The sequence below is a fragment of the Podarcis gaigeae genome (assembly GCF_964106915.1).
Source record: "Podarcis gaigeae genome assembly, chromosome: 5".
In the NCBI taxonomy this organism is placed as follows: domain Eukaryota; kingdom Metazoa; phylum Chordata; class Lepidosauria; order Squamata; family Lacertidae; genus Podarcis; species Podarcis gaigeae.
In genome coordinates this window covers 37,617,398-37,747,487 of record NC_139681.1, presented here as the reverse complement: position 1 = coordinate 37,747,487, position 130,090 = coordinate 37,617,398, and the positions used below count along the sequence as shown (strand labels likewise).

The 130,090-nt window shown below is 41.6% G+C and overlaps 2 protein-coding genes and 1 long non-coding RNA gene across 17 annotated transcripts; 1 reads left to right on the top strand and 2 right to left on the bottom strand.

The window, feature by feature from the left end:
- Positions 1 to 10,590: 10,590 nt before the first annotated feature.
- Positions 10,591 to 71,124, bottom strand: HECTD2 (HECT domain E3 ubiquitin protein ligase 2). 2 transcript variants are annotated; one of them, XM_083740879.1, is made up of 21 exons: positions 70,824 to 71,124; positions 39,839 to 39,968; positions 35,299 to 35,437; positions 33,640 to 33,742; positions 30,160 to 30,249; positions 29,338 to 29,402; positions 27,164 to 27,209; positions 24,528 to 24,637; positions 23,959 to 24,107; positions 23,026 to 23,149; positions 21,595 to 21,691; positions 20,700 to 20,807; positions 19,417 to 19,549; positions 18,427 to 18,515; positions 17,821 to 17,979; positions 17,091 to 17,165; positions 15,749 to 15,836; positions 15,475 to 15,581; positions 14,677 to 14,792; positions 14,430 to 14,573; positions 10,591 to 11,839 (listed from the first exon to the last, which is right to left on the bottom strand). In XM_083740879.1, the coding sequence occupies exons 3-21, from the start codon at positions 35,361 to 35,363 to the stop codon at positions 11,719 to 11,721; spliced, it is 1,989 nt and encodes a 662-aa protein (XP_083597005.1). In that variant the 5' UTR covers positions 35,364 to 35,437; positions 39,839 to 39,968; positions 70,824 to 71,124; the 3' UTR covers positions 10,591 to 11,718. The 2 variants fall into 2 exon arrangements, with proteins under 2 accessions (XP_083597005.1, XP_083597004.1); XM_083740878.1 differs by lacking the exon at positions 70,824 to 71,124 and adding an exon at positions 46,536 to 47,757.
- On the top strand, positions 47,467 to 53,124 carry LOC310845648. The gene is made up of 3 exons (XR_014564881.1): positions 47,467 to 47,592; positions 48,174 to 51,723; positions 51,968 to 53,124. It is a non-coding gene; the product is annotated as an uncharacterized lncRNA (long non-coding RNA).
- Positions 71,125 to 78,239: 7,115 nt separating the features above from the next.
- Positions 78,240 to 117,490, bottom strand: PCGF5 (polycomb group ring finger 5). Of its 14 annotated transcripts, none has more exons than XR_014564869.1 (11): positions 117,463 to 117,490; positions 100,311 to 100,619; positions 97,816 to 97,912; positions 95,074 to 95,129; positions 94,903 to 94,962; positions 94,046 to 94,194; positions 92,121 to 92,219; positions 90,482 to 90,571; positions 88,770 to 88,829; positions 82,688 to 86,649; positions 78,240 to 81,988 (listed from the first exon to the last, which is right to left on the bottom strand). XR_014564869.1 is itself a non-coding variant. In XM_083740952.1 (10 exons), the coding sequence occupies exons 2-10, from the start codon at positions 100,420 to 100,422 to the stop codon at positions 86,602 to 86,604; spliced, it is 771 nt and encodes a 256-aa protein (XP_083597078.1). In that variant the 5' UTR covers positions 100,423 to 100,619; positions 117,463 to 117,481; the 3' UTR covers positions 78,240 to 86,601. The 14 variants fall into 14 exon arrangements, 6 of the variants coding, with proteins under 6 accessions (XP_083597078.1, XP_083597077.1, XP_083597076.1 ...); XR_014564870.1 differs by lacking the exon at positions 117,463 to 117,490 and adding an exon at positions 116,914 to 117,396; XR_014564872.1 differs by lacking the exon at positions 117,463 to 117,490 and adding an exon at positions 116,914 to 117,209 and having other exon boundaries at positions 88,770 to 88,908.
- Between the last annotated feature and the right edge of the window lie 12,600 nt (positions 117,491 to 130,090).

Below are 130,090 nucleotides of genomic sequence, written 5' to 3'. Positions count from 1 at the left end.
TCTGGTCAGAAGTATTTTGATTTTAAAAAACACACACAATACCCCAAACTTAAAGCAACAAGATCACCCCCCCCTTTTTGTATAAAATAATCAACCTGAAGCATAATCAACCTGTTTTATAGGAAGAGGGGAGAAATAAGCAGAATGACATCTTTTTGAACTCAGTTAACAAACAAAAAGGTAAGTGCAGGGCCCTATATTACTGCCCGCACTCCTGGCCAAGGTGAACGCTTTTGTTTGTATTTTTTTTATAAATATTTTTATTAACAATTTTTGGTTTAATCACAATGCCAATAAAACAATACAATCTCACATCTCTTTAACATAGATCTTTTCACTTCTTTGGACTCCCTCACATCTCCCGCTCCTGCGTTCCTGGTTATAATTTTACTCAGCAAATTTGTCCCCTTACTTTTTAATCATCATAACTAATTTTCCAATGTTATACCTCTAATTTTGACTATCGTTTTATTCAAATCTTAGAAAATTTAGATATAACCAACATATTCCAATTTTTTTATCATTTCTTAAATTTATCTTATCTTCCTAATTCACTTCCTTAAACTCAATGGTGCCTAGTTGTTTGTACTCTAGCATCCTTCTTAACATTCATACAATTTGCAATATTTTTGTAAATAAATCTTAAATTTCTTCCAATCTTCTTCCACCGTCTCCTCTCCCAGGTCTCGGATTCTGCCGGTCATCTCAGCCAATTCCATGTAATCTATCAGTTGCATCTGCCACTCTTCCAGTGTGGGTAGATCTTGTGTCTTCCAATGCCTGGCGACAAGTATCCGTGCTGCTGTTGTTGCATACATAAAAAATGTTCGATCCTTCTTTAACACACTCTGGCCGACAATACCCAGAAGAAAGGCCTCTGGTTTCTTAGGGAAGGTATACTTAAATACCTTTTTCAACTCATTATATATCATTTCCCAGAAAGCCTTCACTCTAGGGCAAGTCCACCAGAGGTGAAAGAATGTTCCTTCATTTTCCTTACATTTCCAACATTTGTTGTCAGACAAGTGGTATATTTTTGCAAGTTTGACTGGGGTCAAATACCATCTATATATCATTTTCATAACATTTTCTTTCAAAGCATTACATGCAGTAAACTTCAACCCAGTGGTCCACAACCTCTCCCAGTCTTCAAACATAATATTATATCCAATATCCTGTGCCCACTTTATCATAGCCGATTTAACCGTTTCATCTTGTGTGTTCCACTTCAGCAGCAAGTTATACATTTTTGAAAGTACTTTAGTCTTAGGCTCTAACAATTCCGTTTCTAACTTTGATTTTTCCACCTGGAATCCTAGCTTTTTGTCAAGTTTAAAAACTTCTTTAACCTGAGCATAATGTAACCAGTTTCGCACTTTGTCCTTCATTTTCTCCTGACTGCAATTTCCAATTATCTCCATCTTTTTCTAGTATTTCCCAATACTTCGGCCATTTGGCCTCCATATTGAGTCTTTTCCGGGCTTTAGCTTCCAATGGTGAGAGCCACCTTGGAGTTTTATTTTCCAATAAGTCTTTGTATTTTATCCAGACTTTAAACACTGCTTTTCTGACAATATGGTTCTTGAAAGTCTTGTTGATCTTAACCTTGTCATACCATAAATATGCATGCCCAAGGTGAACGCTTTTGGACCATCCCTCCGTTCTCATATTACCTTTATTCAGGGAGGTGGTGAGTCTGTGTGATTTCAGCTCCCATCAACCTAGCAGTGGTCAAGGAAGGTAGCAGCTCTAGTCCAGCAACATCTAGGGGATCACAGGTTCCCCATCTCTGTTTTACCTGCATGTGAAATCTGCATGTCACGGTTCCGTTAAAGGTGAAAGAGAGGACAAGTGGCAACCTTGGGGCTAAAGCTGCCAACTTTTACAATGGCTTCCATGCCTTTCATGACTGCTTGTTCAGCCGAACTAGGGGGTCATAATGTTCATTCCTGTGCCAATAAAAAGCTTCATGTGATGTTGCTTTTATGGGCGCAGAAGATGACAGGTTTTCCCTCCACTCTCATTTAGTTGGTAACCCAACCCATGGGCTTTACAATTTCCCCTGTAACTTTCATGTTATAAGGATGAAATTAGTTCTTTAAACTCAAAGGAATCTCTGGACTTCAGCCCCCTTAAATTTAATTCTCTGTTTATAGGGTGTGTTGTGCCTGCCTATGGATACATCTTGCCGATGCTTCTCTTTGCATGATGGATTAGCGGATATATGTTGTTGCTACCTCAACATTTGTGGCAGTTGATGACATCTTATGTTGACTTGATTTGTGATCACCTCCACGTGGAGTGTCCAGGTAACACATTTACCTTTTATTGTCCAAAGGGGAAAGAGGCATACCTGTTCTCACTATGCACAAAGAATCAGCCTGGCAAGCGTGTGATGCATCCATTTCCTCTAGAAAGTAACTAAAATAATTCATGAATGGAATAGGAAAGTAAGAGCAAGGACACCACCTTTTCCCGACAGGTTTGTTTTGACTTTTGCAATGGATAGTTTCCTGGAAACAGGGAGCAATGAGGCAGAATGGGTAGAGAAACAGATAGGGAAGATGCTCCATTTGCTAACCTGGTGCCCTTCAGATGTTTTGGATTACTACGATTCCCATCTATCCTTGCAAACGTGGCCATGATGGCTAAAGCTGATGGGAGTCGTAGATCAAAACATCCGGCGGGCACCAGATTGGTAAAGACTCCTCTGGTGTGCTTTCTGCTCCTGGCTAGACTCTTCTCTGCTCACTGTTTATCCATGCCAGGAGAAATGGCATGGCAACCCTAACTGGCAGACAGAAAATTAATTTTAAAGGAATAGTGCAATATCATTCGCCTGAGATGGAAAGATCATTTCATCGTTCGTATCTTTTTGCTGAGCAGTTAGACATTTCTCTAAGCAAAAAAAGATATATTTCCAGCTCATGCAAAGGAAGGACTCCATGCAGTGGTTGTAGCTGTTATTTAAGTCGGTGCTTTTTTTCTTTTAAAAAAATGTTTAGGGGTACTCTCATTTTGACTCAAGAAAATCACCATTTTATAGTTCAAATCGGGAAAAATGAAGACAGTAAATGGACAAAAGTACAAAGATTCACAAATATTTTAGGGGTATGTGTACCCCTGCACCCCCCCCCCCAGAAAAAACCACTGATTTACATAGCCTCATCTATGTACATGGCCCTGAGAAACTCTCCTGCTAAAATTGGACAGAGGGGGAGGCAGCAGAGGTGGTGAAGAAAGGTAGCGCAGGAAAGGCAGAGGCAAGAGTAAGGATGGATATGCAGAACTCTAAACATACAATAGGCTTTGTTTCTGTAGGTGAGGAATAAAGGCTGAGCCAAACCCCGTGTAGAAGACATGGCTTTTGAGGAAGGATTTGATGGGAGAGTGGCACCATGTTGGATGCAATTTTGAGAGCACTCAAGATATAACTTCAAAGCAGAGAGTCAGTACAGTGATACCTCGGGTTAAGTACTTAATTCGTTCCGGAGGTCCGTACTTAACCTGAAATTGTTCTTAACCTGAAGCTCCACTTTAGCTAATGGGGCCTCCTGCTGCTGCTGCGCTGCCGGAGCCCGATTTCTGTTCTTATCCTGAAGCAAAGTTCTTAACCTGAAGCACTATTTCTGGGTTAGTGGAGTCTGTAACCTGAAGCGTATGTAACCTGAAGCGTATGTAACCTGAGGTACCACTGTATATCATGGCTTGCTTTAATTACAAGTGGGAAATGCAAATCTCACTCTCCAAGACTGGGATCCTCTAATGCACTCTCAAGGAGCAGTGCCTCTGGTGGGTCTATTTATTAGTGCAAAGGGAGCCAAATTGCATGATGGCATGACACGCACTTTACAATGAAAAATGTTCTCCGGCTGCATTGTGCATTTCAAGCCAAGCGTTTGACCTTTTTCTGAGCAAGGCAGATGCTTCCTTAAAAAGTAGCATTCCTTGTGCAACAATCAATTGTATTTTAGATCACATAAACTATCATCAAAGGAGATGTAGGATTCTTCTGAGATTTAGATAAATATAGCATACAGTGAGAAATAAGCTCTGTTAGTCTCCCATGTGTTAGGATCCAACATTTGTGAAGTATTGCTAACCAGGTCTTCAGTGCCGTTGACATGACAAACTGCAATCGCTGCCCCAGTTTTGAGCTCACTTGCACTGTAACTATAAGGAGACATGGCTTAGAGGATAGGAAGATAACTATGCCCTGGGCTCGCAGAAATTCTCTGGATGCCTTCAGCATTAGCTTAGGCATCTGATAATGGTGAAGCTCTACAGACTCGCCAGAGTTGATCAGGAAGGCGTTCCAGCAGAAGGGTTTTTAATACTTGCTATGCACAGCTGTGCGAAGCAGAACAAGGCAATGTCAAATTTATCCTAACAGATAATATATAAATATGAACGGCAGTCATGTATCAGTTGCCACATCCAAATCTTCAATGGACTTCTGTACTTTCTAAAGTTGCATAGGGCTAAAAGGGGGTCAGGGAATATCCATGTAAGGCTTCTTCTATCTACAAAGGTCTCTCTCTCTCTCTCTCTCTCTCTCTCTCTCTCTCACACACACACACACACACACACACACAGAATCCTGCTGTGAAAATCTAGAGTCAAGCTCTAGTTTGGATCTAGCTGGGTTAAGCTGACCCAAGTTTTGAATTACTCAGGACTGGAGCCAGGTGACATGATTTTGACTTGGGTGTTGCTGAGACTTTCAAGCAACCGATGCGTTTCATGGGGTTAAAAAACACACCCAACCTTCTGATGTCTAAGACCAGCAGTGGTCAACATTCTCTAATCTAGACAGTTAGGAATAATAATAATAATAATAATTTATTATTTATACCCCACCTATCTGGCTGAGTCACTCAGCCACTCTAAGCAGCTCCCAATCGAGTGTTAAAAACAATACAGCATTAAATATTAAAAACTTCCCTGAACAGGGCTGCCTTCAGATGTCTTTTAAAGATAAGATAGTTGCTTATTTCCTTCACATCTGATGGGAGGGTTTTCCACACGGCGGGCGCCACTACCGAGAAGGCCCTCTGTCTGGTTCCTTGTAACCTCACTTCTCGCAATGAGGGAACTGCCAGAAGGCCTTCGGCGCTGGATCTCAGTGTCCGGGCTGAATGATGGGGGTGGAGACGCTCCTTCAGGTATACAGGACCAAGGCAGTTTAGGGCTTTAAAGGTCAGCACCAACACTTTGAATTGTGCTCGGAAACGTACTGGGAGGCAATGCAGATCTCTCAGGACCAGTGTTATGTGGTCCCGGCGGTATAACACTATACATTGGCTCTTGTGCTTTTAAGTCACGTCCAAAGATGTAGGAACCCCTTTGAGACTGATAACATAACTCTGGATGTAGGCAACAGCCCAGTTCCATACATTAGCAGGAGCCCCTTCCCAATCTGCTCTGGTAACATATGAAAAAGAAGCTATAGATGCAATCTTCATGAGGCATATAATCCAAAAAAGGTTGCCACACATTATAGAAAAGATGAGGATGAATGTTCCCTTTGGTCGCACATATCTGACAGGGCAGTTTTTCAGCCAAGGCTATTGTCCATGTTCTAGAGCACCATGCTTCAATGTTCAAGTCCAAAGCAGCACATCAATGCACGACTATTTCCATACATGCTGCTGCAATGAGAAATATTAACAGTTTATGTGTAATTGGTGGAGCAGATTTGTCCATTAGTCCAAGTAAAGCAAGTTGAGGGGAAGGTTGTAAACATTTTGTATGTCAAACTTACCGGTAATTCTTTAAATACCAAAACCCCAAATGGGTAAACAGATTTGCAAAACCACCATGTATGTATGTATGTATGTATGTATGTATGTAAGATCCAGTCTCCCCACATCCCCTCCAACAAGTAGATGTGGCTCCTGATATCATACCGTATATTGGCAAGCAGAAAAAGGTATCCCCCTTGTAGATGTTTCAGAGATGATTCCTTTAACTGAGTTGAGATCTCATGGTAATATGTGGAAAGAGTTCTTGGATGGAATTGAGAGAATTTGATTAGATATTTGCAAGCAAACTGGTCAATGTGTTATGAGTTATGTTGTGGCATGTGTGATGTGAAACATGGAAATTAATAAAAACAATTTTTAAAAGAAGAAGTTATGTGGGAGGGTGAAATTTTGCAGGAAACTTTCAGGCTAGCATATTGATTTAAAATTGTAGACCCATGTACAATTAAAAATATGTGAATTAACTGTGCATTAACTTTTCTATACTGTTGGAATATCTGCAGGTAGCTCTGAAAGGCTAGATTAATTCTCTCTCTCTTTTTTTAAGAGAAAAGAAGCTGAAGAGAAGGATGAAATGCTTAATGTGCCTTGCCTGCTCACTAAGGTCTAGTGTACTGAAGACGCCCTTCTCTGATTCCCACCTATGACTGGGACAAGAAATAGGGTCTTCTCTGCAGCCACCAGCGTTATTGAACACCTTGCCTTATGAGGTTTGGATGGCAACATCTTTGATTGCCTTTTGCCAGCCCTTTTAAAATTCAAGCAACCTTTTGTCAGACTGACTTGGTTTTAATGGGAAACAGTGCTCTGTCTGCTTTGCACGACCTTGTCAAGTTTGCTGATATTGCTATGCTTTTTATTTGAGATGGTTTTACTGTTTTTATATTGTCATTTTAATTGATGTAAGAAGCTTTGTGTTTTTACATAGATATTAGGGGCTGTGTTCCAGGTTGCTTTGCATACGTGCCCCACCCACTAGACATTTCCCTTTCCACCTCATGTCGCCACAGCCAAGCAGGATGGAGAGTTGGTCTGGCTGGAGGAACAGGACCAGAAGAAGGCCAGAAGTTCTGGCTAGCTGACCTGGGGACCTGCTCCTGCTGCCACCAACACCTTATCTAGGCCGCCTTTTCAGTCTAATTGATGGAGGAAGCAGAGGATAAGCACTTCTGATCAACTTCTTCCTTTTCAAGCTACTTCTCCTGTTGGGTCAACTCTTCATCCTAATTGGTGGTGGTGGCAGAAGCAACAGATTCCCATGTTGGCCAGAGGAGCAGAAAAGCAGGGTTCACTATGCCAGCAGACAGTGGAAAGTAACCAGCGAAGACTTGATTTTACTTAATAATGATATACCAGCTGAATGTGGAGACAGAATCCGAATGGAAAAGGTATTGCTGGTTGGTGCAGATGACTTCACCCTGCTGGGAAAGCCACTGCTGGGTTTGTGGAGGCAATCGTCATTGAGAAGATGGAGTCTTGGCCAAAAATACATATGATAATCTGTCGAAAGTCTAATTACAAGAAAAAAACGATTTTAATTCAGCCACAAACCATTCTCCGGATAAACAGCATTGAAATTGCTCCTGTTCTGTCATGGCAAATGGTTGGGCTTGCAGTTTCAGGGCGATATGAAAACTGAAAAATATTTCAGTTGCATTTTTTTTTTTTGTCAATAAAGAAAACTATTATGAAAAAAAAAGCAGGAAGTAGTAGCACTAGCTAACCTGGGGAGCTGGATCCCAAGGGCATGGGCCCCAGGGCTAGCACACACAAGAGTCGGAGGAGCAGGGCAGCTTCTGGGGCGCTGTTGCAACTAGTTCAAGCTGTCCCTTCTTGGTTTGATTGGACTACCCATTCCCACCTTTGGTCACAGTGTAGTTTGCAGTGCCACCTGTCTGTGGACTAGCAAAGTGATGACTATTTTACATTTTTAATGGATGTATAGACAGAAATAATGTGAAATTCCTCTTGTCGTCAGCCCTAATGATGTGGAATGACAGCAGAAGGCATATGTGGTTTCTTTATACGACGGCTAATTATAAATGACAAGACAAGCAACATAGTATAGTATCTGTGTAGCAGTGGAGTATTTTTATTCAATTAATTTGATAGAAAACAGATTATCCCCTCCCAATCTAAAATAGGTTAACAGGCCCGAAAAGTTCTTGAAATATGTACAGTTTTTGATACAGAATATTTGAAGCAGTGGAGTGGCAACAGAACTGTCAAAACATTAGCGGGTAGCTCTGGACTTGATTGCCGCCTTCTGAGAATGAATATGCCACTCAGGAACCCACTGGCTTCCTGGTGGAGTCCCAGGAGGAATGAACTAGAACCTGAGAGCAAATAGATGTCCAGTGTATCAGCTTGCAAATCTGGGGAAATTAACCTGCTCAGGAAATTGATTTACAGCCTTCAAATCAAGTTCTCAATCTGGGCAGCAAACTAATGACAAACCTGTATTAAAATGGAATGGAAACTTTTGCCAAAGACTTTCCATTCTAATGTTTTCTGGCATGTAACTCTGGAACGGCAGTAACAATTGGGCATAGAGAGTGTGACAACTGTCCATTTGGCTGTGACTTTCCACCTTGACATGGTGGGCTCTAGACTTCTGTACTCACGTACCATCTCCCCTTATAATATTAGAGTACCAAAGCATAAAGTAGATTTGCTTTCATTTCTTTAAAAATGAATTAATCTCAAAACAATTCTAATTTAAGCTGTGTCTTACACTGTACTTGTTCTGTCACCCTTCCTTTTCTTTTGTTGCCTTGTTTTCTCTCATATTAGGTTCCTCCCTAATTTAGACAGTGGTCATAATCCATCAAGTGAATAACATTAGCATAGATGGGTATCTCCCACTGCCAGTTATGGAACTTGTTCTTCATAGCTGAAACTTACATATATATAATATACATTTTTTTGTCCCAGGCATGGAAACTATTTGTCCATTTGGTTTTGATTTAGTCCAAAGGTCAGTTTCAAGAAAACCTTTTGGATATCACAGTGATTTTTCTTTGTGCCTTTGGGGAGTGCATTTCCCCTAACTGAGGTGCTTTAACCCATTCCTATCCAGCCTTTCCTAAAGAATGAACCCTCAAGAAATATTTCTGAACTTCCAGCTAACTAGACATATCGGATAAACAAAGGTCTGTGTTCAGCAGCAATGCTAGTTACAATTGCTCATCCTATTTCACTAGTTTGTTCTAGTTTGTTTCACTAGTTTGCAGCTGCTTGGAGGAAGCATGGGATACAAATATAATAAACAAGTTAGAATTAAATTACTGGTAATATTTGTCACTGAATTCTATTTGAAGGAGTATCTAGAGCATAGGGGTTTATGAATAGTTCTTGCTTCCTGATTCAAGGGTTGGTGTTTAGTCAGTCAGTAGAGAATTGCCAGAAAGGCAGCAATTCCATTTATTCTTGAAATGAGCAGGGCTAGCCTAAGAGATCTTTCTGTCTGAATTGGAGCAGCTAATCCTCCCATCTCACTGGACAATGCATTGTATCCATGGCCAATCACATTATTTTGGCGAGCAGAGGCAGAATCTCCACTCCCAAAAGCCCCTCTTCACCCTTGCTGATAGCAGCAACAGTTTATAATAGATTTAACTCTTTGCTGCCCTTTCATGACACTCAAAATCTCCACTTTTCCTAATGGCGGAGTTGTCTCTAGAATCACAGAATCGAAAGGGACTACAAGCATCAACTAGTCCAACACCCTGCAATGCAGGAATATTTTGCCCACTGTGGGGCCCATGACCCTGAGACTAAGAGACTCTTGTGCTGCTGATTGATTTATGTTCCCCATATTATTCCCTTTAATCTGTTTGTCCAGAATTGTCTGTGGTAAGACTCTTCAGTCTATTCTGTAAGACTTTCATTTTTTGAAATTGAGTTCATCAGCTACAGTCACGAGACCAGCATTTTTAATGGATAGAGAGCTGCTATAACATTTAAGTATCTGACATTGTCATTCCCTTGTACTGTATCTTTTAGCTCCTCACTCTCATCAGGAGAGGTAATGACTCAAATTAAAACCAACATATACTGGCTTTTAAGTGGGTACTGGGAGCCAGGAAACTCAAGCAGAAGCTGTATGACTCTTCTGGTCTACTAGGCAGGGCAGCAGTCCATGTCCTCCGCTACATACTCACAGTAAAAAAAACCCCTGATATGTGGCCTGTGAGCTGGTTCCTTTCAAAACTTTCCCCAGTGTCATATTAACTGTGTCCCTAGAAGCCTATATGGTTGTTGATAAATGCTTCTGGAATGCAGAATATCAGTGCTTCACTTATTGGATATGGGCTTGGGGGGGAACCCTTTAACTTTAAAGTAGTACTAATGAATCAGTTTTCCATGGACCAAACACTCTAGAGAGCTCCAGTTTTTTTTATATAATTAATGTAGAAGGGCTCACTTCCTACTACAGATGTAATTGAGGCAGTCTGAATGCAGAGAAGCCCCATATGCTCACTGAGGGTTATCTGGTCTAAATCTCTCCTAGAAGGGAAGGAAGAAACATGGCTGGATCAAACCACATATCCATCAAGCCCAGCATCCTGGTTTCAACAGTTGTTATCCAGATACCTGCAAAAAATGAAGGCAACAGTTCTTTTCCAGTAGTATCTGGCAGCAGCTGGTAATCAGCACTATGGTGTCTATGGAAACAGAGGATCCATTTATCTCTCACAGCATAGCCATTGATAGATGTGTCATTGATAAGTCTGTCTAATCTGTTTTTATCAACATCTAGGCTAGTTGTCATCTCCATTTCTTGTGGCATTGAGATAAATAAAAGCTAGAATATCTGATACAATTTTATAACATTCACAACTGTATAAAAATTTGCTCAATTTATTTTAAACTTTGTGTAAAAGACAGTATGAAATTCCTAATGAAAAGATGTATAATTTTAAAATATCAAAATTACACCTTTCATTGCTTTGAGAGGTGACTTGTTTACCATCAAATAAATTCAAATGTACTATTATACAAAAGTACACTAACAGCCAAACTGTCTAGCTTAATATCACAATCATGCAATTGATTTAATACTTAAAGTTGGTCCAAGAATCTAGATAAATTTAAAACAGTTTTTACATTCCTGTACAATCAGCTCTTTTAATCTGTAAAGGCTTAATATATAACATCGGAAACCCTAAAATTTGTAAAAATAAATCTTTAGCTTTATATTGCACTATCAAAATCATATTGGCCTACAGGCAATTATTTACATGCTTTTAAAATAGTTCATTTCTTGAGAATGAAAGCCCAAATATTAACAATATATATTAATACTATATTTGCTCTACCTTAAAACTGTTATTTGCCTCACCACATGCATCAGGTCAATGGCAGCTATAAGCTCTGCTATATTGTCTGTACTGTTTGGAGATCACCTTTCATCAGGTTAATTAATCAAGATTCCCCCCCCCCCATTTAATTTCTTAGATGCCTACTACTAAAATTAGTCTTGAGGCGACTTACAATATAAAAGTATTTTAAAATATATATTATTTGCTGTACTTCCCTGGGGAATATCCATAAGCTAAACCAACAGTGAAGTAGTCTATAGCTTTTGCCTGTAGCTTGTGCAACCTGAGGAGACAGAGGCTGACTTTCTTAAGTCACCTCCCTTTGTGAAGACAGTAAGAGACAGTTTCATTTAGACGAAGGCAAATATATACATCCTCAGATCTGACAGTCCTGACATCTTTCCTCTATCCAGTATTGTAAAAACAAATAAACATGAATACTGTACAAAATTGTTTTCCAGCAAGAGAGTATATTTCTATACAGAAAAGAGTGCACTTTTTCTTTAAAAAGCAAACAATTCTACACTGTTCTAGGTAAGACTGTTACAGACTTAAAAGCAAAATGAAAAGCTTTAAAGGCACAGTCAGAGGAAAGTGAGTGCTACATTGGCTATACTTTTCAAGTGTTCTTATTCTAAACCAAAGCCTTCTGCATTTGAAATTCCAATTGTCAACTTCTGTTTCAGCTCTTTTTTGGTCTTGTAAGGAGGCAGGCAGAGCTGATTGAAGCAAGTGTGGGCAACAGGTAACCTAAAAATATTGTGAGAGAACATACACATTTTTAGTAAGAAACAACTCAACTGACTAAATTTAACTTTTGCTACAATCCGCTGTTCCATGTATGCAAATATGTATGTAAGTGCTGGGAGTGAGTCAGATCCCATTCTTTTTAGTAAAGGGACTAGTTTTTGCTGAAAGGAATTCACACAAAGTAGCTCTCTGCACTTAAATTAAGAAACAGGTATTCTGGTCAAAGGGACTGCCACGCATGAGGAACTGAATAACAAGAACAATCTGAGTGAGAGACTGCTGGTGTCCTTCTACCGAGGCTCCATAGAGAGCATTCTCACATACTGTATTTGTGCCTGGTTCTCCAGCTGTACAGCTAGGAAGAGGAAGGTGCTCCAGAATGTCATAACCACAGCCCAAAGGATTATTGGTCATCCCCTCCCATCTTTGGAAGAACTGTACGGTTCCCGCTGTCTTAGGAAAGCAAACAATATCCTGCAGGATGCATCTCACCCGGGACACAGTCTGTTTGTACTACTGCCTTCTGGCAGGAGATACAGAAACATCAAGTCAAGGACAAATAGACTGAAAAATAGTTTCTATCCAAGAGCTGTGGCCTTCTTAAATGCAGTAACTCGATAGTGTGACCTGGGAGTTTGATGGGTGTGGGTGTGGGTGTGGCTGGAATGTGGTTTGTTTGGTTGTTGTTGTTGTGTTGCTTTTGTTGTTTTTAAGGGATGGCATCCAATTTCGTTGCACTTGTGCAATGTTGCACTTGTGTAATGACAATAAAGAATCTATCTATCTATCTATCTGAAAGCCAATATAATTGGGCCACACAATTATAGCTGCAGCCCAATGTTAAGGGTGTGTCACTTGAATCACATTCTGCTATTATAATGAGAAATAGGGTGAGAGGTATATTTTATATGGCTTATAGTTAGAAAATGGTTCAATGCACTTATTTGAAACTTGACAGTGTAGGAGAGGTAAGTGTATGGATGGTTTATGCCAAATTTGGGATAGAAACGATAAGAAATTGCTTATTTTTAATGAGTTAAAAAGTTGGACAGACTTAGGGAAGTTGTCAGGCCGTGTGTGCACTTTTTGGTTACCCCTGGTTTAAGAAATTTCCTAATTCAACTCCAATGGATGAAGCTGCACAGGGTAAAGTACAGTGGTACTTCAAGTGAAGAACTTAATTCATTCTGGAGGTCCGTTCTTAACCTGAAGTTGTTCTTAACCTGAGGTACCACTTTAGCTAATGGGGCCTCCTGCTGCTGCTGCGCCTCCGGAGCACATTTTCTGTTCTCATCCTGAAGCAAAGTTCTTAACCCGAGGTACTATTTCTGGGTTAGCGGAGTCTGTAACCTGAAGCGTCTGTAACCCGAGGGACCACTGTACCTTTACAGCCACTGAGTGTGGAATCTGGAATAGCCTAGACCACAGGTGGGAACACAGTACTAAGCCATCATTCTGATGCAATCCATCTACTCTCCCAATGGCTGTAATGCTAAGCCAAGGTTTAGTGCAGGGGTGGGGTACTGGATTTGGCCAGATCATTATCATTCCCGCCTGTTGTGGGCCAAGACTGATGGGCAGGGAGAGCCACCCACCTTTTAATCACCTGATGGCAATAAAAAGGTCACTTGAAATCATCATGGCCACAGGGGTCTTTAGAAGCCCCTTTCAAAGTGCTATCTCGTGAAGCCCTTTGGGCTTTGCAGGCACTCACAATCAGGCTGATTGATGGTACCTGCAAACCTCCTTTTGACTGAACCAAGTTTTTACCTGTTTTCACTTGTAGGGTAGGTCGGAATGGCTTGGCCAAAATGGCCTCACAGGCCAAAAGGGAGGTCTGGCAGCCCTAACTTGGCCTGTGGGTCAGAGGCTCCCCAACCCTGTTTTAGTGCTCTATGGACAAGCATGAATGAGCCTGAGCAAAGAATTGGACTTGCACATTTCCTTCTTCTTTCCCTTCCCACACAGCTGGGAGGACTTCGGCAGAGTTTACTGTCACTTTTGTAGAATCTCAGCTTAGCATTATGGGATCCTGTTTCAAATAAACTGCTAAGTTTCAGAACAAGTCAGCTGAAAACTATGGCCTATAAAGCTGGCCTATTAAAATAAACAGTGTTAGGATATAGACTTCAGCAAGCCAACCTTCAAAAGGTTATCTGGTTATTTGGCTTACATGAGTTAAACCAACTGTATTTGCTTACAGCTTTAAATCTAGGGGGAATAAGTTTATTATAAAGGAACTCTGGTTTTAAAAAAGCTATGCAACTAACATAACAAAACGATACATTAATGAAACAAAGTTATCTATTTAAGATACTTATATTCCACATTTCAGAATGATTTCCTCACAAGATGGTAAACCAATATATATAAACTAAAGCAAATAATAATGCATACACAATTTAAAACAATAAAAAACATTAAAATTGCCAGTACATTAAAACAATGGTCCGCCCAGTACAGCCATTATAATCAGAATAAAAACAGGAACACAGTTCTACAAGTGCAGGGCCACCAATGAGAAGGTTTGCTCCCATATGCCCCTCAATGTATTTAAAGTCAGAATAATGAAAACGGAAACAGAAGTTACCAATTTGTGGATGCTTCACTCTTTGAAATCTTGAAATTCAGGTCGGCCATTCCTCCTACAGGTACTCTGTCACTTCCTGTAGCAAAATGCAGGAGCTTCTTTTGAAGTTCAAGAGGAAATTCAAGTACTACTTCCCAGAAATACCTGCAATAGGCGTAAAACCCAGTTTCAGTCCCCATTGACAATTGGTTTTTATTGGAATTCTGTAGAAATTAGCATTAAGAATCAAGGGGGAAAATATGTCTACCGGACAGTAAGATCAGTTTTCTGGTAACCGTCATATTGCGTGTGCTTCTGAAGAGAATGCATATCCAGTTCAGGACTTCCACAAACTAGAATTTCAACCTCCTCAGGACGAAGCAGCTGCCAAATTATTGAATTTGAAAACTAGATCACACAAACTAGTTAAATAGTTAAGCAGTGGATTTAAATTAATTTAGTCCCATTTATTGTTATGAACTTAAATCATGTCCAGATTGACTGAACAAATTGATCAGCTTGTGAGTTAAGGTATATTACTAAGGTGTCACTAAACCCACTGTTACTTTCCTGTACAAAGCAAGAAAAAAGAAAAGCACCTGCACATTGCCAATCATTCAACAATGATCCTTCTATTTATTGCATATATATCCTGCCCTATTTCTGAGGTGCTTATTGCACCCATTTAGCATGGGTTTTCTATGTCTGAGCTTAATGATTCTGTAGAATCTACTCTGACTTCTATAGTGTTGGAATTTAGATGTGTGGGGGAGGAAGTCTGCTGGTTTAGAAACAATGTGGAAACTCAATGAGCTCACAAAACCTCTTCATATATTAGATGCTTTGATGTCCTGAAACTATTAACTAGTAATTACTCAATAGCATAAGGCATTGTATATCTTCACTACTTAGTATTTTGTGGCACAAGGGACTTCAAGTATCATTTCTACAGTATTATTCATGGGCAAACTCCATGCACATATTACACAATCTCTAGAGAATATAATAAATTCTTCAAACTTTTGTTTAGTACATTTTCCAAATACGTTTTGCTTTTTATTCTTACCATTAATGCATATGAAGCACAGACACTATGAAATCCATAATAAAATGCTGCAAACTGTTTGTAGATTGATTTGTTGAGAAGGAAGTCTACATAAAGTTGAACATACTCTGAAAAGAAAGGAGTTTTCATTTCTTTTGCCACACATTAATCATTAACATTTATTGCCCTGTATCTTAAACTGCACCACACTAAAAATATGCAGAGTTACTACAAACCAGCTAAATTTAAGAAAATCACCTTAATATTCGCAAGTTTAATTATGAAATAAAATTACCTTTTCTATTCTGATTTGTAACTGCGATTTTATCACCATCAGGCTTTAGGTTGTAACATTTTATGACTCCAAATTCTTCTTGAAATACCTGGTTAGAAATAACAGCATCAGTGTGCTACAGTGGTTAGTGTGCCAGTCTAGGACTTAGGAGATCCTGGTTTGAATAATCACTCAGTCATGAAGCTCACCAGGTGTTTTGGGGCTACTCAGTATCTCTCAGCCTAACTTACTGTGCAGGCTTGGAGGGGAGTATTGTGTACATTGTCTCCTTGAAGGGAAGGTGGGGTGAGTATGAAATAAAACCCCCCTATATATACATACAACAGCAGCTGTATGTATACAATAGTCCTAGAGGGGGCTTTCATTCAATGCACACACATAACTGCACAATTAAAGCGCTACCTGGATCCCAGTAAAGGAAAGGTTGGGATGGCTCATCAGTAAGATTGGGGGGAAACGCCCATTGTTTTTGGGAATAGTCCTGAGCACTAGAGGGTAAATACTACACTTCACTTGGACACCCAGTGTAAAAAAGGAAAATGGATGTATTTTCTTTCTTTCTTTTGACCTGCTATCACAATCCCAAACCTCAGTCCCCTGCCATAATGGGAAAAATGAGAAAGGAAGAGCTTCAGTAACCACATGAGTTACAGAGGCAGATAAACAGAATGCAGATGACAGGAGGACCATGTATTCCAAGCTGCTGAGGGCAACAATAAATTAATTGGCTATCCATTAAGAATGATGAAGATCAAGTGCTGTAAAAGCACATTGTCAGGGAACTGACATCAGAGCGAGAGGCGGAGGCAGGGCTCCAGAGCGATGCCGGAGAGGGGACCAGTAGGGGGGAAGGAATTCAGCACAACACCAGTAGAGAAGGGAGGGAGATGGAGGAATTGGAGACTGGTCTCCAAGACCTTGCATCAGAGACTAGTGGAGAGAGCACTGGCACACCCCTGCCTTCCCCTTACTTGCGCAGACGAGTTCCGCACAGGGAAAGTAGGAGGAGACTTGGCGTCAAACAGCTCTTATGCTGGAAAAGGTTCAAGAAACGCCCACTGACAGATTCTGCAAGCGACTGACCGGCCACGGAGTGTGGGCTGTCAGCCAAGGCATGGTGAACCAGGCAATCGGACACAACTAGCAGGCAACTTACGCACAAGTAACCCCTTACAACCATTACACACATGCTGGTATTTTACATGTCAGATGTTTATTTTACATGAAGTTACTAATTTTCGGAACTATTTTGTAAAGCTAATTTTCAGTATAATTTTTATATTGTTAGAAATAGGACATAGGCTACCTTTTCTATTTTATAATAATTGCTTTTCTATTATACCTGGAAGGTTGAATAAAAGTCTTCTTCAACATTCCCTTCATAGGAAAGAAGTTCATTTAGTCCATGAGCGAGTTCCTGCAAGCAGAAAAAAATGTAACATTTGTAATATAGAAGATGTCCTCCTTTTCACCTAAATCTCAACACAAAAAGTACAGATCAACTGGGAACGCATACTGGTCATACTGTATACTATATGTATGAATTGCTGCTTTCCACTTTAAAACACAATAGCTTAAAAAGCTAAGAAAAGCATGTTGGATCAGGCCAATGGCCCATCTAGTGCAGCATCTTGCTCTCACAGTGAACAACAATGGTATATCACAAATAAGGTGTCATTTGGCTCTCAACTGCAAACCTTCCAAGCATGGCTGAAGTCTAAATTGCAACTTTAGCTTATGATTAAAAAGTCACATGGCCCATTTGTGACAAGCATAAAGCTACTATAAGACACAAGCAGTAGTTTTAAATATCATCCCTCACCACTCGTATATGTTTCCTAGCATCATAACATGGGCCTCAATGTGTGAAATTTCTAATAGCAACCTGGAATTTGTCTATACTTGCAGAATATAAACTGTATTGCCAGTATATAAATGCAGCCTGAAAATGCAGAGTCAAAATCAGTGTTAAAGAATATAGACTGTGGCTGGAAGCTTAGGAAACCCAAGAAAATAATAACACAAGAATTACTATTTGCAAGTGTTCTTTTAAAGCATTGTTTTATACCTACCGGCATTACCCGACATAGGTCATCAATAGTAACGCTACCAATTCCTACAGGTGCATTCTGATCACTTGGTACAATGGGAGGACTAAGTAGCTTTTTGTAGCAGCATAGTGGAAATCGAATATCCAGTGTGATACTATTATAGACAGCTAGTCCCATTAGCTAGGTGCTGGATGTTAAGCTGAAAATCATACTCTTGTCATAAGGTATCACAGTACAGTTTGAGTTGTGTGTGAACAGAAACATTTAAAGAGGACTTGTAAAAACTGAATGCAAAATTATAAGATATAATGTATAGCCTACAGAAAGTATGGCTATTTAATAAATGCAGCCTTGCAATCTGCCATTTGATTTGAAGTAAGCAACAACTGGTTTAGCTGAGCATTTTGGAAGCAAACTGCTGCTGCTCTCTCTCTCTCTCTCTCTCTCTCTCTCTCTCTCGTTCTTTAATCACAAAAATATATGTTAACATCCACTGTGCATAAACAATATGAGAAAACTTTAATGATTTGCTATGAAAGGAAAAACAATTAATTTAAAAGTTCAAATATTTGTGACATGGTTAATCTGCTGTGTATACAGCACCTTCTAGTGGACAGGAAAGGATACAGCACCAACCAATCGGAATTCAGAGTAGTTATCACAGTTCAAGCTGCTAAACCAATGACAGTGAGAGTCCTTGTGATATGTAAACATGCCTGTCGAAAAGAACAAATATTTTTTGTATTAAAATTCTATCACTTGTGCCCCAATACAGTGTGATCTTGCCATGATCAAGACTTCTTGAAGCCCTGTTGATTTCAAATACACTTAGAAGTATGCACCTTTAACCGGATTCTGCTTCCAAATTTATTCAAATGTTTGCTTGCATTGACTGTGTTGTCAGGACGTTAGAAAGCAAATTCCTTAAAACAAATTTCTCTGCCCATTTCAGATATTGTCTTTCCCTTTCATATAATTACTTTTCATCATTATGAAAATTTAAGCTAGAAGTTGAAATGGAAAAAAGAGTGCTATAAATCTAACAAACCATGAAGCTATCAGCAACATACTAATTTAATTTCTATCAGAGCTCTTTTTTGACCCAGACAGGTCCATAAATGAGTTACAAAATGATTACAAAGAACAACAATATCAACAATATCCAATAAAACAAAAAGAGCTATACAGGTTTATACATTATTAATATAAACTGAATGACAAAAAAAAACATTTTTTCCAAAAAAAACCCCTCAATAATTCAATAGATTCCAACTCCCTCTGTAATAAACCATTCTTACTCATAATTGGAATACTAATAGAGAGAAAGCGAACCTACTTGCAGAATACCATAACTTCATTACAACCATTGAAAACAGTTTTTCCTGCATTTTCATCCTCCACATTTTCCACAGTAGAGAAATATGAAACAGGGCTTAAGTATGCAGGCTGGTTCATACTGGAAGCGTAGATCTATCAGGTCCCAGATGAGTAAGTTAGTACCAATGAATTCTTGGCACAAAGTTGAGGAGTTAATTTAAATAAAAATCCTATCCGCTTTGCAATTCTTAATTCTTATCTGACTGGAAGTGATAGAAGAGCTTCAGTTTAAACACTCACCATAGTCTGGATGAAAAATTTGTCGAATTAGAAGAAGAAACCATTCTTTTGTTAGGCCACCCATGTCAAGACCAGCTTCTCCTACAAATGTAACTTTCAATTTCTTTTTCAAATCTGCTCTTTTCCTTGTCAGCTGTTTAAAAGTACACATATATAAATTAGTAAAAAGAAACATAAAAAAACATTTTAATGTTATACCTTTTATTTAACATGTGAAATCAGTTTATTATTTAACTCAGACATCATAAACACATCTTATTAGAGTCTTTGAGGAATCAATAGTCCATGAATGTGGAACTGCATTTTCTTCCTATGATGAATCCTTTGATAATATCTGAATGCCATGGGAACAGCATTGTGATAGTTTGTCCTTAGAAGTGTAACAGAGTGAAGGCAGGAATAGAATGTGTACATTTTCATATTGTTTCATATTGTTTCTCTTGTTGTTTCTCTTGTTCACTATATAATCTCCAAATGGAAATACAGTGGTATCTCTGGTTACGTACTTAATTTGTTCCGGAGGTCCGTTCTTAACCTGAAGCACCACTTTAGCTAATGGAGCCTCCTGCTGCTGCCGCACCACCGCCGCTGCTGCATGATTTCTGTTCTCATCCTGAAGCAAAGTTCTTAACCCGAGGTATTATTTCTGGGTTAGCGGAGTCTGTAACCTGAAGTGTATGTAACCTGAAGCGTATGTAACCTGGGGTACCACTGCAAGTGGTTGGTATACAGAAGATTTTTTTGCCACTGCCTGGCTGCAGTGATAGTGTATTAAAACATTTGTCACAGTTGATTGCACAGTACGGTCATCATTTCTGAGTCAAGCCCTATGCACTGAATTAAAAAGAAGCTCTTGCCAATGTTTTGCAAAACTGCAAACATAGTTTATGATTTAGTTATTTATTTAAACTACTTCTACTCTGCCCGTAAACAGAAACAAAATATAAAAAACAATTTTTGTAATACAATTTAAAAGCAGTAACAATGTGTGATCTATAAAAGCAGCATAAGATCATTTGGCAGAGATAAACGTCAATATAATGGTTGAAAAGACCATGCACTTTCCCCTCTCCTTCCCACCCCTCCCCTAAAACCTTCACTTGAATGCCAGAGCTGAAGATTTGCCGAAACAAGAGTTTCCCTTTACCACTGAAATGGGAAAATGATTTAATACTGGATTACACACCAGGTTATGAAACCAGACAAGTACCTTCAGGTAGATTATATGCATGTGCAACTTAGAGGCATCTTTCAAGAATCAATATAGAAATAATTCTGTATACCTCATCTAGTGAATCGCTAACTAGGTGCATTCTCCTCACTTTCACATTTAGAAACAACATGTTCATGTCAGGCCTCTGCCTCCGCGAGACTTTGTCCACAAGGCTTTGCTGTTTAGAATCCAAGACAGAAAACAAAAGAATTAACTACAGTATATTATCATCTATGTATTATGTAGGACTCTAAACTAATGAAACTCCTTTCTGAAACACTGTGGTTTATACTAAATATTGCAGAATATACTATGCAATACTTAGAATAATAGAACAGTGTTTTTCACTGCCAATTTTAGATTGGGCAATCCTGCAAATTCTAATTTTTCTCATAGTCACTGCCCAATAATATAGAATATTCATTATACTGATTTTAATACAGCTTTGAATTAAAGCATTAGCCTCGTAGCCATAAACAAGTGCATGGAATTCTATGTAGGTGAGTGAATGGGCTGGTGGAGAAGCATAGGAGCCAACTCCTAGGGGTTGAAGTTCCTTTGCGCCCCCCTAAAATATTTGAGGGGGCTGGGCTCCCCAAAGGTGATGGGCATTGCCATTCAAATGGTGTACGTGTGTCACGTCATGTGATCGATTATGTGGGGCAGTGCTTACCTGGCCCTCCCCATATTTTATTCAAGTTGGCACCCCATGCAGAAGGGAGGGAAAACTCTGACCCTGCTCTGCACCCAGCATAGAAACAAAGTAACTTGTCAGAGGGTGGAAGCCTTCTCCATGTCCAGAATAAAAATGCAGCAAGTTGCATCAGGGGAGATGGAGCTCCGACTCTCTCCTCGATCAGCACCCAGGGGACTACTGAATTTTTTGGTAGCCTAGTAACATTTGTGGGCATATTTATGAACCTGTTTAAATACATTATATATTTTAATAAAAAAAACATACTTACCCGTGCAATATTTATCATTTGTTGTTCAGAATCTTTTTGAATAATAACCTTTTTTGCTGCTATAGAAATAATAAATGGATATTGACAGAAGGAAAACCTGAAACAGACAGAGAAGCATTAATTATATTACTTTCAAAGTGATTATATTAAACACTATGAATAAGGGACTGCCTAACAACCACCCATATCAAGACCACCATGTCAAAATATGGAGGCCACAGGTTCTCCAGCCCTGCTTTAAAGTGCTGAGCTGTAGCTTAGATTAAGTCCTGCTGTCTTTTGGGGGGAGGGAACAAGACCAGCTTTTTGAGGAATCCTCTCTTGTGGCAGAAAGTTGTCAATCTGAATCTTACCTCCTGCCATCCCAGAAAAACTGAAAACCCATCCATCCAGGTTGTTGCCACAATATTGATTCAGACTGCAACCCTACCCCTATATTCCCGTTATTCGTGAAACATGGAATTGGAAAACCATGAGTCGGACAATGTACTATACAGCTGTTTCTCCAAAAACTAGTAAAGCTATGATTTCCCAAACTATCAGCTATGAACACACTTTTGTTTGTGTGGACAGTTTGTTGAAGAAGGCAAAAGGAAGCATAAGCAGATTAGCAGAGCATAACTGATATATTGAATTAAAAAAGAAAAACATTATTAACAACATGAAAGCAATATGTATGATATACAGGAGCAACAAATAATATTAGCCATGGAACAGAAATGCAACATGCTGGTTGCATTAGCCCAGCCACTGAAATGAAGTATTGTCAGCCTCAGCATGCAAAATATAGGACTTCATTGCTCTAATAAGAAGTCAGTGTTTGCAATCTGTTGCAAATTGATCTTAATGCTTCAAAGCAGTCCACATTAAGATGAACAATGATGAAGAACAGAACTGCCTGAGGTCTTCTGAAAAGCTGCTGTGAATGGGCATACACATTGCTGAAAAGTATGTCTGAAAAGTACAATACTAGCTACTCAGAAAACATTTGAGTCATAAATGGGTGGAGAACTGCACATTAAAATTGGGAAAAAATGAAAAGTTTTTGTCTAATGTACACGAGTTTGATAATCTAACATTACCTATAAATTATTGGAAGACAATAGTTTTTGAAAAACCATTGTTTTTATAATATCTTTAATTAAAAATGATAGGAAGACCACTATAGATGATGATGATGATAATAATAATAATAATAATAATAATAATAATAATAATAATAATATAAATATATTTATACCACATCTGGCTGAGTTTCTCCAGCCACTCTAAAATGGATAGAATGGTTCATTTTAAAATGGAATGTAAAAATGGAAACCCTGAAAATATTGCAAATATTGCAACAAAAATACAGTCAGCGCTTGATAACACACAACCCATGACATTTAGCAGCCTTTCAACCATGGTACTAAACTCTTAAAAAATTCTTACCTTTGAGAATTTCCATAACATTGCCAGTTATGATATTCTTCCATGAGATCAATATGATCCAGTGTAGAATTATAAAAATCCATATATGGAACAACAGAAGGGTTAGCTAGACTATTTGAAGTATCTATAAAGATATATTTAAATATGAGTTTTCAGAAATGACAGCCAGCTTTCTTTAGAGAAATGAAATTAGACTTTTTATTAAAAAACAACAACAAAAATAAGTAAAATATACAGTAAACGGCCAGTCAACCCCTGAAAAAATCTTAACCTATGGAAGTAAACTCATAGCTGTTGGAAAACATAATTAATCTGGGTGCCATTCATTTAGCTCTTTCCCCCCTGAACTTTTAATATCTGTGCATTAGATTTAGAAACTTATTTGTAGAACAGGATGTCTACACAAAGATTAATGCAGTTTTCAGTTTTATATTCTTAAACAACAACCAGAAAATTAAATCACTGCAGTAATAGAAGTGATTAACTTATTGCTGACATTCATTTTTTATTTCAGATGTATTCTATACAATAGGTTAAGCATTGGCAATCTGTAAATTTTTCAAGGCCTTAACTGACTTGCTACCATAATCATGTAAAGTTCCCAATTGATGTTCAGATGGAAGGTGTTAGCAATAGAACGTTAAGAACAAGTGCACCTTCTGTGCAGAACGCGAAAAGACAGTTCCAATGGAAAAGTTTCTATCCAACTTAAAAGGGGTGTGTGATTAATGGGTTCAGGGATGCCAGAGCTGCTGCTGCTGCTGCTGCTGGCACAAGGGAGTCCAGCCACAGATGACTGGGCCACTCTTGTGAGAAAGGCCAAAGAGACATCACTAGTTTTACTGCCTGGTTGGCAAAAACACCACACATTATATAAGAAAAGCATCGTATTAGAAGAAGGAACACAAACTAATTGAATCTGTGGAAACCTACTAAATAAAGACAACACTTTGGCTGCTGATGGAATCCACCAAGAACATTTTTCCAGAGGAGGCAATTCTTCAGGCTTTGCAGGAAAGAGTCGTAGAGAAATAAACTGTAGCAGCCTGTCTAGCACTTGCTTGAATCTCTTCTGTGATATCCTATAAGAAATATGCTAAAGTCATTTTTATGATAGAAAGCAAACTGTAGAATGTTAGTGGAACTCATAGCTTTTAATGAAAAGTATTTAATAGCTGACAAATTTCTATTGAACTGTACTAAAGTGGTATGGAGAATAGTTAGCAGAACTGTTAACTTTTTCTGTGGGCCAGTTCTAGTCTGTTAGTAGGTATCAGATGGAACTCTGGAGTAGATTAGGCATAGAAAAATATAGTATAATTTATATATTTTATAGTTGCTACAAATACTGAACCATGTTCCATTGACTGCCAGTAGGTTTTAAAGGTTTTTTAAAAAATTTTTTAAAGAGCTGACCTAATCAGAACTAACATATTACAATAAAATCCCATTAGCAGTAGAAGCACACACTTTCCAATTGTAAACAATAGAGAATGATTTACTTTTTAAACCAGTGAATTAGGAAGTGATGATCGCCTTCTGTTAAGGCAGCAATCTGTCTTAACAAGTGAGCATAAATAACAAATGTTGACGTGGTACTAAATAGAGGATTCTGTAAAAGATTAAAAACACTTTGTTAGTATTTTGGTTGTAATTTATTTTTATACTATTACAAAAATCACCATAGTAAGAAATTATTGCTTCTATTTCTTTCTTTATTCATAAAAGTATTTTTATACCACCATAAAATAAAATATATCAAAGCATCGTTATGCAGCTAGCATGCTGATTTGACTGAATCCGTCCAGAGTGTGGCTAATGTTTCATTGTGTGTGTGGGTGCTCGTTGCTGCCTTGAAAGAGGCAGTGGTGGGGCCTCTCCTAAAGAAACCAGTCCTGGAACCCTTGGCCAGGAAGGACTATTGACCAATCATAAAAACCTCTTTCATGGGGAAAGTGGCAGAAAGAATTATGATGGGGCAGCTGCAACCATTCTTGGATAATATGGATTTTTTTAGACCTGTTCCAGTCTTGGTTCTGAGCTGGTAATGGCACTGTGCTGGCCTTGATTACTCTGATGGATGGCAATTACAGAGAGGGATAAGGGGAGTGCAATATGGGAACTGGGGGCACTGTATTACAGCGTTTTGGGGCCTAGAAATGAGACTGAGTCCATACAGTAGCACTGGGAGAGTGCTTTTCAGCTCCTTGGAAGTTATGCTATGATGTGCCACGGCGCACTATTCTATCCCTAATGCCGTTTAATCAGCACAAATTTAATTGACATGAAGCTGTTGGGAGAGGTCATTAGAAGTTTGAGGTCAAGATGCCATCAGCACCCTCATGACACTCAGCTCTTCGCTTTCCCTTTTCCTCCACCCTCCTCACTCTTCTCAACTCTACCTTGCACACATCTCACACATTTTCATACCTTTCCCTCTCTCCTATTGTGCAGCCTGCTTTGCACACATACCCCATTATCACATTTACCCCCCCCCCTTTCCTATCTCCTTCTCTCCACCTGTACACATACCAGCCCCATTTTTATGCCACGTCCTCTTTCCTTTTCTGCAGCTTTTTTGCACACACGTCATGTTCATATATGGTACTTTATCTTTAATATTAATAGACACTTAAGAGCAAGTTCATCCATTAGCTTATTCAGTTAGAAAATGTTAAGCTCACTTGATGGATGTTGTACATATATGGGTGTACAACATGAAGTTCCAGATTCAGTGTAGTCATTCAGAATAAATACTGTACTAACAAGCAAAGTATGTCTTATGAATGATGGCACTAAATCTGGAACGTCATGTTGAAGACAACACATGGTAGCAGGAGTGAAATATATGACTGTGGAAAGGTACTATGGAGTATTTGAGGGTTCCACATCCTTTATCTCTCTCACATGAGGCAGTGAGGAATGGAAGAGGGAGTCGTTTAAAACGTGCCATTTCCCCCTCTTTCAGTGTTTCACCCTCCTTGCTGAACTCATTCAACAGCAGAAGTTTGAGTAAAGCTGGGGTGGAAGAAAATCGAGATGAAAATTGTAGTTTTAAACAATGGCTGAAGCTTGAGTAAAACAGGAATGGGGAGAAAAAGCAAACCAGCTTTAACAAACAGCAGAGATGGGCACAACACAGAAACTAACATCAGAAAGATAACAGATCAAGACTTTCCCAACTCCCTTCTCACTGTACTCACACACTGCTTTCAACAGCTACTTCCCCCCATGTTACCCCTGCTCACGCTTCTCAAACATCTGCTATTGTTAAAATTGTCACATTTCTTCTCTATGTTTGTCTCCATCCATGTTTTACTCAACCTCTGCTGTTGTTTAAAACTTTTATTTTTCTCTTTGTTCCCACCACCCCTGCTTTACAGGAAGTTCTGCTGCTGTTGTTCCTTGTCAGTATCCCTCCCTTCCCACTCCCATGCCATGGTGACTGGTGTTGTGGAACCTGCTTTCTCTTTTACTCCCCTACCCCATGCAAATCCAGGCTTGTGATAAAGCACTTCAAACCCTCCAATTATTGTTGTTATATATTTATTTATACCCTGCCTTTTCCTCTGATGGGACTCAAGGCAACTTACAGATAAAACAGTAACTGTTAAAAATATAGAAAAATCAACCATTAAAATACAATTAAACATTGATAGAGTTAAAACAATATAAACATATAAAATCTGCTTAAAATGAGGGCTGCACTCTGACTTCCTGCAAATCCAGGTTTGTGATGAGGCACTACAAATCCTCTAATGACAGTGAAATAACTGCCTAACATTTTTATGTAGATAGGAAGAAATGGTTACTTGTAAATAAATTTCACTCACTAGGACACCAGTGTGCTAATTCAAGCAATAAAATTCTATGCCTACTCACTTACAAATACCATTACAAGCAGATGTGCTGATATGCCTTTTCAAATAGCAAAATTAACTTGGTTTGTGTTTCCTTGGGTCTCTTGTTCCTCACTGTTGCTGTGCTACGCTTTGTGCGTGAGCACTGCAAACATACAAAGAGCCACACAGGAACAATTAGGGGCAAGTCAAAATAGCATAGAACAAAATGAACATCAACAGAAGGGCTTCAATGGTGCACTTATTCCTTGGTAATAAATAAAGGGTTCTTTTCCTACCTGTATTAGTACAAAATATGCTCTAAGATCATCTTTTGTACGTGGCCTGAAAGCAAATAAACGGTCCTAGAATGAAACATACCATTTCAGCATGTGTGCATGCCATAAATTTATTTAACATGCAATTCCAACTCCTTTTTCACCTGTCAGGATGTATACATGCAAGCACATACACAAAAACTATGTAGTCTTTCCACATTTAAGTGTATAGAGTAGCCTACAACTTCTAGAATATGACTTCTAAACTGTTAAAGTTTTACTATATCAGCAAAATTAAGGAAAAAAATGTTCCAATTAGTTACATATGAAGAACTCTTTAGAAGACGCAACATTGCTTGCATTTAATTATATGCTAACATAAAGCATAACAGGTTGCTGTTTGAGAAACACAAGTCCCAAAGATAGTTGTGTGGTTCTCTCCATTATGACCTATATTTAGAACAAACCTATCTACAAGTGTGCAGATTCATAACTTAAAAGTTCTGTGCACAAAATGCAAACTTGATGGAGAGTTCTTGCTTAAGGAAAGTATTTTGTACCCATTTCTGTGAGCTTTCAGTTACTATTCATGCTTGCTTGAAAATAGTACCGTTTATAATCAGTTTGGAAACTGTAGCTCAAAAGGCCATGAGAGAACAGGAATAAATCTAATGCCCAATGAATTCTTTGAATCTTTCTTCACAGCAAAAAATGTAGGCCAGATATGTGAAAGATTGTTTTCAAGGACAGTGTCTAAAGAACCAAATCAAGCAGAGTGTCAGGGCTTACTGACAAACATTAACATCAAAAGAAGAAGCAGAGGGTAGTAATAAACAGCAGTTCTCAAAAAGAAATAGAGGATGCAATTCAACATAAGGTTAAGTGGGATATGTGCAAGCAGAACAAGTCTGCTTGTGCAATGGGATTTCCCCCATGTCTGCTCATCCTAAACATCTTCTGGGGTTTCCCCCAACACTTCAGAGCAGATTTAGGGGGTGCAAGGAGGGGACGTGGGGAGGAAGGAGAGGGAGGAATGTCCCTTTGCCTAAGTGGACCTCATTTTGCTTGTGCAACAACTTAATTGAATCTCACCCAGAATCGTCAAGGTGGGGTATGTATTGAGAGTGGTACCATTTAACATTTGTTAACTTTCTTGAGTTATGGTGTGCAGTCTGAAGATCACACCAAATTAAAGAAGAGCCCCAAAAGGATCTCTCCATACAGTGTGAATGGGTGGCAAAATGGCAAATGAGAATCTATGTTGTGGGAAACAAGGGGGCAGACCCGAGAAGATGTGCCTTAAGGGGCTGAAGGATTTGATAATGATGCCAAGTATAACACACTTTCTAATGGCTGTGAGTTGACACTGGTATCTGTTTCTGCTTTGTTGAGTCCTGGGGACATTTTAGGCGTCTGTCTGAGGCCAAGCACACCAACAGCCCCTGGACTAGTATAGAGCTAATTTCATTCCCATTGAGTCATTAGGCATGTAAAACATGTGACTGGTTCCTTTAGGAAGCTGGATGCTGTACAAGATGGACCTTTGGTCTGATCTAGCAGAGCTCTTCCTCTGTTTTTAATATTTAAATTGTGATAATACACCATTCTGTAATGGAAGGATATCCTCAATCTCAATTAAGTCCACACAGAACAGAACAAAATTTGCTGATATAGTTTAATTTCTCATTGGAATCTTCATTTGAGGGGCTTGTTTTGTTGTTCTTTATGTCCAAGTTTTTATTTTTAAGCTTCACCTAGTTTATTTAGGCATTAAAAAATAATAATTGTATGTATGATTGTTTGGATGGAGGATCCAAAGAATATTGAGGTCAGTAACAGTATCCTGGAATCTAGCATAGCACTATAAAAATGATATGAAAAACTATGGACTCTTGTTTTAAATGGGTCACTTCATTCTTCTATTATATACATATGGATAGTACAAAGAAATATGACAGTATATTCTTATGGCAGCATCTTATGCCTTTTCAGTCCTACAGTTTACAAACCTTTTTCTGCCCTCTTATATATTGTACGCATCTGGCAAAAGAGTTCTTGTTGACAAAACCTAAATGAAGATGCTCAACCTAGGACTTTGATGTTTGGGCTACAAGTTACTAATTTTCCAAAATTCCATCTCAGCAGAAACTCTAAATGACTTGCACAATTTAAACGTATATAGAAGTTATAATTACCCCTTCCATTCCTGTAATAAACCATTAATTATTCCTTTAAGGACACACTTCTGGATATCTTGAGGCTAGAACAAATGAAGAAAGAGAGAGAAAAACCACAACCAGCATTTTATCACAGAAGCAAATTCTACAGATATCATTATAATCCTGTGGTTGGATGATGATAAGACAATGCTCTTGTCAAAATTAGTTTCCATTCTTACAATAAAACACAAGTCATTATTTTAAAATTCAGGGGGGGGGGGGGAATCTCAGTATTTTCAAGCCATTTATCAATTTATCTCCTGTTGGTAGTCTCTCTTCTAAGTTGATAATTCCTATTTTTCTTATATGAACCCCATCAAACTATCTCTTTTGTTTCCATGTCTTTATATCTCTTTCCAACAGGGATTATCAGAGACATGTTTGTCTACCGTACCATTGGGTAATATAGCTCTGATTGTAGTTTCTGGTCTCCCATGTATTTGCTATCACATGACTGGCAATAACAGGCAGCTTTTACCCCTTCTGCTATCTGGTGGTGAATGGTTGGCATATTATTGGTGAATGCAGATAGTACCCTATGCCCATCAACTATGTTTGATTTAAGGTAAAAGCACAGAGGCTGGGACACAAGGACAAGAAAGAGGTGTATACTGCTGCTCCATTGTTTATGCTACACATTTAGACTAACATAAGCATTTTTTATTCAGGGTATGGAAAACACGGCTTATATTTGAACTAAAAGTTTGTCGTATATTATAAAAACTACAATTTGTACATGAACACAATTGTATATTCAATGTACAAAATGTGGAAAAAATACACTATAATTTTACTTACTGAACTTAGTAAGGCATCATAAACAGCATTCACAAACTTAGCATCAACTCCACAGTCTTCAATGGAATTAAAAGGGGCATCAATATTTTTCTGCAAATTGTGAAAATATATTAAAGAGCTGTTTCATGAGATTTGTTATGCCAGAGGTATTTTCAAACTTGCATTACAAATGCACATTCTGTAATAGCATCATTTATAAAACAATATAAAACAATTAACATTTAAAATGGATATTTTCATTAATTCTTTGCATTCTGATACAAACGGCACACGTTACTACACTGACACAACCCTTCTCCTGGAAACCACATCAAATTGCTGGTGCTATGCCAGCTCATAGGCATGTTACAAGCTATATGGCCAATGCCATGTTGGCTGTATGAGAGAGATCCTAACCTTTAATCCACACTGCTGGCAGGAGTTAGTATAAAGCAGGGGCAATCTGCTGCTGCAATGTTCTAAGAAAGGGTGAATGGGCGATTGTGCTTCTGGATCCAAAGGTGGCCCACTTTCTGCCTGAGAGATGACAGCAAAAAAGAATGACCTGCCCTTCATCCACTACCACTGACATTGACGAAGAAGGTAACTCCATCAAGCCCAGTTCTTTGATTATTCTTAGTGCCATCAAATCGGCTAAGGGAAGAACTGTGGGGCAGCAGCTGCCTGCCCTCCAGGCCTGGACATTGTCATCCAACTGTGCTCCTCGATCTGATTTGGTGCTTCAGGGATGGACCTGCTCTTCATCAAGAGCAAGACAGTCAGAGCTGCCACTAACACTGGCTATGACTGAGTCTGCTTTCCCCTCCACCTTCCCATTTCTTTTTCTTCATGTGTCATATTTTTTTAAACTGTGAGACTGAAGGAAGAGACCACCTTAGAACTGGTTTTTGTAAGCCACTCTGAGAGCTTTTTGGCTAAAGAGCAAGGTATAAATGCTGTAAATAAATAATAATAACTCTCTGCCCTAGCCAGCAGAACTGGGAATGTGGCAAGGATCCACTACTCTATGCCCTGCCCCTCTGGTCTTATTTTCTCCCTAACATGGTGTCAAAAGTTTGATAAAGTTCTACAGCTTGTTCAGCAGTATAACGAACTATCCATATGCAATCCTTTTATTTGATTTTTTTTAAAATGTATGGTATTTATAGCTTCCACTAGTACTGAAAGGCTTTAATTAATTAAAATAGCTTTAATGGGCATAAGACAGATGTTGAAACAGACTGCCTTGATTCTTCGGTCTCATGTTTAGTAGATGACCCTTATCCCATAATAAGCCAATGGGAGCCAAGAACTGAGGTTCATAAAGATTAAGGCATTATATCCACAGTTTGTCCTTTCTTTTTTAAATGCACTGGAATGCCACCAGCACTGCCCTTGTGTGGAGACAGCTGCTGATAACAGAATCTGCTAACATAACATCTGGCCATACTTAAACTGGGTGGTTGCTTGCAAGCATGTTTCATTTTAAAAATGCAATGGAAGTTTGCCTGTAAAAGGGTAGGTGTGATTAGATTAAATCCCACACTAGCGGAACAGATCATTAGCATTGTCAGACATGACAGCATCAGTGATTCCCCTGACAACTTCTTTTGGCACATGTGAAGACCCTGAGCTTACTGCTCCCTTCTTCATGGAGGTGATGGGGTGGTTACTTTTTTCCTTGAAAAGTATTGTTACAGAATTAGGGGCAGGGGTGCTCATTTTATTCATAGGCCACTTCCAGGCCTGTCATTCTGCATCTGAGAGGTTTAGAATCTAGCAGAACCAGTCAGACCAGCTTCTTTATTAAGCTAATGGCTTTAGCCCACTCAGCTAAATACCATCATCAGCATTTTAAAGTGTGACCCGTTGCCATAGAGACAAATGGGTGATTTTTTTCAAACCTCACCTGGTTGGATGCCATGTCATCATAGGACAAAGAACAAAAGGCCAAGTGGGGCTGCACATGTGTGAGTTTTTCAGCTGCCTTGGATGCTGGAGACACAGAGGCTTGACTTTTTCTGTAGGCAGAATACCAAAGCTATGGCTTTGGAGGGACTTCCCTAGAAACCTAATAGGGAAGCAAGATCTGATGGAGAATGCTGAGAGCCCTTCCATCCTATGCTCAGGTTGTATACATGTGTAAATAAACCATATACCCTAAAGACACTACAGTCTCCATTGACCTTCATTCCACGGTAACTAAACCTTGGGTAAGGGCAGTAACCGCTGGAGTCTCTTGCCACTTGGAGACTGGGGTGCATGAAACACTATATAAAGTAGGGAGAGTGATGCTCTCTCCTACTCCCACCTTCAGTTCTATGTGCCTTTCAAAACCAGCACATGAGCAGTTGAACAGAAAGTAGAGTGACTGAAAGCATACGAAGAAAAGAGACGCAATCTGGGACACTGGGGAAAATCGGAGGGCTATGGGGGTGAGTGAAAGAAGGCATGGGTACATACTCATATCGCATCCAATACAATTGATAACTTTTAATTGCCTGATTTTTCATGGGTTTCCCCAAGCCCACATCCATCAAATCACAGATGTCACTATTGATTGAAGCATAACCATTACAAATCTGGTGCTTTCCAGTGTTGCTGTGTCACAAAAACAGGGACCCAATACATGGATTATCATAATTTTTCTATGAGATCCCCTGAAAATCACCATCAAATCATTGATCACATGTGTCTACAGATGGATTCTGTGATTTGTTGGCTGTTTTGGTTTTTTTCTGAGGTTTAATGAAATACTAAAAAAATCCGTCAGAATCTTTGCCTGCAACACCTTCACTAAAGTTTTCTGTAGTGCTTGACAGAGGCAGAATTTTTTTTTTTTACTGTATCAATATAAGCTTTAATTTTATAGTGGATTTTTTGGGAGACCCTCTGTAAAATCATGCAAATTCAAGAGGAACTGTTTTAATTCTACTGAATTAAACTTTTGCCCAGATCACATTCAAAGGCAAAAAGGGGTTGTGTGTGAACTTTGTTGTTTATCTGGAGTGGGGTGACCCAGGGAGGGGTGGGGGAAGAGAAGCAACCAGAGCAGGCTGTGTTTCCACAACACACATTCCAGATTCTAATTGTGCTTGTAGGCCCCAAAAGATTGGTAACAGCACTACCTAGTGGTGTGGGTACAGTTTTCCAACCTTGTGTGTAGCGTACATGCTATTTTCATATATATTACTCTTCCTGGATTGCTGTGTTTGTAGGGTTTCAGTAATCTTGTCATAGATGAAAAATGCAGTATAACACTGGTAATCACTGTGAAAATGGTCTAACAATCGGTTTCATGTACCAATATAAAAAGCCAGTTTTACTATTTTCTTATACAAAATTAGATTTTAAACATGCCATTTTCCTTAATTTATCTAGCTTCTACTTTTGGTTGCTTTGTTTTAATTATATATATTAGATAAAACAAATATTTGCATTATTGCAAGTTAATGTTTAAGCGAATTAAGATGTGTTTGTGGTGATAATGGTGGTTTTTACCTTAAATGCAGTATTGATTTCTGGAAAAGAATCAAACGTTTTTGAATAAAAATCATACACTGTTTTCCAGTCTCCTGATAATTTAGCTTTTTCTATGTCTTCCCTAAACAGAAAGCACAAAATGCAACCAATTATACAGCTAGCAGAATATTTTACACAAACAACTTTCAATACATTTTAGACACCCATAAATATAAATACTAGGTTGTATCCCATAGTTGTATTTAATTTCTTTTTCATAAATTTTAAAAATCCAAATTACATTCAAATAGGTGTAATTACATTCATGTAAAAATAGCACCCATAAATGCAGTTAAAAGCAGAGAACCTTACATACTTTGGACCATTAGGGCTAGGCATGAAATAATGAACTAAGGAGCTGAGATCCAAAGAAATGCACAGCTTCTTCCACATATTCCAAGGCAGCTCTGTTTTGCTAGAACAAAAGCTCCCCATGTCACATAGCAAGCTGCTTTTATTAGTAAAGGAAATTTCATAAGTAGCTTGTGATTCAACACACGGTCAGTTCTTTAAAAAGAAAAATGCTAAAAGTTAAGCTACTGGAAGACCTAAGCTAGTTCTTTAGGTACAAATTGATATGCTCAAAGCAGTGATCCATCTTCTCCGGTGCTCACTCCAGAGTGCTTGGGAGCAGATTGCCATTTCTTCCTCTTTTACCCACCAGCCTGGCACAAGACGTTTCAGGAACACAGCAATGTACCGGTAGCTGGCCTTTCATTCCAACCTGAACATAATCCATGTGTAGCAGCAAGATGGCAACTGTGTGCCATGCCATGTCACCTTAGCAAGACAGCAGCAGAGGTTGCATGCCACAGCAGACAGCCACTGAGCAAGTGAGCCAGCCAGCTACCTCATGAACCATCTGCCTTAGGAAACAAGATCACAGAAGCAGAGAATGCATGCCAGGCCTCCTGTCCCTAAGTTGCATGCTATCCAGGCAAGGTCATAATGGGTCAGTAGCAGAGGCAGAGTGCCAGACCTGCCATCCATTGTGATGGGACAAGCCACATGATCACAAAAGGGAGCACAGTCGAGGAAGTAGCATCAACAGCAGGGTCCAAACATAGCTAATCCATGAGTAAATGAAGCATTCAATCACAATGTGCCCAAGGTAGCTGCCTAATGTTGTAACATTTGAGAAAGGCATGTCATGTCTTTGCTCCCCACCCCCAACACCACCTCCATCTGCCACCAGGCTGTGAGAGACAGCAGCAGCCCCCCTGGCAGTCATGTCTGAGATGGGATTATTTCCTACTTCACCTGCTGTGGCCCAAAGATTCTCTAGCAAAGTGGCTGCTGGAATCCATGGGAACTGGGAGGAAGGCATGTAACATATTTGCTCCCTCCTAGCATCTCCTACATCTGCCTCCAGTTACAAATACATTCATTTAAAGGAAATTTTTGAGCTGAATTATTTATTCCTTGGTATGCATTCACAGGTTATATAGTTGCAGAAAATTAGAGTATGAAAAAATATGTATTTTCCAATAGAAGATGACCCATTTGGGAGTTTAGTATAAATATTAGAAGCTTTGTTTGGTTGCTGGATACAACATCTAAATTTTTAATTAGAATAATTAAAAAGAACATATCAATAAATCTATTAGCAGTACATATACACAAAATAATGCTACTTACCGGAAGTCTATTAGAGTTTTTGTTTGGATGGGAAGAGGATGTTCTGGTGGGACTGAAACTTTCATTTCTGCTGTAAGTATATCTACAGAGGTGCGCTGTTTTTGCCTAACATCGTGGCCAAGGGATGGAAGCTCTTTTGCTGATTCAGAAGCAAAAGTTTTAAAAAATCATAAACTGCAACTATAAAAATAATTAATTCGAAAGTAAACTAAAATATAGACACTATGTCTACCTGAGCCTACCTGCATATTTGAAAGGGACTACCATTGAGATTCCACATAAACATAGCTAGGATTAGGTTGCAGTGATACTTCATGCCCATACATTTGTGCAAGTCATAAAATCATATACATACATATATATATATATATATATATATATATATATGCAGGTTTTGGTGTCCTCGGGTGTCTTCCCGTGTAAAAGTTGGGGTGTCTAGGCGACGTTTCGACGAGGTCTCACTCGTCATCTTCAGGCTGGTGCTTTCGGCTTCTTGTTACTGGAACAGAGCGGGATCTCAATGTTTGAGTTCCTATAAATACTGTAGAGGGGGTGTGGTGTCTAGCCTCCAATGTTCTGGGCAGAGAGGAAGTTCCCAGGCTAGTGTGCCTTTTCTTCTTTTGTTCCTTAATTACTTGAGAGATACCTTGAGTGATTTCTTGAGTGATATCCTGAGTACCACTTAGGTGGGTCATTAGGTGTGGATTAGTTGCTAAAGTCTTTGTGTCTTGACCTCTTGAACTTTGTGAAGAGTTTTCCTGAGAAGATGGCTGTATTGCACTTAGTTGTGCTTTGGCTTGGCTTCGTGTATAGGGGCGAGCTGTGGTTTTGTGGCTTGTGTCAGCCAGATCTGTGTAGGGATTGCAGGGGGGTGCAGCATCCGGAGGTGCCACCATGGATTGGCTACTGGATGGTGTCAGTAATTCATCTGTGGAGAGGGTCTGGGTTTGGGTCTGGTGTGGTTGATTGGTGTTGGCGTTCTGTGTGCCTCTGGATCTGGTGTCAGTTTTTGTGGGGAGGGCTAATTTCCAGATGTCTGGCAAGCGGGATGTGTCGTCACGCTTGTTCATGTTGTGAGGGTGTTTCTCTATCTCGATGGCTTCCATGATTATTCTCTTGTGGTGATGTTCCGTGTTAAAGAGCAATTTGGAATCTGCAAAATTAATTTCGTGTCCTGTTTCTTTCATGTGTTGGAAAAGAGAGGAAGTTTTTTCTTCTTTTTTGACGGCATTCTTGTGTTCTGCGATACGTGCATTTATTCGTCTGTTTGTTTGTCCAATGTACGTGGCTGGGCAGACTTTGCAGGGTATTTCATAGATCCCTTGGTTTTCCAACTGGATTTTATCCTTGGGGTTTCTGAGGATATTGGCTATTTTTTGGTTGGTGCAAAAGGCTGTTTTGATATTGTGTTTATGGAGGATTTTGCTAATTTTATCTGTAGTGCCCTTGATATAAGGAAGGAGGGCCATGCCATTGTTTTCTTCTGTGTCTTGGTTTTTGGGGGGTGTTTCCTTTTGAATTAGCTTCGTAATCCTGTTTTGCTGGTATCCATTGGCAATTAACACATTTGAGAGATTCTGTAACTCAGTTGTCAAGTGGTCTTTGTCAGCCAGGCGTTTGGTTCTGGAGATGAGAGTCTTGGCTACGGAGTTTATTTGTGCAGGGTGGTGGTGTGATTGTGCATGTAAGTAGCGGTTGGTGTGTGTTTTTTTTCTGGTAGATAGTGTGTCCTAGGGTGTCCTAGTGTGTCCTCCCCCCCCCCCTGCAATCCCTACACAGATCTGGCTGACACAAGCCACAAAACCACAGCTCGCCCCTATACACGAAGCCAAGCCAAAGCACAACTAAGTGCAATACAGCCATCTTCTCAGGAAAACTCTTCACAAAGTTCAAGAGGTCAAGACACAAAGACTTTAGCAACTAATCCACACCTAATGACCCACCTAAGTGGTACTCAGGATATCACTCAAGAAATCACTCAAGGTATCTCTCAAGTAATTAAGGAACAAAAGAAGAAAAGGCACACTAGCCTGGGAACTTCCTCTCTGCCCAGAACATTGGAGGCTAGACACCACACCCCCTCTACAGTATTTATAGGAACTCAAACATTGAGATCCCGCTCTGTTCCAGTAACAAGAAGCCGAAAGCACCAGCCTGAAGATGACGAGTGAGACCTCGTCGAAACGTCGCCTAGACACCCCAACTTTTACACGGGAAGACACCCGAGGACACCAAAACCTGCATTCCTGTACCCGTGAAAATCTACGAAAGCAAATATATATATATATATATATATATATATATATATATATATATATATTTGTTTGGATCTAGAGGAGCACTAGCAGGAAGGGACTGATGCAAGATGACTTTCATAAGCCCTTTCCCCAAAACCTTGTCTGAATGGGATGGGGTGGGATGGGAAGGGAAGGGATGAGCTGAAGAGGAAAGGAAGTCACCAAAAACTGATCAGAAGCACTTTCCATGAACCAGGAACTGTATAAACTGTGGTTCTTGATTCTGGTTTCCCCCCCTAAACCATAGTTAAGACTAATTACATATTCTAAGACCAAGAATGTAAAAGAAACCTTCTACTACAACAATTTAAATGGGAGTTTATGAAAAGTTTGAATAAATCACTAATCTCAGTGGGATAATATAATTTTAAAAAGGAAAGAAAGGTTTTGTTCATGTGACTTAAAATAATAAATAATGTTTCATGATCCTTATGCTTCTGAACATCAGTGTCACTGATTTTAAATACAGCAACACCCTTTCTAGCATTATCTTTGAACAAACTAGAAATAAGCACCAAACAATAACATACTAAATTAATTAGTAAAAAATTTAAGAAGCTTTAAATAGCTATACCAGTGGTGCAGTTTACAACAGCACCTTAAAGAATACTATATACACTGAAAACTATTGATTATAAAAATAATTAAAATCCTTCCTGAACTCTGTTCTAAAAATACGTGGAACTGTTTAAGCGATGGTAAGATTTGTAAAGCGTTGTACTGCTGAATAATGGTTTTGAGAATGTTGCTTGGTTACATTATGCAAAAATCACTTAACCAATGTATGAGAGGCAAGAATGTTAATGAAAAATCTGATGAACAAAGCATTTCTGATAAGAGAAGAGAGACTAGATTACTAGAGCATTAACTGGAAATGAATGGGTATGAAACAGTGCCATTTCTTCAATGACTGATACAAATGTCATGACGTGACATGGTACAATTCTAGTTCAGAATTCTAAGGGTCAATTTCCAGTTTTGCTCTACACCCAAACCCTTCCAACCATATTCTAGCATATATTCAAATGGGCAAAGCTGTCATAAAACCTGTGTTATCATAGATACAGTTGCAATTTCTCTGGCAGTTTTTTCAGCTGTCCTATCCAGCAACAGCAAATACTTATGTATAGTTTTTAACATTAACCAGCAATACAGATCCTGTTGATTAAAAAATAAAAATAAAGACTTGCCCCCAATGTCAGTCATATTCACCCATACTGTTCTGATTGTAAATTTAACAGGGGCGGAGGAAGGGGGTGCGGTGGGTGTGGACCACCCTGGGTGTCACCACTGAGGGGGGTGACAAAATGCCGGGCAGCACTCACCATGGGGCCTGCAGCTCACCCGAATCACGTCTCTCTCCTGGGAGAGACATGGTGGCTTGGGCGCGTGTCGGCTCTGCACTGCCCAAACAGTCCGCCCGCTGTCTCCCCCCCAGCTGTAGGGTGGCTGAGTGGGTGGAGGCAGGCAGACTCCAGAGGCCCCACGGTGTGCCCTGCCCCTATGGGCACCCAAGCGGCTTCCTCCGCCGCTGCTGTCTGCCTGTGATGGCAACTCAACCCTGACTACAGTGGTACCTCGGGTTAAGTACTTAATTCGTTCCGGAGGTCCGTACTTAACCTGAAACTGTTCTTAACCTGAAGCAAAGTACTCTAAATGGGGCTGCTGCGCCGCCGGAGGCCGATTTCTGCTCTTATCCTGAAGCAAAGTTCTTAACCTGAAGCACTATTTCTGGCTTAGTGGAGTGTGTTACCTGAAGAATATGTAACCCGAGGTAACACTGTATTCTTACACACTTTTTCAAAAAAAGGCCTTCCAAAGCACCCAAACTATCTTTACTCAAGCTCTTTCAACAACCCCACTTCTTCTATACTGCCAACAGAAAAAATATCTTGACATTTAAAAACAGCTAAGCAGCCAGCAGGCTATGATTACTGCCACTGAAAAGCTTACTACATGCACAAAGTGCACACTGTCAATGTTACACTCATTGTAGCTATTTCATCCTAAAACTCCCTACTGACTTATTTATCTGTTCTAACTTGCATTTGTTAGACTGTTAGCTCTTATTGTGCTGTGTCATTTATTATGACTTTAGAGTACTTTGCACAAACACAGTTCTACTAGCAAGCAGCAAGGCACTGTCACAACACAAACAAAAAACAAAACAGCTACTAACAACAGTGCACCAAGTAGTTCCTGTAGTTACAAATGGCTAAATAATGAAACATTTGTTCTCTTACCGTTTTTTATATCTGCAATAACAAATTCTGTAGGTGAGCTTCCACTTCCAGCATCTTCTTGTTTCTGGCTGATGGTTGAAATGAAACTGCTGAATGGGGAAATATCATTTTTTGGTCCCGTCTCCAAGCTCTGCAATTAGAAAAAAACAATTCAATGCTGTGACATACAAGTTCCATTGATTTCAGTGGAATTTAGGGCTACTTCAAACATTATGAGAGTCAAACACGCATTTTTAATATTGACACAGTGTTGACACATTCACATTTTTACATTCATACACCTCTCTTTCCAAATTCGTTTGTCTGTCATATTATATTAGTGCATATACACTAAAAATGTAACAAGTGGAGTTATTAGGTACACCAAATTTTATGCAGATTCTACCCTAAAAAAGTATATGCAGACACTTTTCTCTCTAAAGGTACTGTAGATTCTGGCATATTAGACGACTGGGCATATTAGATGACCCCCCAAATTAGCAGCTGCAATTTGGGGATTTGTTTTATAAGCCCAGTTGCCTAATACGCTGGGCAGCTCCACGCTGGGAGAAAGGCGCCCGGCGCGGAGCCCGCTACCCGCTGCTTCGGGCCACTGCCGCAGCAGCGGGGGGCGGGGGCAGGCTCCACTCTGCACCACCCATACCCATAAGGCGACCCCCGACTTTTTAACCTCTTTTCTGGGATTAAAAAGTCGCCTTATACGCCAGAATCTATGGTAGATGTTAAAATCAATATGAAAATCTTAAGTCCTCAAACTCACTGAGGACTCTCTGGAGCCTGGATGTGCAAGAGACCACCTATGGAAGAACCCCCAGATCAGAACTCTCCTCCTAAAGGACAGCTAAAGGTGGAACCATGAGAACTAGATGAGCCCAGAGTAACGCCATTTGCAAAAATATTCCACACAACATGCCACTCTCTAAACTTGGATACTTGGCTGACTAGTTCTTTAACCCTTTGCTTTGTTTTAACTAGAAAGGGAGCATATACTTTGAATGGCATACTCTAATCATAACTGCTTTGTTCTGTATTGAAGTTGTATTTCCCAAGAACATTCTTTAAATAAAAGTAATTAAAAGTTAAGCAGATAAAAGTTTTAAAATTTCATGGTTTAATAAACATAAACCATTCTTATAATATCCTGCTTTTAACATATAACATTTTGCATAAAGCTTGAATCACAGATATCTCATATTTCAACTTGGAATGTATTTGTAAGGAAAACATTTTTAGACCTGAATTTTTTTGAAGTATTTCCACGTAGTAAATAACTGTATGTGAGTTTTTTGATGACAATATTGTCACTATCTAATCAAATAGCCAATGACTCATCCCACCATCTGCTGACAATCTACTTAGAAATAAAATGTTGGTGACTATCATTTATCCTATCGTGTGCTGACAGTATTCTTGATATCCTTTTCCCTTGCCACCAAGGAATCAGGTTAGAATAAAACCATACCATTTGCTGTATGCAACTACTTAAGGATTAGGGCAGATAATTAGTACAGTGATAAAGCATGACAGAAAAAGAATGTAATATACTCAAGATAGATGTTCTTAGACAGAAAAAAATACCTATACATTGGGCAGAGGGAATACTTGCACAAGCTCTGCAATAACGTCACCCACCACTAAAAATAAATTATTTTCTTTCTCAAAAACTACAGTGCAGCACCCATCAATTTGATTTCATAACAAATTAAGAACTATTTAGCCAATATTAGTAGGCTGGATTCTCATATACTAACTACAAAAGGATTGCTTTGGTACAAAAATAGAATTGTACCCCACATACTAAAAATGGTTTAGAGCATGCCATATGGCACTTCTGTGTCCTCTCTTTATTCAGTGCCTCTGAGCCAAACAAAACAATATAGGATGCTGAAGTGTGTGGGTCTGGAGTACCTACAGAATGAACAATACATGTTTTTATACTCTTTTGAAAGCTATTCAGGTTCTAGAAGCAGCTTGGTCAAAGCTGTATCTAAAGTTGTTATATCAGAGAAAGGAGAGGGCAGGCAGGGTCAGAGGAAGATGATGAAAAGTATTGCATCTGGTCCAGTCACCAAAAGAAGGAACTCATGAGAGAGAAACTGTCCTACATATTGTGGCCAAAGTACTTGCAAAGTACAATTAGAACAGGCAAATCCCCATATCCAAACTATTGAAAATCTTATTTAGCCATCTTTACTGCTCCCAAGACTTCAGCAGGCATGCTGACATATTTTAAGCATACAGTGATACCTTGGTTTAAGAATAGCTTAGTTTATAAACAACTTGGATTAAGAAAGCTGCAAACCCAAAGTAGGTGTTTTGGTTTGTGAACTTTGCGTTGGAATAAGAACATGTTTCGCTTCCTGTTGAGTGTGTTTCATTTGTAAATTGAGTCCTCCACTGCTATGGGAAAGCACACCTTGGTTTGAGAATGCTTTGGTTTAAGAACGGACTTCTGGAGCGGATTAAGTTCGTAAACCAAGGTACCACTGTATTTAGTTACAGGGCTCTCAGGAAGCTCTACTCCAATTCCCCACATATATCTGCATCCATAAGGGCTAGAAACATGTCTTTCATTTTAAAAAGCAGATTCTCAAGAAATTGATTTTCTACTCATAACCACATTCTATGGTTCTTCTGTGCGTCCACAGAATTATGTCAAATACATTCCTGTCTATTAATTCAGAGATCTACAACTTGAGTGCTTGTTGCTATACATTAAACAATTAAGGCATAAATTCTTATTTAGAACACTAAATAAAAACTCCTTTGTGATAAATGGGCTCCAGTTCAATAGCTCTTTCTTCTTTTCTCATTTCAAAATGTTTTATAAGCCTTGACGTTTGTTACCAAAATATCATTGTGTTCTTCTCCATCTGTTACTTTCCCTAGATACAATGAAGCATCTCTGTAACATAGTTATATTTAACACATTTTGTACTTCCTTTTTTTGCTACCTCCACCCAAGCCATTCAGATAAATAAATATAGACGTACAATTGTTATTCTTCTAAAATAGATGTGCTCCCTTTCCTTACGTTACAGATATCTGTAACGCACAAAACAAGACAATCAACAAAGATTTCAGTGTTAAATGCATAGGTAAGCCTTTTAATTATTTGAGCTTCAGCACATAACTTTCATTGTACACAACTGGAAACAATCCCAAGCAGTGCTGTCTTTAGCCGCCGGGGTGCAAAGATGTGCCCAGCGCCCCCAAATTTAGTTTAGCCCCCAAATTAACTTTTATTAGGCTTATGTCAGACACCACGCTTAAGCCTTATCTCCTGTTTACGAAAGAAGGGAGGAAAAGAAACAAACTTTTTTATTTGCTCATTTATTTACAATACACTTATACTTAAGTATACAACACCACCACACTTAAATTTATAAGTAATGTTTAGGCACCTACTTAGGAGAAACATCAGTCGTGTCAACGGTGCCACTGACCCCGCTGCCGCATAGCAGCTCAATACAATACGTAACATAATATTTTGATGTAAGAGTTAATTTTGCGTGCACAGCGCCGTTGTGAATGACAAGTGCTGCCGCTGGCACAGCACATCTTTGGTAAATGAGCACACAAAGTCGAAAGTCCTTTAGTGAAACAGTAGGTATACATTTCGGTAATACCTAGGTATATATGTATTTTGTTTTTCTAGCTTCATCAAAATTATTTATTATTTCATAACAAGCAGATAGTTAAGAGCTTAGGCGGCTTCAGCGGTGGGCGCCTGGCGCCCCCCAGAATTCAGCACCTGGGTGTCCCGCACCCCTTGCACCCTCAGATAAAGACAGCCCTGATCCCAAGTACTATTTATGTATTGAATTTGTATCCCTCCTGCGCTCCTGAAGGAATCCCAGGGCAAACACATCCAGAATTTAAAAATGAAACAAAAACAGAGTGAAAACATTCTGAAAACCATTAGCATAAAACATCTTTTAAAAGTTACAGTTGGCCTCAAATGTTAAGAATCTAGCCGCAATATTGGCCTCTTGGGATGGTGCAGTTAATTTGGCCTTCAATTGGCGACTGTGAGAACAAGATGCTAGATTAGAAATGCCACTGGACTGATCTGAGCAGGCAACTTATGTTCTTAATTTTTAGGCACTTAACTTCAATCTGAGTTTACAAAAGAGTTCACACAATTAGGACTTGAGTCATCATCCCCACAAATGTGCTTGATTGTAATTTTCTACCCTGGTCTACATTTACTGTGAATGTTCTAGAATTATTTGCTAGGAAGAAAAAGGATGCTCAGTATTAGCTGAAGGGCTGGTGAGTGACTCTCACCCCCTGCTGCTTTTTTCTCCAGATGGCAAATTGCACTTTCCACTAGTAGGAGAGGAACAGAAAGCCGGAAGCAGAATGAGATTTGCTGCCTTGCAGCACAGGGGCCATGGATACATGGAATATAGCTTTTCAAATTTTCCTCAAATGAGCCTTTTGGCCTATTAAGATATTTAGAACAGGCTCTTCTGCAGTACCATAATGTGCTCAGTTAGATTTGGCAAATACACACTGTCACTCAATTGCTGTGAAGATCCACATGCCTTTCCACCTTGTAGGGCATCTGTTGGAAGGAAGTAAAGTTCTCAGCAATAAACCACAATATTCTGACACTTTAAATACAGGATGTTGTTCCATAAGCTAGTGATTCTATTGGGATCATAAATCTTCCACAGAACGAGGCTGCCAAAATATCAGTGCCCATCATTGGTTAACAACTTTTCTTCATGCATGTGCCATTTTGCACTTCTAAAAAGTTTTGTTTTAGTCATTCTGAAAAAGTTCTAGGTGCTGAGCACTCCCTCCCACTCTACCATTCAAGTGAGGGAGATTCGTGTAGCTTTTTGAACACAAATGAGTGATGCATAATAGAAAGATAACCTTCTCCTTCTCTAAAAAGTGTCTACTTACCTTTCCTTTTGCCCTCCCTTTGTTGCTGTTAACATTTTTTGATAGGTGTGCATTTAAGATCCAGTGGATCATGTATTTCTTACCCCAATAAGTATAGGGTGCCTCATTCACTGTTTGTGATCCAGTATAATCAGTCTATGGAAATGTGGCTAGATGTCATTTAATGCATAGAAAATCTTGGGGAACATTCCAGGCCCTTCTTAGGCACATTTTTAACCTGGATTTATCAACCCCCCAAGATTCGACCAATGATTTTGTTTCTAGTTAGGCAATTCTAAGCATTCATTTGTTGCTTAACTGTTTACTTTATAATTGCATTCTCCAAAAGCAATCTCCAGTCTCTCAAAGCTATCAAACTATGAGAGAAACTATAGCTGAGAAATTAAGGTTAAATGGTGAGAATGCTATAAGCATTAATGCATTCTAAATACAAGTAAAAGGTAAAGGTAAAGGTACCCCTGCCCGTACGGGCCAGTCTTGACAGACTCTGGGGTTGTGCGCCCATCTCACTCGAGGCCAGGGGCCAGCGCTGTCCGGAGACACTTCCGGGTCACGTGGCCAGCGTGACATCGCTGCTCTGGCGAGCCAGAGCCGCACACGGAAACGCCGTTTACCTTCCCGCTGGTAAGTGGTCCCTATTTATCTTCTTGCACCCGGAGGTGCTTTCGAACTGCTAGGTTGGCAGGCGCTGGGACCGAGCAGCAGGAGCGCACCCCGCCGCAGGGATTTGAACCGCCAACCTTTCGATCGGCAAGTCCTAGGTGCTGAGGCTTTAACCCACAGCGCCACCTGCGTCCCTCTAAATACAAGTACATACCATAATTGTGCCCTGTTGGAATGGTACACACTAGTTCAAAACACAACCCCCTGGAGTTACTTCCAAAGGGTGTTGGGTGCTCCCCCTAATTTGTCCTGCTACCTGATTAATGACCTCAAGCTTTCATTCACAGTGTATTTATATTTAATGTGTATGTATAGCAAAATCCTTGCTCCCCTTAAAGTGTCCCCCTGAACTAGTTTCTCTCAATTATCCCCTGCAGTCCCCTTTCCTCCCAAACAGTCTTGACAAAATCTTCCTTGATACTTATTCACTGGACTTACAGATATTCAAACTATATTTATGCTAATAATTTGTTGATACATCAATGTTATAACGGCCTTGATTTAAAACGAAAAACAACATGTTGGGATCTTATTCTGTGCCAGAACAGAGAAATCCTGGAAACCACGCCTACACAATCTGTCCCATTCAGCACACTAATTGTTCCGACAATGTAGCCAAAAATGGCAGGACCATTAAATACCAGCTACTTCTCTATGGATAAGTTTATAAGAACCCCCTCCCTCCACCCCCCCAAAGCCCCACTGATGCCAATCACTGGGTGCTGTTACATTAGTGAAACCAGTCAACATGTATATTATGTGTACACCTGAGAGCGTGGGAGGAAAAGAAACAAAACCTCCCGTGAATTTCATGCCCTTTGCTTCCCATTATCACCAGGAAAGATTTGGCCTTAAGCTGCTTTTTCACGGGAGTTGAAGCCGAGCCATTCATCCCAGCATCTCCTGGTGAGCTCAGCAGCGAAGCATCTGTGGACGGGGAAAGCTTTCCAGCATCCCTTAAAAGAGCATCTCAGGCGCTGGTGGTGGTCCATGAAAGCCTTTACTAGCCTTGCCGCAATCAGTCTGCCAGCCTTTATTAAGGAGCCGCTGTTTTGCTGCAGCAGACCGCTAGGAAGAACCAGGAGCTGGTATATACAAACACAGAATGCATACATACCCCAGAAGCTGCCCTGGGCTCCGTCAGCTGGGGAGGCAGTTTCTTCTCTCCTCCTCCTCCTCCTCCCTCCTCCTCCTCCTCCGCAGCCGCCAGCGCCGCCGCCCTCTCGTCCTGCTCTGATCCCGCCGCCTCCGCCGGGGAATCCGCTCTCTCTCCCTCCTCCGCGCCGCAGCCCAGCAACAGCTGCTTGTCGCCGGCGGCGGGCGAGAGGAGCTCCGAGTTGGCTTCTGAAGGCTGCAGCGACATCCTCTCTCCCTCGCAGGCAGCAGCAGCAGCAGCAGCAGCAGCGCTCCTCTCTGTCAAACCAGCCCCGGGGCTGCTGCTGCCGCTGCCGCCATGTGTCCTGATCGCCTCCGTCTGTCCCCTCCTCCTCGCCGGCTTTTTTTTATTTTTACCTCAGGCAACCTCTTTTACCTCAGAGGCACATCCACGACGAAGACGATGACGCCCCGCTCCTCGCCCGCCTCAAAGCTATGGCTCTCTCCCCAGTCTGCCCCCTCAGCTTCCCTCCGTATCGCCGCCTCAGGAGGAATTTGCTGGCTGCCCGCAAGCGGCGCTTCTTCTTCACACGACGCCCCTGTCCCTCTTTCGCGCCGCCGCCGCCACCCCGCTCCCGCCCACAAGCCGCCGGCTCCCTCTCTCGGCTCGGTCTCCCCTCACTCGGCTCCTGTGCCAGCCGCTCTCAGAGCAAGGGCGACCTCTCTAGGCCGCCCCCGGAATCAGCAGAGGCGGCGGTTGGAGGAGCCGGCGCGGAAGAAACAAAAAAGAAAAAGGGAAAAGGAGCGGGGGCCCGCGAGACGTGGCGGCAGCCTGAGGCGCGGACACCCCCGCTCGTTGGTTTCTTTCTCTCCCCACACACACTTCCCTTCAGTTGGCGAGGGAGGAGCCGCAGACGGGAGCTGTGAGGCGGCACAGGCGGAGATTTCCCCCCGCCAGGGCTTCTTCGCTACAAAACCCCGCAGAGCCGCTGCGCCGCCTACAGCCCGGGGCCAGAGAGCGAGGCCGCCATGTTGTTTTAGTGGGCGGCATGTTATTATATAGGAAAACGCCGCGCTGGGTGAGTGGGAGGGAGGGGTTGGCCGCGCGGCTACGAAAACTCCGTAGCGTCAAGGGAAGCTGCAGTGCCCACTCCCCCGTCATTCCTTCACCCGCTTAAGGGAACTGCTTGCCGCGCGCTCTACGCAGACTTAGAGGGATTCTCTAAATGCTGGTTGGGTCACCGGCATGACGTTTTGAACCCCCCCCCCCCAGGATGGTCCCCCAGGACATGAAACTTTTTTTTTATGTTCCTCTAATTATGATGGTGAATAAAGAACCGTAAATAGACTGTTCTGTGGCGCCCCTAATTGATTTATTTATGGTTATATAGAAATGTCTGAAAATAAACTGTTGTAAGCTTTTTTTCTCCTTTTTGGAAAATATTAGTAAATAATACTTTGGTGAAAGAAATCCCCATCCCTTTCACATTTCAGAGAGTAGAAGTTGTGCGACCAAAATTGTAGGAACTGAGAGAAATGATAGGTGACAGAAAAGGGTAAAAAGTCCCTGTGTTATTTTTCTCTTCAGAGATTCTGTCCCCAACGTAGTGGGTTCTTTTTTTTTTAATTTACTGGGGTTTTTTTTTACATTTTTATCCAGGAGCATGTATGGTTCTTTCCCAGTTTTATCCTCACAACAACCCTTTGAGGCTGAGGTATACGGACTGGCCCAATGTCATCTGGTGCGTTTCATGGCTTTTAAACAGTGCTGCGGTGCTATTACATGTATTTGCACCTATATCCCTAAGTTCTAAATAAGCTTACTAGGGAGTAAGGCCAAATGAATGCTCCTGTGAACATGCATGGAATGGCACTGATTGTGTCATTCTAGAACAGAGTATCAGTGGGATAGGAGTCGGGTGGTTTTTATGATTTAAAACTTGGGTGGGGTGGGGACCAAAGGTGGACAAACTACCGCAGAAGAAGCAGGAAGTGTCACTCACCAGAGGTACTACTCCTCCCGTAACTAACATGGCAGTATGACTTCAGCCCTGGAGGTGCACACCACTGTCTCTGCAGACAGACGGATGCCAACAACAGTAACTTGGGGGGGGGGAACCCTCTTCAGCCTGTATTTCAGTCTAAACAACCTTCTGGAGGCCAAACACCAGAGCTTAGCAAGGCCAGAGTGGGCAGAGCAATAAACATGAATTTTAGCTTAGTTTCTATAAACATGCTAACAGCAGCTCTATCTCCCACCCCGGCAAACAAGAAGCATTATCAGAGTTCAAGGACATATTCTAGCTGGGCTGGTGAGGTGCAGCTGAGGAGAGAATATGGCCTGGAGAAAGTCCCAAGGCCTTGAGAGCTGCATCCAGCCCCTGGGCTTGAAATCTGCCATTCCTACTCTAATTAATACAAGGGCCATCATAATAATGCCATTGTGACCCCTGGTGTCCACAGTGTCTTAATCCCTTGCCTCTCTCACTGGCTGCCTTGGCCATGAGGGTGTATGGATGGTTACCTTCTCTCCCCCCCCCCCGAAAAGTACATAGTGCTGAAGGAGAAAGTTGGAAGAGTGATATTTGTTTTGTGAGCTTTTAGAGACACTGCTCTTTGGGATTTGACATTTACGCTGATCCCTTGGATAAGTGAAATGGGTGCATGGCTGATTTATCTATGTCTCTTAGTATGAAGAACTGATCTGGCTGGAGGGAGGAGAGAAATTACCAGAGCGGGTGGTGTCCACAGTACTTGCTCAAAATCCAGATGTGCTCTGAGGGAAAAAAATCTAAGCCTGATTTCTATGTAGCAGACACTAAGTTTTTTATCTCAGCTCCCTCTACAACTGCCACATTAAAGAGGGAGAGTTAGTCCCCCTTACTGTCACCACACTGTAAATGTAGTGTTCAAGGACAAGTCTCCAGGCAGATAGTAAATGCATTTCCTTTACTTAATAGAACTTAATCAAGCATTACAGAAATTAAGATAAATTAGGTCAATATCATAAGAACCTTATAAAATACTAGCATTACAAATCTAAAATTATGCATGGCACAGATAAATTGGTAGGTTTAAAGCAGGGATGCAGAACCTTTTTGGCTCCACTTATCTGCCTCATGTGCCAAATTTGACAGAAGGATATGACCACGCACCAGTCAAAATCCCTTGTGCTCCAATGTTAAAAAGGGAGGGGGCAAACATGTGAAGGGTTTCACAAGTCTTGGGTGGCAGCAATGTTGGTCTCACATTTCCCTGCCACCATCCTGCTCACTTAAAGGAGAATGCAAAGGACTGTAATCTCCACTCATCAGGTGGTTAGCAGAGATTAAATTCTGCTGCCTAGGCTGCCAGATCCTGTTCCCTCCTGGGAATGGGGTGGTACAACCAATGCAGAATTAAACCCTCTCCTTCCATCAGCTGACATCATCAGTGATGTTATTTGATGGGCATGGTTTGGAGAAAATGGCCTGGTGTGTTAAATATTGGCACACAAGCCGCAGGTCCCCAACTCCTAGTTTAAAGTCTCAAGTACACAATGTATACCTGATTACTCCTTTTCATGTGTTTGTTGACACTCTCAAATAACTCTAAAGGATTAGTGATACAAGACTTGGTGCTGCTGAAGTCATGTTGATGCTCATTCAGCAGGACTTATCCTATATTCCTGATAATTTGATCTTTAATAAACTTTCCACGAATTTGTCCAGAAGAGACATTGAACTAACCAGACTAATTTATTTCCAGGATTCTCCAACCCCCACCCCCCCACTTCACCTCACCACCCAGTTTCCTAAAAAAATAATAATCCCTAGAATCACCACTTTTCATTGTAATCTCTGGTATGGAGACAGATCCTAGAGACATTTTCTATACTTTGGTTAGATGAACAGCAGTTTCAAATTTGAGTCCATTCAAAACTTTCGAATGGATATCAGCTAGACTTGGGTATCAGTTGGGGTTGGGGTTGGGGTTGGGGAAGCAGCAGTCAGGAAGATAAAACTGCAGCAGCCCAGAGAAATAGTGAGGGAATCAACATTTGTACAATCTGTTTTCGGGGTGGGGTGGGCGGAATCTAGATCAGCAAAATGGCTATTTTTTTTTTAAAAAAAGAATCTGGATTATATTAGCCACAGGTATTTGTGTTGGTTTATGTTCTACAACAAGAACATCAGCATCCAAATTACTTACATGTATAAAACAGGTGGATCTCGTCAGCTAATTAACTTTAGCATTTTCTTAAATAATTATGTATAGGGATAGATTATACTTGCATATTTTAAAAACTGTGTTATTCCACAGAAATGCAAGTACCGGTATATGAATGGCAGTTTAAGTAATGGGCTGCTATTCCTCTTCCCATTCTTGCCATCAAGGGGCAGTCATAGACTAGCTGCTTGATTCTACATTACAGAAACTCCAAAATTTTTGGTTGGTGATAGGAATTTCATTGTTTTTTCATGTGCATCTAGAAGTGTTGAGTAGTGTAATCAGAGGCTTTTTTTATTTCAAAGTAAATCAACAGGGCATTTTCCTTGGTCGTAAGTGTGTTTGGGATTACAGCCTAAGAAGAACTTTTGAGAATCATGCTTTAACAGCAACCCAGCGTACATTTACATGGAAGCACACATCAATTGTGCTTACTCACTCAATAAGCATGCCTAGGATGGTACGCTTTGTAATTTAAGATTATAATCCGAAATTAGTCAGTGATTCTTTCAATTTCTTTCAAAGTCACCTGTCAAGTGATCATGCCATTTCTATTCATACAGAGTTTAGAGGTTGTATGTGTAATAACATTTTAGGTGGCCGATGTTTAGTCTTGTGAAATGGAACACTTAGAGCTTGCCAGCATCTGAGTATGAGTTTCAAATAAGTAGTGTAGTTGAACTGTTTTGTATTGTGTATGTCAAATGCAATCATGTTGCTCTCAGTCTGAACATTTTTTTATCCTGGTTGTTAAAATTTTACAGATTAAGCTGAAAGCTGGAATCCAATCTGTCATCCCAGTTTTGTTCTATAAATAGAGCATCAAATCTTTCTTCTCTCCCCTGATAGTTTTTCTCAAGAATCAAGTGGTTTATTTATGCAACAACACTAAGTATACAAAGGCATTAGAAATGAAGATCAAAATGCCATATTTCACTTTCTGACAGGCATTGTCCTTAATCAGTCAGTCAGTCAAGAATGGTGGGGTGGGAATAAACATAGTAACACAATACAGTGGTACCTCGGGTTAAGTACTTTATTCGTTCTGAAGGTCCGTACTTAACCTGAAACTGTTCTTAACCTGAAGCACCACTTTAGCTAATGGGGCCTCCTGCTGCTGCTGCACCGCCGGAGCACGATTTCTGTTCTCATCCTGAAGCAAAGTCCTTAACCTGAAGCACTATTTCTGGGTTAGCAGAGTGTGTAACCTGAAGCGTATGTAACCTGAAGCGTCTGTAACCCGAGGTACCACTGTAGTGAAATCTATCTTCCTAGGGAACTGTTACAAGTAATACTTATCACTGGTATATAACTATCTTTTAAAGTTAGGAGATGAGCAGGGACAGCAAAATTTGAAGTTGGGGAAGGCTTGGTGGAGGAAGGGAGAGAAGGGAAATGGGAAAAATACCCACATCTTCCTCTGTCTCTTACTCCCTCACTGTCACATGCTTCCCCCTGTTCCTCACTCTCAATACCTGTGTCTCATTTCCCCATTGCTGATACTTTGCTTCTAATGCATTTAAAGAATTTCTTGTGTTGGTCTTTAGGTTTTCAGCTTTGTGCTCCTTGAATTATTTGTTTGCATCTCTTATTAGCTGCTTGCATTTCGTTCACTCAAGCTTGTGTCTTTTGTTTGGACAAGACATTAGTTTTCCCAAGGAAGACTTCTTACCTGTAATAGCTTCCTTGACTCTACAGTCATGCCTTGGAAGTCGAATGGAATCTGTTCCCAAAGTCTGTTCGACTTCCAAAATGTTCGAAAACCAAAGCGGGGCTTCTGATTGGCTGCAGGAAGCTCCTGCAGCCAATTGGAAGCCGTGAAAGCCTCGTTGGATGTTTGGCTTCCAAAAATAGTTCACAAACTGGAACACTCACTTCCAGGTTTGTGGCATTCGGGAGCCAAAACATTCGAGAAATAAGCTGTTTGAAAACCAAGGTACGGCTGTACTTGTATACAGTATACACATATGCACCCACTCCCCAGTTAACATAAGTCCCCCATTATGTCAGGGTTTAGCTATGCAAGGTATCTGAGCTGATGTCCTAATGTTTCAAGCACATGTTATACATAGTATTTGGACATGCTTTGAATCAGTTCCAGGAAGAGTATTATTTGACAGCAGTTTTCACAAATCAAGCTTCATCAGGGAGGGCAAACCTTCTTTTTCCTCCTTGTCAATATACGGGAAGCCTGGCATGGATTTGCCACTCACAACAGGTGTCTGGAATAACTAGAAAAAATGTTCTCTATCTCATGCATGCCCTTTAGAAGACCCTTTCCTTGTACATTACTTATTTTCATATGAAAATTAGTTATGTAAAACAACTAAACGTGTTGAGTACAAGTAAAAATTGGGGTCAGTACTATGAGCTGAAAAGCAGACACCTTCAAAACTAACACTGTTGATATTTTCCTCCTGCCCTCCTCTCCCATCCCAGATCAGCTTGTTGACATGGCTACCATTTGTATATCCTGGCCTGCAGAATTATAATATGCTCCCCTCTTCCAAGGGCTTCTTCAGATGACTTGTTCATTGAGGATTCATCTTGATTTGTTTTCACAAAGTTTACATAAATTCTATCTGGTCTTTACTGAGCATTCATTTTGATTTGTTTGCTTGGCAACTTTATGACTATGAACATTCTCCTTACATTAATCACTTGCAAGGTGTTTGTTTACACATCTTCCTTATAATAATTTCTTTGTCCCACATTTTTCAATGTGTTTCCCTATCACTTTCCAACAGCAAAAAGTCTGATTCTTTTTTAAATGTTTAGCGCAAACCTAAAGTTCCAGTATGCTCTTGAAACTCTTCTACAAAATGGTAACCAGACACCTTCAAGTGCTCATGATAGTATCAGAGCAGTTATATATGATTAATAATTGTTAATAATTGAAATTGGAGGTTGAGACCCTATGGACATATGGTCAGCAGCAGCATTAAATCTGTGGATCCCTTTGGAGTTTGAAACAATAGAGCAGGCAGTTCTTGGTACAAGACTGTGATTAAAGCAAAAGAAGAACCATCCATTTGTTATTTAGAGAAATAAATGTTCAAAGAAAGGAAAGATGACATTTATACCACTTAGACTGATATAAGAACGTGCAAGTTCTTTCACACAACTCTTCATGTGCTAGTTAAATAATTTATATCATTTTACCTATCTGTTGAAACCAACAAAGGAGCTGCTATATACTGAGGAAAGGAAACAAATGCACATTTAGACCTTGTTTCTGTTGAACCTATCATGCTAACCTTCAAGGGCGAAGTCTCAAGGCATAGCATTTGGCAAATATAACTAAGGATGCATGACTTAAGTGCCATCTGAATGGCAGTGGTTAGAAATGATACCTCTGGAGTGAGATACGATGTTGTGGTTTTGATTCCCAGCTAGAGAGCTTTAATGCGTGCCTAAAAATACCCTGTGTTCGGTGCATGGGAATTAGCAGTGTTACCCCATGCAGTGCCTAAAGTCAGGGTGTTGGTTGTCACAGAAGATGAACAAGCACTGAAATCTTAGGTTAACATTTTTAAAGGCTAGGAAAACATGTCAATGCTTGCTTGGTTCAAATTGCCTGCCTCCCCTCCTGTATTGAAAATTGATCTATAGTTAGAAATGAGTCATAGGTACTGTATGCTACATTACCACCAGATAAAGTTCTATTTTTATTGTAATACCTGATGTATGCTTCAGCTATTTTATTAATTATGTCTGGTTTATTTTCATGGGGACAACTTTTGCATTATCACTCTTTCACAGATAATTTTAAGGAAAGAGCACTGAGGAATAGATTAAATATTAGCATTAATAACCAAACTTTAATTTTCTGTAGCTGGATTATTGCCACATGCTCTGTGGAGATGCCGTTAGGTTTGGTTTGGAAGCTTCAGCCGGTGCAGAATGCAGCAGCAAGGCTGCTCAGTGGGGCAGCTTACAAAAATACGTAACCTTGGCACTGAAGGAGCTGCAATTGCCAGCTATACGCTACCAGGCTAAGGTTAAGGTGCTTATATTAACATATAAAGCCTAGTATGCTAGCTGTTTGCCGTAATCATAAACATTCATTCATTTATTCATATAAAGCCCTACACAGCTTAGGACCTAGGAATTTGATAGTTTACATGTTCCGACAGGTAACCTGCCCAGAGTTTGTGATTGGGGGTGGTGACACACCCTCTTAGTGGTGCTGGACTTGCCTAGGGTGCAATATATGTCAACACACAAGAGGGCATTCTCCCTAACAGGATTCCAGCTGTGCAGTAGTTGTTGGCATGGTGGGACAGCCTGGAGTGGTGCCACTTATCTGAGAAGGAGAGCAGTGAGGTGCCAGGTAGATCTGCATGGTGTGCACACAGTGTTTGGAGCGTCAGATTGTTATGCTGCTTCACCTGCACTGTGTAGCCTTCCCTTGGCTTCTGGTACTGGTTTTACTGTGCAATGGTGATTTCATACTGTCCCACCCACCCAATGATGTGAAAGACATTGTGTAGTCTTGTAGTCTGTGCAGCCTTGAAAGTTGGTATCTAAATAAATAAATTTTGTATGATGCAAGTAGGCCTGCACTTGAGTAAAAATTTATCTGATGAGCTTTGCTTTACCCTCGGGATTTAATGGATCACTGTAATAAAGTGTCATGTGGCATGTGAGTTAACTCCTGAGTCAGTCCAAGCTCTCTCCCTCGTTATCTGAGCTGATCAGGGATCTAGGGAGAGCACAGGGTCAGATGCCGCTAAGTCTGCTAACCCCCTGGTGTCCTTCATGTCCATGTTTCTTTGAACTAGAGGAAGAGAACTGGGACTAAGGATGTGAGGGAGGTGTATCCGATAACCTTTTGAATATTGTAGCCTTATAATTCCATTATACCATGATTGTGTTTGTGATTAAAAAAAAAATTGGTTTCCTTCTAAACTTGCTTTAGGTCTCCCAGAGAAAACTAGTCAGTAACCAGAAGAAGGCATCTTACATGCCCTCCCACAGTTCAGTCAGGAGCAAGGGAAGAGTAGCATCTCAGTCCTTGCTTCTTTGGCTCTTCCATGATTAGTTTAGAAATTTGGATGACTTCAAGTAGTGCTAAACCTCAGCTTATTTGACATAAGTGTCTCTGATTCCAACAGCCACAAGATCACCTTTCTCCTAGAACATTATGCCCTGCATCTTGCACTCCTCAAGTGCCCACTCCACAGCATATGGATTATACTATAACAACAGCTACTACTGTATTGTCTTTGAATGGGAACATCTCTTTTGATAAATACTTCCTCCACTATCTGCTGCTTCCATTGTAATTTGACAAAGATACATCATATTGCACATTGATTCATTGAAGGCAAAATATGTGATCTCTATAATGTGAAATGGATAAAGGTGCAGTTTTATAGGGTTCTATTTTAAAGTGTTGCTATGGATATTTAATATAATATACAGCAGTTGTGTTGATGGAAAGTTTCTCCCTACGTCAGAGAGAGCCAGTGAATAGCTGTAATACTCCAGCCCACTAGTGCTTTCAAGCTTCATTTCCTTCATCGTTTCTGTGAATTATTTTAAAGCAACACTAGATGGAGTCTTAAGTAGGTAAGATGTCCTGCATGCACTTTGAAAAGCCTGTGCCTTTCGAAAGGTTATAATCTTTCTATTACTTGAAAAGAATGAGATTAATAGTACTGTATTATACAAACAGGCAATATCATCACCAAATAAGCAGCCCTGAATTTTCATAATTAAATTGGCAGGTTTTACTAAGCAACTGTGTCTTGCAGTACAGAGAATACTGCAAAAGGCTTCACTGGAATTTGTCATCCTCTTTGTAAAAAAAAAACAGTTTTGACCAAAAAAAAAGCTCACAGAATGAAACACGCTCATCTTTATCTTAGATGCTGTGATAGATAGTGGCTGTCCTAAAGCTTTAAAGTGAGTAGCATCATGATAATATTTATCCATTTATTCTTAAATGGTTTATTAACCACATTCCATGCATACCTACTCAGAAGTAATCCCTGTAGAGTTCAATTGAGTTCACACCCAGGTAGGGATGGACAAACCTGTCAACTTTGGGTTCTCTTGGCTTCTCATTTTTTTGAATCTTCAGTTGTCTGTATTTTCACATCACTGCATTTTTAAAAAATAAACTCGTGAAAATTCACTAGCAAATTTCTTCCAATATACACAGTTTTATGCAATTTTGCATAATGTACACTTTTTAAAAAGCCACCCCCCAATATAATGCTTTTCTACGTGTTATTTTCTCTAACATATGCATTTACACGCACACTTTAGCCTAGTATATGCATTTATGTATTATTTGGCTGGAGAACTGCATTGCAAAATTTGGAGAAGTGTGAATTTCAAAAGATGGCTGTGTTTGCATTTGTGCATGAATTGAACTGAATTCTCCCCCAAACTCTACTCCTAGGAAAGCATATACGATTACAGCCTTAGTGGTACAGGTTTCTGCTCTATAAACTGTAAAAGAGCCGAGATCACTTGAAGTAAGAGCTAGAATGAGGAGGACCGTTTTTTCCCTTTTGATTCAAGCTAACTTTGACCATCTTTGAATCTTTTGCCAAATAAAAACTGCTAACACCTTCTGGTTTGACTCTCTTAGCACACAACTTTAAGCATTTTCTACTGAAATCATACAGTCATTTTCATGGTAAGATATTATTAAGTGCACATAGGCTTGCAACTTTAGATGCTCCAAGTGAGGAGGCAAAGCATAGCCATTGCTGCCAGTAGCCATAGCCTTATCCTCCATGAATTCGTGCAATCCTCTTAAATCCATCCAAGTTCATTGAATCAGCACATGGGCATAGCCAAGAGAGGGGCAGTAAAATACATTAAAATACATAGGAAACTGAGGTTCTGCCCCTCCACAAGTGGCCTGCCCCCTCCCAAAAAAAATCCTGGCTACGCCCATGATTCAGCAGCAGAAGAGTCTACATCTATAGGCCATGCTTCCTTGATGACTCAAAAGAGGAAAAATACTCGTATAAAATCTCAAAACAATACATGAATAGCAAACTCTGTCTGCATTTATCACCTTAAAAAAACAAAAATAATTTGGCTGAAGTCTTAGATTTTGAATTAAGGTGGGCACAGAATCCACCTGTTCTGTACCATTGGTTTCAATTTTTCACCTTGGCCAGCTCCTCCAAAAGATTTTGTTTTTCTATGGCTGCACATGGAATTTCAGGGGTTGTTTTTTTGCCACTTTGACTTTAAAATACATCATTTTTCCTAGCATAGTTGTGTTGCTGGCAGATGGCCACTTTCAAATCTGTCAGGAGCCACAGATATGAGCTCATAAGGAAATATGGGTTTGAAGAGACTAAAATAAGTCTGCGTCACTCAGATGGCAAATTGCAGATTGAAGTTGCTGCTACAACTGTTTGCATAAGCTTGGCATCTGGCCAACCTGTGGATGGACAAAGAATTCATGAACTGTGATGCATCAGCGAAAATGCACTGAAAGTGTTAGCAAATGAAAGGCTCATTTATTCTTCCATCAGCAAGGCTTAGGAAGCAAATTTCCTTTAACCAAAAGGTTCTTTTTAACAACAAAGAGCTTCAATCTGCTTGCAATGAAAATGCCATTAAATCACTCCCTGCTTCCCATAGCAGTGGGAAGTCCAGTGGAAACATGACAAAGGATTTGTTTTTTTGACTGTGAGAGCTCTGCAGACTTACAGTGTCTTCGTAATATTTGCTCAGGACCGCAATACTTCAAGGACTGTCTCTCTCCATATGAACCTACCCAGACTCTGAGGCTCTTCTTCACGTGCCTCCTCCGTGAGAAGTCTAGAGGATGGCAACATGAGAACAGGCTTTTTCCTTCGCAGTGACTCCCTACTTGTGGAATTTTCTCTCCAGGGAGGTTCAGCTGACACTTTCATTATACACCTTTAGGCATCAGGCAAAAACATCCCTCTTTAACCCGGCCTTTGGCTGATTGACATCCAGTGCCCTTTTGCATGTGTTGTGGAAGGGGTGGGGTTATTGGTTTGTTTTTGTTCTTATTTTGTGTTTTTTATTTTGTGATTTTATGTTGTGAACAGCCCTGAGTATAGGACAGTATACAAATTTAATTAATAATAATACAAATATACAAGCAGAGCACTCTGGGAGAAAGACTCCTGAAGGCCGATGGTGCAACCACTTAACCTGCATTTGACTCCCAAAAGCAACAGCTGCACCTCAGAGATGCCTCAGTTTTAGCCAGCTCCAGCTGAAACAAAGCAGGCAGAGCTCTTCACACAGGCATAGCTCTGCAGGTATATTGCCTGTTCAGAAACACATCTCCATTCATTTAACAGCTCTTGAGAAAACATCAACCGATTACCTCCAACTACCAAGGGTTAGAGTTAGGCAGAGTATTTTGTTCAGCCAACCAGCAGCCAAGTACCTCTTTAAATAAGATTTGAAGGAACTTGGGCCAAACTCGGCAAAATATCAGCGCAAAATAGCTTCTCCCCAACACAAAAGCTGATCCAGACTGAGACCCCCTTCGCATGAGTCACAAGGGAACTTCAACCTTTTTTGCCCTGCTATTTCCTGATTTGGATGACTCCACCCCTCCATGCCAGCAATTTGCAGGGTGGTGAGCGAGAGAAAACTCCATTTTTCTTCAGGAGGAGGTGCTGGCCCGATGCATAGTGCTGGTAATGGTAACCCAATCTTGACCAGGATCATAATGTTGCTTAGGGGTGTCATCATGACTTACATTTGCAAAATACACCAGCAATCTGGAAATGCTCTTTGAAGTTCTTCTTTGCTAACATGCAGGATTCCCCCCCCCCCCCAACAATGAGTGAGAAAGACTCAGCAGATAAACAGCACAAAATCAAATGGCCGAAATTCCATTCAGCATTGCTTGGGGGTATGCCAGAAGCATTTTTGGGTTTTCAGGCTATTTATATTCAGCCTCACCTTTGGGATGTGCAACCCTGGGCCACATGATGAGATTGCCCCTGAGCTTTGAAGGCCTCCTGCAATAGACTGACTTTCCCCTCCACTATGGCGGCAGCCTTAATAGTTTTCCTTAGTTTGCAATCAAGCTTTGAGTTTAGATCAGGGGTAGCTAAGCTGTGGCAACTCCCATCGTCCCTAACTATTCTCCATAATGGCTGCAGCTGATAGGAATTGGAGGCCAACAACATCTGGAAGGTCACAAGTTAACCACCTCTGGTTTAGATAATCAGTGTAACATTGTATAAGTTTTAAACATAACATTGAATACGATAACAGTGATTACCCAAACCTCACTGCTGGTTGTGAAGGGGCCCGCATAACAGTTCAAGCTTCAGGGCCCCCAAAATCTAGGTCTGCCACTGGTTTCTGTAAAGCAGACCAGTGGTTTCGCGATTGTGCCAAGAAGCACCACTGACATTTTGGTAGCAGAAGTGTGGTATTAAAGCACAACCCCCATGATGTCACAGATCATCCCCATACCAACACAAAAAAGTTACACCACAGTGCTCTTGCACACAAATCTTTTTTTTTTTAATTGAGGTTTTGCTGTTTGAAATTTGAGAGGCACCCTGAGAGGAAAGAGTGGGGTAACAACCAATTGATTACACTGTCTGATCCCCCCATGTAGATTGTATGTGTAGAATTCAGGCTGATTGCACAATAGTCATGTCATCTGGGGGCAACCATTGTCTTTAATTTTGGTGTACAGGCAACAGCTGTTTTCCACAGGGGTTATGTTCCTGACCCCCTGTGTGCATTGGCAGAGCGTGTATAAACCTGCTCCTAAAGGTAAAGGTACCCCTGCCCATACGGGCCAGTCTTGACAGACGCTAGGGTTGTGTGCTCATCTCGCTCTAGAGGCTGTGAGCCGGCGCCGTCTGAAGACACTTCCGGGTCACGTGGCCAGCGAGACGAAGCTGCTCTGGCGAGACAGTACCAGCGCAGCACACGGAAACGCCGTTTACCTTCCCGCTATAAAGCGGTCCCTATTCATCTACTTGCACTTAAGGGTGCTTTTGAACTGCTAGGTGGGCAGGAGCTGGGACCAAACGACAGGAACTCACTCCACCGCGGGGATTCGAACAGCCAACCTTACGATCGGCAAGTCCTAGGCACTGAGGTTTTACCCACAGCGCCACCCGCGTCCCTTTTAAACCTGCTCCTACCCTGCCCCATTTTTTGGCCACTTCCGGGTTGCAGCAATGCAAATGTGCACAGTTGCACATATATAGGATAAGAGTAAAACCGTTGTGGCTTGTACTGTCTTTCTCTTTCTTTACTCATCCAACCTAGAGGGCAAACTGATGAATTTGTAGAGGTCAGCCGTCTCAATAAGGGGAGCAACAGTGAACACCAGCTAGCCCTCGTGCCAGTGAAAGGGCGAGTGCTGAGTGTTTATTATTAGCTCCTACTGTGCAAGTTCAGGAGCCACGGTAATTTCCAGGGCTGAGCATCTCAGTCATCTCAAAACCACTTTCCCTCAAAAGGCTGCAGTGCACACTCATCTGATGCCCTTGCACACCGTTATTTTTAAAAATGCTCATGAAGTCATTTGCCTGAGTGCTGACAACTTTGCGATCGAGTTTCAGTTCTTTGCAATTTGAAACATTCAGCAGATAAACACTGGAGAATGCCATCTCTTCTGCTTGCAACAGAAGGCACTGACAGAACTTCAGCCATCTCTTGTGACTGACATGATGAACATACAGCCAATACACTGTATAGCTAACGTTGCCCTTGCTTTTGCTGCCTAATGTTTCTTTACTAAAATTACATGTAGCAATTATTTATCATTCTTATTTATTTAGTAAACTTATTAGTGCCCCCTTAGAAAGGTAACTTGGAGCAACTTAAAACAATAAATAAATAACACATACATTAAAACCAGCACAAAACAAAACAGGGTGGGGGAAACCTAAAACTCATTTATATTTTTAAAGGCAGGACTAGTAGGTCCCACCTACTGTAGGAGGCCACAGGTAATTAAAAGCCAAAGGCCTGGTGGAAAAGAAATGTTTTTCACTGGAGCCTAAAGATATGTATTGATGGCAGCAGGCGAGCTTTCCTGGGGAAAGCATTCCACAAGCAGGGAGCCACCACTGAAAAGGCACGTTCTTCTGTTGCCACCCTCCAGATCACCCATAGAAGGGTTACACAGAGAAGGGTCTCATATGCAGGGGCGGAGGAAGGCATTGTGATACCCGGGGTGGGCATTGTTACGTAGGGCGCTTGTGTAGCGTCGCTACGTACGACGCATGCACCGTACGTCATGACGCCACACATGTGCTGTATAGCCACCGGTGCCGCTCTAGCACCGTACGGATGGTGTCAGGATCCTCTGCTCATGGCTGCAGCCAGGAACAGAGGATCCTCTGCAGCTGTAGTGATGACGGAAGGATCCCAGCACCATCTATGTGGCGCTGGAGCAGTGCCAGCGGCAAACCACTATACAGTGCATGTGCAGCATCGCTACCTACAGCTTATGCGTGCAACGCCGCATCTCCGCTGCACTTAGCGGTTTGCCGCCAGCGCCAGGATCCTCTGCTCGCGGCTGCAGCTGTGAACGGAGGATCCTCCAAATGCAGCTGTGGTGGTGCGATGGCTGCTTGTGTCACCGCAAGCCCCTGCAGGGTGACTTTTTGTCACCCCCGTAGACATGGAACCCGGGGCGCACCACTGCCCCCCCCCCGTTGTGACGCCACTGCTCATATGATGACTGCAGGGTCCAGATTGGTTCATATGGGGAGAGGTATTTGGGGTCCTGAGCTTTATAGGTCAAAACCAGCACTTTGAATTTTCATTTCCGTTTAAACCATTAAAGACAAGGTGAACTGGGTTCAATTCCCCGCTCCTCCACATGCAGCTGCTGGGTGACCTTGGGCTAGTCACACGTCTTTGAAGTCTCTCAGCCCCACTCACCTCACAGAGTGTTTGTTGTGGGGGAGGAAGGTAAAGGTGAATGTTAGCTGCTTTGAGACTCCTTTGGGTAGCGATAAAGCGGGATATCAAATCCAAACTCCTCCTCTTCTTCTTTCTTCTTTTAATGGCACCTAGGGCATTTCCAGACTCTCACTATTTGGGGATGGGATTCAATCATCCCAGCAAATTCAGGCCACGCAATTAAATCTGCTTGTTTAAAAAAACCTCTCTTCCCCCACAGATAGCACTCTTTGTAACACGGAAAGTGATGGGAAAATGCACTTTGACACAATGTCATCTAACTTCCCTGCAAACAAATCAGAATGAATGCTCTTTAAAGTGGTTGTCTGGAATCAACCACAGGCATGAAGATTTGAGGTCTCATGGTATATCCACCTGTCAGGGACTGGCAGGGCTCTGAGGAGTGGGTGAAAGAGGTATTGGAGCCAGGGGCAGAGGAAGGCGTGTGTGGTAGGTGTGGGCCACACTGGGTGTCACCACTGTGACTAAATGCCAGGTGGCACTCACCGCGGGGCCTGCAGTGCACCTGAGCCACACGTCTCTCTACCCTGCCCAAACAGTTCGCCTGCTTCCCCCCCCCCAGCTGTAGGGTGGCTGAGTGGGAGGATGCAGGCAGACTCCCGAAGTCCCTATGGGCTGGAGCCAGAGGTTGATCTAAGGGAATGGAGTGGCACTTTATTGGGTTTTGTGCCTCCCACGAGGCAGGAGCCAGAGCTGGAGAATGGATCTGAGCAGTCGGAGACGGGGAAGGAGGTACAGGATGTAGGACAGAAGCTGAAGCTGGAGGAAGGGTAGGATGTGCCAGGAGCTGAGGGAGAGACAGTGCTTGAAGGGAGGGGGCTGGCGGAATCCCCTCCACCCCCCCCCACTGTCCCCCAGGACCGGGGGGGTGGGTGGGCTGAAGAGGCAAGCACAGCGACAACTTCTGTGTAAGAGCTACCTAGCCGCCAGGAACATGTTTGTGTGTGTTTAGTGCACCTTGGGAGCTCCTGCAAGTTCATGCTTTGTCAATAAAGAAAACTACCAGCCACTTGGGCTGGATGTGCTCAGGACAACACCTCTAGGAAGAATTCCCTGCTGCTCTGCCTGTTCTGTATGGGTTGTTGTTGTTTGGTAGCCACAGAATTCGGCATTGTTCACAAAAGTCATCTTCCTAAGAATTCTGTATTTATTTAGACGTTTCTAGTCCTTACAGATTCAAAAGTGTCATTTAAACTTAAGAATGCGGGCACTATAATGTAAGGGGAACTCTTCCTTCACTCCTGCCATGACTGTGAGTCTGGCTAGGCCAGTCAAGCAAGGGACTCTCTGGTAGACAGCCCCTACACTTCCCTTATGTTCCCTCTAACCCCATGCAGAAGTGAAACCTGGGGGTGCAAGGCAAATATTTATGAGGGGAAATACAGAGAGCACTGAGCTTACTTGTCAATCACCAGAACCCAAAGTAGCTTGCTTTTCTCTGACAAATCCCAATTACGTGCACCTGCATCAGGAAGACTAAGCTTGCGAAGGGGGAAATAACCCTTTGAGTCTGGCAGAAATGCACACAAGGACCCTAACAACCAGTTTTAATAGTTTTAGTAAGACTTCAAAAGACAAGAGGCCAAAGGGGAGGCAAGCAAGCTCCACAAAGTGGGAGAGGGTGCTCAGGGGTGATTGGGTCAACAGCCCGAGCCATTCGGATGTCCCAGAGGCCATCTAGGGCTTCAACAGGATCACCAGTCATATCAGCTGGAGAATCAATCCCCCAGTTGGGAGATGGTATATTTTCCCCTTCCCTGATTGATGGAACCCATTCTGTATTTAGTCTATTGAAAGGATACAAGAGTTCTCTGCTTGTAAGTGATGGCGGGCTAGAGAGCCTTGGCAATCTTAAAGAGACAGGCTGGCTTGGGCAGGCCTGCATTATGAACACTGTCTAGTGAAGCCATTGAGATTTCTAGGGATCAAGGGTGCCTCTTCACTGTGCTGCACAGCCTCTTGTACTTCCCAGTTCTTTGTAAATACATTATACAGAATACATTATGCAAAATGGTAGAAGATGCAACACACATGAAAAAAAACATGCTAATTTGAAGAGTCTTTACAGGTTCTTTGCTTTTTCTTGGCACAAAACTTGAGTTATCATGTTGATGAATTTTAATTTCTTTCTTTTTAGCTCAGAATACATAGCATAGCTCACCAGTTTATGATACTTCCAGCTTGATCCTCAGTGCTGAAGAATGAACACACTCCCTTCTTCACCTCCCCTCAGTTGCTGATATCAGTGGGTGATTCTGTCACTTCCGATTGCTCTCAGTTTCTCATATTTCCCAATATTAAGTTCAGTTTTCCACACCAGTTTGTAATTTATTCAGCATTTTAGTGCAAATTTCTCCCAATATACATGTGTCTAAGTGCAGTTTTGCCTAAAAAACACATTTTTGCAAATGTTTGCGTATTGGTTTGGGAAGTGTGAATTTGTTTATGTATTGGTTTGCCTCACCTTTAAATGCAGCTAGAACTGAATTTCTCTCCCCATCCCTATTTCTGTGCTGCCAAGAAGAGGAAGTTGCTAGCTTTCTGTTCTTATTCACCACCACCACAACAGATGCTGAGAGTGTGGTTCTGAATCATACCAGCTGAGCAGGGTCCACAGTCTGGGTCTATAAAGTTCTTTTCAGGATTCTGTCCTTTTCTTGATTCTCTACAGAAACCTTCTTCTTAATGGCCCGAGAGCCAAACTAGATGTGATATTAATTACACAAATGCAATTTTTATCAGCTTCAGCTGTTGCAACAACTGTGACCATTCCTGGGCCAGCCTAGCTAGACCACAGTAATCCAGGCACTGGTAACTTCAGGGTTGGATTACTGCAATGCAATCTATATGGGTCATTTCTTGTGGCTGGTCTGGAAACTGCAGTTAGTGCAGAATGCTGCAGGATGATTGCCAAGGCCGGCCCACCCTTGAGACAAGGTGAGGCGACTGCTTCAGGCGGCAGGATTCTCCAGAGCAGTAGATCCTGATGTCAGTCTCTCCCCCTGCCCCTTGTTCCTGATTTAGATCTTCCCTCACCCCATATTCCCTGGCAGGGAGGGGAGCATCATTTTGGGGTCTTCCTCAGCCACCAAAATGTATTGGACTGGCCCTGGTGATTACTGACTGGAGTGAGATCCTATCAGCATATTACACCTCTGCTCAAAGGTCTGAGCTAGCTGCCAATTTGTTACCAAGCCAAATTTAAGGTTTCCTATTAATATATAACACCCTCAACAGCTTGGAACCAGTTTACTTGAAGAATTGCCTTGCTCCACACATGCCTACTAGACCTTGGACTTACCCTACCCTGATGGCACCACTGAGCTCATGGGCTTATGTTATAATGTGGAAATGCTGTTGTTGTTATTGTTTAGTCGTTTAGTTGTGTCCGACTCTTCGTGACCCCATGGACCAGAGCATGCCAGGCACTCCTGTCTTCCACTGCCTCCTGCAGTTTGGTCAAACTCATGCTGGTAGCTTTGAGAACACTATCCAACCATCTCGTCCTCTGTCGTCCCCTTCTCCTTGTGCCCTCCATCTTTCTCAACATCAGGGTCTTTTCCAGGGAGTCTTCTCATGAGGTGGCCAAAATACTGGAGCCTCAGCTTCAGGATCTGTCCTTCCAGTGAGCACTCAGGGCTGATTTCCTTCAGAATGGAGAGGTTTGATCTTCTTGCAGTCCATGGGACTCTCAAGAGTCTCCTCCTGCACCATAATTCAAAAGCATCAATTTTTCGGCGCTCAGCCTTCTTTATGGTCCAGCTCTCACTTCCATACATCACTACTGGGAAAACCATAGCTTTAACTATACGGACCTTTGTTGGCAAGGCGATGTCTCTGCTTTTTAAGATGCTGTCTAGGTTTGCCATCGCCTTTCTCCCAAGGAGCAGGCATCTTTTAATTTTGTGACTGCTGTCATCATCTGAGGTGATCATGGAACCCAAGAAAGTAAAATCTCTCACTGCCTCCATTTCTTCCCCTTCTATTTGCCAGGAGGTGATGGGACCAGTGGCCATGATCTTCGTGGAAATGGTAGCAAGATTTTAACAACGCTTTCAAATTAAAAGAAACTCCCTCCTAGTAGGGCAAAAGTCAGAACTTGAGAGCCAGACCTGTGCTTTCTGAAAGGAATAACGGTGCACATGGAAAGTCTTAAATGAGTTGGAAGAGCACAAAGAAACAGTTAAGTTAGAATTAGAGAGAGGAAAAAAGAGATTGTGTTTTCTCTTTGGCATCTACTGGAGGAAGTGATGATGGGTGTGACTTTTTGCAGTTTGGTAAAAAGCTTAGTGAAGGAGAAATTATGGAATGTTCTTTAAGGGAAGGGACTTTGTAAAGTAAAAGCTATAAATATATGGAAAATAAGCTTAAAAGTTGCAGCAGGTTTGGGAGGGTTTTGTGTGTGTATGCATTCTTGGAAATATCTGCTTATGGAGGATTCAAAGGAAGCAATAACTTGTGGAGGAAATAGAACCCTAAAGAAATGTAAGCTATTATTAGTCAGAGCTGCCCAGAAATGAAAACACAGGAAAAGGAATAGAGGTCTATTTGCTGTTTTATGCTCTTCTTCGAAGAGCTGCATACCATGCAATTAGAATATTGATCCTTGAGTCTTCTAGGAGGGATGGGTGAGGCCTTCTAGGTAGTCAAGTATACTGTACAGTTGGTGCAAATGCCCAATATTAATCCAGTGATAGGGGCTCCATACCATTCAATACCATTCTGCCCTGTGCAGCTTGTTTTTCTAGGAACAAAATACAAAGCTATGAGGTTTGATTACTAGTCTCTGAAGAAAGTTGTACTGAGCTTATCCATGCACTCCAATGGTCTCTATTTATTACCATGAAAAGTATTGTTATGAGTTGCGGGGAGGTAGGCTGTGTGTATGAGCTCCCTTCTAATCCCTGGATCCAGTAGGGATTCAATTCCTATAATAGCCAGGCTAGCTTCCTGGTGAGATAATGGCCTTCTAAGTATGGAACATTAAGGTAACAAAGGAAGTAGCTCTGTGTGGAGTAGTTAGAAAGTGTCAGGCAGAGTTCTTTCTCATCCTTATTTGGAAATGTCAGGAATTGAAGGAGGGACCTCCTGCCTGTGAAGGATGTGCCCTGCTACTGAATTGTGGCCTTCCCCTTTCTCATCTCACTGTCATTACTCTGAACCAGGGGTAAGCAAACTTTTCCAGCAGGGGGCCGGTCCACTGTCCCTCAGACTTTGTGGGGGGCCAGACTATATTTTGTGGAGGAGGGAATGAACAGATTCCTATGCCCCACAAATAACCCAGAGATGCATTTTAAATAGAAGGACACATTCTACTCATGTAAAAACACACTGATTCCTGGACCACCCACGGGCTGGATTTAGAAGGTGATTGGGCTGGATCCGGCCCCGGGCCTTAGTTTGCCTACCCATGCAGTCTGAACCTTTCTTTAAAGCTTTCTGTTTCAGCTGCCTCAGGTTGCCATGTCTGATCGTGCTTGTGGGTTACAGTAAATATCCAGAATTCGGTGACTTTTACTGCCAAACATTTCACTGGCAATTCTTAAATTGATAGAAAATCCAGCAGAAAATATCAGACATGTTTGTGTCATGAAGCTCAGTTTTGGTATTTACTTGCTGTATTGTTTTTAACACTTGATTGGGAGCCGCCCAGAATGGCTGGGGAAACTCAGCCAGATGGGTGGGGTATAAATAATAATAATAATTATTGTTCATGGCACAGTAAATGCCAATTCGCAGTCAATGAGGGAAATGTGAATAATTTTTGGACATTTATTGTAGCCACTTAGTCAGCCTCGATCTTCACTCGAGCAAATGTATATAGGAAACTTCACACCCTCTAGATGTTGTTGAGCTACAGTTCCCACCACCCCTGATGGGAGATGGGAACATCTGGAGGGCCAAAGGATCCCCATGCTTGCACTATAGTCTTCTATAGAGTTCTGACATTGACCTCTGAAATTATTCAGAATTACTGGTAAATGTCAACATTCACCACACTTCTGCTCACACACAGTACTGTAAGGAAACATGGGCCAACGCTGACACACCACTCAGCAGTTTATCTCAGTTAACACTGCACCAGGCCATGGGATAATTTTAGAAAGCTACAACCAGATGGTTTAAAGAAGCATGTTGTGTCACACATGCCAGAGCAAGGCAAAAATCTCACAGTCGCCACTCTGACATCTGTGCAATGTTGTGATACATTTCTCTTAATAGGTTATGTCATTTGGATATTTTTTTTTAAAGAAAAAATGTTTATTTTATAGCTTAGCTTTGCATAAAAGGTAATTTTTGGCTGCTTAAGGATTATCCACAATCTTTCTTGGAATGTGGAAAAATGTAGCCTCTCTGAGAAGCCTGTCTCAGCCTAATAAGGCTGAGTTCTCTACTGGTAACATAGTCTGAATACCTTCTCTATGAAATAATTCAGATCATGGGGAGAACCTCCATCAACGTGGCGCAGTAGCTGGATCAGCTTTCCACCTATAAAGAACAAGATCGCCTTTGAATAATTAGTCATTCCAAGCTACACATAACTGTTTTCTTATATGGCTTCTGCTGCAGCAAGAACCACCACATAAGAAATAATATTCCCAAAATCCTCTGATGTAATGCTTTGCATTTTCCTAGTGGAGAATTGAAGCAGTCATTATACTAAGGCAGGGGTGGCAATCTTTCGAGAGACTGCGATCTACTTTCAGAATTATAAACTGGCAGTGATCTACCCCTGTTTTTTTTGGGGGGGGTTCAGCTCAAAGTTTCTGAGCTTTTTTTTAGGGAGGAGTAGAACCCCAGTTTTTGAGGGGTTAAAAATAAGCTTTTGGGGTGATTTATTTTTTGGGGGGTTAAAGGCATGGGGAAAAAGGGTAAAGTCACTCACAAAAAGCTTATATCATGTCAAGCCAGCAGACCCTGTCAGTCTTTTCTATTTTTCATTTAATAATTACATTTCAGGATATTTATGGAATCTTGGGGTGATGTTCAACGTCCATCAGGAAAACGAGGAAGGTGACAGTTTGTGGTGATTCCTTTTGCCCCATTGCAGACTCCCCCATGAAATCTGAAATCTGCTCCAGAGATTATTAGGATATATACACATTAGCCTTTCAAACTGCATTCACAGTTTGTTCACATCAGAAAGAAGGTGAGGAAGTTTCCACCCAATGCGCATGATGTTTTGGTTCCCCCTCCCCGCCACAAACTCTTTATGAAGCTGTTATCTGTGCGTGTGTTCTCATTTGCCCAAGTATGGTGGCTGTTAGTTATGTCCACATTACTGCTTATCCACATCCAGTTTTCTGGTCGGACTGAAGTTGGTTTGAGGAAGAAAAAAATGCATCAGACAGCAATACAGGATGAATATGGATTGTGGCTAACATGTGACTGTAGTTTCAAAAACTAGCACTGGATGTGGAGGTGGCATTAGTGTGAACACCCCCTGAGTAAAAAGCCATTGGCTGAAATCTAGTGATAAGAGTTCCCTAGGTACATACAGGAATCTCATACTATAACAGAGGAGGGGTGTTATAGCTTATGGACCAGTCCAGCTAAAGTTGCATTTTGATCCATGGGATGTGTGACCTCATATGGAGATGTTGAATGCTTCTTTTCTTTCACCAAGAGCCAAGTACAGCTAAAGTGCAATGGTTGATTTAGCTGGAGGGAGCTGAACCAGCTCCACAATAATTTATAATATTTCTTATTTTAGACCTGCTGCTTTGTTTCTTGATGCATTTACAAGTTTCACAGTAGGCATTTCAATGTATTTCAGAGGCAGGCAAAAAGCGGTAGAAAGGGGATGAATAACATTTTATGATACAACTATCAGTAGGATTTATTTGGGCAGGGAGAGTCGTTTTTCTGGGGAAAGGTCATCAATCAACACTTAATCCTAAAACCATTCAGCAACTTTTGTAAGGATCAGACATGCTGAAGCAAATCTCTACTTGTGACAAGATTTTTTGTTAAATGGCCAAATTTATCCCAATATTTTATTTTATTACTTTTGGAAAGCAAACAAAACATGTCTCTCCCATATCAGTCTCTACAGCCACAACAGGCACTGTAACTCTTCAATGGTTTGACTTCACCCCCCGAAGGCACATTCTTCAATTGTCTCCCAAGATACGATAGATGAGACCCAAAAACTTTTGGAAATGTGACATACTTGCAGTTTTGTTTTGCTTTGGAAGCCATGAGCAGAATGCTCCTCTGTTGACTTCTCTGTTCGCTGCTTGCAACTTGCTCTGCTCTGCTCTGTTTAGGCTACAGATGTTGGCAAGCTGCCTGCCTGAGCTGCATCACGCTCAAGCCAAACAATGCTGCTCCTCCTTCCAGCAGATCCTTCAAGTCTCCCTATTTTCCAGGGAGGTCCCTGACTTAGAGGAGCCATCCCAGTTTCTGATTTGATCCTGGAATGTCCCACTTTTCCTTAGGATGTCTCGATTTTCATTGGAGAAATGTTGGATGGTATGGAGTTATCTAACCCCTCCCTGTATAGGGAAGTTTTAAAATGTTTTAGTATGTTTTTATATGTTAGAAGCTGCCTAGAGTGGCTGGGGCAACCCAATAAGATGTGCGGGGTATAAATAGTAAAATTATCATTATGGAATGGGACGTCCCTATTTTCAACGGAGAAATGTTGGAGGGTATGTTCCAGTAATTGGTCTTGGCCTGGGATGTGTGGCCTGCCCAGGAAGTCATTAGACCATTGTTGACATCTTTGGAACAGGCAAGTGTCGCTAAGAATAGAACTCCTCACATGTTTTTTAAACAAGGAAGCTCAAATATCTAGAGACTGGAAACAATTCAAACTGAGGTTATCGCCCGATGAAAGTAGATTTCAAATTCATTGCTCACATGCTTTTGAATGGATTAAATCTGTACGGTTTTGCTATCACAGAAGCCTATGAGAGAAAGGGAAAGGTGAAACTTGCATTTGTGACTAAAGATACATTGGGCTGGACTTTTCAACAGGTTGGCTCAGTTTAAAGTGAACCATAAAGTGATGTTCTGATAATCTTGAGTCACATTTGAGTTACTTTTCTGGTTTTAATTTTGGTTCAACACAAACTAAGCAGTTGGCCCCTTATCTCTCTCACCCTGACCTAGCCACTGTGATCCATGCGACGGTCACCTCCAGACTGGATTACTGTAACTCACTCTACGTGGGGCTGCCCTTAAGACTGACCCAGAAACTCCAGCGGGTGCAGAATGCCGCGGCGAGACTCCTTATGGGGTCTTCGCTGCGAGATCACATTCATCCGGTACTATACCAACTGCACTGGCTCCCGGTGGAGTACAGGATCAGGTTTAAGATGCTGGTTTTAACCTTTAAAGCCCTATGCGGCCTAGGACCCTCGTACCTACGGGACCGCCTCTCCTGGTATGCCCCACAGAGAAACCTACGGTCTGCAAATAATAACATCCTCAAGGTCCCAGGCCTCAGAGAGGTTAGGCTGGCCTCAACTAGAGCCAGGGCCTTCTCGGCTGCGGCTCCAATCTGGTGGAACGCTCTGTCACAAGAGACTAGGGCCCTGCAGGACCTGACATCTTTCTGCAGGGCCTGCAAGACAGAGTTGTTCCACCAGGCCTTTGGTCAGGGCGCAGCCTGACTCCCTCCTCTGGCAACCTGCACAGAATTTTGCTTAATCGGTTGCGATCAATTTGATTTTAATTAATTTTTATAATGAAATATTTTTAGCATGTGTGATTATTTGACTGTTTGATTATTTGATTGTTGTTAGCCGCCCTGAGCCCGGCTTCGGCTGGGGAGGGCGGGATATAAATAAAATTTATTATTATTATTATTATTATTATTATTATTATTATTATTATTATTATTATTATATAAGGTTATGCTATGCAGCTTAAGGGTCAAAACTAGATGTGATGCTGTATGTGTTGTTAGAAACTTCATAGTATTTTTTAAAAAATGATAATAGGCACCTCAGGAGAGAAGCTGCATTTAGTCCTTTAGAAAGTTGCAGGGCTGATCCAAAGATGCAACACTGTATATAGATTATTTCCAAGCATAGCAAAAGCCAGTTAATTTGCATTGCAAATTCTCTTTTCTTTACTTAGATGTCACAGCAGAGACTCTTCAAAGCATTTGCCTGCATCTTTTGGATGCCACACATTTTACTTCCATATCAAACAGAAGAAATCAAATCACAAGCAAAAATGCAAAAGAATATTTAAAAATAAGAGGCAGAATGACTTTGGCTGGCATTTGACTGTCACTTAAATTATGAAGCATGTTTATCATTGCAGGCTGGTTGAAAGAAGCAATTGACACCAGCAACAAAATCACCGCTTTATTATTTCCTCCTTTCCCACCCCCACCAGCTGCTTCCCACAAATGAATGGCACTGAAGTGGATTAGCACTTATGCAGATAGAATTGTCAATGTCTCCTTGTTGAAAGTTTACAATATTGGCAGACAGTGATATGTTACATTAGTAAGATGAGGCCATGAACATTACAAAGGGCACTTTTGTGTCATCCCTGGGATTAGCGAGAATGTACAGCTCAGGTGCAGACTGAGATGTTACTACTCCACTCCACTCCAGGCAGGGCCCCCTATAGTCACCTGGCCCTTTGCCACCTGGCTAGGAGGAGGGGGTGAGCTGCGGTACAGCCAGGCTATTTGTGTACCAGACACCACCATCCGACCATACCAGGCACAAAATGTACCATCTTTCCCACTGCCCCTATCCAGTAGTGGGGAAACTCAGAGGGCTGGATGTGGCCCTCCAAACCTCTCTTGTTGTGGCCCTCATAACTCTCCCCAAGTCACACCCCTCACTTGTCTTGCTTAACATCCTTGAGCTTTTTTGGCTGGCTGAAATGTATCCCTGATATAGGAGTCAACTCCTAGGGGTCGAGGTCCCTTCAGCCTCCCCAATAAAATATTTGAGGTGGCTGCCTCCCCCCCCCCGCCAAGTTGATGGGCATTCTGCGCACCATGTCATGTGATTGACTATGCGGGGTGGGGCTTACATGGCGCTCCCCCAATTATTATTTTTCAGGAAGTTTTTAATGTTTGATGTTACTTTATGCTTTTGTGTGTGTTGAAAGCTGCCCAGAGTAGCTGGGGCAACCCAGTCAAATGGGCAGGATATATATTTTAAAAATTATTAGTATTCAAGTTGGGACCCCTGGTCCTTGAACTCTGCTCATGCCTCTTGCTTTCCTGGGTGGAAGCTAGAGAGGGATGTTTGACGATATAGAGAAGCTAACTTACAGTATATAAAGGTACAATTTATGGTCATTGCTCCGCCCACTGCTGGCAATTGACCCTTGGACAAAAACAGGAAAATTTCTTCATTGCCACCCCCTGCCCTGACCCGTACCAGGCACAAAGGGTGGCTTAGTGAGATGAGGGACAGGTCTTGTTCCCATAGGATGGCAAAGAGAGGCAAGCAGGGCAGCAGGAGAGAAAGAACAAAACTGTCCTGGTAAGTAGGTCTTCAACAGCATCATCAGGTCTTGGGGAAAGAATGATATGATTTGATATGTTTTTTTTCCACAGGGCACCGGCTTCAACTTATTATTGATCCATTTTGTATAGCCAACCATCTAGCTATATTTGTATTTGATTCCTTTGCTATGACTTCTGGCTTACGCAAATAAATATTTTTATCTTCTTATGTTTGATATTTGTAAACTGCTCTTTAATGGCTAAATAGCAGGGTAAAATGCTTTAAATAAATGCATATGTAAACAACATCGTATGTATCAGTTCCTCCCTCAATAGTCATCTACCAGAAGCCATTCCACCAAGCTACAGCAGAATGAGAGATGGTTCTGCTGGGCTGAGAGACTGGCAGGTTTTGGCTCCTCCTCTTTTTGAACTCCTATTAGCAAAAATTCTGTAATGGAGAACTAATGACTGAGTTTGCTTTTTCCTCATCCTTCCCAGTGTCCACCCCTTTTCTGTCATGTATTTTATATTGTGAGCCTGTGAGCAGGGATTGTCTTATTGTTCATATTTCTAAGCTCCTCTATAAGAGGCTTTTTGTCTGCTGAAGAACCGGGTAAAGATACCTCCACAAAAAACAAGTTATAGGCATCAGGGATACATTTGAGGTATTGCTCTCCAGGGAAAGCATTTGAGCGTTACTGTATTATTTAAGACCATTTGTGTTGCATGTCTCTGCTGAATTGATCCGCCAATATGTCTCTTTTCCATGCTAAAAATAAATGTGCCATTCTAAGATGTGCCATTCTCCGCATGGACCATGGCAGCATTTTGAATATCAATACAGTGAGGGAAAACTAGAGTCTATTACATGATTGCTCTGACTTTTCAAGTACAACCACATGTGCACACTTAGTCTGTAGCCACTGCACATTCCTCCTTACACTCTCTGCTTGTTTCCCTGTGACTGTGCACCATCCTGCTACTTTTAAATACCTCCTTTTCTTAGACTGCACAGTACAATTGCATCTTACACACTTTTAACATACGTGGTTGAAGGCTGGCTGGTTGAAATTCTGCAAGGTAAATGCAAGAAAGGCAGAAAGCTTAAAAGCTCCTTTTGCGCTGAGTTTTCCTGGCATGGTAAGAACTTTCAAGATCTCCCCCTTGCTTGGGTGGGTAAGGCCTGTTCAGTGCACTGGTTCTGAAAGGCTAGAGATGCTTGCAGGGACTCAGATGGCCCCACAAGATGCACTGAGAACATCCCAGCCTCCAAGGTTGGCTAAATAGCTTAAAAGCTCTTTTTGTGCTCGGCCTGTTTGGGTCTGATCTGGTATATGACAGCTTCCTACATACCTATGTAAAGTTTAACTATATTTACTTTGAGGATATTATTTTTTTGCATATTTCTGTGCCTATCTCTGGGTTAGCAATTGCTATTTTGATATTTTATTGTAATCTGCCTGGGTTTTTCAAAATCTCAGTTACGACAGAAGACAACAGATTGTTTTAGGCACTGCTACAGGTCGTTTTCTTGAGCACCAACTCCTGTGCTTGCTTCCCTCTTTTTCCTTCCATGGAATTTTCCCTTTGATGGAAAAAGCGATTTAATCATTCAGTTTTGACTTAAACAACAACAAAAAATGTGCTGGCATTCTGTCAGGCAAATGCCTCATTCGGATGGCAGGCGTCCAGCAACTTCATTTGGAAAGGAGCCTTCTACATTCATAATTCATAAAAAGGTTGGCATGCGTCCCATTAAAATAACAGAGGAAGAGAAAATATCCTTGCATTCAGAAACACTCTTCCCCAGCTTTTCGGAATTATTTATACAAAGGGATGTCATTTCCTAAATTAAAATACAAAGCAACAATGTGTATATATAGCTATGTGGAGTAGAGATTAACAAACCTTTTTAAAAAATGTGCCGGAGAACTGTTTGTGACCGTCACACATTATTCAAATACTTAATTATCACTGAAAGTTAAGGAGGAAAAGGCAAACCCTCTTTTTTGCGTGTTTACAAAGAAATGCCCCACGCAGGGCCATTAGGCAGAGTGAGGTGGATGAGGGGCAGCAGTGAGAAAAACCTTCCTTGGAGGTTTTTAAGCAGAAGTTGGATGGCAACCTGTTGTGAGTGCTTTAGCTGAGATTACTGCATTGGAGTGGGTTGGACTAGATGGCCCTGGAGTCTCTTCCAACTCTACAATTCTGTGATTCTGTGTTAGGGGAGAGCTGTTAAGGCCACACGACTTACACCCTTTCGCCTGCTGCACTGAACTGTGATGTCTCATTGCCAGAAGTTGGACTCAGCTGACATTGTGATCAGATGTTATGGACTGGTTGGTCACGGAGGAATGGTGGGAGGAACCAACTAGGGAACCCCCAAGGGAAGAAGGCTCAGAGCCCAGGGATTGGTGGTGGACCAATGATGGGTGGCCAGAGGGAGAAGACTGGCAAGAGGAGGTTTCGGAAGCTGAGGAGGGAACAGGGCTTAGTGAGCTTAGAGAGTCTGTGGTGAAGAAATGTCCAAATCAAGCGGGAGGCCCAGAGGCAGACATGAGTCTGACTGGGGAAGAGGCAGGGATATCTCCCCCTCCTGCTGTGATAAGTTCTCCTCCCCTGTGGTCTCCCAAAACTAGGAGAGGCATGAAAAGGGCAGAGGAGAATTTAGAGGAGGGGACTTAGGCAGATGTGAGGAGGCAGGGATCTTCAGTCTTAGCAACTGCTTCATGGAGACAAGACCTACCAGAGATGAGTTGGTTTTCTGATTAGGCCTGACACTCCTGTGCAGATCCTGTTTTTACTAATAATTAACTCCAACTTGCTTGGTGTGACCTCCTGCTGGCTTACTCCTGTCATCAGATTCTGTATGCGAAACATGAGGCGCCAACTTGTTTTAGGCAACAGAATGGGCTGGCCCTGGTGCATTTGTCCATTTGCCAGGTCTGATCATATAGCAGTAGGGCGTTTGTTAGCAACAGTTGAGCACCTTGCAGGAAATAGCCTTTGCTTTAAACAAACTTCTAGGGTGGGTGGATGAATACATAGATACTAAATACATTGTGCAGTACCTGGCCAGTGTCACAGAGGCAAGATCAGGATCAAATGAGAAAAATGGTTCTGATGAAACACAGGCAATAAAAGATTTAATTGGCATGAGCATTTATTTTGCTGCTAGTATATGGATTGAGAAACCAATTATCTCTACATCGGAAAATGCCATGTATAAAGCAGACCAAAAGCCCTTGTGTGAGATGAAATGTTTGGATGTTCTTCAGAAAAGCATGGGCAAATTCATGGAGGATAAAGCTGTCAATGACTAGACTCTGCATCATGGTCAGAGGCAGTAATGCTTCTGAATGGCAGGAGCTATGGGAAGGGGAAGTGTTCTTGTGCTCTGGTCCTGCTTGGTTTCCCATAGGCATCTGGGTAGCCACTGTGGGAACAGGATGCTGGACTAGAGGGGCCAGTGGTCTGACCCAGGAGGCTTTCCCTCCCACCAGACCCCCCATCAAGGGCATTCAGTGCCCTGTGCAAAGGATTCCAGGAGAGGGTGGAATACACAAAAAAAGCAAACATCAGAGTGTTTCCCAGCTAGATCTTATTCTGTCTCTCCCAACAGAGCATTCTATCATCATCATCTGGCATGCGGGAAGGATATGTATGGCATTTTGTTGTGCTTTTCATTAAAAAATGTACCGGTAGTTTAATGTTTCTTGTAAGCTACAAGATTTGTATTTTGAAAGCTATGATATAAATAATAAAAATAAAAAAATAATGAAACCACTCAGGCATCTGAAGATGCTTTGGATCCTAGCCTAATTCTAGGCGGAGGCATGTATATATGGTAAACGGGCAAATATTATTTGAATTGAAATTACATGGCATAACGCTGGTGGTGTGGATTTAGTGCCACAATGATCCAAGATCCCACTCAATGGAACTTTATTTTGATATTTATTTTTTTTGGTCAGTGTGAAGTCGTTATGGTTGCTAGTGTGATGTGAGTTGAAGCCAGAGAACACTTTCATTCAAAGCCTTTTACAAATGAGACAATTTTTCAGATGAACCAAAGAATTCTTTTTATAGCACAAAATAAATTAGATAGAAAACAAAAGTGCAACAAGATGCCTCTTACTGTAGGCTGCACAACAGATGTTACAACATGAATATATTTATTGCTTTCAGAAAGGAGCAATTCAGGGCTAACAAGCAAAGGAGTTCTACAACTTGCCCAACTTGATATTTATTTATAGGATTTTAGCCAACTGGGCCAGAAGCATATTGCAGCATATGGACTGTACAAGATGTGGTTTCCATCAGCAGCTTACAATGGTGCTGTGAACATCGATATTAGCATTAAAAGCAGCCTTTGAAGCATCATCTCCATTATTAAAACGAGTACGTAACATGTAATATAATTAATGACAGGGTTATAAATGGCTACTAATCTGATTGCCCATGGCAAGTATGAATCAGCTCCAGGCATGCTAGAAAAGGAACATTCGCTAAATTTGAGGAGTTCGCTAAATTTGGTCTTCTGTTCATTCATTCTTCCTTAATCCATCTACTAACATAGGAAGTTGTGGATAAGTGGACTAGTGCAAATTTGTGTGGGCTAGTACTATTTGTACATTCCCTGCCCCCCCCCCCCCGGGCTGATTAATAACACATTTCTTCAGCCAAGTTTATATAATGTGCACATGCTGCTGTGTCTTTTACTGGTATTACCTTCTGATACAGATCAAAACTACAAAACGACAAGCAGCCACCAAAAATATTGATCATAATAGAATGCAACATCTACACCTTGCCTTAGATAGAATTAATGTCAGCCACTGTTTCTCAGACAGGCATGTGTTTTGCAGGCTGCAATCCAGCTCAGGAAAAGTAACTGGAGGTCATAATGTCATAACATTAAAAGACATTAACCAATTCTCTGGCATAGTGGTTGGGAAATAAGAATTCTCAGGGAAAACAGACAAAACAATAAAGATTATCAACTGGAGTTAAAGCATTCAGGAGTGAAAGTGGAAGCTTTGGGTCAGCCACATGAGTTCAGATATACTATACAGTATTTCCATCAAAGAGATTATATGCAACGTCATGGAATTCTGCTATTCTAAAGGGATTCAGGTCAGGCAACATCTCAGAATTACAGTTATCAGAATCTGACCACAAGCCTGAGTTCCAGAGTTGTTGACGTCCACCTTCATTCTACAGCGTAGGTAATTTATTTCCCAGTGATTGGCCCAAAAAGATAGATTAAAAAAGGACTAAATTCCAGCTACTGCACAATTTCCAATGGCTAACTCTAGTCTTATAGCTTAAGCACCTTCCCCTTCTCAATTCTTTTCAGACAGCAACCCCCCTTGCATTAGTCATTCAAGAATTGCAGCTGAAACCTTTTCTGTGTTCCAACAGCAGTTTCCTAGGGAACAGCTTTTCAAAATATGCAGGTATACAACCCACCTGCACTGGAAAAATGTATATTTGAATCATTTCTTTGTCCCCGCCCCCACTCCAGTTCACTGAACTACTGACTGGATATGAGTACGGGTTTTATAACCTGGTTGCCAAGCAGCCAGCCTTTTATTGGGCCAAGAGGTAAAATGGTCTTCTGTTAAAATACTCAGGATTGGGGGCTAAATAGCCAGCTGACTTCAGAGCTTGCCAACCTCTACTCATCATGACCCACCAGCTTCTCTCTCTACCACCTTGCCCTGAGTCCAAGATCTGTCCTAACTCACAAGGAGTTTTGTTTGTTTGTTTTGGTCTTGGCCTTACTTGCTCTTGCTCTGGGTGCCTCCAGACTGTCAAGGATATGTGGGAAAGACTAAAGTGCATACCAGTGAGCAATGGAAGCAGACTGAGGTGCTCTGTTCCCCTAGTATAGCAAGCCCACTTTTAAAACAAAATGGACTTTTTGTGGTTAGGAAAGAGACCAGGAAGTATATTGAAAAGTCTGAGACGAACAGATGACTAACAGGAAGATGACTAACAAGCAAAGCAGGACGAATGCAGACAAATCACAACGAATGTTCAGTGAAGACCAGTTATAATCTAACTGCTGCGGGATGAATGCTCAATAAAGAGATCATCTGGAGAGGCCCTTTGTCTCCTGGCTCACCACTTTTGATACCCAAAGCTCACATTCCTATTATAAGCTGCAAACAGAAAGTACCGTAAGCAGCCAGTGATACATCAATCTGGAGTGTGACTTGTCACAGTTAATCCAGAACTTTGTTATAACATGATGACAAAGGTAGGAATGCTGTAAGGCAGAAGGAAGCTAATATCGATGATGGAAACACAGCACCAATGCACATTCTGCTTTCAGGTAGATTTAATGAAAGATTCTGTGGCATACTCAATACATACTTAGCTAAGTCCAGATATAAAACGTGCTTAGCTCAGTTGCAACTATTCAGCTATGTACAGAATGAACATGCCACAAATGCAAAGGAAATCCATTTTAGCAGAAACCTAAAAATATTTAGGCGATCCCCTAAGAGGCAGCATTTACCTCCCTCCAAAACAAAACATAGATATCAGATAACAGATAACAGAGTAAATATTTACAAGTGCATTTCCTTTACAAAAATACATTTATTCCTAAGTAGGATAGACTGTCATTAATAATGACCTGGATTTTTTTTTCACTTCAATTTGAATGATTCATAAGCTAAACTTTACAACCACAAAAAGGTTTATTATGTTACCACTTTTGACACAGAAAAAGAAAAGGCTTAAAATAGTTCATACCTGAAAAGAAAATTAACAATGGGATATTATGCAATTAGTTCTCTACATACTTCAAGAGCCGTTAGAGTACCGATTCAACCACCAACTACATACAAATAAGTTTAGAAGAATAACAGCTAATGTCTCTCTTCTCTGGTCCCTACCACTTGTTGTGATTCTCAAGGCAGTTTATTTTAGACTTGGTGGTGCTCATTGATGCAAATCCGTTGCTGTGTCTACAGATCTTCAACAAAATGCCATCCCATATCCTTCCCTGCCCCCCCCCCCAATTTAATACACTTACTGTTTCTGCGGGGGTTTTCTTTACTTATTAGATTTTCTGCAAAAACAGTAAATCCAGATTAAAAGGGAAAATATCATGGGATGACATTTTGATAAGGATGTTGTGTGGACACTGCGCAGAACTTGCATACACGAGCAGCACTATATTCACAATAAACTGCCAGGTGGAAGCAGCTGACATCTCATGCAAGGACACTTACAGTCCCTCCTATGCAGGCTGACCCAGAAGTCAGTCCTACAAAGTTCTGGGGATGCTCACACCCAAGTAAGTGTGTACAGGAATACAGCCCTCAAGAAGTTACCTGGGTTATTATTTTTTAATGCCACACAGTTTCTCTTTTCAATGGCTGACTGTAATGTGGTAGACTAATCTATGCATTTTTATTTTCTAGTCTAGAAAGCAAATAAAATTTTGTGGACAAGTTCTTTTAAAAAAGTTAAAACTACTTTGAAAAGATGTATCAAAATGGAATATGTTGTGTATAATGCATAACACAGTGTTGCCTTATTTGCTAACCCACAGGACAGACATGATTGAAAGCAATGTTCTTTGCTAAAACAAACAAAAATACTACAAATGGATGTTGATACCTTGTCACATACTCCAGGCCTATTCTTTCTGGCTAAGGATTATGTAACTAAACCTCAAAGCTATTTCTAAAAGGCTGAATGAAATTAGTTTGATCAGTATTTTGTGCTTTGCAGATTTACAAGATCGACAGGGCACAGAGTTTTTGGTTCATAGGCCAGGTATAGCAGAGCCACCAGCACTGAAGCAAAACGCTTTGTACCTTTTCATAAGTGAGCATTTCTCAGGACCAATTTTAAAGCAACAGAGACCTTCAGGCACTCTCCAGCATCTAAGATCATCATTAAATGTGAACCCCTTGCCAATAAAATAAAATAAAACAAATGCAGTTCTAGGAGGTAAATTTCATTCATAGGGAAAATAAGCCCCCTGTGTTTTTGTGTCATCTTTTACAAAGATAACTAAGCATTCTGGGAATATTTCCTGGTCTCTCTCTCTCTTAGATTACTAATCCTGCTTGCTTATCACTCATTGACCTTGGGAAATATGTATAAAGCAGAAATGCCCTTATCACACACTGCTCTGCATAAAAGATGCTACAAGAAAAGCAGAGTGTCACTTAGCCCATTCAGCCTAACACTTAACTTCGGCAAGAGTCAAGAACAGCCATGAAAATGTATACTTTTTATTTCAATTGTCCAGAAGCAGCACACACGTCTATCCTAAACTGTAGAAGAGGACCCTTCCCATGCAATCTTTAAAGCAGTTTTGTGCAAACAACTTGAATAAGCATTTTAATCTGGGAAAACTGGGGATTTTAATTTAGGAAAACTGTGTGTGTTAACACTACATAGTTTATTCTAATTTAACAGTATTGCATTATATAGGCATTTGAGATTGGATGCCAGCGAAGAAGAAAAAGAAAGTACTGTAAATCATTTGGCATGAAACCTTCAATGAATACACATTACTAACTAGTTGAAATTTCGTTCAAGGGAAGAGAAACCAGGCAGAACCTTTATTTCTGTGCAAGAGATAAATCTAAACCTGTAGCATTGCTTCAATCCTGCCAATCAATCTACATATGTAACCTCATGTCTTATCCTATAGGGATCCCTATATGCCCTAAGCTTGTATACTATTTACTGCTTACTTGCGGGCACAGCAGTGTTACAATTCTTTGGGCTGGGCATGCAGAACAGTAGTTTCAAATGCCCAGGGTGAGATTAAAAGCTTTCCATTTCTTCCGTGAAACGAAAATGCCAGTCTGCACATGGGAAACAGCTTCAATGTCCATGGAGCAATTCCCTTTCACAGAACAGAGGAAGCTGGCCAGACTATTTGCCCATCAAGCCCAGTATTGTCCACGCTTTTCTCTCAGCTGCTCTCCAGGAAGCAGTCTTTTCTATCCTAATTTTAACTGAAGATGTCATTTGAGACCTTCTGCATGTAAATCATGTGCTTTATTGCTGAGGTATGAACTCTCCCAATAGAAAACATGCCTCGGAATGAGAATCCTCAGCACATACTAGGCTTATAGGAAGTGAGCAAACAGTGAAGCCATTGTCAGGTTTGATTTTATTTTTTTTACCCCCAGTCAGTTTGGCTATGGATATCTCTGTGTGCACTATCTTCATTTATGCAATGTTTCTCTGACACAGGAAGCCTGTGATCACGCTCTACTAATATTTTATATTTAATTTGTTCTTGGTACACCGTTTATATATTTTTAGGAGTGATCAGATGAACAAATAGGTAGAATCCGTCAGTGAACTAAGAAGTTAGAAAGTTCTATAGAAGACGACTGCACTTGGTGGTCTTTCCTACAATTACCCAACCAACTCTGTAGAGGCACTATACAGCTGAACCAGAAATGCAATGGTATAAGCCACAAAGAGGTTACATGTGCAAGAAACATTTTAAGGCTCTTAGCGTTTCACAGCTCACAAGTCTGTCTTGGACTTCCATGCTTTTTTTTCAAGTGGAAAATATTTGCTCCCATTAATCAAGGTTACGCTATTAAAAACAAAATGAAAATAAATAAAAAAGAAGATGAACTAGATGTTGGTTCCCAGCCCTAAACATCTGAGATGCTACTGCAATTGATGTAGAAAATATTTGTAGCCAGACCCCAAATTCTAGTTTTTATATGGCCCTTTCTCTACGGAGAATAGCAAATTTTCTGCCAGTGTACAACATAATTACATAAGGTTTATAATTGTTAGATTTCTGAGGATTTGGACAAAACACGTTTAAAGGAAGCATACTATTAAAATAAATAGATTATTTTGAGAATGTATTTTAAGTCAGTCGGAATGAAGTTTTGAAACATTACATTTACCTCCATGAATCAAAGGAAGGATTTAACAGCTCATTTTCCACAGGAAACCAAAAAATAGTTCAGAAATAAGTTGCACATACTCCATTTGTGAAAATAAGAAAGTATTTTGTTTGTGGGAATGTGGGAATTTTTAACAATGCTCAAGTTGGCAGAGCACTGATGAAGAAAATAATTCAATATTTGTTGCTATTGGAGGTCCTTCAGATCTTAAATGGCAACAATTTCAGTAACTTAAGTAAAGCCACTATGCATACAACGGATCTGCACTGACAGATTTTTCAGGGCACCTTTGGATGTTACCTAAAAAAGCTGAAGACTATGGTCTATGCATCTCTTTCCATGCTTTTGGGTTACATATGGGGAACACTTTGGGGGAAAGCGGTGACTCCCATATCCTCTCCATGGCAAAGTATACACATTCTGGATCTGCACCCAAAGGAAGATGCAGGAGCTACTGCTTTGGGTGTCATCCAGGACTATGCAAACAGATACACAAATCAACTCATTAACTTTCTCCTCCCCTTGCCCTTCCAGGTAATGTCCAACATCATTCTAGTGAAACACAGTGCAAAGGGGGAATTTGCCACATCCTAAAATACTAACCTATACACAGAAGTGGGCTTATATAATGTACTTAGATCCACTGCTAGATGTTACCTGTGTATGTAAAAAAATATCTGGCTAAGAACCAGATAACTAGTTCCAAGAGCTTAAAGAAGCTGTGGACTTGTTCTTCTCAAGCAGTAGCCTCACATACGGTGAAACAACTGCTTTGGAAACTGAAGTGAAGTAGAAAATCAGTTTTTTTGATATGGCGTGAGTGGCAGGCCAAACTGTTGAAAGGGGGAGAACGTTAGGCAGGTGCAAGCTCTCTGCACCCGAAATAGGAGTGAATGCAAGTGGTACTTCTGCACCATGCCCAGAGCATTTAACAGGTGATAGTTATTGACACTGTCATCAAGTATAAGTTAGAGGAAGCCAGCGTGGGCTTTAGTCCCGCCACTCCTTTTTCCTCCCATCTGCTGTGTTGTGCCTGACACTCCTGATCATGTTGTGGGGCACAGAAATGGCAGCCTACAGTTATTTCACCATCTACTTCCTACTTTTACATGCTAGGGCTGTCGTATTTGTACTGCCACATTTTCCTGAAGTGAATTAATTACATCATAGCAACCGAAAGTGAATGTAGTTACTTGTGGTGTGCCGTTTACTCTACAAATAACTCTGTTTATTAAAACTTGTACAGATCATTCAGCTGTATTGTTTTGGCTTTTAACTGTGCAAAAGTAATGGAAGACAGGAAACAAAATAACAATATGTTACTAGCTTTGTAATGATATCCATAAACAAAACACAACATTTTTAAAAGAGGAAGAATGCACATGCGATACCTAAGGCAGCCATTAGTATTTTTGTAACACTACCGCTTGTCAGGGGAAACCTCCCCCCTCCCTCGAACAGTCAGTAGGTTTTGGTCAGGTAGCTTTGTCAATCATGTTAAATCTGCTTCTGTTTCAGGTGTTACAACCAGTTATACTATAGCTTTTAGATTCCAGATAACCCAAAAATGTGGTTGAAATGCCATTAACATTTTACAACATGTCAATGTGTTACTGAATATACTAAAATAATACAGACGTATATTTAGGTGCAGTGGACCTAATCTAGCACACTTAAGACCACACATTTCAAAACTACCTCTTTCCCACATTGTTGCCTTCAAGGAAATCTGAAAAAGGAAGCCTGCAATGGCAACAGTTTCAAAAAAATACCTAACACTTTTTATAGTACAGTTTATGACACTTCCTGTTTCTTCTTTTATTTAAAAAAATATTATGTAATAGACTTTTAAAAAGACAAAATAACCTTACCTGCTGCATGTTTACAGATTTGCTATTTCTGCAATTTAAAACTCTAGGTTAAGTTATATACACTGCTGAAAGGATATGAGACATTATACCATTTCAATTCAATACAAACTGTCGCATTTAACTTCTCTGACACAAAATCTAAAATTTCAAATTCTGCAAAGGGACTGCTGTATACTAACGAGTTAGCTACCTGGACCTATGGGGAACTGAATGAGAAAACGTTAGTGGCACAACAACCACATTTCTAAAACATGTATTATATACAAAAAAAAAAAATGTAAAGGCATATTTAACCTTTTTATACAGTACTTTCAAACAACATTTTTCAGTAAGATAATTAATGTGGAAAAAAACAAACAAACAGCAACACCACATGTGAAAGAGCCGATGGCCATCTCTGCCGATGTAATCAATGTTATGGACCAAGGAAGGTTTCTAACAGGCAAAGCAAGTATTCCAGAGATTCAGACTATACGTTTAACTATTTGGCTATGACTCGCAAACTCTGATATCACAAACATCTTATGAATGTTTCAGTAGGAGAATGGCACTTGGATTATGCTAACGGGGGGGAAGATAGTTGATCAGCTGAAGAAAAAGTCCGTATCTGCATGCTGGAATTCTGATCTTGTTTTCCCACCCCCCCAAATCCAGGCACGTCCATTCATTGTGCAATCTGTCGATGGGTAAATATAGTGCAGGTTTAATCTCAGTGGGATCTGGCCCTTTGGTCTAACCGAAGTCAATTCTGGGTCGATACTGGAGTACCATGGGGTAAGACTAGAACCACAATGAAAACAGAACAAACAATGATAGCATGTAGACATAAGCACATATGCAGTAGAATTATTTAAAATGTATCAAAATAGTTTACTCATCAACATATACACATTAAAGAAGCGAAACGAAAAGGAGGGGCTCTGTATATTAAAACAACAAGAGTTGGGCTAGCTCTTCCCATGTCATGTCAGACTGCCTTGGAGATGAGCTGAAGTATTTCTCCCCAAATCAGACAATACATTGCCTAATTTCTGGACCAATCTGAACCCATTATTTCCCTCTGTATAGCCTTTCAAAGCAGCCCCTATGCAAATGTCATCTCCAGTCTGTTTATTCAGGCCTAATTTGAAGCAGTGAACCTGGCAAATCTGCTGCTGGGGGCCTTACTGGGCTTCATGTTCCAGAGAGCAGGAGGAAGCTAAATACACTGAGGGCCCTTGTGCCACTCACTATAGTTCAGCTTAACATAAGTGAAGGCAAAATAGGTGGGAGGGCCATCATGTACGCCACCCTGGATAAAACTCTCCTTCCTTTACGGCACAAGTAATTTTACTGCACAAAAATAAAATTTGTCAATTATTCTAATGCTATTCCTAAATTGCTTTGAAATCTTAGGCTGAAATCCCATGAAGTCCTAAGCAGCTAAATAAACTATTAACATAAATTAAACTATCAAACACGATCTTGGGTGGTGAAAGGCAGCCCGGCTCACCTGTAGGGCAGGGTGAAGCAGCCACCTTGGGTGGTAAAAATCCCTGAGGCAGCGCCCTCAAGATTTCTGGTGAGATCTTGCAAGACTTCAGGGAAATCTCAACAGAAATCAGTGCTGGTGCCAACACTACTTCTCTTCTAGCAGGAGAGGGGGTGGGGCGGGCAGTGCAGTAGCAGCACTTTCCCTTTTGCCTCTGGCAGCAAATGGGACGTGCCTGCCCTGTTTTCAGGCAATTCAGGGATCATCCCACTGCTGCATGAGAATGCAGCTTTAGTTACATGTAACTTGAGCAAGCAGGGCTATAGGAGGGCAAATCACCTTGTATCGTTTTGACTTACTATTTTACAAAAAGCTAAGGAATTGGATTATTTTATCAGAAGTTTGATTATCATCTCACCACTGAACTCTCTCTCTCTCTCTCTCTCTATATATATATATATATACAGGTGTTTGTTCTTTTCCCAGTTATCTTAATGAAACACAGCTATGCATCATTCACTCCTAGTCTCCACGTATCCTAACAATTAAAAGCGTTTAAATCATGCACAAACAATTAAACAGCATCAGAGGGAGTCACCAAGGCTGCTGGTACTGGAAGCATCAACAACCACAGCAGATAGAGGGGCTAAATACTACCTTCTAACTCCCATCTATGTGGTAGCCAGTCAACATCAAGTGCCAGCAGTACAGGGAGAAGCCAGCCCTCAATTGTTATAACATATCTCTGAAGTTTTCTTAGGATACCTACGTTTATATATCTATGAGCAAAGTAATCCCAACTCTGGCCAGGGGTCAGTGGGGTAAACAGAATGGCAGAGCCACCTCAATGTTTTTTAACTTACAGTGGCCAGGGCAGGAGGGAGGGGCAGTGACATTCACTTCTTTCCCTTTTGTTGGGCTGCACCAGCTGCAGGCTGGCACAAGAGACTGGGTCTCTCTTCAGGAGCTGGGCTGGCTTAGGATCCAGCAGATCCATAGCTGCAGCAGGGGCTTCTGTGGTGGGGGAGCTCCCTGCACCCCCATAGGAAAAGGTCAATGGGTGGGAATGCCCAATGGATTCTAAGGTCCTATAGCAGTGCTAATCAGGACTTAGGACTATAGCCTTAGTGTCACTATTTTATACTATTTCTATCTTTGATATGTGCCTTGGGTATGCAAACAGAAAAGTAGGATATAAATTTCACAAACAAATTAATTCATAAATATTATTACATGCATTAAAAAAAATTAATCCGCATGACCTTCTGAAAGCACCTGAGGCTTATGACCTGCAAGGCTAATTTTGGTCTTGGGAGACTTTCTTATATGGAATTAAAAGGACACCCGCCACCCACTGGGCTCCATTAACAATGGTTGTGTTAATATCATCTTAATGACTATAATGTGTACAGTCGGGAGTGCCTCTTACCTGATAAAAAGAGCCATCCTGTGAGCAGACTTGCGAAGATGAGCAGTTCTGACACCGAAACTGCGAAGGAGACGAGTTTCTGATCAGATAAGAGGCATCCACAACTGGACATGGATTATCAGTCATCTCATTTATAATTCTGTTTCACATTTGAGAATTTAATTATTTTACAATTAAGACAGGTATTGCATTGCTATCAGAGATTAACAGCAAAACGTATAACTTGTACTGGACCAATTTTATTAGTAGGCATATTCATTTTATAATCAAAAGAACTAGAAAGGGAGCAAGGACTGATCTGAAAACCCCATTGTACAAGGGGAATAAAAAGTGCTTCTGCATACACAAAAGTGTCCTCCATTGTTCCCTCTCCCTGCCTCCTGGTCTACAGCTTCCCCACTCTTTCAGAATTGCCTACAGAGAGTTGGGAGTGTTCTTGAAGGATCCTCAACTCTTTTCAGGATTTGTGCAGCAAAGGGTGCAGATGCAACGAGAGGGAATTAGGAACTTTCTCCTTGAATGAGTGAAAGTGCTTTCCACCTAACTTGGAGGGCTTAAGGCACAAACTGGAATAAAAAAAAGGCTACCTAAGACTATAAGATATGCAAATTGTTTCTTAGTTGTGACTAGCATTCACTTAGAATGGATAATATATAATCCCCCACCTATTATTTTATATTCAGTACATGAATAGGGTTGTATACAACACTGTGTGAGTGCATGACAAGCTCATGCAATGGACCTTTCCCTTCCTCTGCTCCCCCCAAAAAACCATCTCCATGGTGCAAGTTTTTCTAATCTGATACTGTGCATCCCTCCCTTCCACTTATGCAGCTATTTACAGCTCCAGTGTTCTGTAGGGGCACTGCAAGGAAAAGGGAAAGAGAAAGGGAAAGATGTATTGTGCAAGCTCCTATCTGCTCATACTAAGGATTAAACTAGTATAAGCCATGTTTTAAAAGTGCTACTAGTCTAAAGGATGATTTCTATCTACGTAAATGATTGCAAAACATAACCAGGGATTAAGAAAATTAAATTATCTTTCTGAAGTCATCACTTTTAGCAATGCAAGTCAATTCCTTTCCAAATCTGAAAGTCCTTAAATATTCTTGCATTTAATCATTTCTCAGCCTGTCTGAGTCATTGCTCAGAATAATACAATAGATGATACTAATGGTACCCATGTCAAAGTGCTCATCTTTTTGAAATGGTACTTTGTGAGGAAGCTGCTACTCCTGAGGCAGCTACTAGATCTCTTTATGATAAATGTTCAAGCACCTTCCCAATTTCCTCAGATCTATTTCTCTTTTGTTTTTTGTAACCACTTGGCACCAAGAAGCTTTGTTTTCTGTACTTTTCACTGACAAATACATTCCTAGGCTGCAAGGCCCCCTTCTCTCTGGACTCTATGACTTAATTTTTATCTTACTTCCCAGCAAGAAGTGGCTACTGCCAGCTGGTTTCTTTGTTTACACTCTGTGCCAAAGCAGCCAAGGTGGTGCTGGTTTGGAATAACCATCAGTTATCATGCCACTGTATCATAAAATCTGGGAAATCATGGACTATTGGAAACCAGCAATGCATTTAAAAATAGTTATTAATAAGTCCTGCTGAGGCTTTTAAACATAAATTTAGAAACTTAAGATAGCAAATAAGCTATATATACACACAAAAGAAATTATTAGAGTTAAGTTATTTCTAATTTTATTTACATTTTCGCCTCGTAGTCTCCATCTTGTCATATAGATGAATTCCATAGTGTGATCCTTCCCCATGATCTCCCCATTGCATAGTACATCCAGCTTAGAAAGAAAAGGAAAAGGGAATTACTGTAAATCACAAAATAACCTTAAGAGTAAAAAACACAAACATAAAAACACCAATTTCCTTTAAATTCTTGCAATGTTTCCTAAAACTGATTAATATATAAGAGGAAATGATAGGGAGTATAAACGAGAACACATTATCCTAGTGCAACATAATGATATTGATCATTGTTTAACTGAACAAAATACAAACAAAATGGCCCTGATCCAGAAAGATCTTTTTTTACAAGTTCACATGTATTTTCACTTTCACTCCAGACAGAAGACCCAGCATCTATACATGCCACCTACAATGAGGCAAACTAGAAAAGCAGCTTGGATTGCAGCACATCAAACTGCAGTATTTTTAAACCATGATTTACTTGGGAGTCCATTTGATTCCATTATCAGATTAAAAGGTAAAGGGAACCCTAACCATTAGGTCCAGTCGTGACCGACTCTGGGGTTGCGGCGCTCATCTTGCTTTATTGGCCGAAGGAGCCGGCGTACAGCTTCTGGGTCATGTGGCCAGCCTGACTAAGCCGCTTCTGGCGAACCAGAGCAGCGCACGGAAACACTGTTTACCTTCCCGCCTGAGCGGTACCTATTTATCTACTTGCACTTTGACTTGCACACCTGCGTCCCTATTATCAGATTAGTAAAGAGCTTTAAGTGATCATAGGAAAGCTACATGATTGTGATTTTTTAAAAAGTAAGGTGGAGAATGTACAAATAAATCTGCATATGCTGCTGGGGGGGGGGGGCAGCCAGTCTGATCATAAAGGAAGGTAAAGAATTATTTAGCGAACAAGTACAGGAAACTGCCTTATACCAAGCTACAGTATTTGTCCATCTGGTCCACCATGGGCAGCTTAAATATGCAACAGTTCTCCACAGTTTTAGGCCAAGGCCTTCCATGTGATGGCAGAAACTGAACTTGGAACTTAATGAATGCAGTCATGTGCTGTATCCATAGTGCTATGTTCCCTCTTCAAATCACTATTTATGGCCAAAAATGCCAATGTTCAATTTGTTGGCATTTATGGTTATAGAACCTGCCTTACTCCTACAGCTGCTTTCACCAGTTAGAGCTGAAGGCTGGATTATTAATGTCTCATTGTCTGAGTGAGACAAAACTTCCTGTTTCATTGTAATAACACCCATCTATATCTCAGAGTTAGGAACAAATACCATTTCAGATGGAGTAACACTTTCACTGAGGAAATGTTTATGCAGTTAGTAGCATTTTTCACTGGGGTCACATTAATGCTGATTTCTCAGTGAATAATAATCCTTAGTAAAAGATAGGCTTTACCTTCGATTATGACACTAAAACTGCAATCCCATGCACACTTACACTGGAGTACACTGAACTCAGTGTGACCGACATCTCAGTAAATTTGGAAAGGGTTGGCTTATTGATATTGCAGTGCATGTTTGACATTAAAGCCAAACAATATTTGTACATCTGAAGCCTGACATGATATGTCCATTTAACTTAATCACAGGAAGGAGTGTAAAATATTTGGCTTGTTGTCTATCATACCTCATAAGAACTTGGAAGCTTTAATTTTAAACTTAGAAACTTCTTGATGGTCCCTACAGTAACTCGCGTAGAACACCGTATGAATTTCTTCATCAGTCCCTAAAGGAAAGAAGACAAAAAACTGTGAATTTGAATACACATTTCAGTCTTTGCTGGGTTCCAAAATGAAACCCAATGAAAAACAGACAAACCTGCTTGATCATTCATAGGATGAGAAAGTACTACAGCTAAATGGTAGAACACATTTAGAATTTGGAAGCCTTAGGTTAGCTGCATTTGACAAACTTTCAGTGACAACACAAACGCTACTCTACTTAGCATTTTTGTTATAGCAGTGTTGTTGTAGGGCAGCATGCCAGCTGTTATAAAGGTATGCTCACAGGTGTAACAGAACTTTTATACATAGAACACTTTCCTTGTGAGATGCAATTGGCACCCACTCTTTTAACCTTTCAACAGCAGCTGAAAACCTGGTTATTTGCCCAGGCTCCTAGTGGACTTCATTGTTAGTACTGATGTTTATTTTAGTTGGCTGGTTTTAACTACTCTATTTTTAGTACTTGTATAATGTGTCTCAATTTGTTTTAATTTGCAGTTAAATGGAATGGCATTTGCAATGAAGGGCAGGTAAGAAATGTTTTAAATAAAACACTGACATTTGAAGACCAAACAATACATCTGCCTATATTTTCAGCTGCCGCTATATGGGAAAGTACAGGGACGCGGGTGGCGTTGTGGGTAAAACCTCAGTGCCTAGGGCTTGCCGATCGTATGGTCGGCGGTTCGAATCCCTGCAGCGGGGTGAGCTCCCGTCTTTCGGTCCCAGCTCCTGCCCACCTAGCAGTTCGAAAGCACCCCTAAGTGCAAGTAGATAAATAGGTACCGCTCTATAGCGGGAAGGTAAACGGCGTTTCCGTGTGCTGCGCTGGTTCGCCAGAAGCGGCTTCGTCACGCTGGCCACGTGACCTGGAAGTGTCTCTGGACAGCGCTGGCTCCCGGCCTCTGAAGTGAGATGAGCGCACAACCCTAGAGTCGGACACGACTGGCCCGTACGGGCAGGGGTACCTTTACCTTTACCTTATATGGGAAAGTAGCAGGCTGATTTCAAGTGGAGAAGTGGCAATTGGCAACAGGGTGCTGAAACTTCCCCTTCCTGTTTTATGTATTCTAACAAGACTCGGTGACTGAAAATGAACCCACGGGGGTGGAGGGCAACCTGGGTACAGGTGTTCCAAAGCAGGGGAAGGGTTCAGGCTTCCTATAGTTTTGAAAAAGAATATTATAGGTTTGTGGGTCAGTCTGGATGATACCCTGGGTCCCTCCAAGCCTGTGCTCCTGTATCATGAGGCTTTAAATCTACTAGAAAAGGAAGCTGAACTGGCCAGACCAGTTCTTTTGTCAAGGTCACTGTCCCTGGCAACTTAAAGAATGATCTCTGTTGCCATAGAGACAAATGGATGGGCTCCCCCCCCCCACCTGGCTGGATGCCTTGCCATCCTAGGATGGAGAAGAATAGGCCAAGGAGGGCTGTGTATGTGATGCTGATGCTGGAAGCTGGAGACACAGAAGCATATTTGCTCTGTGCTGGACTCAGAGTGGTGACTTGGAGCTTCCCTGGCTTTGGGCATCCCTTGGGGAAGCAAGATCTGTTTGGGTGTTAATTACAGGAAATAAATAAAACTATGTATGCTAAAGACAGCACAGTCTCTACTGACCTTCATCCCAAGGAAAGTGAACCCTGGGTAAATGCAGGCACCCTTGGCACCTCTCACTGCTCATGAAATAGAGGTTGCACACAACGATATAGTTGCAGGAAATTAGAATCTTCAACTGTCAACAAACCTACGCTGTTTACAGCGTGAAGATAAAAAGGGTTCATATACTGCTCAAGTTATTTAAGAAACAAAAATATTATCAAAACTCACTTTTACTACATTATCTCCGGACTGCCCATTGTTACGTAAACAATCCAGACAAATAGCAATCTGTGGGTCACTCCTGTGATAGTCTTTATCATCTTGATTTTCATCTCCATCTTCATCATCTTTGGGATCTTCAGATTTTGGATTTTCTTCTGCATAAATAAAATGAAATAAAACATACCATTTACACATATTCCACAACCTTCAAACAAACGGACTAAGAATGAAATCCACAGCATGCTTACTAAGCAGTAAGTTGTACTGAAACCAGTGAGGCATAACTCAGTGCAGTGGTGCTGAGTGTTTCTTCTTTGTGTTGTGGCAGTTGCACATGCAGTCACGAATAGGTCTATTTTATCTATTCTGCTGTTCAATAACTTCACAAGACTGCTTTAGGAGGTTTTTTGGGTTTGGGAGGGAGGCGCCATCAGTATGCTGATGACAATAACACCCAATTCTATTTCTCTTTTTTCAAATAGCAGATTACAGATTTTGACAAAAAAACAAAAGCCCAAATCCTTTCCTTATGTATGCTCATGTGAAACATTTCAGATGCACAAGAATGCTCCTAGGAGGTATAACTGGATAAAAAACATTAGAAACAGCATAACATATATTCTCTATATGCACAGCTATGTAGACAACCAACTGTAGAAGCTAAGCATTTTACCGTATGATGTGTATAAATAAGCCATGTAACTAATAGCTGCAAGAGTTAACTCCAAGGGAAAAAGCAACAGCTGAACATACAGGTATAGTTTTGCGAGCACTGACTCTCATGCAGCTTTTGACGTCTGAAATTAAAATACACTGGATCTTATCAAATTGCTACTTTTTTAAAAAATCAAGGATGTAATTACCATCTCCATTTTCTTGAGGTTTGTTTTTCTTCCAGAATTCAGTCTCACGGTATAGTTCCTCTAGTTCACAACAAAAAAAGGAGCATGATATTTCAGTTCAGTTATGCTGGACTATCAACAGGACTGCAAAGAAAAGAAAGCAAGCAACCAAATGAAGAGGGGGAAACTTACGTTCTCGAAGCCCTGGGACCAACTTAAATATAATTTCCTCTAATGTGTTATCCAGCCTGAAGAGAGATAAACAGAAAGAAAACAAGTCTTTTGACGTCTTTAAAAAAGTTATCTTTTTTTTTTTAGCTAGCTGATAACAAATTTTATGAGCATGCTTTGTAGAACTTGAAAGGAAACGAGGAAGAAAACCTTCAGAACACTGTGTTTGGCAGCAATTATTTAAGCCACAAATTTCCCAAACAACTATACCGAGATATTTAAACACTGTCTGTGATCCCAAAGTACCTTCCTACGGAGAAGACTAGCCACAGAATGCCTGGCCTTGCCTCCTTCTAACCAACCTCTGCTGGAAGTTCTACCACTAGTTGCAATTGTATTGAGAATGTATGGAGCCAAAAAATATTGACAGACAAATAGAAAATAATGGAGGGGGAATAAAGTACCATTTTTTTCTTTGTCCACTAAATGTATCAAAATCTTTTCTCTGGTATGTGTGTGTATATCAGGGGGAGGCATCTAGATATTACAGTTTTCAGAAGATCTCCAGAGAAGAAAAGTATGAAAATCCTCTATGTCCTCAGAGAGAGAAGCTGCTATGACAGTAATTTGTGCAAAGCAAAAACTACACACAACAGTAAAATGTGTAGTTTGGCCCATTGTCCCATAATGCTAAAGGGACTTTATTTGCCCGTTTAAAATTTGTCTGCAAACTTCTAAAAATAGCATGGTCACAGTCCTGTAATTTAGGTTTAGGCTGTTCAGCCTCCCCGCCTAACAGCTGATGTATGTGGTAGCACAGCAGCCGTCGTCAGTTTCCCCACGTCCTCCAGCCCCCAGCCAGAAGCAGTACTTTTGATCTGGGTTGGAGAGAGTGGCAGAAAGGGCATTTAAAGGGTGTTTAGAAGGTGCTCCCCACTTATGTGATTTTCACTTGTGTGCATGGGGTGCCGGAATGTAACCCCTGCGTAAGTCGGGAATTAAAGGGATGCAGGGTCATATGAGAAACTTCAGGATTGGTCCCTGTGAGCAGCTAATTGATCTAATGGACAGACTTTCCCCTCAAACAGATCAGATTGCAAAACTCTTCTGGAAAAAGATAATCCATAAAAATCTACTGACTCTCCTGTCCAATTACCAGTACAGAGCCAATAGACCAGTTTTGTCCTAAGCCAAACCACAGAGAGACAAGTTGCATTAACTGCCATTGATTGTTATGAACTGGATAGTATTCATGCTCAGTTACTAATATTATATATATTTTATTACAGTTTTGATGTACTTGTGCTGAAATGGGATTTCTAATAAACATTAAAAGTGAAGGTAGTCATGAAATATAACAAAATGAGGACACACAGCAGATATTTCACCTATACTGTCTGTGAGCACAGTTTTGCAACTGTACTAACAGATGAGCACAGAACAATTTCAATGCTGGTTCAAGCCATTAGTTCTGCCTCACCTGCTTCCTTCTCTGCTGCCGCCACCACCTCATGCAACTGGAAAGAAATAAAAATAATTCCCTGCAACTGAGTGCCTGAGGTGAAAGCATCTCAGATACAGTGGCTTCAGAAGAAACTTGTGCAACAGATTATAAGGGAATTGAAATCATTCAGAAGAGGCTCCCTGTAGGTAGCCATTCATGACCCAAGTCATTCACTTTCTCCTGCCAGAGAAGAAGTGGAGGTAGCAGCAGTACTGACCAAGGGAGAAGGCTGTTGGTGTGATCCAGCATATATGTCTTTTTCCACAGTTTCTTACTTCTCTACATACAGTAATGCTACCTTGCAACTTAGCATAAGAATAATTCTGGAAATCTGGGCTTCCTGTTCTTTAGCAACAGAAGATAGTTCTGTGCATCTCTTTAACAATCTGTAAAATCTAGGACATGGATCCTGTTGCAGTTAAACTGTGTTGCAACTCAACCATTGAAACCAACAAAACACATTATATATCCACCTTCCAGTATGACCACTTGGTTTGGGGAGGTTTTTTCTTTTTCTTTTTACATCTTAACCTTTTCTCCCAGTATAGAAGTATCCCCTAATAGTCATATTTGAAAAGTAAGATAAATTGCTCATCACATTTTTGCCTCCTTAACAATGCAAAGATTCTGGTTTGCAGAGCTCAGTTGGGGAAGAAAGAAGGTGAAAAACCCTGCAGATTCAGCAAAAGAAAAAGGAAGCAAAGAAGCAGAAACAGCCATGATCTCCTGGCATTATTTTCCCAAGGATATTTCCCTACTTGCTTCCCCATTATAAACAGGCATCTCATTTTCTTCCAAGCACATGATTACGTAGTCTGATCCCCCTACATGTTAGTTTTCTGCATGCTCTTCTACCCTATCCCTAATCTCAAGGACATTTAAGGTTCTTGCGATTTTTTTGTTTAAAAGGCCATTTGTGTGCACCAGTTAGTTGTTTTTTTTTTAAGAAAGAAACTGAACTGATATGTCATTGCACTGCACTGCAAAAAAGACAATTATTCTGCACTGCAAGGAGCAGAGGAGCGGGCAGGCAGGTAAGACATGATTACACACACTATTATCATGGGATTGCATCCTGGTCCATCTGAAAGCTTGGAGCATTACTGCCACTCAGCATAGATGCAATAATGAGTTGTATGGACCAATGGTCAGACTCGGTATGGCAGCTTTCTATATTTCTGTAGGTAGCAAATCATGGCAAAAGGCAATTTAAGGCAAACTCTCTCCACTGAAATAATTTGTATTTAATATCCTCTTACCGTAACATTTCTAATGGATTGGTCTCATGAACTTGATTGCCACATCTGGGACAGTCATTGCTTTCTTCGAAGTGCTGCACAATACAACTCTTACAAACTACAAAATCAAGTAAGAAATAGGTATTAGACAAAAATGTAAATTGGATGATTTCTGAATGCTATCATTTAAAAGAGCATGCCCACACCTATCACAAGTACATCCCAAGTTCCTTCCTGCCTTCTTCATATAGTGTTGGGATTTTCTTTCCAGCACACCTGGTAAAATCTGCTGACTTCTCTAAACTGATTTGCATGTGCCAAGCTGCTCTCAAAATTCAAATCAGAGAAGCTAGGAGCTCCATGTGCACAGAGAATGCCAGGAGATTCAGATAGGCTGCAGAGCTCTCTTTTAATGTAAACTGAAGTGATTCTTTTCAAAATAACTTAAAAATTTAAAGCCAGGACAGGGAACTGAGACTCCCCAGATGTTGTTGAACTACAGCTCCCACCATCGCAGGCCATTGGCCACAGTCCCAACATCTGGAGGGCCACAGGTTACCCACCACTGATTTAAAGTAACAATCAAGATTTATCATGCCAATTTAGGGAAAAGGCAAAGCTTCTGGATTTGGGGAAGAGACAGATTTATGTTGCACGTGTGCCTGCATTATTTATTTAAATATTTTAATTCAGCATTTTTTCTTCCATCAAGGCAGCCAACAGCAACATTAAGGAAAACCCCCCACAGTATCTGAACTTCTGTGTCCCTTCAGTGGATACCACCAGGTGTAAAGGGGAGAAATAAGTCTCCAAATACTTGCAATAGACATGTACAGGGAAGTTGCCATTGGCTTTAACTTCCAGGTACATGTCCACCATGGCCCAATTTGGACATCATGCTAAACCATGGTTTAGTGTGATGTTCACAAGCTGAAATAAGCCCTGGACTTCTCCCATGTACCTGGGAGTAGAACTCTGCTAATGTTTACTTTCAGTTTCTTCTAATCTTAGTTTATAGTCACCTGTGAACTAGATATTGTGAGTTATAACAAACAAATTTCCAACAAGCCCACTTCAAAGCATGGCTTCCAAAGCCTTTTCCCCCTTTTAACTGATCAGTCAGCTATAATCACAAGTCTTGGTTTGCATACAACAATAGACAGAGATCAGGGGGAAACTGAAAAGAAATGTGTTTGGTCATTCCCCCACCCATACTGAATGGGAGAACATGAGGCTTGCTCATGTTAGTTCTGCATGTGATGCTAAACTAGATATGTGGAACCTGTGTCAGTCTACATGTTAATTCTCCCTTCATTCCTGACCATTAGCCGTTCTGGGCAGGGCTGATAGGACTGAATCCAACATGTGGACTACAGATTATCCACCACTGATTCAGCATGACATATGAATGTGGTGCATGTACATTTATATATACACAAACCCCTTTAATATTTATTACACTTATCCATCACTCTTTCTCCAAGGAGCTCAGAGAGGCTAACATATGATTCCCAAACAGTTTTCCATCCAGGCATTCTATAGGATTAGAACTGTTTAGCTTTAACAGTAGAAGTGAATGATGCACCTGCAGAACACTTTATTTACACTTTTTTTTTTACTGTGACAAACACTGGTATACATGTGGCAAAATATGCTTACACATGAAGATGACCTAGAATGTAAATCAAGACACTACTTAATTCTTTCTGAGTGGAGGCCTCATTCATAAATGCAAGAATGAAAAGTTTATGGGTGCTACCTATCAATTTGTAGGACCATTAGGACCATTTTATTAAAACTACCCATCAAGGGAATTTAAACCTTGTACAGGATTTGCCTGTCAGTCCCACTTCATGACATTTTTGTCTTTAGCAAAAACTTCAGCAGTTTCATGGCTTGTCAAAATATAACTACTGAACAAAGTTCTTTAAAACACCTCCCCCCCCCTTCTTTTAAGTTGAAGGCACAGGTAGATCTAAGAAAAAATATAGAATCCAAACTATGTCAACCTCCAAAAAGAACACAGTACCCTGGTATTCTGTGACACTTTTGTTACAGGCATAGCTCAACTATTTAAACTTCCTTCAACTCTTTGAAATTTCTGGTATTAAGGAATAACTGTGATATATTCTGTAAGTGATACTATTTGAATATTTGAAGTGTATGCTCTAGATACTATAATAGTGTATATTATGCAATAGTATAATGATGCATAAACTTTTATGTCTTGGTTTTAAAATTATGTTGTGTAGTGGCTGGAGTGTGGGACTAGGATCAGTGATATCCAGGTTCAAAACCCCACTCAGCCATGAAACACTGAGTGACCTTAGCCCAGTCACTATCTCACAGTCTACCTCGCAGAGTTGTTGTGTGAGGATAAAATGGAGAACCATGCTGGTTGCCTTAAGCTCCTTGGGGGAAAGGCAGGGCATAAATGTAGTAAATAAGATAAAATAAATAATTGGAGCAAATACCATTTTGTTCCAAAGATAGATGCCTCACATAATCCTACTTACAAGTATGGAGGCACTCAGTTACTGTCGTTGGTTTGATAAGATATCCTTTACAGATACAACAGGTGATATGGGGATTGAAATCTTTCACAAAGTGCTTCCTCTGGGTAGCCATTCGTGGCACAGGCTGCGGCAATAAAATGGTTTGGACCCGATCCGTGAATCTGGAAGGCGAAGGTGGCAGGATCACAGGAGCCGGTGAGCTGCCCTGCGCAGCTGGACTTCTCCAGGCATTTGATCAAAATCCAAGGGTCCTCAGGGGGTCACGATTCCTAACCTCTGCTTCTTTTTGGAGTTAGACATCTTTGAGCCCTGTAGCACACACAAAAAAGGAAAATAAAACCCAGGAAATGGAAGTCTGACAACAGAGATGATCCCGCAGCCACACCGCAAACACAAAAGATGTTTGAACTGGTCAGAGGAAGGAAGAAATGCCTGTAACCTTTGAATGCTCGTTGAAGTTAGTAAGGAAAAGCAGGAGGTAGGGAGCACCTAAGAGCTTGTGATAAGAACTCAGAGGTACAAGAGAAACCTCGAAGCTTGTCTCTCCCCTGAGAAGCTGAGAGAGGGGGCTGCTCAGTTGAAGGTGGAAACATGTTCCTTCCAACAGTCAAGCCCCTTCCATAAACGGGGTTAGCAGGCGAGTTTGTTTCTCCCTTAGTTATTTTAAAAAGCTATTTACTCTCTCTCTCCCCACCCCCACCCCCGCAATTTATGGTCTCACAGCTTGGTCCCGGTCTCAGGGCTGCCCCTCGGACTCCCCCTCTCTTTTAAGGCACCCGACGCCCCGCAGGCGCTCCCCGCTCCGCCCTGCGCGCCTCTCCTCTTCAGTTTCTCCTACCTGGCGCTGCCCCCGGCCCGCTCGCCTGCCGGCGAAAGAGAAAGGGAAAGAGCAGGCGCGCCCGGCCTGCGTCTGACTGAGGCCGACGGGACGGCCCCAAAGCGAGCCTTCCTCCGTCGCCTGGGCCACGCCGTCGCTGCGCGCGCACGACGTCCTCTCAACCAGGGCTCACCTGGCCGCCTCCTTCAGCCCTGAAGCAGAAACGGAGCGCGCCTGAGCACGTGCAGAGTGCTTTTCTTTCCGCGCTGACCAAGAACCACTTGAACCGCAGCGCGTGCGCGGTTGCAGGGCTCTGGCAAGGGCGCAGACAGCCGGTCGCCCAAGCCCGGCTTTCTTTGGCTCAGAAGCCCGGAGGCAAAAACACAACACTTGCATTGTCAGCAAGACTGCTCAACACCGGTCTTCATAGAAGCCAACTCCTAGGGGCCGGGTTCCTTCGACCCCCTTAAAGTATTTGTGGGCGTTGTACCCCCAAAGTTGATGGGCATTGCCATTCAAATGTGGGGTGTGTGCAGAACAGGGCTTAACTGCCCCCCATATTTTACTCAAGTTGGCATCCCTGCCAGTCTTCATTTGATTGGTATGAGGCAGGCGTGTGTTTAGGTCAGAGATCAGGTTTGCAGATAGCCTTGAACCCTGGCATCTCTCCTTTGCTCTGCCTTTAGACAAAGGCACAAGGTATTACTTTCCCCTTAACCGCATCCAGCAAGCGTTGACAGAAAAACACTCCCGTGAGCACCTGTAGAATGGAGCGAGGATGCTAGTGGCTTGGTAGGCGCTGCTGCTCTCAGATATGTGGGGCAGAGCCTAGAGATACCGTAGCTAGTGTTGTCGGCCCCCCCCCCCAAAAGTATTAGAGAAAGAGTCCCCTTTCATGCTAGATCACATTGCTATACTCTTCAACTGCACCTGTCTGAACAAGAGTCCAAGTAGCACAAACTAGAAGTTGCCATCTCCACACTGTAACAAATCACACTTCACTGGCTTTTCCCTCCAGGCAAAGCACCTTCTGAAGGGTATCCCTTGCAGTGGAGAAGCATCCCTTTCCCTGCCAAATTATTCAAGAAGGTGAATACTGGGAGGACAGCAACTTCCCTCCTCCCAAGAGAGAATGAATGGGCTTTTTGTGGCAATAAAATATGAATGTTTTTAAAATTCTGCAGAAATGGCTGCTCCGCTTGCCGTTAAAAAGTGAAGCATTTCGTCACAAGCTTGAAACAAATACACCTATTTTCCTTCATTAAATCTTACAGTTAAATATTACAGCGGAGTTGTGTCTATGTATAATTAAATAATCCATACCAGATCGCTACTGTTGTTGCCCTGTTCCGTTTTGAACTTGCCAACCTAAAATAAAAGCTTCCCAAACAAGGAACTCTTTTGGGATATCCATACATTTTAAAAATCAAAATAGCCTGAAGTACTGAATTCAATCTTTTCTTGATCATTTAAGTTTATTTTAAATAGCTGCATATATATAATGATGAAGTATAATCCCTAAATTCCTTTACCCCCCCCCCAATTACTTCTACCTGCATTCACCTTCCTTTCCTCTACTGCCTTCATTATATCTGTTTGTAGACTGCAAGCCCAACTGAGGCAGAGCTTGATTGGTCCACTTATTTTTTAAGGAGAATATGCATGGAGACACTTTGGCCCATGTAATAACTGCACAACATACTCTAATACACTCTCTATTTAAATAATGGGAATGTACACAAGGAACTACTACATGTTTGATTCAGCAGTGATATTTAAGCAGGCTAATTATTGGAGACCTGCTTGTCCCTTGGCTGTGAATTACTATTTCGGTACTAAGTACACATTTGTTACATATGGTGACAGGATACTGTGCTCATTATGGTATAATTTGGGGACAGAACAGTACATAAATGTAGCTGATATGTAAACATACCTGATGCTATGTTCTAAACCTTAATATATTTAAAGAAAAAATACAATTGTTTTCAGTGTGGTTTCTGATTGTGTAAAATTGGTTGTTCGAGTAAAGCCACAACAGATAGACAGACAGACAGACAGCAGTAACAATGCGTCTGCGTGAAATCATGCAGATGTGTTGTCTCTACCAAAATTAGCCAGCTGTATGACTGCATCAAAAACTTCCCTTTTCAGGAAATTTGTCATCTAAGGGTAATGGAAGAACTGCATCTCCAGCTGCATTGCTGCCAATAAGCCTCCATTCCCCTTTTTTAAAATAAAAAACCCCACAACTTCATATTAGTCAGGCAATTTGACAATTAATTAGCCACCTTTCTACAGTTCACATAAAACATAAAAATAATATAAAACCAGCACCACGAAACAATAAACAAAACAAAAACAAACAAAAAAACCAGAAGCAGCAACAGGAAAGTTGCAAAAACCGTCAACACTGTGACTCTCAGTTGATGGTGGAAGAAAACCCCAAGATCAGCTATGGTGTATTATGTTAGTTATAAAAACTGAAAAGTAGCTTCACCTGCAGACCATTTCCAGCTTTTTTCGTAAGGCACATGTCCCTAAACTGCATGCATAGAGCAAGGAATATGAAAAGACTGAACCTATTGTACACTTCAGTTGTTTTATCACCCCGATACTTTTTGACCATAATACAGGTCTTTTTAAAATCTCATACAGGCTTGAAAGAGCTATACTTTAAAGAGAAAGTATATAATATAGAACTATCAGACAAAGATTTATGGAAGTAATAGAATAACACTTAAAAATTACGTCTCAAATAATGAAATATCTGTCCCATACAACTCAGATGCAATTTATTTAGCCTGGCTTCCCCTAACGTACAAGAGGATTATAGTGCTGGCTAAAGCAGAAATTTGCTTTCCCTTGAAATCAGTGGACCAGTGGATGCATTTAGGATTAGGGTGTGTACGTATAACTTTGATCATGACCTAAACATGTAGCATAAACACATACATATACACTATCCTGGTTATTGCTAAATGTCTGGTACACTGGTCCTACAGTATAAATTGCATTAGAGATTAGCTCTAATAGTTGTTCTGTATTTGTTTTACAGAGAAGACCACAAAACTGGTTTGATTACTAACTTTCACATATGTTATTGAGACTTATTGCTCTATCTATGCTATACCTATCTTGATCCCAAACTTTCATTGTCAGTTCTAATTTCTAACTCCATATATGCCTACCATTAAATGTCTCTGTTCTTGATATGTTTGATCCCATTAAAGGGACAAAAGTAAATCTAAACCATTGCCTTAAAAAAAAATCTTTCAAACATGCTATCTACTGCAAATGTTTATACTAGTTAAAGGGCAGGATACTGGATTTTGACTGAATTTCATGGCAACTTGTCATGGCATGAAGGGAATTTGTATAGACAAGCAAGTTTATGTCTAGGATTGCAAATTAACTGAAGAAACCCTTTTTGACTTCTCATATAAGTTTTTATGTACATTGAAAAAGAAGCTTTCAGTTAATCATGTGATTATTTTATTATTCATTTGGCAAATAATGCAACTTTAATTGACTGGCAAAACCCCCTCTGTGGGTTGTAGCTGACTATTCAGGTGTCAGTCCTAGAAGGTATTTGATAAATTATTTCAGAACAATGGTTGTGAAGCAAAACTTCATTTTTATTTTGATGCATTCCTATGTTGCAAGACATGCCATCTTCAAAAATACATTTCCTTCTGTGTAAGTACTTTTTATAAGTAGCTATTAAATATTTTTTAAATATTAAAAATAAATTAGAATTGGTATGCAATTCTAATTGTAGCAAAAGCTAGAATAAATTGGCACCTTAGTGTCATATGCTAACTCGCAGCACAATCCTGTGCATGTTTACTCAGAAGTAAGGCACTGTGTACAATGAGAATTACTCCTTGAAATGTGACTCTAGAGTTGCAGCCTTAATTAAACACTCAAGGAATAGCAGTAAAATTAGCACATTTTCACCCATCTACTGTATGCTTAAAATTAGTTCATTTGAGTTAATTGTCACATATAAATGCCTCCGGATTGTGAAAAGCCAACAATATAGTGCTTTCAGACAAAGACTACTCAGACTGTGTGATACCAAGCCTCTTTAAGTCTAGGGAAAATGGTAAAAAGCCCCTTTCAAAGCCACTCTGGCTAAATCTATTTTTAAATTAAAGTCTTATTGTGTTTGTTTTTAGATGCTTTTTGATGTTTTAAAACATTTTAAGTAGGTTTGTTCGCTTTTTAAATGTATTGCTCTCTCACACGTGTGTTTGCTGCCCTAGGCTGCTTTGTGAGGAAGGGCAGGATATAAATTTAATAAATAAAGGGAACATAGGGCTTGCCCTATTCCCCTAAGACAGCATATAAAGGAATCTCTTGATTATTTTGTGTATTTTTTTAAATACCTGCATCTAAAGAGCTATTTTAAGCATATCCAATTATTTATTTTAGTGTTCTAAGTATTTTACTGTTCCAATTTTACACCACAAGAATAGAACAGTAACCAACGTATCACTGCTTGTTTTCCTTTTCCAGGTTCACAGGAGCAAAGTTCATATACCTTTTGTACAGATTTGCGGAGGTTGTCATTACCTAGCTAGTTATACAAATTTGTCCATAATTTGTAGTGATCACAAATTGAGCACTATTGCTTCCAGAATCTCTTCTCCAGCTTATAACGTTAAATGAGATTCTGCACTGTCAGCATTCAACAGGCGCAGCATGCAAAAGCCAGCTGATTTGTTAGGTACACGCACTCAAGCTCTTTATCATTAATCCCTTACTCTCAATAAAACTCTTGATTGGTTGTCGAGAAAAAGCACAGGCAGCCACGTTAGTTTGTATGTTCCAAAATCTACAGTAATGCCAACCAGTGTCGTAAAATAAGCGAGCAGGCTTTTGAGTTCTTCAGAGCTGCTTAGCATGCTGGAGGTTAAGCAGACTCTGAAAGATGGATGGCCGTTTGTCCTGGGTGCTTTAGTTGTGATTCCTATATTGTAGGGGGTTGGAGAAAATGACTCTTGGGGGTCCCTTCCAATTCTGAGATTCTATAAAAACAGGAGAAGGGGTGGGGGAGAAGCTGGTGTGATGGTAAAGAAAGCCATAGAGTCTACAGCGGTTTGAATGGCTTTCTTGGACAGCATAATCCTATACATGTTGATGCAGAGGTATGTCTCACAGTATTCAGTGGGCCTTATCATCCAATACTGTAAGTGTGTTTCGGACTGCGGCCAAAATAAACTATGTGTTGTCGTTTAGTCGTGTCCGACTCTTCGTGACCCATGGACCAGAACATGCCAGGCACTCCTATCTTCCACTGCCTGGGTGCTTTTATTTAAAATGCATCTCTGGGTTATTAGAACAGTAAAATAAACTATAACGCACCACAAAACAATATAACTAGGGCACTAACAAAAAGCAGCAGCTGACCGCTGCCTCTTCCTTCCCCAATGCCTACCTGTATGGTCCAAGAAGAAGAAGAGTTTGGATTTGATATCCCGCTTTATCACTACCCGAAGGAGTCTCAAAGCGGCTAACATTCTCCTTTCCCTTCCTCCCCCACAACAAACACTCTGTGAAGTGAGTGGGGCTGAGAGACTTCAGAAAAGTGTGACTAGCCCAAGGTCACCCAGCAGCTGCATGTGGAGGAGCGGAGACGCAAACTCGGTTCCCCAGATTACGAATCTACCGCTCTTAACCACTACACCACACTGGCTCCAAGTCTTACAGTTTCAAAGGAAGCTCATTGAGGTAAGTGGTGACTGGTGCCTACTGGGTAGGCTAAAAGGTAAGGAGGCCAGAGACAATTATGGGCAGAGCCAGCTAATGTTAGCTTTGTCTTCCTCCTCCCTGCTGCATTTTAGAAAGGCAACACTTGAGACTGAGGAAGAAGCCGATAGCCAATGCCACCCTCTAGTCCAGGGGTAGGCAACCTAAGGCCCAGGGGGCGGATCTGGCCCAATCGCCTTCTCAATCTGGCCCACGGATGGTCCGGGAATCAACGTGTTTTTACATGTAGAATGTGTCCTTTTATTTAAAATGCATCTCTGGGTTATTTGTGGGGCAAGGGAAGTCTCTCATTCCTCCCCCCCCCCCCCCCGGGCCCACCACATGGTCTGAGGGACAGTGGACTGGCCCACAGCTGAAAAAGGTTGTTGACCCTTGCTCTAGTCTAGCTGTAGGGAAGGAGGTAGACAGGTGGGGCTGGCTGAGAGAAGACTGCGTTTGGTGGGGCAGGGTCCACTTCTTTGAATGGACCAGCCTCCCTTGCTAATGGTTCTGCATTCATTCTTCTTTGGTTTGTGCTCTGATGTTCGCACCTTTAGTGTTTTCTAAAACCAGTCCTCAGGATTCCAGTCAACAGGGGGCGGGGGAGAGGAAGAGAAAGCACAGAAACAATGAAAGGTCTTGAGAGGTTGAAAAAGTGATTACTAATAAAGAGGGGTGTTTTTGGGCAGTATATGCTTTTCAGACAATCACAGTGATAGCGATGCAAGAATAAATAAAATTAATACTTCAGAACAAACATTGTTATGTAGGTAATTTTTGGTTGGCTTTTGACATGCTTCATTTTTGTGTGTCTTGTGAAGTTGCATAGGAGGAACTGCACTCTTCACATATACTTCCTCAGTTTGGAACATTCCCATTTCATGTTAAAGCTCATTAATGCCAGTGTGCCAACAGTCCCTGGAGTCAAGGCAAAACTGGTCCCCGAGTGGCAAGAGTGTTGTCTAGCAATGCTAACTTTCATTTTCCCACCAGGGACCGAGCATAGTGCTGTTTCAGCATTGGAGCTGCTTTCCACAGAGAAAAAGAGTAACCCATTTCCCCCCTAGCTAACTCACCATACAACTCGTTGCACAGCCTTTCAAAGTTGTTGCGCCAGATTGTAAGGGCCAGGTGGTTGAGAGGGCCATGATTCAGATTGGTGGAAAGGGTTTCTTGGCCATGGAGGAGACAAGTGAGACCCAGGCGGTTATAGAAAAGCAGGGAAATGCCTGTTTTTAAAACTCAGATGAAAGGATGTGGTTTCTTTCGGTGGTAGATGGAGATGCACTTGGGCAAAAAAATTCCCTCACAGGAACATGAACAAAAAACATGTCACAATAGACAGCATGCTTACAAATGGGCCTTAGACTGGGCATTAGAAGAGATGAAATGGATCTTAAAGTTGACCAAGCTTTGTAAGTCCAGTCCTTATTTCAAAAAGCCCAAAGGTTTTTTGGAAGCAAATTTGTTGTTGCCAATATGCCACTGAATCCCACCTGCAAATAACAATTGTCTGGAAGTGCCCCTAGACATGCCCAGGGGTTCCAAAACACCTGGAGATGGCTTAAACCAGGGCTTTTTTTCAGTCAGAACTCAATTCTGGCACGTGTTTTTCTAGAAAAACACCACTGGCTTAAACCATTATTATCACTCCTATTATTTTCTTCTTCCACACTGCACTACGTGAATGGTCAGGAGGTTTCACAGCATTGACCCAGGGTTCTTTCTAGTGAAACTGTGCCCAAAATAGTGCATGAAAATTCATTAACTGTTTGTGTATATTACATTTAACTTCACTTCTGTCCCAAATGCCCATCATCTCCACCATCAAGAAAGAAATTGTATACAACACCTGTACAGGATATGAATTTGCAACAATGAGCCAAGTATAAGGGTGCTTCATATATTACAGTAGAATTAGGAACACATGAAAAAATTAGCACATGGTATCTTATACAACAATGATTGAAACATAGAACTAAAAAGAATTTGCAGTTAAGGTATTTCACTCAGAACCAGATTAAAATATGTTGTGACAAAATCCACATTGTACCACCCTAGACATATTGCCAGACTGCATCTCAGCTTAAATTCTGCTAAAGAACTACAGAATCTTATCAAAACTTGTTGTTTCATATTATTTACTCTTACTACAAACTCACTTTTCCTCTTCTACCTGCATTCATAACTGAGAAGTTAGTTCAAAACATTCCAGTTAAAATTCTGTCTTGTGCCTGACAAGAGCAGAATTATAACTCCTGTTCTAGTTCATTAGACAATTCAAAAGTATTTTCACTTAAATATATGGGTGAATGAAGCGATTCAGCAGCTTTGTCTTTCCAGGCTGCAGTGTGATTTGTCTGTCTGTCTGTCTGTCTGTCTGTTAAAGCTACAGGGAGAAGGAAAAAGGGAAAGAGAAGCCCTCAAACAGCAAATACAGCTTTGTCACCAATAAAAAACAACAACTAAACACATCCACCTGCACTAATTTATTCAAGCTACTTTTCCACAGATGGGCAAGCAAATTTGGATGGTTAAAATGCAGTCTGTTATGGCGGACTGAAACAAATACATATGCAGCTTATTCGTTCAGTCACTGCTGCAAACTATTGCCAATTTTAGATGAGCTGATCCTAGTTTCAAACCAGTGGCAGTTAACAGTTTCAAAACTAATATACCACAATAACATTTATTTATTTTTTAATAGGAAGTTGATATAAAAGTTGAATCTGGCTGGGAGCAGTTCACAAGATCTTGTATTTTTGTTCATATGCAAATGTCTCAAAGTTCATGTGCCATTGATCTTGGATTACAACTGGCCCTAGAAAGCCCTTTTCCATACCTGGAGTAAAAATTGAGGATGCTTCTTCTTCCCTGCCCTTACTGAAATGCCCTTCCTACCTGTTTACCTTTCCTAAAGCGTAATTAGGTAAAAGGCCTGCTTCAAAATAGAATGTATGTCACCTGCATGCCATCTTTTCTTCTACAGAGATGATGAGAGAAAACAACAGTATTCATTGCTGCTTATGAGTAATGATTACAAATCTACACCTCCCCCCCAAGATGGACTACTTGTAGTTAGCATATGATGCCTAAATGTGAAGCTTCCATCTCTGCACATGTATTTCATTTAGCCCTTTCCCTCTACTCATGAAGCACAGGATTCTTTGGAAAAACTACTACTAATTTGGTTAAATCATAAAGAGGACAGACAACTTTGCAGTTTCCCCAAGTTCAGATAACTACTGCTCTTGTTGAGTCTTGTTAAACACCCACAACAGCTTCTTGCCTCTTCCCCTGTGTTTTACACACACACACACACAACACAAAAAACCCCGCCAGTCTGTGCCAATACTATGCCTTATTATTACTTCCATTAAACCCAGTCTGTGGAATTCACCTGTTTCTAAATAATTCCTTGTGACCTTCACCAGTCACAGGATTTTATTATCAGGTATAAAAATCAACATGGAATTCAGATATGACCTTTGGGAGGAATTAGAGAGTTCGTGTATAGATTACCTCATCTTTCTGGGAACATTAAGGAGAACCAAATTATCTGCAATAAGTATGACCTTGCCTCTTCTCATCCCTTTTTCATTGCAAAACAAGAATGGAACAGACTAACGTAGGGTTCTTCTGGCCCAGGAAGGTTTGTGTTAGATGTAATCTTATCTCAACATATACAAAACTGTGAGAGCATTAAAGACAGCTACGTTCAGGTAAGAATCCAAAATACTGTGCTGTCTGGAAAGGCAGAAAAGTCTGACGTAATTCAGCACTTGTTTGATCTTCTTGTGCTGAGCAAAGTTTCCTTGTTTAATACTTTGATTTTTCCAACACAACATCCTGTGATTAGAGATTACTTTCAAGACTGTCTTGATTTTCTGCCCACAGTGCAGCCTATATTAGCCAATTGGATGTCCATGACCTTATATATCACATCTCCACTATTCCTGTGTCATGTAACCAGTGGTGGCTGACAAGGTCCTTCGTTGGGTGAAATCACCCAGCATCGTTCCATGGCAACCAGGCGAGATTCTTGCTCATATCTTTTAGCCCTGGGAGGCGTAGGATAGGAAGGTTAGGCTGCAGCCAGAATCATGCGGGTTACAGCTACATGGTTTTTGACTGGATGATCATAGTTGTGCAAACAAGGGCTGTTGGCATCAGCTTCAGCACACCTTGCCTCCATTGCTGCTTCCTGGTGCTTAACAGTGTGGATGAGAATTTTCTTCACCATAAAGCAATTGCTAGCAAACCATCTCACCTCCTGTTGCTGCCCGCCATGGGCGTAGTAGCCAAGGGGGGCAGGGAAGGGCAGCCCCCCCAATCAACAGAAATCAATAAAAATGCACAGCTAACTGAGGTTCTGCCCCCCCCCCCAACAAAAATCCTGGCTACACCTATGCTACATACACAACAACCTTCCATTGTGATATACAGAGGCCACTAGTACCCAGCACAGTTGGCACTGACCACACTAATTTGTGAGGTTTCCTTGTAATGTCCCTGAACAGCAGGGCTATATTGACATGCTGTTCATTCACCCTCATCCTGCTATACACCTGTGCAGGATCAAAGCTGCAGGATCAGATGATGGAAGAATAACCTATGGATTTCTACTACTCCAGACAGAGCCTCACTAAAATGATTATTTGGAAGTGTTGATACTAGCAAGTATCAGTAGCGGCCTGACCCTGCCCATCTGCCCTTCACCTCTGTTGCAACCCTCTAACGTAACATTAGAGCCTGCGGAATAGCTCAGCCGGTAGAGTAAGAGACTATTAATCTCAGGGTCACAGGTTTGAGCCCCATGCTGGGCAAAAAGATCCCTGCATTTCAGGGGGTTGGACTAGATGACCCTTGTGGTCCCTTCCAACTCCACAATTCTAAGATTCTAAAGGCATAGCGCCTGCTCTGCTAGTGCAACACCAGAGCATGTTGCACAGCGCTGGAAACTGACATACTGTATTTACTCAAATCTAATGCTCATCTTTTTTTTCTTTTTTTTTGCAAAATTACGTTGTGAAAATTAAGGTGTGCATTAGATTCAATGGCACACTTACATCCACCAGCAAATACCTTTTTTGGTTTTAAGGTTTTGAAAACTTAGATGTGCATTAGATTCGATGGCGCATTAGACTTGAGTAAATACGGTGATATAAGATGTCAGGTCAGTATAGCTGCCCACAGTTGCACAATAGCCATATCAATAATATACAAACAGGAAACAAAGTTTATCGTTACTGCATTCAGGGAGGCCTCTCTGCTTTCGTGGAACTGCAGACAACTTTGCCACTTCAAACATGACAGTTCTAACCTGCTTTGCAACCTCTTCTTCCTAGCCACTGGGTTCTGCTTTAACTACATGAACTTGCAGGGTTGCCACTAATGAGAACAAAATCACAGCTAGGGTCAGATATAATAAGCCAAATAAAGACAATGGTTAAAGGAATAAATAGGCAACAGGGTCACTTTGAACTGACAAAGGACGGTGTGCATCTTTCAGATCCACCTGACTCCCAAACAACCGGTGTCGCTATGGGCAGTTTTCATACTGAGAGAACAATACAAGATGAACAATATGAGACGAGAATTGGCAACCGCATAAAGTTTGAAAATTTCGCCACAACTGTACTCTTTAATAAAGTGGCGCTCCTCTTTCCCTAGGAAAAATGGAACAGCAAAGTGCCTATCCTGTGACACATTACCAGGATGTTGTTACCACTAGAATGGGTGCCTAATTCAATTCTGCCAGTGGATCTGAGAACCTTCAGATTGAAGTGGACTGGATTTTCAAGCCAAACCTACAGTAAGGGTCTCTATAGCCAAGCACAATTTCAGGCAGATCTACGGAATTTGCCTTGTTCACTGCCCCATTCCTTCTCAACCTTGCTGTCCTATCAGGACTAGTCATGGGGCCTTTTTCCAGAAACAGGGCAGTTATGGTTGGGTTTTCATCCATTTCCGTTGAAACAGAAAAGCTGCAGTCCTTCCATTCTCAGTCAAAACAAATGTACGACAACTTTACAGTTACAGAAAATCTTGCTACTTTTAGTCTCACTCTACAGACACTTTGAATATTTTAACACTTATTTTTACTTTGCAGGATTTATATTCTGCTCGATCATTGCAAACATCTAAGCGGTTAATATGAAATAATATATTCATTAGCATGCTGAGGAAAGGGTAAAAAAAAGTTGTTTTAATATTTGTCAGAAAACAAGTAAAATCACTAGTCTGGATAAGCTTGTCTAAACAAAAAAGTGTTTAGGAGGTGCTGGAAGCAATACATCCAAGCTGCTTTCCTAATATCAAAGGGCAGGACGCTCCAGAGATTAGATGCTGCCAAACAGAAGTACCAATTCCTTTGAAGTGCATCAGAAATAAGGTCAAGGATAGTGATGTCAGGGGGTAATCAACAAAACTCCTGTGTTAGAATCATATAACTGTAGACTTAGAGGGGACCCCAAAGGTCATCCAGTTCAACCCTCTACAATGCAGCAATCTCAGCTAAATCATATGACAGATGGCCATCCATTCTGCTTTAAAACTTCCATGGAAGGAAAGTCCACCACATTCTGAGGGAGTCCGTTCCACTGTCAGGCAGCTCTTACTGTCAGAAAGTTCCTCCTGATGTTTAGTCAGAATCTCCTTTCTTGTAATTTGAAGCCACTGATTTGGCTCTTACACTCCAGAGCAGGAGAAAACAAGCTTGCTCCATCCATAAGACAAACCTTTAGATATCTGAAGAGCGCTATCATATCTCCTCTCAGCCTCCTCTTTACCAGGCTGATCATACCAAACTCCCTTATGTTCCCCATAAGGCTTGTTTTCCAGACCCTCAATTATCTTGGTTGGCCTCCTCTGGCAGCTTGTCAATATCCTTCTTCAATCATGGTGCCCAGAACTGGGCACAGTACTTCAGGTGTGGTCTGACCAAGGCAGAATAAAATGGGACTGTTACTTCCCTTGATCAGGACACCAGACTTAAAGGCGGTAACTCACTTGAACAATTAGATCTGGAGAACATTGTTTGGTACACCAAACTTTGGTAGTGGCTAGACTCATCCCACTTCTGTATAACGCCCATCTGAATTGCATCTGCAGAACATGCTCTTGGGCTAGTCTTCCCTTCTCTTTTGCCACTTCCAGAAGGGACACTGCATTCTTTCTCCCAGCTTCCACTTCCCTACTCTTGCCTATAGCAGAGCTAGCAACAGACTCTGCACATCTCCAGTCTGTCTATTCTGCAGCTCTGGGCTCTCTCCCTCTTCCCAACTCTTCTCACAGCCAGGGCTAGCATCAGCACTCAACATCCTTGGACACACCTGCCAGGGCTCTAGCAGGACCCATTGCTGGTGCCTGTTCTGGGGAGGCCTTAATCCCCTACTCCTGGCCCTCTGCTGATACAGCTCATCCAGACTTTCTTTTGTGCTACGCTTTCCAGGCACAGGTCTACACTTTGTAAGTCCACCTGCTTCCACCAGGAAAACCCGCTGTTAAGACTGAATGGAAACAAACAACAATCTGCAGAAAACCCATTTGCTGTGTGTTCTGATTCAGCAGTAAACAATGGGGTTTCCTGGTGAAAGGTGCGGGGGCATAAAAACAAAACAAAACCTGCTTAGACACTGATCTGAAAGGCATAGGCCTGTGCCTGGAAAGCACAGCACAAAGGGAAGTCTGGATGAGCCCTTAGTCAGCTCATCAGAAACCACCAGAGAACCACCCAGAAGCAAAGGAACTGGGCAAAGAACATGCCTGCAAAAAACAGTATTAGTAGTACAGTAGTACTATTTTGCACAGTTACAGTCCTACTGGGGCCATGTGGCCCATCCTATGCACATTGATACTGGACAGGCACTTTGTCGCATTGTTATCAGCACCTGCTAAAAAGCTTTTTGTTTAGGCAAGCCTAATCAGATGCGACATGTATTTTAATAGGTATTTAAACTACTGATTCTATTCACATTTGGAGTTGTTTTAAACTTTTGACCTTTATAAATAGTATCTCTTACATGTTATGTAAGCTGCTTAGGAGTTTCAACAGTTCAGTGGCATACAATTTTTTTAATCAATTACCAATAAATAAATCCCAAACCACAGTAGTAGGGCACTAACTGCAGACTGTACATTTATGGAGTCAATTTACTTTGATTCTACAGGGGTGCTTGCTTATGTATTTAATTTACATCTCACTTTCCTTCCATCACGAAACACAGCGCTCTCAGGTAGCCTTCCACCCAGGTACTGCCAAGACTTAGACCTGCCAAGCTTCAGCAAGGTGGCTGCATCAGGTGTCTTCTTGCTACTTTACTACACCATGTCTTGCAACATGGTCATGAATTTCTTTTGAAGCTTTCAACCTTACTGATTCAATAAGGAAATCAAAGCATTAAATAGTCCACAGGAGTTTCCCCTTATCTATGGCAGGAAAAGCAACAGAAGATTGCTGGGAAAGGTTCAAAGCTATTAATTTCAAATGACCTGGAACATCCTGACCCTAAAGAGACTCCCCATCAAAGCACATTTAGGATTTAACAATTTAACACACCCATTCTAAACAGGTGTGCATGAAAGCAGGCTCCAATCCCAGGCAAAATGTGTAAAGAATGGCATAGGTGGTTATGTGATAATGGTTAGAGTGTTGGACTAGGACCTGGGAGAGTAGGGTTCAAATCCCCACTGAGCCATTAAATTCACTAGGTGACCTTGGGCCAGTCACCATCTCTTGGCCTGACCTACCTCACAGGGTTGTTGTGACAATTAAATAGTGAAAACCATAAAATAAAAACAGCTTTTGGACAATTAGTATCTTTTTACAATGTGTGTGTGTAAGTGAGTCCATCTTACTCTCTCTCTCTCTCTCTCTCTCTCAACACACACACACAGAGCGAGGTGAGTCACTATTCTGTGGAACAGATGATTCATCCATTCAGTCACCATCTCCGGGCCATACTAACAAGCAAAAACGCACGTGGGTTGTAATCCACAAACCACTTTACACCGAAGGTCCTTCTCAATCGGCCGGATTCGAAACGGCGCCGGATTCTTTTCCCCTTCACCCACGCCCCCAATTCCTCAAATATTTATTCCCTATTTCCTTCATGACGAAAGTGCGGGGGCGGGGAGAACAACTATGCGCCCAGGGAGATGGGTACCAGGAGCCTGAAGGGGGGATGCCTCAGTCCTGAGTGCCTTTAACGCTCCCCTTTACTGCACCCGCGAGATCAGGTGTAATATCAGCACGTCAGTTTCACTTTTGAGATCAGACAGGTGTGTGTGTGTGTTTGTGTGCGTCCGCGGCGTCGTGGCCCATCGGGCCGTCAACACCGAGCGAGCGCCCAGCTCTCCCTTCGCCACATCCAGGACGTGCGTCGCTCCTCCATCTCCTCCTCCTGTGACATCTTATATAAGAATGATCCGAGCAAGCTCCAGAAGCGGAAGCCGCCCGAGCCACCTCGGGAGTAAAGAGCCGGCGGAACGGGCGCTCCTCCGGACAAGGCGCCTTTCGTCAAAAACTAGCGACATGCTAGAAAAAAGCCCGGCAGGGAAGAAGCGACGCAGCAGCCAAATGCAAGAGACACCCAAGAGGATGCGGTGCTGGTGGTGCTGCGCTCGGTTCCCCATTGCGAAGCTCCCAGGCACCATCGCCAGGACACCTTCCTGCCCCTTTCCAGTGATGGGAAGTCCCAGCTTCCCTTGACTCGACGCAGGTTCCTTAATTATAGGAGGCGGCGGGGACGCGGGAGAGAAAGTTAACTCTCCGCTCCGGCCCCTTCCCGAGCCTCGCAGGAGCAGCCTCGCTTCCCAGCCCGCCTTTGGCTTCGGGTGCCGCTGCTGCAAGGCGCGATTCCGGCAGAAGCACGTTCAGCAACTTGTTATGACAGACGAGCCCTCCTCCTCCCTCCCCCCCCCGACGCCATCCCGCTGCCCTCCCCCGCCTTAACTTTCCTCTGGGGTGGCGAGGGAGGGAGCAGCAGGACGGCCGGGGACGAGCGGGCTGGGCAAGACGCTTTCCCTTACCTTCCCCCGAGCAGCGCAGCGGGAGCGCCCCGAGGACGCGGCGCGGGAGTTACGGGCGGGAGGCAGGCGAGGCGGCGCGGGGAAGCGAGGCGCGCTCGGCGCTGCTGTTCAGCTGACAGGACTTCCACGGGGGAGGGAGGAGGAAGGACGGGGGGAGGAGGAGGAGGAAACCTCGCGCGGAGCGGCGCGGAGGGAGCGGCGCAGGGGGGCGGAGGACTTTCCCAGGGCTGGTTGTTTACGCATTGCTGCCCTGCTCGGTGCACGCAATGCACTCTCTGATTGGACGCAAACTGGGGCACAGCCTTTCGCCGCCCGCCCTCGCCGCCGCCGCCTCGCAGCCATGCCGCCGACACACGGAGCCCCGCAGGGGAAGAGCAGGGCTGGCAAGTTCTGCCCCGCTTTGAGGGGACTTCGGCTCCCGTCGCGTGCGCGCTCCCGAAGCTTCCACACTCGCCTTCTCTCCCGCCCCACCCCTCCCAACACACACGTGCGCGCGCGCAAGCGGAGCCAATGGTGTCGGGCGGCCCTTTTGGCGAGCGCGGAGTTTACCCTTCCTGGCCTGGCTGCGCACATGCTGCCAGGGCTCAGGCGGAAGAAGCGTGCGCGTCGCACATGCGCGCCGAGGTCCCGTGAAGCCGCGGCCCTTCCAGCCTGCCCTTACCCGCGCCTTCGGATGAATTCTTAGATGTGAATGGCGCGCGCGAGCAAGAGAGAGAGCGCAGTCCGGTGCCCGCGGCGCAAACTCCCCCAGCAAAAAGAGAAAAAACGGTGGGGGGCGGGGTTAGAATGTTATTCCTCCCGCAGATCTCTCGTCCGCTCAGTCTCAACATATTCTAGCAATTAAAAAGAGGGACGAGGGGGACGCAACTAAAGGGAATTGTCGCAGCCCGATTTCAGTTATGTTTTGCGCACAAGTGAAGTCGCGCTAAGTTCAGTGAGACTCCCCCTGCCCACCCTGAAAGTGTGATCAGGCTGAAGCTTAGGCACTTGTTAGTGCGTAGCTACAGCGTGGTGGGAGAGTTTATTCCGACGTGAAATAACCAGATACAATCGTGGGAGCAGCTTCCCTGCGCCTCTGCAGCGCTGACGGACGCGCTACTTTGTGCTTGTTGGCATGCCCTGAGTTATACTACTATTGTGGGCGTATAAGCGGAATCCCATATTGCATTTGCTCTACAGCGAATCCGTGATCTAATTGTGGAGAAAGGAAGGCGGGGTGTGGGAGCTTCTGAATGAAATCCATGCCCCGCTTCTAGACCTCAGTTTTAATCAAATCACACACACGGACACACCCCACAGGTAAAGAGGACTGGCACAAAGCGCCCCTAGGGAGACTGCTGGGCTCTACGTTTAAGGCTATCACTGGTGAATAGAACTGAGAAAGGATTTTTTAGCACATATGTGTTAATTGGCTTACCAATAGCAAGATGCGTTATCAGCTACTTTTTGTGAATTACCATGATGAAATAAGAATGGTCACTATCTGTGCTTCTTTGCATTTAGTTTATCCTGACCTCACTTTCCACACCTTGCCCCATCTATGTTCCTGCAGTTCAGGATAACACTTCATGCATCTGGTGAAGAGTGGACTGTCGTCTGCAAAAGTTCATCCCATAGAAAGTTTTAAGTCTTTTAAGGTGCTGCAAAATTCTCTGTCGTTTTCTTTATACTAGATTCTCCCACCTTGGTACCCTCCGGACATTTGGATTACAACTTCAATCAGCCCAAACCAGTATGGCCAGTGAATAGGGATGGTGGGAATTGTAGTCTGTTATAAGAATTCTATAAAATAAACGTTCATAAATGTACAATGTAAACACATACATAAGTATACAAACCACGTATCTGAAATAGTACAGGAGAGCAATCCTGAAGTCATTTTGACTCTCCGAAACCATTTTGACTCTCCCATATTGACCTAAAATATTTCTCTGCAAGCTTCTCCATTGTCTTTTGCCTATCTGTCTTAAGGGTGTATCTGTGTGTGAATAGGGTGAGCCTGTGACCTGGATTCAGGAACTAAAAGTATTTACCATCACAAAAGAGTGGTCAGGCTGCCCAGGTAAAGCAATCAGAGACCATTAACATATATCCTGGCAAACAGGATTTCTGCTGTGAACACGCCTCCTTCAGTGATGTATGTATGATGTTTTGGGGGGTGGTTTTGAGCTACGGGATGGGCAATTTCAAAAGTCTATATAAGGGCTTGCGCACCATTATTTGGGGTTCCTCCTCCCTCCTGTGTGTGGTGAGTGAGGACCCTGTTGCAACAGTTTAATAAAGATCAGGCTTACTAGCTGCTTTGCTTCTCAGTATTCTCTGGTTGGCCTCTGTTATTTTCTCCTACCGATAGGGAACCCTCTTAAGGACTCTATACAGGCTCTTGGATACCCTGTAAGGGAAAAGGAGCAGGTTTTTTCTTATAACATAGTCCAATAACATGTGGTGTTGGAGCAAAGCTGCCTGAAACCCTGGAGGACTGTTGAAAGTGTAGACAATACTGGGCTAGAAAGACTGACTTCGTATCTTTTTTTTTTAAAAAAAATATTTATTAAAGATTTTCTTAATACAATAGAAAAAACAAACAAAGCAACATATAATTTTTCAATAACCACATTTTCTTCACTTCTTTGGACTTCCTTGCATCTCTCGTTCCTGCGTTCCAAGTTTTCCGAGCTTTACCCAGCAATTTATCACCTTGTTTCAATTCTTATATTATAATTTTCCAGTATTGTGTCCCTAATTTTAGATAATTTTACCCAAACCTTAAAAGCTTAATTTTAGCATAATATTTATCCAAAATTTGTCTTTTCTTATATTTTCATTTATCTTCATATTCCTTTTAACTAGCTTAATGGTGCCCTATTGTTAATAATCTTACATCTTTCTTAACATTCATACAATTTACAATATTTTTGTAAATAGTCCTTAAATTTCTTCCAGTCCTCCTCCACAGCCTCTTCTCCCAGGTCTCGGATTCTGCCAGTCATTTCTGCTAGCTCCATATAGTCTATCAGTTGCATCTGCCATTCTTCCAGTGTGGGCAAATCTTGGGTTTTCCAGTGCTTGGCGACAAGTATCCTTGCTGCTGTTGTTGCATACATAAAAAATGTTCGATCCTTCTTTAACACCCTCTGGCCGACGATGCCCAAAAGAAAGGCCTCTGGTTTCTTGACTTCGTATCTTTTTGGTACCCTATACTGTGAGATTGCAAGGTCTTAACCCTGAAAAATGCCAGCAAGAAAAGAGGGTGGTTATTATTACATTTAGATCCCACCTTTCCTCCAAGGAGCTCAAGGTGTCATGCATGGTTATTCCTTTCATTTTATCCTCACAACAACCCTGTGAGGTAGGCTAGGCCATCCTAAGTTACACAAAGCAGCTGATGGGTGGGGCAGGAAGCAAAATGGAGGGGGAGGAGAGTTAAAATAAGCTTCTGGTTTTGAGGGTACCACCTATGCTGTAGTACCTTGCTTGCTTAAATAGTCCACCAGCTGCCCCCAAGGGTCAGTCCATATCCACCAATCTCTAAATAGCCCTAGCCTTTAAATATCTGGTGCCCTCCAGAAGTTTAGTTCTACATCAGCTCCACCCACCATGGGGTCTACTGAAGCCCTGCACCCAGTTAAAGCATAAGAGTGTGGAGCTGAAGTAATACAGCCCTCCCTTGCACTACCTTTCAAGACGGAGAGTGTAGAATTCTTGTCCCTTTCTCCTTCACCAGCTAATATGTGCAAAAGGAAGGAAGCACATCATGGCTGTCGCTATCACAGTGATCTCATTGTCAGTCATAGCACAGCCCTGTCACTCATGGCCCAGAAGAGTGGAAGACAGAAACAGTGTTGATGGTTGGGTGGGAAACTGCCAATGCATTCCCCCCCCCCCCCAAGGGCTAGAAACTTATTTTTAAATGAAAGCTGACATATTAGGTTGGGAAATGCACAGGAGAACAGGATAGTATCACCAAGAAAGGGGGTCGGTGCAGGGAAACACTGAGCAGGAACAGTTTAGTGCCACTCATGTATCCTGATCCTCTGCATATTTCATCAGAAGTAAGTATTGGAGGGTATTGAGAACTGGACCGTAAAGAAGGCTGATCGCCAAAGAATTGATGCTTTTGAATTATGGTGCTGGAGGAGACTCTTGAGAGTCCCATGGATTGCAAGAAGATCAAACCTATCCATTCTGAGGGAAATCAGCCCTGAGTGCTCACTGGAAGGACAGATCCTGAAGCTGAGGCTCCAATACTTTGGGCACCTCAGGAGAAGAGAAAGACCTCCCTGAAAAAGACCCTGATGTTGGGAAAGATGGAGGGCACAAGGAGAAGGGGACGACAGAGGACAAGATGGTTGGACAGTGTTCTCAAAGGTACCAGCATCCTGAACAGAACGTAAGACGCGATGGCGCTTCCGCGCATGCGCGTGATGTCATTTTGAGCATTTGCACATGCGCAAGCGGCAAAACCTGGAAGTAACACACTCTGTTACTTCCGGGTTGCCGCGGAGCGCAACCCAAAAGCACTCAACCTGAAGCACATTCAATCCGAGGTATGACTGTATTTCCCCACAGTCGGGCATCCCTTCCCTTGCTTCAGTTCTAGGCAACACAATACACTCCAGATGTTGTTGGACCCCCAGTTATCACCAGCCCCAGCCAGCATGGTCAATGGTCAAGGCTGATGGAAGTTGTTGCCCAGTTGTTGTTTTCAGGACAGATAAAAGAAACGACCTCTTCATGCAGTGCATAGTTAAACTATGGAACTTCGTCCCACAGAATGCAGTGATTACCACCAACTTGGATGGCTTTAAATGAGAACTGGACAAATTGGTGTAGGATAGGGCAGTCATGGCTACTAGCCACAACGGCTGGAGGAAGTACTGCTTCTGAATAGCAGTTGCCGGAAACCACAAGAGGAGAGAGAGTGCTTTTGTGCTTGGGTTCAGCTTGCAGGCTTCCCACAGGCACCTGGTTGTGAGAACAGGATGCTGGTCTAGATGGGCCATTGGCCTGCCTGCAGGCTCTTCTTACGTTCTTGTGGAGGGCAGCATGTTCACTAAACATGCCTTACTTCATCTGGCCTATAAACATACAGAGGTACCTCAGGTTACAGACACTTCAGGTTACAGACGCTTCAGGTTACAGACTCCGCTAACCTGGAAGTAGTACCTCGGGTTAAGAACTTTGCTTCAGGATAAGAACAGAAATTGCACGGCGGCCGTGGGAGGCTCCATTAGCTAAAGTGGTACCTCAGGTTAAGAACAGTTTCAGGTTAAGAACGGATCTCCAGAATGAATTAAGTTCTTAACCTGAGGTACTGCTGTAGACACATCTACCTAGAGACAATGCTGTGCTTAAGATTGCCAACTTTTACAAACAAACACACAAGCATCCAAGCCCAACTGGACCTCTTCCTGTGCTTTTAACAGCAGCTTGACATGCAGAAACTGAGCATGGGAAGCTTTTCCTGGCATGGAGAAAATGTAATGGGGAAAGCTTAGCCTACTTAATTTCTGCACGGCTAATGTTAAAAGCCATAGGAGCGGGGCCAGAAAATGCTGCCAACCCTAATAGCGCTAAAAGGAAAGGGCAGGCTTGTTTTCAAAACATATGGAAAGGCCCTAAGAGCGCCTGGCTGAAACCGTGTGGGATTTCTGACCTATGTAAACAAAGGTGGTTGATTCAGAATAACTCTTAAATCAACAGCTTCTGAAGCATTCCTGGGGAGTTTTAGCCTTTGGGTAAATATTCAGCTGAGAAGATGCTTAGCTGTTTGCATAGTTTTTGTTTGGTAAAAGTATTAGCAGCAGGCAGAACCCAGCCAAAGTTAATACGCTCAAAACAAAACCCATTAGTTTCAATGGGAAAGTTTAGCATGGGGGCAAGTGCTTCCTTTTGAAGTGAATGGGACAAACAGCTCAGCTTTCAGAGGATCATGTAGTTTGTACACTTCATTAATTTCTTTGTGTTGATGGTGAACGGAAACCATTCCTCTGTAGCCAAATTTTACAAGAAGGGCAAATTGTGGTTTTAAGCATTTTCTTATTACTCATGTACTACGCTGCTGTATAGCATATAGCTTAATGGAAATATACTATGTGTAAAGAGAGGTTTCTCTCCCCCCCCCCCCACCGCCATTAAAGCCTATGAAACCCAGTTGTTAGGATGAGATTGGCCCAGGGCGGTCCAACCTCTCAGACCAAGTAGGCCGCAAGAGTACCAGTACTTTGACACAGAATCTGCAGGCCACACACTGGATTAAATTTCCATATTGTAAATTAAAAGTGTTTTCAATATAGTTAATATTTTTAATAGGCACAGTTAATTGAATGCATATAATTAAATACACAGTTAATAGATTTAATATATTTATTTATTAAACAAAATTTAGTGCAAAAATATTTTAGCCGCCTCCCCACTCTCCCTTCCTCACAGGACCCCTGGTGCCACCGCAGAATGTGCGACCATCACAGGAAGTCTTTGGTAGGCCAATGTGGGGACAGAATGCTGACCTGATCCAGCAGGCCTCTTCTTAGGGAGATCAAGGCAATGTTCGTAGGACTCCTGAAACCCAGTCCCGCTTAATTTCGGAAAGCGGACAGAGACACTTTCAGAGACACCCTTAAACCATGCCATCTTATGAGCCAAAATGACCCCTTATTCCTTAACTAAACCTAAATGTTGGGGCTAGTCTATCAGAGTTATTTCCCATGGTGCCCAGAGCACTGAACTGTGTCTCAGGCTATAACGATCTCTGGCAGCCAGGCAGCCTGATAAGCAGCAAGGAATCTCCGTCAGTTTTATGTAAGTTTATTTACAAGAAAAACACATCCAGACACACACACAAGAAAAACACATCCAGAGCAGGGCATTCCGCATGCTCTCGTTAACAGTATAGTTGCTCAATCTGACTCATCGTTCCTCCCCCAGCAGGAAGGCCACCAAAATCCCCACCTTTCTTCTCTTTCCTTTCTGTTGTTCTCTCAGCTTCTCCAGTCTCCTCATTCTGGGACTGATTGGCTAGCCTGTCTCTTCTCCAGAAGACACAGCCTCAGACTCTGGCTTATCTGCTGGTTGCCTGGCAAGGCTTTGGCCAACTTCCAACTCTTCCTCTCCTTGGTAGTTAACCACGTCTTCCTTGGGAAGGAGGGGGGCCGGGCTGTCCTCTCTAAACTCTGACAGACAGCTCTCATTTGCAGAGTCGGCCCCTTGCTCGCTTAGCTCAGTTTCTGAGGCTGACTCTTCTGCTGCACTGGGGGGGGGGGCACGTTCCTGACACCAGCTGGCGAATTGTTCTTCTAATTATACTACCACTTTCACTTCCTTCACTGGCGGAGTTTTTGACTGCTCTGTGGGACACTGTTCTACTTTCCAACATTTACATGTTTCCTCTAAGCAACAGATCTTCTCATTTCAGTACTTTGTCATCACCACGAAATGACGGAGTTGCACATCTGCGTGTCCCATCTATTCCTGTGATGATACGTGTCTTGAAAGATCAAGCAGTGCTAATGTGGTTTTACAATACAACACTTGTGGTTGGTAAAGTCTTTCATAGTACCGAGTGCAGAAAAGGAGCGAAATGCTGCTTACTGGTGCGGCTTAACCAAAACACAGGAACGACCAATTTGCCATCTTGCTGCTTACATACCAAATGTGCCTTGCCATGAAATGTCCATGAACACCTTACCTATTAATTTAATAAAAATATGTTTATGCGGCTATATCACACACAAAAAACCAAAGCGGTTTACAACAGTAAAGATAAGACAAAACCATACAATAAAAGCATAAAGGGTTAAAAACAAGTTGACAACAAAGATCAGCAACCCATTGTGGGGGCTGCACTCTTAACCGCTTGCATAGACCTGGTGGAATATGAAAGTTTTCGACAGGTGTTTGAAAGTTAGCACAGAAGGCACCCACCGAATCTCAAATTGGCAGGGTTTTTCACAGGACCCAGCCAATGACATGAAAGGCTTGATTTCTTGTTTCTGTCAAACGAGCCTCACCAACTTGGAGAGATGAGCTCAGTGACTGAGCTGAGATAGAAAGGTTCATATGACCCTTGAGGAAGGTGGAAGGGCATTCTGCAGTATATGTCAAAAAGAGCAGAATGAAATCCAATGAAGGAGGTCACTTAAGAGGAACAATCTCCTCAGCAGAATTGTTGTGGGTGGAAATACCAAGCCCCAAAAGTCATGTTGTACTTGTGGCATGACCAAAACTTTTAGAGTGATCTTGAGATGCAGAGAGAAATCAAGAGAGGCAGCTAAAGAAGAAAGTAGTTTAATAGTTGACCTGTGAGAAGTTGATCCTTTAGAACCAGCTAGGGGAAAGGCAACTGGGAGTAGTGTCCATGGTTTGATGTATGTTTTCTCAAACCAGTTGGCAAGAGTGACCACATAAACACACACCACAGCCAAAGTTCAGCATACATGTAACTGGAAAAGTGCCCACAAAGTCCAACAGAGTCGTATTTAAGTTCAATAGAGGGAAACCTCAAAAAAATGAAGGAATTTATTAAGAGGAAGTTGAAAGGGAAGCTCAAGACAGTTCAATGTCTTCAGGGCACTTGGAGGTTATTTAAAACCACAATAAGAGAAGCTTAGCTAGAATAGTACTGGGGAGTGGGCTGTATGCCTTGTCCTTTCTAGTTCCTGGATCCAGCAAGTTTTAAAATCTAAGGAAGGATTCAAACTGTTGGAATAGCCAGACAAGCTTATTGATAATGACCCCCTAAATATGAGTCATTAAGGTAACAAAGGAAATGGCTCTGTGCCAGATAAAAAAATGAGTGGGTTTCCCTTCTCTAGTTATGTAATGGCTACAAAAATGAAATTACTAAGTTAAAAATGTGCATAAAATGTATATATTAGTGAAAATAATATACAATAATGTATTATAGTAAAGAAAATATAAATACTAGGGGAAATAAGTTTTGCAAAAATATAAATACTAGGGAAAATAAATTTTGCAAAAATTTCATGGCAAAAATTGTATATTAGGACAAATTTGCACTTAAATGCTGATGACCTTCAATGAGGACTTTATAAAACAAACTCATAAAAACTGTTGTGGATAATTGAATTTAAGTTTGGGGAAATGAGAAATAGTGAGAAAGTGAAATTGACAGTTTTACCTATCCCCAACCTCAGCAGAGTCTTATGTTTGCAAAAGTGTTGTGGTTCTGGCTGTCTATATGGAGTGAAAATAATAAAGTACTGCCATATCAAGCAAGGAACTTGTTTAAGTATGTATGCATGTGTGTGTGTGTGCTTGCATTATCTGGTGACATTGAAGAGTCACGTTAATGTTTGCTTGGCACAGATTCCTGCCTTTTAGTTTGGGGTTTCTAGGTAACTTTGTTGTGAAGTGAGAAAATGTTTAGAAGATGATAGACAGACAGACAGACAGACAGAAAGACAGACAGATGATAGATATGTCTGCAGTTCTGTTGGTGCAAGGGACTTCCATGTGAGCAAGGTAATTTACTCTCCCTTTCCTGTCTCCTCTGCCCCCTGTGTGCTCTCAAAATCAGCTCAGGAGGGTTGAGATTTGAGAGACCCTCTAGAGCAGATTTTGGGGGGTGGAGGTAGGAAAGGAAATGGAAGTCCCATTACACTAGCAGAACCGCCTGGTATAGCATTGGAGACAACATATATTTAAATCAAAAGGCTGCCTTCCTTGTGCATTACGTATGTATATTACGTTACATATCTCAGAGTTCTCTTTCCCAGGATCATCTTTCAGTTAAGTGCTGAAATTTTTTCGTTTGCGCTAGATTTATTTGACCAAAATCATGGTTCTGGTGTGTATGTGTGTGAAAGTTTGGTAAGTTTTATCATAGTATTGTAAATGACCCCCAAGTCTTTGGAATACAGCTGGCACAGTTCTCAGTAACTTAATTCAAATTAAAATAGGAATCAAGTTGCTGTGGGTAAAATAATAATAATAATAATAATAATAATAATAATAATACAGTAGGAGGGAGTGCAGATGGAATGAAAAGGAATGAAGTACAGTATATTGGATCAGCATGTAGCTAAAACTGTTCCACTTGGAGATGTGGCTGCTGGACGCAGGCGTTGCCAGATTTTTAAAGCTATGAGTCGATTTCATTCACAAATCCTACAAGAGGAAATTGAGACATTTGGTGCCCCCTTTATTCCACCGATGCTTCAGAAACCATGCGTAGGAAATCTGTTAATTGCCTTAACAAGGTGGTGGGTTGTGATGTGCCATTTTTAATGACTTCCTTGCCTCTGCTTTCTGTAGTTCTGCTTGCTTTGTGTGATTACTTCTTTTAGTGGGGGCATTGCTGGCCCTACCATTAGGCAGAAGGAGGCAGCCACCTCAGGCAGCTGGTTTTGGATGCTGTGCAAGGGCAGTTAATTTATTATTATTGTGTCCTTATTGCTAGAAGAGGGGAACTTCTTGTGGGATTTTCTGCCTCATCTTCAGCCCTTCTAAAATCAATGCGACTTTAACAACAATCCTTACTTGGGAGTAAATCCTATTGAAGTCAGTGGGACTGCCTTCTAAATAAATAGGATTCGGTTGGGCTGCGTATTGCTCTGCTTTGGGTTGGATCTTGCCCACTGATTCAGTAGGAAGCTAAGCATTATTTTAACCTCTCCCATTGAAATCAGTGAGACTTTAAAGCATTCAGTTCAAACCCTAGTGTTTTCTCTTCAGATGCCAGTTTTTAACGTCTTATTGAAATAAATGTGGGTAACATATAGTATGCCAACCCTGCAAAGGCAGCAATCAAAATCAGTTTAGCAGAGGTAGTAAAGAAAGTTGTTTTTTATAAATAATTATAATAATAAAAAGTCTAAAACAGGGTTAGCTCAAAGACTAGTAGCTTTTTTTAAAAAAGCCCAAACCCTGCATTTTGAATCCAGCTTAATCTTCAATAATTTAATTGCACCAATGAATCAATTAAAGCTGGCAGCCATGATTTAAATCCTTATTGATGGGTCTATCAAATAGAGCGGCACCACTCATAATGCAAATTGTTTTCACATTTCATTTAGTTACTTCAGCCAAAAAAAACAAACCAAAAACAACAACACGTGAATAAAATGATGATTGAATGAAATGCACAGTACAGTGCTAGCTCGGGTTAAGAACTTAATTTGCTCTGGAGGTCCATTCTTAACCTGAAACTGTTCTTAACCTGAGGTACCACTTTAGCTAATGGGGCCTCCCACTGCCACCGCGCCGCTGGAGCACGATTTCTGTTCTCATCCTGAAGCAAAGTTCTTAACCCGAGGTAATATTTCTGGGTTAGTGTAGTCCGTAACCTGAAGCGTCTGTAACTTGAGGTACCACTGTACTCAAAAGCAGTTTTGGCAAAGTCCTGCTCTCATATGTGGACTTAGAGAAGTAGTTGCCCTGCTTAAATCTGCTACAAATATGAACCTTTGTAAGTTGTGGGGCTTTTAGTTAGGCTGCTTTTAAAGTTGATGCTCTGTTTCAATCTGCTTTTTGTTGTTGTTGGGTATAAGCAACTTTGCTAGCCTCCAGTCAGTAGAGGGCAGGGTTGAGACTAACAGTCAGGGAAAATGTATTTTAGTGGAAAACCACCTAAGCTTCGCCCCCTTCTCCTGCTGGATTTCTTTCTTCATCCTCTTTCTTGCACAAGGTGACATGAAGGCTCCATTCATGCAATGTAGAATCTCTCATGAATATGAAGTGTTGTTGTTGTTTAGTCGTTTAGTCGTGTCCGACTCTTCGTGACCCCCTGGACCAGAGCACGCCAGGCACTCCTGTCTTCCACTGCCTCCCGCAGTTTGGTCAAACTCATGTTGGTAGCTTCGAGAACACTGTCCAACCATCACGTCCTCTGTCGTCCCCTTCTCCTTGTGCCCTCCATCTTTCCCAACATCAGGATCTTTTCCAGGGAGTCTTCTCTTCTCATGAGGTGGCCAAAGTACTGGAGCCTCAGCTTCAGGATCTGTCCTTCCAGTGAGCACTCAGGGCTGATTTCCTTCAGAATGGATAGGTTTGATCTTCTTGCAGTCCATGGGACTCCCAAGAGTCTCCTCCAGCCCCATAATTCAAAAGCATCAATTCTTCGGCGATCAGCCTTCTTTATGGTCCAGCTCTCACTTCCATACATCACTACTGGGAAATCCATAGCTTTAACTATACGGACCTTTGTTGGCAAGGCAATGTCTCTGCTTTTTAGGATGCTGTCTAGGTTTGTCATTGCTTTCCTTCCAAGAAGCAGGCGTCTTTTAATTTTGGGACTGCTGTCATCATCTGAGGTGATCATGGAACCCAAGAAAGTAAAATCTCCCACTGCCTCCATTTCTTCCCCTTCTATTTTCCAGGAGGTGATGGGACCAGTGGCCATGATCTTCGTTTTTCTGATGTTGAGCTTCAGAAGTAACTGTATGTAAAACTCCCCCCCCCTTTAACAATGGGACTCCGATGTATTTTGTTTTACCTTTTAAAGCACTGGTCTTCAAATTGGTCCCGAAATGTATGTTTGGGTTAAAATAGGGTTGCCATACTTCAAAAAGTGAAAATCCAGACACAAAGGTGGTTGTGCTTTTTTTTGAGAAATCTATTTTTTTTATTTAAAAAAATGAGTTTTTTGAGCTATTTTTAATGAAATTCATCAAAATCGACACTACTGGCATGGGCTGCCATATGTCCAGATTTCCCTGGATATTTCAGGGTTTTCCGCTTGGACGCTGCTTATGAGGACTGAATACTGGCTTTGTCCAGGGAATACTGGACGTATGGCAACCCTAGGTATAAAGGGGGTCCTGCATCTGAAAAAGTTGAAGAACTGTCAGTCATCTGATGTCACCGGACGACCCACAGCAACATTTTGCCTTTGTGGGCCAGGAATGCCAAGAGGCATGCCTGCAGAAGAAGATTCTTTGGCACCACCATATCTGCAAAGGGACAGTTTTTCCTTTACTGGTGGGCTTTCAGCCACACATGCTGAGGAAGAGCCTTTGCTGGTGCTTCAAAGAAAGATTCAAGAGTGCTGTCTGAGAGTGCTCCCATGCCTTCCTTTGCATCAAAAAGTGGACATTTCTTTAATTTGGAGTCTTTTCCTGTCACTCTGCAAGTCTCTGCTTCATTGTAGCTGCAGCTTCCTCACATCTAATGTCGTATAGGACAACCTGATGCAGGTAAGCCTCCATGGCCTGCCAGA

What these genes read in the sequence shown, in the direction of transcription:
- HECTD2 (XM_083740878.1), bottom strand. Translation starts at nt 46,781, where the DNA reads ATGTCGCTGCAGCCTTCAGAAGCCAACTCGGAGCTCCTCTCGCCCGCC. An exon ending in ACCTATGTCGGGTAATGCCG is followed by an intron (nt 17,166 to 17,820) that starts GTAGGTATAAAA and finishes TTCTGCTTGCAG; the next exon opens with GAACTCGCTCATGGACTAAA. An exon ending in AGTGAAGCATCCACAAATTG is followed by an intron (nt 11,840 to 14,429) that starts GTAACTTCTGTT and finishes CAATATTTTTAG; the next exon opens with GTTACCTGTTGCCCACACTT.
- PCGF5 (XM_083740952.1), bottom strand. Translation starts at nt 100,422, where the DNA reads ATGGCTACCCAGAGGAAGCACTTTGTGAAAGATTTCAATCCCCATATC. An exon ending in AACTGAGTGCCTCCATACTT is followed by an intron (nt 97,913 to 100,310) that starts GTAAGTAGGATT and finishes TTGATTTTGTAG; the next exon opens with TTTGTAAGAGTTGTATTGTG. An exon ending in ACCTCAAGAAAATGGAGATG is followed by an intron (nt 94,195 to 94,902) that starts GTAATTACATCC and finishes TTATTTATGCAG; the next exon opens with AAGAAAATCCAAAATCTGAA.